The sequence below is a fragment of the Ptychodera flava genome, chromosome 12 (assembly GCF_041260155.1).
Source record: "Ptychodera flava strain L36383 chromosome 12, AS_Pfla_20210202, whole genome shotgun sequence".
NCBI classification, from domain to species: Eukaryota; Metazoa; Hemichordata; class Enteropneusta; family Ptychoderidae; genus Ptychodera; species Ptychodera flava.
In genome coordinates this window covers 13,326,788-13,441,708 of record NC_091939.1, presented here as the reverse complement: position 1 = coordinate 13,441,708, position 114,921 = coordinate 13,326,788, and the positions used below count along the sequence as shown (strand labels likewise).

General features: G+C 37.3%; 2 protein-coding genes across 2 annotated transcripts in view; both read right to left on the bottom strand.

The window, feature by feature from the left end:
* LOC139145064 (opsin-5-like) overlaps positions 1–19,593 on the bottom strand; it is a 36,685-nt gene extending 17,092 nt beyond the window's left edge. The window contains exon 1 of the mRNA XM_070715998.1: positions 19,310–19,593. Coding sequence (XP_070572099.1) covers positions 19,310–19,421 — 112 coding nt within the window. The 5' untranslated portion in view covers positions 19,422–19,593. The remainder of the gene's footprint in view (positions 1–19,309) is intronic.
* A 33,024-nt stretch (positions 19,594–52,617) lies between these two features.
* LOC139145062 (peroxisomal acyl-coenzyme A oxidase 3-like) lies at positions 52,618–110,544 on the bottom strand. Its single transcript, XM_070715997.1, has 15 exons — positions 110,060–110,544; positions 109,341–109,571; positions 108,862–108,936; positions 108,483–108,572; positions 107,437–107,669; positions 105,348–105,444; positions 100,808–100,990; positions 97,007–97,129; positions 92,159–92,279; positions 90,669–90,791; positions 71,992–72,105; positions 71,411–71,565; positions 67,965–68,100; positions 55,432–55,586; positions 52,618–54,798 (listed from the first exon to the last, which is right to left on the bottom strand). The coding sequence occupies exons 1-15, from the start codon at positions 110,384–110,386 to the stop codon at positions 54,682–54,684; spliced, it is 2,280 nt and encodes a 759-aa protein (XP_070572098.1). The 5' UTR covers positions 110,387–110,544; the 3' UTR covers positions 52,618–54,681.
* Between the last annotated feature and the right edge of the window lie 4,377 nt (positions 110,545–114,921).

The following is a 114,921-nucleotide window of genomic DNA, read 5'->3' as shown; positions in this document are numbered from 1 at the left end:
CTTTGTACATCGACATCGATAACAGTTGAATTAATAATTGGTCATGAGAGATTTTTAATCACTTTTAAATTTAAAAAAAATCATAAACGGGATTTTAATCCCTTAAAAATCAGAGTAAGCATTACTACGGTGCACGTAAAACGAATGGCAAGATTGAGAAATATAATAGGCATGAACCTTTGACCTACGGTATATTCCAATAGCATACAGAGATCGCTTTAATATGGGATGAAGGACGTGAAAACTTCCCCACGTTTAAGGGAAGACTTCATAATCTTACACGGCATGTTCAGCGATTATTCAACCGATTCTCCAGTCTGTTCTAGAAAACGGCCTATACCATGGCATCCGAATGTATGCATGTTTCCGTTTCCAATATCCCAGTCCGTGTCGACATCGATGTTTGCCAGGCTACGCTTATTCAAAGGACGGTTATGTTTTGAAATCACCGTGCCTAGTTGGCGTACAGTTAATTCTCTTTGGTAAAAAAAAAAGCCGAATTTTAGGTTGCGATTGTCATAAACGACATCTTAGGCAATCCACTCGCAAGAACCTGGGAAAAAAATACGCGATTGTACATGGACACGGTCGTTACTAGTCGACATTGCACGAGAGTTTCATCATTTAGGGGAGAACCATTTGATTTCCGGGGGGGGGTATGGAGGATTTTGAGAAAAAAAAATTTGTCGCCAGGTGAGATAGAAGAAAAAAAAAATTGATCCTGCCATGGCCTTAGAAAAAAAAATTGTCATAACAGACAGAAGTGAAAAAAAAAAATTGTCACAATGCACCAGAAATTAGCAAAATTTGGAAACCCTATTCTCATGTATTCTTTGCCGGCGCGCCGCCATAGGCGGCGCAAATGTTTTTACCACAAGCAATTCTTATGTTTTTTTCCCAGCATGCACTACATAGGTCTACTTACACCTCAGTGCACTCAATGTTTTCCTTCCCTTTCCTGACCCAAGAAATCATATTTCAGGATTTCTGTTGCAATATCTCAATGGCATAGGCACTATCTAAAGGGACTTTTTGACTTCTGTAAATTGTGAAAATTTTAAAACACAAGACAGGAGTCAATAAACTTGTGTTAAAATCAATATAGTATTCTCTCAATATAAATATGTTAGGAAGATGTACAAGTTGACAATGAAAAATTGAGGAACAACAAATGTAATGAAATACAAGGGAGAGGGTCACTAAAAAAATTGAAAACTTCAGGGGGCGTTACTCAAAATGTGGAGAGGAAGAAAGGGGACGGGTTACTCAATTTATTTTGGCGAAATAAATTGAAACACATCTCAGATTGCACCATTGCACACATCCATTTCTCAAAATTTTCAATGCGAGAGGGGGGCACCCCTCTCGTGTTCTCTCCCCCCCCCTTGGCTCTTCTAACAGTGTTACTGGTAAAAGACAAATTTAAAATACCTATCGGATTGCACTACACTGCACCGTGGCGCACATCAATTTCTCAAAATTTTCCCAGGATCTAGGACAAAACTGAACTGTTGTGAATTCATCCTTTATTATCACAGAGACATGTTTTCATTTACCTCACTTCAATGACCATTTTGTCAGTTAAACATACCATATTCATGATTTTCATTAGAAGCTGGCAGCTGGAGAAATGACACAAGAAGGTCACAAATTTTCGGTTCCTGTATATTTATTTATCTTCAGTCTCTGGCAAACAGAACTCTTTTTCACAAATTGTATTGTCATTGTTTGGTTGTTGAATATTGTGACACAAACACTGATCATGCATAAAATGTAAAAATATTGCAGTGTTCAATGTCATTTTCAAACAGTTTTACCAAATGCAAAATAACCTGAAACTCCTCTCAGATTGCACATCAATTTCCCAAAATTTCCAATACGAGAGGGGAAACCCCCTCTCGTTTGCTCTCCCCCTTGGGGTGTTCTAACAGTTTCACTTAGTAAAAAAAAAATTAAAAAACACCTCTCAGATCGCACCAGACTGCACCATTGCACACATCAATATCTTAAACTTTCCATGCAAGATAGGGGAAAGCCCCTGTGACACTTTCCCCCTAAGCCTCTCACGTGTTCTCCCCTGTACTTTCAAATTCTGCCCGGTCAGATATCCTAGTGAAAACCTTGTCATAATACCCATCCAAATTAAACAATATACTATATGGTTAGATACTGCGTGAGCTTTTATATCTTTATTTTATTGTGACTTGCAATTTCATTTTGATGGGTTCACCTTTTTTGAACCATCATGAGATAACTGATGATAGTCTAGCAGAGTACATCAGGATTTCAAAGGTCTTTACTGTTAAATTGCTGTATTTTGTAAATTTTACAAATACATTTATTTGTATTTAACTTTTCTAAGTGGGGGGATCAGTCAAAATTTCAGAGTTAGAGAGGGGAGTTACTCAAATTCATCATGGTTGACGGGGGGGTGTCACTTGAAATTTCTGAGTTTCAGGCCGTAAATAATGACGGCTCCCTTATATACAACGCATCACAAACTTGATGACAAAGAAAAAAAAATTTGCATTGCTACTCCATTTGAAAAAAAAAAATTGATGCAGCTCTGACAGTAGAAAAAAAAAATTGCTGTCACTGTGACAGGAAAAAAAAATTTGCTCCCATACCCATTTCCTCCATACCCCCCCCCCAAAAAAAAATCAAATGGTTCTCCCCTTATGACACACATCGTATTACGCGGGCCTCTGATCGGAAGTCCATAATTGCAAACGTTCCCGATGAAAGTTATCTTGAATATGCAAATATCCTCTACATCTGTACCTGGTTTATGAATCCTTTGTTCAAGCTATTTCAGACTAGTTGTTATGCCGATATAATCTACACATTGACTCACCGTGAATTCAAGTACGCCTCACGGCAATATGTGTCACGAGGAGTTTCAAGTGCGCCCTCACTCTCGACCACACGTCAAGGGGTTCATAAGTTCGCTGGACAAGCTTTACAGCTACACAACAACAACAACAACAACAACAACAACAACAACAACAAGTGCCATGCATCAAACAATACTATAAAAAAGAAACTACTAAGAAATACTAGTTTAAAAATTACATATACCTACTTTGCATATTTGTGCTATTATTGATACTCGCTATAACTTATTGCCTTTTCCATCAAGAACTGTAATTTTGCGCAAGGACATCTGTGTACTTCGAGATATATATATACATATATATATATATATATATATATATATATATATATTATATATATATATATATATATATATATATATATATATATATATATATTATATATATATATATATATATATGGGCCCCGCAAACAGAAACACCCCTAAGAGACTGGTCAGCCTGGGGGGCCGGTGGATTCATGGGGGTGGGGGGTCACCATGTTTTTGAAATGCCCAATAGGGGGGGTCAGTGTGTTTTTGAATTTTGACACAGGCTCATCATTGCCTAAAATGCAAGTGTCAGTCACAAATTTCATCATTCAGTTGTATTTTTCGGCGCGCCCTTCGGGCGCCATACTTTGATAAATCAGAGATATCTTGATGTTTGCTAAGTGAAAGTGTACCATTATGAAATCTGCATTTCATATGAAAAGGATGACAATTCCTGATACTTTTCTGTTCTCTCAATGAGAATTCGGTATGAGAAAGCAACATGCACAAATATTTCACAATACCATATATTTGATACAGTGACTTATTTTAGAGATAGAAAAATGACAAGATATCTTTCCTTCTCATTGATGTAATTATTTTCCTTTGTGTCACAGGTTTTCTGTAGAAAGATGCTTTTTTATGAACAAAATAACAGTTAAAAAAGGCAGTTTTTGTCATTATTAGCTGTGCTTTTATGGTTTCAATGTTACAAGAAAATGTCCTGTCAGACACTGTACACATCAGATTTGGGTAAAAAAGCTCTCTATGGCTCCTCAGGAGATTTAATTGGATGGTTGGCAAGTCTTAACACCCATCAAAGTTTTTGATTCACTGCTTTTTCCTCTTTGATATTAATGATTGACATCCATTTCTGTACAACAGTTCAGGACATCTGGTTAAGCATAGAAAGTGTGAAATACATTCACAGCTCATTCAAAATACAGCTCATTCAAAATGTACTGTATTCAAACTTTAAGATTGACACTTTGAAATTCCTATCTTGCAACTGACATGTCAACAATTTCATTAGAACATAGAATGACTATTTAAAATATAAATATACGTAAAATGTAAAAATATAATATATATTATATATATATATATATATATATATATATATATATATATATATATATATATATATATATATATATATATATTTATGTCCATCTTTTGTTTTACCTATGTTGCGCCCCGGGGGGTCACCCTGTTTTCAAAATTTGGAATAGGGGGGTCAGCCACTTTTTGACGTAGGCAAAAAATAATCCACCGCCGCCGCCCCCCTCCCCAAGGCCGAAGAAACTGACCAGTCTCTAATGCAAATTTGTAACATTTTGAGTAAAATGTATCTAAAGCTTACGTGTAAAGGCCGAGTTACACGAGGCAACTCGCCGAGCAACACGACGAGCAACGCGGTAGGCAACGCATCGAGCGACGTGACTAGAAGAGTTACACGAGGCAACTCGTTCGGCAATTTGTCGCTAGTTTCGTTGCAAAAGATTACGGTGCGGTGCGCATGCTTGAAGAGCGGACTGTTGTGTTTCGTGGTGGCCCATTATCAAAACGTTCTCTAGACCGTGGCAAATTGCAATATGACTCGACCATAAAAATAGTAATATTTCAAATCGTCGAATTAAAAGAAACTCCCACTAAATAATTTACAGATCGGATTAATGAAGGATATAAGCGAATAATCTTAGAGAGATGTGTCGTGATAATCAACATATAAAAACTCAAATAATTGTACAGCTAGAATTATTTCGAATATTCTTATAGAGACATGTTTGTCATGTGGAGATGGATTCACGGATATGCTTGATTGTTAACATACGGTAAGGACAGAATTAACAGAAGCAAGGTGGTGTGATTCAAATATTAACCGGTTGCCTTGAAAATGGTGACTCTCCTCCAAACTTGCATACGAAATTGTGGCCTTCCTCTCAATTCATGAACCTCCCGTCTTGATTTTAATGCCAGAACATATATTATAGAAATAACGGGCGACGCGCTGACCATTAACGTTTATTTATGGCAAGGGCGAGGGGAAAGCCAAAAATTAACGGGCGAGGCTTGCCGAGCTCGTTAATTTTTCTGCAAATGAATCAGTTACTCTTCAACAGTAACGGCATTGTTATTTCAAGCAGTTATGTAAAACAGGCACCCGACGCAACGATTTGCTGTGACTGTACACGGATTCATGCTGTGACGTCATGGCGCAAGCCCTCGTTTTGTAAACAAACATGACCTCTTAAATAATCGGGCTTCACACAAACCAGAAATACTCTGTTTTGTCACGAAACCAAACCGCTAATCTTAAACTCATTTCATTAGTGTTAATTAGGTGTATGTGTCCAAGTTCGATGACACTTGAAAATAAATAAGGGTATTGCGAGTCTTCAATCAAATGTGGTTCTGTGTTCTCTGACAATCACATGATCTCACTGAAATCAATTATGGCTTCCAATATCTTGAAACACATTATGTATACAAGTTGAGACTATAAATTTCATCAGCCTAACGTCTTTTTCCACAGGGGAAACTGCCTTTTAAACTTGAAAAGGCACTATAAAGAGAATAGTGTAATACCAAGACAACATGTTTTGAAAGGGAGAAAACCAGTCAATACATACACATTTGAGGTAAAGATTGTGTACAATACTTTCTTGGATCAAGTCACTTATTTTTCACTGGTAAATATTTTCTGTTATAAGTTTCTATGGTTGAAAATTGCTTAGACTTCTTCAAGACAAATTTGAATATGGAGGACTTTCAGTTGGTTTTGCAATTCAAACCTAGAGTTAAATATCAATGGAAATATTGGAAGTTGAGTTAGTAGGGTGAAAAAATAACTTTTGTCAGTAGTTCGTTTTCAAAATATTCACTCATTCTACGATTTGATACATTGAAAAATGTGTGATTTCACTGCATAACATAGAAAACATCACTGTCTATTGTATTTTTCCGCTGTGTATTATGAAAGGCATTTTGTGTTTTGCAACATTCAAAGACTACTCTTTATTGAGAAAAATTAATGAGTAGAGTGATTTTCATGATAATCTTCTAAAACGCTATGTATACTTGAATGCATAACACTGAGTTAAAATTACACTGGCCAAGTACAGGTTAGAATTTTCACCTGCCATTAACAACAAATGAAACCCCCGGTGGTGGCAGTCCCCGGGCCGGTTGGTGGGTACCCGTGCGCGTTACCAAATGGTTCTACTCAGGAATAAAAAAGGACGCGATGCGTACGCCGTTCCCCATACTCAGTTTCGCTGATCACTGCGTCTCACGTGACTTGACTAGACACAGCATTGAATCATGGGGCGCTGTCATTGGCTGTTTAATTTTATTTGGAAGTAACGCTAAAATTATCACAGGTTCATGATGCGAACGTGGCTAGAATTTAACCAAGGATTTAATTACCATTCTTACAAGTTTTGAAATATTGGCAGCTACCAGATTTGACTAAAAAGCACGCGACAAAAAATTTGCACTATGTATGGGCATGCGCAATTAACACCTTCCGGGAGACCAAAAACTGTCTCATTTCAAAATGGCGGTTTGCCGTTACTTCCAAATAAAATTAAACAGCCAATGACAGCGCCCCATGATTCAACCAATCAGATTTCGTAATTCGATACATGGCGGTTTCCCCGTTACCTGCCTCTTTGAACTTGTCACTGAGGCGGGGACCAGCCAACATACTCAGTACGCCCAAATAATCACGTGATGCCGGTACAAACAAACCCACATGTGTACTGAACGCGTATGGAAATACACGGGGGTCCAGACACTTCGCACCAAAACCAGTTCGCCCCACACAACTTCGTCCCAAAACCATTTCGTACCAAAACCACCTCGTCCCAAGTACTACTTCGCCCAACCCCACTTCGCCCCAAGTACCACATCGTACTAAAACCACTTCGCCCAAAGTATAGTACCGTCAACTCGTCCTGAAACAACGATGTTACGACGTATCACAAGGTTGTTTTTACCTGCAACTTGGAAGCATTAATGTGTTAGGACATTTTGGCTATCACGAACCATTTATTGTTGCATGAAACCATAAACGATAGAATAAGAAAATAGAAACACGCAAATGCTACAACTCAGGTGCCTTGCGCGGAATTGCACGATGTCAATTTCGCGAAATGCGTACACTTTCAAGATTTCAGTCCCAGGATGACAGAAAGGTGGTTATTTTCAGCTTTAGCAGTTAGCGATAAGTTTCGGGCAAAGCGGTTTGGGGACATGACTTTTTGGGCGAAGTGGTTTTGGTACGAGGTTGTTTTGGTGCGAAGTGGTTTTGGTGCGAAATGGTATGGGACGAGATGGTATGGTGCGAAGTGGTTTTGGTGCGAAGTGTCTGGGAACGAATACACGTACGTCTGTGCGCGTTTGCCACATGGCTTTGTTTGTACCGTGGTCGATTCGAATTCCGGGTTTGGCCTATTCACGGAAAAGGGGGTGTTTTTCTTCAGTCATCTCGGAGATTCTAGGTCCGTGAAATCGAGAAAAAGGGGTACTTTCTCAGAGTAACCTCCGAGATTAGGGATAGTCCTTTCATAATCTCCCTAGGATACTAAATCTGGTCTAGTCTCACTCTCAAAGAAAATGAAAAACAGTACCGTACGTTTGTATGTACATATGACGTATACATGCCCATCACTTAGGGTCCACCCCCAATCAAATTTAGTGTGTTCTATAACTCCCAGCATTCCCGGCCAGCTTTTGAACTGCAACGAGCAATGGCGGCTGTAGATAGTGCATGTTACAATATGTCATTTTAAAGACTAGTAAATTATCTTTCAAATGATACCTAACAAGTGTGGTTATGTTCAAAAACAAGCTCAGCAGAATACTTATAGGAAGACAGGTTTAACAAAAATGCACGCAAATCTGCAACACTGTGATATTGCGGTACCCTCCAAAATATGACTGTTACAGCTGTAAAGTCCAAATATTTTTTCTGTTAAAAGTCTATTTCATATTTCTGACATATCCCTGTACCAAATAAAACAGATTTAATAGCAAAAATGGGCAGATTTTTTGTGTCTAGCTAAAAAATTGGTAGAATTCGATTTTAGCTATGACTGCAATTGTCAATGTAAACTTTGGGGTATGGGGTAAGTTTTGGTCATATTTCATGAATATTATACAAGATAGTGCATGTTACAATATGTCATTTTAAAGACTAGTAAATTATCTTTCTAATGATACCTAACAAGTTAGATTATATTCAAAAACAAGCTCAGCAGGTGACTGATATGAAGACAGCTTTAACAAAAATGCATGCAAATCTGCAACACTGTAATATTGCGGTACCCTTCAAAATATGACTGTTACAGCTGTAGAGACCCAATATTTTTCCTGTTAAAAATCTATTTCATATTTCTGACATGTCCCTGTACCAAATAAAACCAATTTCATACAAAGAATTGCATTTTTTATTCTGCCTAGCTAAAAAATTGGTAGAATTTGAGATTTACTGTAATTTGCAATGTTAAACTTTGGGGTATGGGGTAAGTTTTGGTCATATTTCACAAAAACTGTAGAATATATTGCATGTTGCAATATGTCATCTTAAAGAAGAATAAATTGCCTTTCTAATGATACCAAACAAGTGAGGTTATGTTAAAAAATAAGCTCAGCAGATGACTTACAAGAAGACAGATTTGACGAAAATGCAATTTGGTTGCAAAATTATGATTTTGCGGTACCCTTCAAAACATGACCATAACAGCTATTCCATCCCTATATTTTTTCTGTTAAAATTCCATTTCGTATTCTAGGGATCCCAAGGCTTCTGAAAAATACAGGTTTGTTATCCTGTGGGGGGGTGCACGTAGACCCCCTCTAGCCCACGGTACGGCCTAATTTGGAGACTTGGGGCGTTTCGAACTGGCACATTAACTCTGAAAGAGCATTTAATCTCACAAGAGACTTTCCTAGATGTAAGCCTTGGATGTCATCATGCTGTATTGTACATAAGAGCTACCAGAGATTTTAGATCAGACTGGAACAGACTGCTGTGCGGAATATTTTTCTGCTAATGGATCTTTCCTTGTCAACAAGCACAACTACAGCATTGCTGATATGTTTCAAAATCGTGCCAACATGAATCGTCTCCAGGAAATACTGGCTGATAAACATGGTCCAGATATGCCAAGAAGACATAGGAAAGGAGAAAATATCTGGCACAGGGGAAACCACAGACCTAATATTGCACCAGATATGTATGACTTTCCAAATGATGATAAGTTGGTGAATGAGTGGGAAGCAGGTCTCCAAGAGGCTCAAATGGATCTTCGAGCACTTGGTGTGAAACCTGATACTGATGTTGACAACACTGCCAACCAGTGGTTCTACCATCCTCACATAATAAATGCTACTACTGAGTCCAACATACGTGCTCAAATGGCAGTTAATAATGACAGAGTTGAAGAGGATGAAGAAGTAGGACATAATCACATTGAGTATACTGAAAATGGTGCAGAAGTTGAACTTGATGATATAAATATAGAGATAGCTGCCCATCTGCATCATACAATTCATGATGACGACAATGTAGACTCTGAGGAAAGCCCTCCTGAAGTTACAGCAAAATTTGCTAGCAAAATAACTGTGCATGGAGTTGGGGAAGTTCACAAAGGCACGCTAGTCAGTCTACTAAACAGCAACCCACATGGGGCGTCAACGGACAGACTGAAAAGGATACGGTCAAAAATACAAGTAGCAACTTCAGAAACTATCTCACCGGATCAGATCGGACTATTTGATGAGGTTGCCATCCATGTGAAAGAAAAAAGTCTTTCATCCTAGGTAGAATCCACAGGATTAGAAAGAAAGGAGTTTCTACAATATAATATAAGAAACCGTTGTCTCTTAACTCCAAGGTTGCAGCAAATGTCGTCATCACTGTTAACGTATTCGAGAACATTGGGTCCAAATACATGTACTGCAGAGGTGAAGTCAGAGAGTTTATGTTCAGCGATATAATAATGAAAGTTACATTACATGTAGAAGATAAGCTGTATGAGCTGGCTAAGCCAGATGAACTTAAACTAAAAGAATTTGTGAAAAACATAAATGCAAAATCCAGAAAAAGACTGACAATGTGAAGAATAAGCAAAGAATCCTAGAAACACGAGGGACAGTAGATGATGGGAGGTGTATTGTCACACAGGAGCCAGCAGAGAACTCCAGATCCAAACGGATAAGGAAGATGATTGTGTATGAATGTGACTAAAATCAGGTGAGGACAAACATTTGTGATGTACATGTATACAAAGTCAACCTCCAGGGTCAACCCTGGAAGTCAACATACTAACCTCCTAGATTTCGAAAATAAGGGTATGTTTTTTACAGCTAATTTTTCCCAGATTTGCCACAAATAGGGAGTGTTTTTCTCAGAAATATTCTAGGAAAGGGGGTACTTTTCCAACTTGGGTAACAAGCATGGGTACCCACCAACCCGGGGACTGCCACCGCCGGGATGAAACCTCAGTTCACCTATTGCTGTGAAAGAATAATTTTAATTGAAATAATGCCAGTATCTGCATTCGTCTTTCTGTGTAATTATTTGTTAGTGACAAACTGCTTACTTCTAACATTTGTGAAATAATGATACACAAACAGATTTTTGATATATCTTAGAGGTTATATCAATCCGAGAGTGACTTTTTTTATTGTCATACATTACATTTTGTAGTTCTGGAATTTGTTGAAGTTTTACATGGCATGATGTGTTCCTTTCAGTAACATTTTCTGTACCCTCTTTGATCTCCAGGTTATTGAGGATGTTGTACAATTCCTTGTAAGGCGGTAAGGTACTGGATGAGAAAGGGTTACCAATGCCAACTGCTCCAAGGGGTAGAGATGATCATCCTCCAATCTGCCTACCTTCAAGTGACACCAAAGCTGAGTTATGTGACAAGTATACAGAAAGTTGTCAACAAAGTGACCCTCCACGCATGGCTGTTGGTGAGACGACTTTCCGTAATATTTGGAGTAGCTGTGTTAAACTTATCAAACCGATGGAATCAAGGACTGATGTTTGTCCAAAAATGTGAAGCTTTCAGACAATCTATTCAATGTGCAACAAGTGAATCTGATAAACTGAATTCAGTAATCACATTTCAAGTGCACAGTCTGAAAGTGAATTCTGTAACGAATTGATAAAAATGGCAACAGCAGAGTATGAGCCTGTCAAAGAATTGATTAAGCCTGGTCACTATAATTTCTGTTGTAATAGTTTATCTAAAGTACACTACTCGTTTGATTTTGCTCAGAGATTTCTTTTACCTCATCAATCACGTCAAGTAGGACAACTTTTTCTCAATCCAATGAAAGTTAATTGTTTTGGTATTCACAATGAGGCATGTAAATTACAGATGAATTATTTATTTAACGAATCACAAAACATACAGCCAGACCACAAGGAGTGTAATTGGCCAAATAATGTAATTAGTATGTTGGATGATTTTCTTAGAAATTTTGACCTCGGTGAGAAATGTGCTGCTAACCATGCAGATAACTGTTCTGGTCAAAATGAAAACAGGAGTTTATCGCATTATTTTATTTATCTTTATAGCACAGATAAGCATAAAGAGATCACATATCACTTTATGGAAGCTGGCCATACTAAATGTTACTCAGCATTTGGTACGATCCATCAGTTGTACAGGAGGTGGCACAACTGTGTAATGTTGTCATTAAAAGTTCAAAGGTCAATTCTTCAAGGCCATACATGTCTTCAGATGCATCAGGTGATATTGAGAGTGAGTCAAATTTCCATTGGAGGGAGTGGGATGAGTTTTTAAAAAGTATCTCAGAAATCTCAGGGGAATCAGTGGTTAACATAGATTCACTAAGGATGACCCAGGGGCTGTGTATGTAAAAAAATCAGTAACTGGAGTTGAGAAACGTGTTTATTTAGTGAAAAGGGGGTTACATGGCCACCAAGTGATGGTACTTTACCCACAGTACTGCCAGCTGGAGGTCTGTCCAGAGATAGATATTGGGATCTCCAGACTCACGTCTGACCAGAGTGCTACGGTATGTTCAGGAGCCATATAGGGCCACATACTTCTGCAACGCTGCAACACATAGTGAATACACGGTGCTGTGGTAACACTTTGAAAAATAACAGTGTGTAAAACATCTATCTGTCTGTCTATCTATCTTTACATCTATCAATCTGTCTAGCTATCCTTTGCTTATATGGCCACAATATATCATATTGTATCATACTCAATAGTAACAGTTTAAAAATTGTTACTGCAGTGCTATACTGTGCTTTGCATATATTAAAAATATTGAATGTGCAGTGAATACTGATACATAATGAGCAATTTGCTTTAAGTTAAATTTGAGGAAGTATACTGCTACACAATTGTGTTGCTCAATGAGGGAGTAACAAATGTAATTGTATGATGAATTATGTATTCTGAATATTGATAGCAAATTTATGGTTTATTAAAGGTATCTCATACTGGACCTAGTACCGCATTTGGTGCGAATTAGCATAATAGCCATTATTATAAGTCTTAATCATGATTTCCTTAGAAATGAACTTAAATAAAACTAAATCATTGTTTACACTCCATTGAGAAGTATTCAAGGAGATTTTAACAAATGTAAGCAAACATGAGGTAATGGATTGTTTGTCACTGACTACTGAGTAGATTTCAAGAGTATTATGCATGCTGGTCTCTCTGACAATGCTTCACTAATGTGATATGTTATATGATAAATAAGGTTTCATTGCTATTGACTTTATTGCAATTCATTGTATATCCACTGATTTTGCAGTGTGAAACTGTATCTGTGCATAATAAGAAAAAAGGATTTTATATTGTAATATAATTATATGAAGAGGAACGGTTTTAATATAGTCATTTATGACTATTTTACACTCTATTATTATAGTCAATCTCTATGTTGCCTAGCAACAATCTCCATGGCAATTGGTCATATCTATAATTGAACATACCTGCTGCACTGAAAATGAAATGTAATGAGCAAGTTTTTACATGTCAACAAAAGAATAAAGATGCCATAGCAGCTCAAAATGGGTGATTTTGACTTAAATTTAGGTCTGTTTTCTCTATCTTCCACCCCCACAAAAGAAAAATGGTTTGATCCAACAGTAATTTTCCGTACCGAATGCCGAGTGTGACAAGTTTCACTTTCGAGCAGAATTGGTCATCCCCAAGATGACAATTATTTCATAATGTCATGTGAAAGATATGCAAAGGATCACAGTGAATGAAAATAGTCAGATATAAATTTGCATAAATTTGCATAGGTCAAGGGTCGTTTAACCCTTGATTTATAGGGTATAGGAGCATGAAATGGGCTAACCACTTACATTTTTGGAAAGAGCAGCTTCAGTACTTTCTGAAAATATCAATAACTCAAAATTGAAAAATTTTAGCGTCAGGGGTGTTTCTGCTTGCGGCGGCCTATATATATATATATATATATATATATATATATATATATATATATATATATATATATATATATATATATATATATATGTATATATATATATATGTGTGTGTGTGTGTGTGTGTGTGTGTGTGTGTGTGTGTGTGTAATAATGTCACATCTCGATGGATAGACAGGTAGACATAGATTGATAGATAGACAGATCGACGGACAGACGGACAGAGAGACAGACAGACATATAACTCCGAGGAAGATTATAGCCTTATAAGGTCATTTCCCGATTCGTTCTTGTAAATGGGAAATCCATTGTGAATAAATAAAGAAATAAACAGAACTAAGAACACAATAAGTTCCCAGACTATCCGTTACTCGTTTACGTCACGACCAGCGGCTGGATCTTTTATCGAATAATCTGATGAAGCTGTTCGTGAAAAAGGAATTCGCAAGTGGTTATTCTCTCACTACGAGTGGGAAGTGAGCATCTGTTAATACACGAGCGCAACTCATCTATTTCAGTGGTTTGGGTGAATTTTGTCATCATTTCACAGTGAGCGACTTGAAATTGAATGGCGGGGTAAACTTTTTATCAGATACGGGTAAATCTGCAGGCAAGTTCAACTTCAAAGAGTCGGGACATACTATTTTTATGATGATTACGGTTATGTTACCATGGCTATGGCTGCCACCGCCATCTTCCTTCAACCACATTAATTGATATTTGTAGAAGAAAATATCCTCCTTGGTTTGACAACGACCTTATCTGTTTACTTCGGGACAAAGAACATGCGTGGCGGCAATTCAAAAAATCACGCAGTACCGAGAACAAAGAATTGTTTTCTCGTTTGAGGGCCGCTTTTTCTAGAGCCAAACGAGTCAAGTTCTCCGAGTATATGGCTCAAATTGAATCTGAAATCAAAGACAATTCCAAGCGCTTCTGGAGTTTTGTCCTTATAAAATATAAAAATAGTTCATTGCCCAGCAGTGTGTATCTGCATGACACACTAGCTGATACTCCTGACGCTATTGCTAATGCATTTAATGTATTTTTTCAATCTGTATTTACATCAGATGATGAAAGTATTGAGAATGAATTTCCACCATTTCGTCCTAGGATTACAGACCAACTTTCAAACATATCATTAAGTTATCAGGATGTTTTACATGAGCTAAATAGTATGGATGTTAACAAAGCAGTAGGGCCAGATCTTCTGTCTGGTGTCATCCTGAAAGCATGTTCTCATGAACTTGCTACTCCATTATGTATCATCTTCAACAGGTCTTTGCATTTGGGAGTCTTTCCTCAAGCATTCAAAGTTGCAAATGTTACACCAGTTTATAAATCAGGCGACATATCAAAGGTAGTTAACTACCGTCCAATATCTCTTTTGCCATTAGTATCTAAAGTTTTTGAGAAAGTAGTTTATGCTCGCCTGTTTCCCCATGTCAGGGAATAAATTTCAGAATCCCAACATGGATTTATGAAAGGTCGGTCAACTCAAACAAATTTAGTAAGTTATGTTGATTTTATTACAGAAGCTATCGATCAGAAATTTCAGGTAGACAGCATTTATACTGATTTCAGTAAGGCTTTCGACACTGTTTCACATTCCTTATTGTCACATAAACTGAGCAGATATGGTTTCACCGGCAGCGTTTTGTCTTGGCTTACATCGTACCTCCGTAACAGAACACAACGTGTAGTTATCAATGGTCACATGTCATCACCATGTGATGTCACGTCAGGTGTACCCCAAGGTACATTAATTGGGCCACTTTTGTTCATTCTGTATGTCAACGACTTGCCAGACATTGTTCATTGCCATGGATCATCACTGTGCTGTATGCTGACGAAGCTAAAATTTTTCGCACAATTAGCACACAAAGTGATTGTATTTCCCTCCAAGCAGACATTGATAACGTTTACAAATGGTGCAATACATGGAAATTAAAGCTTAATGTCGGGAAGTGCAGCATCATTACATTTACAAACAAAAAGAAACGGATCACCTACAATTACAGTATTGCTGGTGGGCCACTAGCCCGCGTTCATAGTGTTAAAGATCTTGGTATTCTTCTTACCTCGAACATGTGTTTTAATACTCACATTGATAGTATTGTTAGAAAAGCTTTTAGAATGATGGGTTTTATTAAGCGTACATGCGCTAACTTTTCAAATATTTCTACTCTGAGGTCTTTGTATGTGAGCCACGTGAGAAGCCACCTAGAATACTGCAGTGTTATATGGTCTCCATGGCAAGTAACACAAATTGATAAAATCGAACGAGTGCAGCAAAAGTTTATTAAATTTTTATGCTTTAAATCAAATCTGCAATATACTTCAGCAGAGTATTATTCTCTCAGTACCAGGTTTAAGCTTCCCCCACTGGTAAGGAGGCGTAATTAAATTTTTAGATGGTACTTTTGTTTTCAAACTTGTCAATGCACACTATAATTGCTCGTCCATTTTGTACAAAATACCTTTTAACGTACCATGCAGACTGCTGCGTAATAGCTACATTTTCCGCATCAGTGCCTCTAGAATTAATCTCAGGAAACACTCTCCAATTTTAAGATGTTTAAATACCATCAATGGAATTTTAAAAGATCATCCAAATATTGATTTATTCAGTTCTACTTCCACCTTTCGGCATGCGCTGCAGGGTGCATGTTTTTACTAGTTTCCTTGATTGTTGTGTTTAACTATGTGTTAGTTAGTTAGTTAGTTAGTTAGTTAGTTAGTTATGATTGTGATGTCACTTTTTATTTTTTTGCGTATAGTTTTCTTTTTTATATGTTAAATTTTATTTTCTAGGTGCCTGTAAATGGGCTTTATGCCCGTTGGTCTACCTAAACAAACATATAAATAAATAAATAAATAAATAAATAAATTAATAAATAAATAAATAAATAAATAAAACCAAGGCAACTTGTTTTATGTGGCAAAAACTGCACTCATAAAAATAAGTCGCCAGTCTAAGTTTATTTTGAACGAGATAATTCGGTCCAAATTTAAAGTAAGTCGATCGATACGGACCTGAAAGATGGCACAATTAAGCAGAAAGGACAAAGATATATGTTGATGATAGGGCAGTGGGGAACTTTGTCGTTGGGAGCGGGGACGCCAGACAGTGTCGGAGAGAGCAGTGGGGAGTTTTGATTGTTAGGAGGGGAGATGGAAAAAGGTTTAGTGAGAGGGGAAGCTCTTTGGAATCGTGGCGGGAAGGTATTTGTAAACGGCTTTCGCTTTACCCGCCAAATGTCTTTTTGCTCCAAATTCTTTTAAATGATGTATTTATTTGTTGAAGTTTCTTGAAATAGGTTAGTTAGCTGCCCTTGATCCAACTTATACCCTTGTTTGGTCATGGGTTGGTCGGAAATTCTACGGGTAAAAATTGTTGTTGCATCTGCATTCGGAGATTAATTTAGAATACTTTACCAGATCTCGATTTGTCAGAATTGATGACCTATTTCTCTGTCAAACAAAGATAATTACACTCTTTTAGAGATGACAGGGTATAGGTAACTATTTTGGGATAAGTAATTACATGCAAGAAATAATTAGAATTAATGGTAATTAGATTCAATTATGAAGAGTATAGCTGCACTACTCTGTAGCGTGTTCACCTATTGAATGTAAAACGCACTAATATTCAATACATTATGTAACGTCGCGGAAACGAATGTATTTAGATCGAACACCTAGTTCATTGGCAAGTTCAGCAATTACAAGAAAAGCGGAAACTTCTTCATTTCCCTTTTGAATTGCAGGTGTTCGTCAAAATGCTAATTTCCCTAATGAAATAATCTGATTCCCTGTATATTCCGATGATAGCAGCGCTGACGACATGCACGTCGGTCTATAAGTGGGCTATTTGAAAGTATAGAACAGATGAACAGAATCAGTGGAGCAATTCTTTTGGAAATAAAACGACTTTATCTAAAGAAAATATCTTACACTGTGATATCTTACATTTGTGATATGATAAGCCTGAATGTTATGAAACATGTCCTGCTGAGTCATCGACATTAGAGTTGGACACATGCCAGAATCACAGGGACTCTCTATTAGTAAATAGCGAGGTTTTGAAGGTACCGTCTCATGAACCAGTCATTTGTCTTGGATAGAAAATATTTCACACTGTTACAATTTGTGATATAATAGATATGAGTGTATCGTTATGGAACTTGTCCAGCTGATTCATCGACATTAGAATCACAGTTACAGGGACTGGCAATTAGTAATTAGTGGGGTTATGAATGTACAGTCACATGAACCAGTCGTTTGTCTTGGGTAGTTTATTCATGATAGAGATCGTGCTGGCAAGGAATGTGCCTTCAGGGTTTGGTAGAAGGCGTCAATTTATTGCGTGAATATTTGTTTTAATTCCAAATTTAATTCTTTACATAAACAAATTGCAGTAAACTTGCTGTTTGGCAGCCATATTAGATTGCATCGCGACACAAGATAGAATATAATAATGCCCGTTCTACTTCAGTGTATACTAGTACTTGCACTGACCTGCTTAAGGAACTAGTTGTATTTGTGAGTCAAGGAAATCCATTTCTTTTAAATTCAGGGTGGCCATTGTATCTTTAAGTATAGAATTTGATATTGTTGTACAGCCATACTTGTGAGCAAAAGCCAAAATACGCGCGGTTCTGACGGGTGCCAGTACATTAACGGTCCTACTTTTTCACGATAAACGAAAGCGATGATGTCACATTGATTCTTTTAATCGAGGACATCACAGGAAAGTTACTAGCTTAACCACATTCGTTGACGTCATTTGTGGTTCTCCACGTAAAATCCACAGTATTTTACAACCTCCTTAGGTGGCCTGTAACAGAGCGCACATTGCGTCTCATAATATGGCCAATTTCCCTCGATACAAGCTCTCGGTATACACGGATATCATTAAAATCACGTTTCAAGGTGTTACAAAGAAAGAACATGGTTAAGTAACTAGTAAATGGCTTAAAGAATGGTGCTTTGGATACCATGAGTGTGTGTTTGGGGAGATAAGCCATAGGAAAAGCTATAGGCCTATAAGATCAAGAAATCATCTCGACATGGTTGTATGAAATCTCGACGGTACTGTTGTTCACGTCACCACCGATCGACCTTGCTCTGAGAACAAACACGTATAAACGCTGCCGATGTATTTTCTATTTTTCACGTACTAAGTGTACGTGCTCGTAATAGCAAGTTTCAGCCCAATGCAGTGACAATTACTGTTGATAATAAAGGTAAGCGGCAGAGGTAGCCTTCTACTCAATGTTGCACTTCCTTCACAGCGTCCTGCTCACACTGTTGTGTCGAGACAGTAGATGGAGTTGCTATTCTCCTTTACTGTCTATGGTTTGATGGAAACTACTCAAAGGCATTGGCTAAACTATTTTACCGCGTATTTGAATACTTGCTTCAGCTTTGTTCATCTGTGACTGGACATAAGCACAGAGGTGTGATCTGAGCCGCAGAGCAAAGCGGTGAAGTAAAGTACACTTAGTAAAGCTACATTATTAAAGTAAAATAGCATAAAAAATTTTTAAAAATTGTTCACGGTGAATTCTTGAGAGCGATTTTGCGTTCGCATTACAATATCATGAAAAAAGATCAACAGACCGAGATACAGTTGGTAAAGAGTGCGTTTAAGCCGAAAGATAAAGAACAAAATGAGTTTTTATCACTCAAGTGCCACTTACCCGTCGCCGCCATCACTACCCCGATGAAAATGTCTGAAGTTGCCGATAGTTTTGACTCGTAGTTGGGATTTGAGTCGTTCGCCGTAGAAGTTGAAGCTTCCTGGATGGTCATTTCTGAGATGAGTGATGAGTGTGTCACTCCGAGGACTTCGTCCTCATGAGGCCCCCATCTACGAGGAAACCGACGATTATTTTACTCAACTGCATGCCAGTGGAACTGACACTCACCATGGTGGAGCACTGTGATAACGATGTGTAAGCCGCCATGACAAAGCGATGTCGACAGTGAATTTATCAATGCGGTGAAGGTTTCCTAACGCTACGTAATTTTGCGCATCGCTAGTTGTTAGGGATACCAATTTCATGCCTTGGGGGCGTAATTCTGCGTTATACAAAGACTGGACGTAAGAGGCCAAGCCAACTGACTCGACTGACAATTATAGAGGACTGACTGTCTAGGATGTGGTGGAAATAAATACATAAATAATAAAGCTAGCTTACTCTAGCTTACTCTGGTGTTTCGGTGGCATTTTAAAGGAAATACATCAATTCATTTCGGCCTCATTATTTGTTTGGACTCCATTATCAAAGCAGGTGGCTATAGCTAATGGATCATAATCAAGCACTGCCTTACGCGGGATCTTCGTATCCTACATTGCCAAATTGTCGCCCAACCTCGCCCCCACAAGATCCGACATTGTTCTACCATACTATTGGGCTGAAATGTTTTTGATGTCTCATTTGCATGAAATGTGCATACTATGAAGTTATTAAGAAAATACTGCAAAGGATGCAACGAGGACATTGGGGCAGCGCATCGCACCACGCGAAGTGGAGGCGATGCGCGGCGCCAATGTCCGAGTACACACTTTGCTGTGTTTTCGCAACAACCCAATAGTTCTTGCATTCGTTACCGTGGCGTGAAAGTCGCCAGATATTGACACATGGTATTGGAACAATATTCGAAGTTATGTGATCAATAAAGTAATACTACGTTCAGACAGGAAAAAAATTGAAACGTTTCTGTGACATTATTTGTGATTTACAAACACAAGGATTAAATATAGTTTGTCCACACGCGCAAAATTAAGTCTTTGTTTTGGTGTTTAAACCGGCTTAAGGTTCCAAGACAAGAAATTGACCTTTCAAAGCTAACGATTCTCTATTGGTTAATAAGCTCAGAACCCCCGTAAATTATATATTTTCCGAAAGCCTAGATATAGGGGAGCATTTTTGTTACCATAGTGTCACCATTGTTTACATAACTATCACGTGTTAGGTAATTTTTGCATAACATTTCAAAAATCAGTTTTCCCTATGTTTTGTTTCAATGCTTTGAGATATATGGCTGAAATTTGAGTGAGTGCAAGCTGGCCCAGGGATCTTTAAAAGCATGTATCAGAATTTTTTTAAACCTTCTTAAACAATTTTTATGCCCGAAAAACTTCCAGAGCAGCGAATTTAACCCTAGTTAATTTCTTTAAAATTGTGCTCAAAAAAAACTAAGCAAGATATAAAAGATCTGAGACACCCTTTGAAAGAGCGTTGTGACAGCTTGTAGTCCAGCAAGGTTGAGTCAGATATTTTGAAGTATTGAGACAAAACATAGGGAAAACTGATTTTTGAAAGGTTATGCACATTACCTGTCATGTGATAGTTATGTAAACAATGGTGACACTGTAGTTACCAAATTGTTCCCCTATATCTAGGCTTTCAGAAAATATATAATTTAGGGGGGGTTCTGAGCTTATTAACGACCGGAGAATTGTTAGATTAAAAAGGTCAATTTCTTGTCTTGGAACCTTAAAGGCATACTGTCACCTGTTCCAATTTTGCCACAGTTACCGTGGAAAGAGAAAATCTAACCAATCACTGATTTTAAGCGGGTGGCCGCTTTTTAAAAACAGCGCCCTCACATGGACATTTTGAATACAAAGGAACGCCCCTTTAACCATATATGGGCATATTTAGATTACAGGTGACTGTACACCTTTAATGCGCCCTCTCAAATTCAAAAGAATATGACAAAGCATACGGAATTGTAACAAGATGGCTGACATGAACGATGTCGTACCATGGAGGTACCTTCATGTTGCTGTCAACAACTTCTATGTACTCAAGTTTTAGTGCCTTCATCTTGTGGTGGCACTGATCAGCTACCTGTTTAAACCCTTTTGTAGAGCCCTTTCGGCAATTTCTTTTTTGTAAACGAGGCTGTCTCTACAGGTTCCGATCAGCATTCTCTGTATACTTTCGTCCGCCCAGACTGAGATAAGCAGACTGTCTCATTGTAAGATCAATTATTGACATGAGATGTAGTGCTCTGTTCCGCAGCCATGACGAAAGGAACTTGAATGTTGGTTGTTGTTTGTTATATGTTACAAATACGTGCGAGTGAGGGCGTTTAAGACGGCTCTGAAGCGGCTCAGTTCGTCCACACAGCGAGTTGCGGATAGAGTTAATCCCTACACCGGCTCAGGTCTGGTCAGCTAAACCGTCTCAAATTTGAAACGTTTCAGAACCACTTGGCAGCGTCCACACGTAACTGTGTATGAACGGCACATAATTCTACCCTATGAGCTGCTATTAACGAGTTATTTGGTCAAGGCGATAAGCCTCCTCGTAGGTGATCCATAGAACAAATTAATTAAGGGGTTTGGAGAGGGAATAAACAGATGTAGTTTTCTTGTAAACACTTATACAAAGATAGCTAGGGTTAAGTAATAGATATAATAAAAAAAATTTAATACATGAAATTTATTTATAATAACTTCTAGATAGACGAACATTATTATTAGGGAAGCAACGCGGGGCCGCGGGGAGGCAGGGAGGCACCAGGGGGGGGCAGTGACTAGGGTACCGGACTCACTGTCGGAGGAAGGTGAGTTCGAGACTCCAATACGGTGTTGTGCCCTTGAACAAGGCACTTTACTCCTCATTGCTCCATTGGGCAGTGGGTAATGAGTACCTCATCTTGTAATTCGGTTTGCCTGTTGGATAAGTAATAAACGAATAAATAAATAAATAAATACATTTGCAATACCCTGTCGTATTGATCGTTTTAAGTTCCCACACAAAATTCTATTGTTTTCGATGGTACATGTGTAATAATCTAAGGTTAGGCTGCGTTCACACACACCTCGTGGGGGAGAGTCCAAAAAAAGTTCTTAGATGTTTTCAGCTAACAAACTAACAATGCGTTCAAATCTCATTTTAAAGTCCCCGCCCTAAGAGGAAGGCAAAATGTGGCCGATTGCTTCGTCAAAAATATCAATAATACATGGGAGTCTATTTGGCAAACGTTACTATTAACATTTTTCCCATAAATAACAAGCTATATCTGTACATTTATATATGTTTGATAATTCAAGAAAATGGTACTTCAGTAGTAAAGAAAACGTGGGCAACTGTGATTAATAAGAATTTTACACCCCATTTTATTCATTTATCTACATGAAGCGAAGGAAAAATTAACCATCCATGTAACTAAAGTATGACCCTGACCTATATACGAACTCACGCATGCGCAACAGGGGTTTGGCGCAGCAGTGCATTGTCCTGACTAAGCGGGCCTGCTGAGCATGTTTATACACGTTCCGAAGGTGTACGGGAAATTCCGTGTGAGTCATCACCATCAAACTAGCCTATATAAAGGGACTTTTACACTCGTTGTCAGTCCGGCGGCCGGTTGCGGAGTCTAGCTGATGTTGAACCGAAGTTCCTATCGGTACGAACTAACTTTCATATCCATTCAATCCATAATATCGTAGATATCGCTCCAGCGGCGGACTAAATCCTTCTTGTTTTTGAATTTCTAGCGCCTGATGAAATATGTCCTGAATAAGTTCTGATCCCGGAGCCTCCTCGTTCCGAAGGGTTGCACCTTTTTCTTGTATTTGTGTAAGCAGCTGTTTATATTGAACATAATAATGTTTATATTTCTCTCGTCTCTTTGCTACACCAGTTTTCCCTTGTATCACATCAATAACAACACCTGGTATAGGAGTTAAGGCTAACAGTACCGGAACTGTAGGGAATTGCTGCTATTACAGCAGAGCTTACAAGAATTCCCTTAGTAATATTAAGAGCCATATCAATTCGACCCATTAATTTATAACTTCGTCGATATGCAGCACTTGTTCTTTCGATATAGTCGGCCAATTGTTCAACGCTTTCAACAACTGAGATGTGCATTTTTACTGTATATGTAAGGGGGGATAAAAAATAATTGTAGTAATATAGAAAGACAATATGGCAGAAGGAGGAGAAGATATACCAATCCAGGATTTCGATGTTGCAAATGTAAATGACGATGATGATGACGCTACTGCTGAAACATCATTTATAGAAGATGATAATACCATTGCAGAAGCTGATCCTTCCCTGGCTAGCCCACAGGTTGATCGTTTGATTGGACAGAGAAGAGAACTTACACAAGATATGGCTGAACAACTCTTAGACAAATATAATATTACTGATAAGTATGCACGAGACGAATTGATTATGAATGCTGATATTATTGGTAATGATCTGTATTATAAAAAAAAATCAGAGTTACAACAGATAAAGGAAGTAGATTTTTAGAGAAATCCACATTAAAAAGTTTAAAAGGAGGTTCTGAATTTGTAAACAAAGTATATAAATATGTGAGCCCGAATATGTGAGTCGTACATTGTATTCTGTAGATGTGGAAAACGATAAAATACCGGCTGAGAAGATGACGCCAGAAGACATGGGTATATACAAAGATAAACTGACAGAGTTACGACAAGATGCCTCTGGTAATGCAGATAAAATACAAGCTTTTGAAAATAAAATCGAACAATGGAACAATCTAAACCCAGAATATAGAGCTATTAATGATGAATTAAGGATTGCGAATATGCGTATTAGCGACCTTAACAACGAAAAAGTTAAAATAAGGCTATTGAAAAGAGAAGCTGAAAAACAGTTAAAGGAAATTCCTGAAGATCACACCCAAGGAAAAGAAAAAGCCAAGAAACTACTAGCTGAACTCATAACAAGAGAAGCTAAAGTTGACAATCGAATTGAATACGAACATGGTAAGATCAGTGAGGCACGTGAAAGTCTGGCTACGACTAGGTCTCTTCGTGATGTAATTTCTGATCCAGAATTATCACTGAGACTGAAGCTGACAGAGTTATTTAAACGAAATGGTATTACAATCGCTGCAATACTGACTGCCCTTGGAATGACAATATCAACAATTGCCCTGGCTGTGACTAGAGGAGGAGGGGGGAGGAGCGGGAGCAGGGGGAGAGGAGCAAACGCAGGAGGTTCAGGTCCGCCCAAAGTATATACAAAAGCGAAAGAAATTGTAAAGCAATTTGGCGAATGGTTAAAAACCTTGGCCGCAAAAAGTGCTGCTGCAATACCAGGTTTAATCGGCTCCCTCGTCAGTTTTCTATTAAAAACAGCAGGATCGGTTGTCGGATTTGTTGGAGAACAGCTATGGATATTTTTAACTGGATTAACATTAGTCATTATAAATAAAATTATGTATTAATATGGCATCGACATGTTTGGTGAAAAGAATATTGCAAAGTTTCTTTCTAAAATAAAGACCTGTTTGGTTTCTCTGTCGAATTGGAAATGGTGCAAACTCCGACGGGTAAATCGCCATATACTTCGAGCAAATCCAGGTGTCCGACTCAAAGATGATAATCTATATCATAACATATTAGCTTTCGTGAAGGAATGTCAAAAGACTAACTTCTTTAAGCGACTAGAATTCATAGCTGTATTCCAGGATACTGAGGATGACCAAGAGGCTCATCATCTCCAAGAATATTGGGTTCTTCGATTGATTCGCGACACAGGCAATCGATTTATCTTTCAGGCAGACGGAAATATTTACGTAAAGATGTGATTTTTTCTTCTAAGTCATTATATACACGAAGTGAAACTTAAGATGTGATTAATTTTCTTTTCAACTGTAATTTCTTTTTTTCTTCTACTATATACATTACACGAAAAATGGGGTACGATAGAACATTATCACCGACTTTCACCAACCGAATACCGAATGGAACGAAGTCAGAAAGAACTCATCACGTGATTGCTCATAATCCAAGTGAGGCAGATCCAGGCCAGACACTTATCATACGATGTCCGAAGTTAGAAAGCGGAGTACTCTTAGTTCCAGATACTTTCGACCTGGTTTTTGATCTCGAAGTAATGGGAGGTGGAACTACCGTGTAGTACAAAATGTTGCAAAAAATTTGGTGGAGAGTATGAAACTCACATTTGAGGGCCAGGCACTTTCCGATTTGAGTAAATATAACCTCATTGAATGCTATCGTGATCTCTTCAAACATAAAAAGGAGAGATCGAACATGACACTGTACGGAATTCAGAACGAAAATCTAAGAAAATTGAGAAGTGGCGCGGCCGATGCAGATGCCGCCGTCGTGGGCGATAATTTACTTTTTGACACATATAAAACAAAATATGCTATTCGTCTCACTCATCCCCTCATAACAGGCCATGGAGTTGCATATCCATCAGCGTTAGGGAGTCATATCGAATGGGAAATTACGTTGGCACCCGCCCCCCAATTACTTGTTAGTAATAAACTGATTACAACCAATTATAAATTAAAAAACATTCAAATGGAATACGAAACAATTTCTGACCTCAATCTCGCGAGGTCAACTGCTGGTTATTACAACGGTGGAAAAAGTTACCTTTACGAGCATATACATTATTTTAGAAAAATCCCATTCAAAGAATCGGACACGGTTATCAATGAAAATATAAATGTACCACGACGTAGCATTAGAGGTATCGCTATACTCTTCACTAAAAATCAGAATCAGTCAGAACTGAACAGTGAACTTTTCTTTAACCCATCCATTGAATCTGTGTCTGTAATGATTGAAGGCATTGCAAATAAAGTGTACGCTCAGAAGATGATACCAAGACAATTTTGGCGAGAGGTGCGACGGTATTTTGCTGAAGATAAAGATTGGTGTGAAATTGATATAGATGAGGCGGTATTTGAAGAATAAATTCTGTCTGTTTATCGATCTGCGTAGTTTTAAAGATATTGAGTTTCATGGAAATGGTTTAAAAGTAATGAACACAAAGGACGGAATTCAACTTGAGATCCTGAAGAAAGATACCGCGTGGGTGTGGCGATGACGCTCACAATGATAATATATTTGCCCACATTTATGTTATCAGTGATGCCCTGGTCTCTATTGAAAATAGTAGATTAAAGTCTTTACAATTTAACCATGACCCGTCGTCCGTCCTATCGGCCATGTTTCTGCCAGACCATTCGCCTGTGTCTGGATTGTATAACTGCACACGTTTGATATCATTTGGCGCCATCATAATTTTACTACGCTTTTCACTACGGATTTCTCCAGCCTTTTTCCGTACAAACTGTACAAATTGTGCCGGCTCCGGCTCCTTCCCAGTTTCAAATAGATCTTTATAATCTTCAAAGTTCAAATGTTTTCTAACACAAACATCTTTCACCCCTTTATTTTTTTTCGTCTCGGAAACGGGAGTTCGAAAAGCATACACTTTCGAGCGTATGCCAACAAAATCAAGAATAGGTTCACCATTCAACTCATCTTTAAATTTACCTATCACTTTTTATTAATCTTCGGAAAGTTGGGTCCACTCATCCCACTAGTATCATATATAGACTTCTCACCATTCTTTTCCACATCTTCCCGAACTATATCATTGAAAGTTAGTCCGGGTCCGGTATTGGTACACTGTAAACAAAACTGTCAGTATCCATGTAGGCTAATCGTATTCCAGGGAACGTTTCGAAAGTAATTGTAATGCGTCTCATACATAAGCAGCTTAGAAAGTTCCAGTACTGCGGCGCCGATGAAAACTGGTTTTACATATCTATGCTCATCCGTTTTCAGTTCCAGTAGGGCACTGTCGCAGGAATCGCCATCCTCTTCGGAAGTTATGAAAGTTATATGTTTCATCTTTGGATTATACTTCTGAATCTTTTTACGTCCACTATCCGTGCCGTTCCAGTCCGAAACAAATTTAAAGTCTCTGTACTTTCGAACATCTTCTATGTCTTACCGAACATTGCATTATTCATCAGCTTATAGAAATTCTTTTCAAAATCTGTCTTCCCTTTTGCCTCATTTTAGTGTTAAAGTCAATATATTTCGCGAGACATGGAGCTTCATCGAAAGCAAGCACCCGATAAATCTTTTTCAATCTCATTCCCATCCGAAGATAGAATTCCAGCAACTTGTAGTGTAAGACATAGGACTCTCTATCCATCACACTTGTAATCAGTCGACCGCCCTGCCTCGGAAATTCATAGTGATGCGGTGCTAATGGCAAATCGCTGTGTTCTTCATGTAATTCGGCTGGATATTCTAAGTCTACTTCTAGAAAACTTGGAGGAAAGGTGGAACCAGGTCCCCACCCTCCGGAACCAGCTCCCCATTCCTCCCGCTCTTCCATCGTCATCCAATGAAGTCCGCCCGTAGGCATTGCCTGACTCATTGCCCAGCCGTAGAGATTGTTGCATCGAGATATTTTATTTCGGTCACCGGCTTCTCTGGATCGTAATTCCCGCCGGCGGGGCCAGCGAGCCGGATGTTATTTGTCTGTAAATAATGAATATTACACTGGCTGATACCGCCTCGAATTCCCCTTGTACGAAAGTCATCTGCTCAGCATCTTGAATGAGTCTAAATTATTACCCGTGTAAAGTAACATAGCATCCCATGTCAAGCCAGGCGCTGACATGTAATGGGCCGGATCTAACTTATATGCTTCTAAACATGTGTCACGAGAAATTTTCGATATATTTGCAAGAAGTAGAACGTCAGTCTCACAATAGAATTCCATATAATCACGAATCGTCTTACATCCAACTTCGTCCCATACTCTTAATGCATGTTCGTAATCAGACTCTGAAATCCCCTCTTCCGTCAATTCGCTATAAAATTCCCCTCTCTCCGGGAGCTGGTTCTCTCCCAGTCTGTCAACCGAGTCTAAATATTCGTAGGGGAAGAAACCTTTCGCCCTTTGAATGTCCGGGTACGTAAGTGGTACTGCCGTCCATCCGTGGTCCGGCACAGTTTTTGCCACTTGCCAACTTCGCCAATGACCCCATCATCAGCTGAGCACTGTCCATAAACTTTATAGAAAAGAAACGTCTCTTTATCTCCCTCTTCCCTCCGGCAACAACAATTGAGGCACTAAAATAAATGTTTTCGAGAGACCCATAATTCCTCCATTGCTCGTCTTAGCTATGATATTTGGCTCTGGTCCCCCTCCTCGATTTCATGTAATTCTTTCAAAATAAAAGAACCATCGTATCCCTTGAGGTTGTGAAAGTAGATAGGAATGGTTCTCGACGGCCGGCATCCTTCGCAATAGAAGGTCGCCTCCTCCTTCACTACTCGGTATCCTGCCGGCTCTCCACATGCAATACAGACTGGATACCTCGCGCGGTAATTAGAGGATCTCTCATCGGTATTATTTTCCAATAATACGATTTCGAATAATTACTCGGCCGTTCTTTCATATCCTTTAGAAAGTCTGTAACACAGGAGACCTGTGAATGTTCTTTTACCATAAACAGTGGGTCGGCCCGTCCGAAGGTCCGCACCCCCCACCCCGTTCCACCATAACATACGAAAGACAAATTGGAATGTGCCGGCCGGTCCCCTTCTCAATAATTGCCTCAGTATCTGCATAGACGACGTAGGGAGAAGGAACCTTCTTCCGATGTCCTTCAAATTGACACACTTCCTTAGGAAAATCTGGCTGGGCAGTGTCTGTTCCACAGTATACCTGATGTTTTTTAATTCTTCTGTTGACTTAAAACCTCTTTTACAAACCATGCAAATACACTTCCGTCTGCGCTCATTCTTTCGATTAGTACGAGAATTACGAAGGCGATTTTCCGCAGTAATTGGTACGAAGTGAGAACGGCCGCCGTCTTCGCCAACTATCAGTAAGATATTTGCTATTTGATTCCTATCACCTTCGGAACGGGCTTCACCTTCCGTTCCGTCAGGGGCTCCGCACAGCTACTATATAACACATTTATGCGGCCGGAGGACGGGATCATTTTCGTAGATCTGAAATACTTGAAGTTTGATGCTCGGATTTTGCTGCTCGAAGCGCCTGAATACAGTCATATCGGCGGGCGTGGGCGTGGGAATACCTTCCCAACAGTAGTCAGCCATAAATGGGGCGTACGTATTCCATTTTCTCCTTACCTGACCACATTTCTTTTCACGAAACTCGGGGTCGGCCAACTTTAAACTTGCTACGATGGCGTATTGAAAACAGTTCTCGCCCCGAAGGTAGCACCAAGATCGCTAACACAATGCTTATTTTTTAACCATCCGGGAAGTTGGACTGCGCCAGCCCAGCCCCGAGTAAAACTTCTACTAGAATTACTTCAAAATTAAGTATCTCCTCGAGAACGAGACCAGAACCCTCAACATTTTCAATTGTATCAAGCATACGATCGTAGCGATCTATTAATTGTTGCCCCACATCCGATCCCGATCCTCTACATCTTTTGTGTATGTATCATTTAATTTAACATACAATGAACGCGGTTGTGTATTACCAGTTTTCGGATCCGATAATTTGACTTCCATTTCGGTAAAAACAGAGTACATCTTTCGTTCCGAATGGACCATACCTTCAATATCCACCAGCTCCCCGATATCCTTGACTCGCTTGACTTCAGGAAATTTTTTTTGTAAAACTGCTCCCTTGAATGCTGTATGTAAACTGGCCATCTTTATGATATATACTATCCTAAAATTTTTTTAAAATGAAAAAATAATTATTCTATGATAGGTCATCAAAATCCACTATAATATTTTTGTCAGCATTTATTTGTTTATATATCTCACCTAATCTTTCTAAGTCGACTAGTTCTCTCCACATCTTGAATTTCTGGTTTATTAGGCGCAGCACAAAATATTAATCTCTCAACAGTGAAAGAAAGAGCAACGCTTACTTAAGCGCGGTTTAAAATGCTAAGAATTCTATCTTACTACCTTTTCGGATATTACGAGGTACAATAGCAGGATTTTCTCGGACTGGTAGTGAGACTCACTGTTTTAAAACCGCAGTCAATTTCTTGAACCATATCAATACATGTAGCGAAATCGTGATTTCTCCTCTCCCTCTCCCTCTTTTAAACTGAAATTTAAAATACCTCATGCCCGGCTGCGCCCCGCTCCCTCGCTTCTGATACACTTTAGATGGATTGTAAAATCCGCAGGAATTATTCTTGGAGTGAGCGGCCAGGCTTGCAGCATAACTTTTAGCAGTAGCTGCATCGAAACTTTCACCTAGGGTACGGAATATTATTAAATCAGTAAACTTTTGAAGACTCAGTTGCCAACTGACACACACCCCATCGCATGTAGCTGGATCTCCTCCCGAACCATATTTAGGTCCGATGTTGAAAACTACTTCTAGCTCACTGTCTACGTATATGAAAGGATCTACATATTCACCAAATACTAATTTGCCTCCATCATCAATTTTGATGTTTTCTCCGGTTTCAAGTATTTTTATTGCATCTGAAATAGAAAGGATTGTCATTGTCTTATCGTATATATCTTAATAAAAAAAAATTTTAAAAAAATTTCTATGATATAGTATCCTAAAATGTCATACATATTCATAAATGGACCAACTGGAAGTGGTAAGAGTTACGATGCAATAAATTTGGATCCGTATCACGTACCAGAATTTGACACTAGTTTTTCCAGCAACATTGCCGACTTTTATAATGGGCGCCACGTTTCGATTGCCGATTTTCAGAACCAGTTTATAGAACATACGCTTAGTTTACAATGTCAGGCTGGGAGGAGGAGGGAGGAGCCCCCTCCCTTCAGAACAATACATTATTTGTGACTCTTCCATAATTCAACATCTGACTTTTTCTCGAATCCGGGGCGTTCCACGGAGGAAGAAAAAAAGATTGTTTCTAGAGCATTTGACCATTTACCAGTTTCATTATCATATTCAAAGATATGCCTTGGGATTATTGCAGGCGGAATGTGTTGACTCGAGCCAGGTCGTACGAAATAGCCGCCTTAGAAGAACTAGAAGAGATTCACAATAAGTTCAAACAGACTTTCTTAGAAATTTGCCACGACTACAGACTTCCATGTTTGGTAATTCGGAACGCTCTTACCCCCCTCGTTCTCAAGAATATACTTAATCCAACAATTGATACCGAGACAGTCGGACCAGTAGAATATCCACGAGCTTTTGACTTTGGAATTGCATGGGGCAGCTCACGCGATAGCGGCAGCCAGGGATTTTTAATAGACGGTTTCAAGGAGGAGGAACTTGAAAAAGCGTACTTCCCACCTGGTCAAGAACAACTAGAACAACCTCGAGTCTCACTAAAGAACCTACACAAACTTCTTAACGCTTGTGAATCTGTGTGTGCTTATAATGCTTCGTTTGACCTACGAGCATTGACATATGAACCCTACGGTTCTGAACACGGGACTTTGAAGTTACTTGTCTATGGCTCATGTCAGTTGTGTACATTATACTTCAACCAGAACTTATCGATAAAGCTGAACAAGGGGGACTCGAAAGAACGGACTGTGGTAACATGAGAAGTCGTTTTGAAGATCTTGCAAACTTAATATGTTCAGGAACTGAGGGGCCCCTCCGGAACCGCTAGGCCCGGATCCCGCCTCCTCCCCCGTACCCCCACCTCATCCACATACGTGCCGAAAAAGATGCAGTAAGTGAACATTACTTACGACAGTACATGATAAATACTTGGCCAGGTGGGGGGTGGAAGTGGGGTGGTAAACTGACACTTTCGGCTTTCAAGAAATTAAGACTTTTTCCATGGTACTTATTGAATAACTTTCGTAAATACTTACGTTAGTACTTACGTAGTACTTGACAAGTACCATGGACAGGAACTTACGAAGTACTTACGTAGTACCAGCACAGGAACTTACGAAGTTCTAATAACATTTTCCTCCGGCTCCCAACTATTGAAACTTTCTGGATAACCTTTCCATTTTATCAGATAATATTTCTTTCCTCTAATTTTTTCGTCTTCAAAATTCGTTCTACTCTGTACAGCTCGTCAGCACCACGTTCTGAAGGTGCGCTCTGAAGTTCATCGGAGTAGAAAGTGCCGAGTATTTCCTCTCCATTCAGATCTTTTATTTTGTAAACTGGTGGCGTTCCCAAGCCAGCTGCGTACACAACTTTTGAAACTACGAAAATCTCCTCTGTCCAATTTGGTAAATATCCTTTCTTAAAAGTGGTCTTGTATTTTGTAATTCGAACCCGTTCTCCCGGCTTGAATTCAGGGTCAACTCCCCCGGCTGCCAACTCAGGACCGAATAGTGTATAAAATGCCTGCCAATCGTTCTCCTCTGTTACGTCCCTGGGTTTCATTTTGATACTTCCGTGTACGGTGTTATTGTAATTCTCAAGAAGGTGGGGTAGAATGGGGAGCCAGGAACGTGTCTGTTTATATGTAAAGTATTTCCACATCATCGTCTTGAGGGTCCGATTAAAACGTTCAACGACGCTAGCTTTTTTGTCACTGTAGGTGTGAAACCAATGAATTCCCACCTCCTGGAGCCACCCCTGCATTTTCTGATTAGTAAATTCCCGCCCCTCATCTGTCTGAAGTTTGTCGGGCCTTCTCCCAGATTTCTTAATCACATCTTGTAGTGCCTTCAGAGTGTCATCGGCCGTTTTTGACTGTATTGGCCTAGCCCAGGCATATTTACTGAGTACATCGATTACTGTTAGCATGTATCGAATGTTACGATTCTCTTTTGCGAATGGGGGAGGGAATTCCACGAGATCCGCTTGCCATTGAGAGTCTATCGATGTTACAAAAACGCGTCGGCCGCCCCGGAAGGCACCCCCATGAGAACGAGGTACCGGTTTATGTAGATTATAAGTTAGCTGAGTTTTTAACCAGTCCTTCACCTCTTTCTTGGTCACGGACAGGAGTCCGCTGGCCCGTGCTGCGTCATACAATTTTTGTACACCTCCAAAACCAGTTTTCGGGTTGTAATATAATTCTCTAAGAGTACCTTCGGCTTCAGCTTCCATAATTGCTATATTATACGAATAATTTTATGTCGTACGGAGGGCATCTATATAGTACCAAAATCGGCGGCCACCGGACCCTCTATAAATCTCATACTATACGGATGCCGTAAACGAAATACTAGTTTACTGAATGGCCTACTTTTCAATTGCTTGATTAGGCCCACGGCTTCCTGTTCTGACACCTCCATTCCATATTCTTTTATAATAGTTTTGTTGTCTATCTTGTTCGGTGTGTAAAATAGTACTAACATCTGTATGTTTTCCCTAAATGGTGTTTACTAATACTAGTATATTGTTGAGTCAGAACCCAGACAGATAATCCGTCATGTCTTGCGCTGAAACCAAGTTGGACTAAAACGTTACTGCGCTTCTTCATATCTTTGGACGAGGCGCAGTCATCGAGGATTATTAAAGTGTTCGTTCCAGCCCATTCTTTATGCAGTAGGTTAATGTATCATCCACTGCATCGAGTCCGACTGGAAATATAAACACATTATCATCGGTGAAAATGAATCTTCTATTATACGCTTTATTATTCATGAATGTTGGGCAAATGAATATCACATATTCGAATTTCCTTAAGTACGGACCGGTGAGGAGGTCCAACATAAATTCTGTTTTGCCAGAATATGTCGGTCCAGTTATAATCATGTTGAATGGTGGGGTTACGTATATTGACATTCCTCTGGATCTATATACTGTAAATTAATGAATCTCTTCTAGTTCTTTTAAGTTACTGGTTCGAGTTAGATGAAACCCAGTCACATCGACAGCATCTGAATGAACTATATAGTTAGTGACTTTATTCCAGTACCTACAATAGTAATGAATATTGCTAAAGATAACAAACCAATTTTACCATATTCGTGAATAGGGTCTACGCTGGTCGTAGATGCTGCCCGTTCCGGGGAGGGGAGGGGAGGGGACCGAATCCGAGTCGTGTCATTGTGAGGTGACTCTCCGGGCTCGTCCTGCCACTTCACGGGATCCTCCCCCCTCCATCTCGTGTACAGCACTTTCTCGAACTTCAGTGTTTATATCACCGTTCACCCGAAGGACATAGATTCTGTTGCGTATTGCAATTCATTATTATAACCCGAGATTGCCGGGCCCGAAAGAATGACCATCTCAGACGGTAAGAGAAGTAAATTGGGTGAGACTGCCATATCAAGTTTGACACCAGTATTCATTATTGTGTCTTGATATCGCCTATAACTGATTACTTTGTCGGTATTACGAATTTCATCTTCGAGGAGAACGCCGAATTCTTTTCTTACTTGCTCTGCGCTGCCAGTATCGCCACAATGGTACTGCGAATATTTGCTTGTGCGCCGAGTATGCAATATACGTAGGCTTCAAGACTTTCGTTGAGGCGGGCTAGGCCGCCTTTGTTAGTCCCGAGTCTCCTGTCAGAGGAATGAAACTATTATATTGTCCCTCCGATCCATCATTTCGGAAGAAATAAGTAGTGTGGTCGTTCTTTGTCGGGACAGTACATGTTTTTCTTTCCAAAAATGGTATGTGTATAGAAAACGCCTCCGTCGGCGGAGAGGAAAAAGTCCCGACCGTTGTATATCGCTTTTGGCTGTCGAACAGGGGGAGCCACGATTAGTGTAATATTCATATCCATAACCAAGACCTTTATTTTGACCTTTTCGATAACGAAAGTCGGACTTCGTTGGACTTATATTTCCAAATTCTGTACAAGAAGTCATATTGGACGAGATTGTACGGATTGTCGCCCGCTTTGAAGGTGGGGGTATCGTCTGGAAGTGCAACGCCCATTTCGTGAAGGATCCGACGTATTGTAAAGTATACATGGAAACGGCAGAATGATCGTATTTGGGGCGGAAATTTCTTATCAAAGAGATGGGCGAATGATATACCACAACCAGTAGTGCTGCACCATACGGCGAAATTCAGTTGCTGGTCCCAGTATTTCATATGCGGGCTGCCCAGCCAGACATTACTTTCTTTCGCTGATCGATGAGTGATTACGTTATCTTTAAATATATCCCGTGGATGAAAAGTAAATTTATCTGTCGGCGTTACATATATTTCTAAGTCCATGAGAACACGTTTTATGTCGTTTGGATTGGAAGGAATATCAGAATGCTGTACTGTCGGTACGCTCGTCTTATTCAATTGAAAAGCAACTGGGAATAGGTCTGTACTCATTATTCGTGTTTCTATATACATATAGATTTAAATGGAGGAGAATTTTCCATACTTCGGAATCGTACTAACATTCCAGACCATGTTAATATTATATTTCGGATTCAGGTTTAAACGAATTTTTTATTTTACTAAGAATAGATAACATACTGCAAACAATGGAGAATTTAATAAAGTCATCGGCAGCGGCAAATACGACAGCGCCTATCTGAACGGTTCTGAAGGACCAACCGCAGCGTCGGACAATAATCGATCCATAATAGAGACGAAACGTGAAAAAATACTCTGTGTCATCGCAAGTGGTCAAAGCAAGTTATTTTTTGGTAAGGAGATTTCAGTTGCTGACGTAGAAAAATGGAAAGATGAAACGGTGGTTAAAGCCTTCAAAATGTACGAAGCGAAATACAGTTTCTTATAAGTGATACCATCACTCAAAGTTTCATAGATCTAGGAGCCCGTGCAATCAGTCAGGTAGTTCCAATCGATGATCGAGATAACTATGCCACTGATCTTAAAAAGGATTTTATTCTAAACAGTGAAATAAAACGATTATCAGGACGGATAGCGTACACATGGGGGCCCCTGATTGCTCTAATTTCCACCGGTTTAATTACGGGTAAACATTTAAATTTTAAAAAAATCGGGTTTAATATAGTACCTGAAATAAATGGATTCAACTTCGACGACTCAGCAAACGGCTCCGCCAGGGACTCCGTCAGAAGCCCCGCGACGGGGCCCACACCGCAAACGGAAACAACGACTCTACCACCGACACAGCGCAACATAGAGAAAGTGACGTTACCGCCGAAGCATCCAGGGAGAGTTGCTGCGGGCAAGAAATTAGCGGAATGGAACAGGCAAAACAAGGAGAAGAAACTAAAAGCAATGGAGGGGAATGATAGCGATGCGGTAGCGACAAACTGTATAAGCCTACCGCCTACAATGAAAGAACAGTGTGATAATAATTCACGCTGGTATAATAAATGTTATCTTGTTTTAGGAATTGTGGGAGTTTCATTGACTGCATTAGGGCTATATTGGGGGCGTGCTCGACATTATTGTTCCGTCCGGAAAGATCCTCCACAGAAAGCGAAAAAAACAGAGCACGTAGCAGCTCCATCCGGAACAGTTCCGACAGGGGTTCCGAGAGGAGGGGAGGGGGAGGGGGAGGGGGGTGTTCCCAGCTCCTCTACATTGTATGAGATGGATTAACTCCCCATATTTTTTTTTTTATTTTTTATTTTATATACTAGTCAGCAATCATGGATATTAAAACAGTTGTAAACACAATGTACGATGGTATTGTAATCGCAGGACTTGCGATGGGATATCTTATGATCTCCAGCAAATTTCTGAAAATAGAGGTTGGCGATCCAAGTCGTCCAAATTTGACTCGATTGGCAAAATTAGGCGGTGCGACTGCTGCCGCGGTTGCGAACCAAAGATCTCCTTGAACAGAAAAATAATATTCCTGCAGAACCTTATACTTCGTAATGGGCACCTTCGGAATAATAAAATATTCATCGAACATTTATACTTAGTAATATATATACAGACAACAATGATCATTTGGATTGAAAGCCAAACAGGTGAACCAGTCACTGTTAATTTTTACCCTTGCATTGACACGACACAGTTTACGAAGATAAGACTGCTAGAGTGCGGACTATATAATTCATGGCATAACATAACATCGACGAATAATGTAATAAAATATCAAGAAGGTGACCAACCGAAGAAGACTAAATCAATACGTCCAGGTAACTACAATATCGATACGTTAAACAAAGCAATCGGGTTGAAGCAAAAATTAATTTTGAAAAACATCTGCCGACAAACCATGTTTATCTAACTTTGGCTAAAGATATTAAAGTCTATTTCAATGCCACAGGTAGCTTCGCCAACGTCGTCGGCTTTTCAGATAAACCTGAGGACAACCCAGTTATAAAAAGTACTATTAGTCCGAAGAAAGTGGATTTCTTAACAGTCACTAAATATATAGTTCATTCAGATGTAGTCGATGTTACTGGAAATTATGTTTCATTTGGTTCGGGTGCCTCGGAGGATACATACAGGGGAAAGTATCGAACTGTTTACAAATACTTCCCATCCGGGATACGAGAGAAATAAGTGAAAAGGTTACTTACGATTTTAAAACGGAGCAATTTCTATGCCATTGAGAAAAGGGGGAGATTACATGAATTCAATGCGTATCTGGATAACAGATCAGGATGGGAACATGATCGATTTCAATAACTGGCCAATTAGCTTTTGTATTGAATTATTGTAGTCCCGAAGCGGGGCCGGTGCGTTCCGAAGGACCCTATCGGAAGATAAACCATCCCACGACCAATCCTCCAGCAATATAGATCATCTCATATTTCTTTTGCTCAGGACTGGGCTGATAATAATCTGAGAATTGAACTGCCCTTCGGAACGGCTTTGCACCGCTTCTGCTTCTTCCAGGATTTCTGCATCTGTATCTCTTAATTCTGCCGCAGCATGTGCGTCCTTTGCCTGATTTTCTCTTTCCCAGTCAGCCTGTAGTAATCTTTTTTCTGACCAGACGTTGCGATCATGTTCAAATTTTCTAATGCTTTATCATGTCGGACCTTCTCTTCAATAAGAGCGTCACCATTCCGGAAAGCTTTTGTCCGATAATATTTCCTCCTGTGAATGCCGTTGCATTTAATACAGCACCGAGAACTGTCATTCCTATAGCTGAAGCCATGACTGTGTATTGTATATTACAAGGTATTATTTTAATTTTCACTGTATATAGGTCCTACGGAGTATGTCTGATCCAAGTGGCTTCGGTCTAGGTACAATTCGTATGCAAAATCTTGAGCTTGAAGATCTGAGTGATGTTAAAGTTAACAATAATACTAAAATGGCTGCTAATCATAATAAGGATTACGTCCTTCGTTATAAAGACCGCGAAAAATATTTCGTTTTAGCCAATGCCGCGGCGCCACCCCACGAGCATGCTGTAGAATTTTCCGAACTTAAAGACATTGATGAAACTGTAATTGACGCCACAAAGGCTTCGAATGATTCTACTCCTTTGCTCTGACATGGGATTCGGCTAGTCAGAAATTCATGCCTTATAATGTGCCGCGTAACATCTTAGATATATTGGATAGTGAAATTGCAGGAGGTGTTGCTGAACCACCAGGAACTCCGAATGTGATTTATTTTGATAGCAATGTAAACAAATATAAATTGTTAGATTTTCGTAGTTGGCTTACTCCTACAAATCCATACATTGCACTTCTTGTATACCAATTCATCTTAAAATTAGTCCTCTTAATACAATAATGAAGGCAGATAATACACTAAGAAGGTGGATAAACGAGGGGGAGAATTATTGCTCGTATACAGCTAGCGGAGTTCCAGTAAGATTATTTTGGGACACAACTTTAAAAGAAACTGGGCTTGAAAAGTGATGGGGAGGGGCAGCTGAATTAAATTTACAGACAGTAAATCAACAGATGACAGATAATATGAAAATACTTCAACATGGTACAGTTCTCATTAGATGTGTAAAGTTAGCTACGGGAGATGAATTTGACGATTTGGTTGGATATTATGCTATGAAAACAGATAACAGAACAACTTGTGATATTATCATAAGTATTGATAAAGATCGGGGAGGGGAAATGAGTATTGAATGTTTGTTTTGTTGGTGGGAATAGAATAGAGAACGACTTAGGAACTACATTTGTACGTAGAGATAAAAGAGTGAACACTTTAGATATCAGTACCATTCATCTGAAACGTCTCATTTTGTTTGAAGTAATGGTCTTCCGACATATTTTAAGTTCAGAGGAAATTACTAAAATTTTATCTATCGGGTGAACAAGTTCGCACCGATAGGAACTTCGTGTTCAACATCAGCTAGACTCCGCGACCGGCCGGCCGGACTGACAACGAGTGTAAAAAAAAAAGCTCCTTTATATAGGCTAGTTTGATGGTGATGACTCACACGGAATTTCCCACCTTCCCACCTTCGGAACGTGTATAAACATGCTCAGCAGGCCCGCTTAGTTCAGAACAATGCACTACTGCGCCAAACCCCTGCTGCGCATGCGTGAGTTCGTATATAGGTCAGGGTTATACTTTAGTTACATGGATGGTTAATTTTTCCTTCGCTTCATGTAGATAAATGAATAAAATGGGGTGTAAAATTCTTATTAATCACAGTTGCCCACGCTTTCTTTACTACTTACTTCGCATGAAGTGACTGTTATAATGTGTATGTGTGTACAAAAATGTGATCGATAATGTTGATTCACTATACATGGTAGTCTATGAGGAAACTATGAACATTTTTTCCAATATAAAACTAGCAATATCTGTGCTTTTAATAGACGTTAAATAATTTACAGTGATGTACTTGATTAGCATAGGGTAGTTACAAGTGGACATGTGTAGAATTAATTTTGGAATATCACCGAAATGTTCATCTACTATACATGGAAGTCTATAGGAAAACTATGAGTAAGTTTTTTACAATAGTATAAAAGCAACAAAATCTGCGCATTTATATGTGTTTGATAATTGGTATATACAATTAGTGTACTTAATTCAAATAGGGTGTTTGGAAGTTCAGACGTAGACAACAAATATGATATCAAATATTTTCCCTGACAAAAGTTGTTATATCTGTAATATATAAGTATATATAATTCTATGTATATATTTAAGTGTCGTTATATATTGACTTTTACGCTGTAATAAGTTTTGTGATAAACAATAATAGTAAGTGCTCTCTGTACAATCACAAGCCAAACTATAAATAAACATTGCAGCTATTGTCCCTTTGCGATCACATGAGAAAGGTTTTGAAAGAGGATAACTTCTCTCGCCTGTCAGGGCAAATTAATATCATTAACATATTTGTATAAAAGGGACATTAGGTGAATCTTTCGGCCAATCAAGTATGTTTTGTTCTGTGTATCAACTGCAGTTTCTTGTTCTACTCCCAACAACATGCTAGAATAACAAAATTCTATCTGGCAAAAACTCTGTTTATGCAAGTGTAAAGATCGTCATTTTCATCGATTGCTAGTGAATTTTAGTCTGGGCTTGAATTCAATTTTAAATAATAGCAATGCTGACTGTACACATATGGCTGTGCTGGACATTTCCAGGGCTCGAAATTAACTTTTTACCCTGGTAGTCCACTCGGGCTACCATTTTCTGAAGTTGGTAGCCCAGTGAAAATGGCTGGTAGTCCATGAATATTTTAGTTTAGGGATACTGTACTCGTCCGTGTATAAGCCCCGGTTCAGCAACACAAAATAGCGTAAAACTAGGGGCTTCAACTCGAGAAACCCATGTTATGTGTCACGAACGCTTAATTTATGCTAATTTATGTATATTTTAACACTTTCTATCACTTTCAAAATCGGCTTATACATCCAAAGAAATTGTAACTTTAGTAAGAAAAAAAATATTCTCATGATCTTTATGAACTGGCATGCCTTGTTACACCCGAGCCTCTCTATACAGAACGTAATACATTGATACTGATCGACAACCATAGATAAAAGATAGCGAAACTCAGTTAACTGACACATTGTTTGATATTAATATTTCAAATCAAACTGATTACGTAATCTCTTGATATAGAAGTTACAGTTTTGTGAAATTTCACCATCAAAACCCTAAAACTTGACACAAGTACGTGCGTCTTGTTTGCTGTCGATCAACAGCATGGTGTGAACTGGCATACAAAGACTGCACACGGAAAAGCAACTCAACATTCTAGTATCAAACGCTCTGCATCTTTTGAAAACAACAACATAGCAGTGAAAATTGTAGTAGTCACCAGAAAAAAACTCTTCACAGAACACGATTGGAACTAATTTGGGATAATTTGATGGTGAAGTAATTTCGATTTCATCTACAAATTAATGTTATCACATCTGCTTTTCTTTTTACATTACACACTTGTTTTTATGAGTAATTTGCAATATCGTAACATTCAGCTATACTGCACCTAACTCTTTTGAGAAATTTGAAAATATGCAAATCCAATTATCCCAAATTAGTTCCAATCATTTACAGATGAAAGGATAATTGCTTCAAACAAATGAAACTGCATGTTGACTGCATTTAGCTCGTCCGAAAGTGACGGACATCGCACGCTAAGTATTTCATGTCCCAGGCTTTGGTAGTCCGTGTGGGCTACCATTTCATGGACTTTGGTAGGGGGATAGTCGAAATTCTGGGGGAAGAAGAAGGGGACTTGAAAGTTTTGCTCTGCGTATGGGGGCGCTTAAAATGTTTTGGTCCCCTTTTATTTTTTACAATTTTCGATTATGGTACGTAATTCAATGAAAAACTAATAACGTTTTAATGTTATCCAATTGTTCTAATGTTAGTAACAATGAAACAAAATCAAGAACCACTGTCAAATTAACTTTTGATCTCAACACATCAGGTTTTTGTCACTGAAATTTTAAGTTGTAGCACTACAACCTTCATCAGCAGAATAACATGATCTCAATGTCGTGACCGCGGACACGTCCAATATCAGGTCATAAGTTAGAGATGCTGCCTGACATTGAGATTTCAAAGCCTACGGGGCATAAAACGGTATATTCACAAAATATTGCACATCCTTTAATGCATATTCGTTCACTTTTCAATATCCAACAAAGGAAGTCTGTAAGATATTTCTACAAATCATGCCCTTTTCACATCAAAACTAGATTTACTGTAATGCACACCGTCAATGTCCATTCTACAAGTTCAGCTCTCTGAGAATTCTGCAACAAGAATTGTGTCACTCCCATTCTCACGGATTTACACTGGTTACCCGTTCTCTACAGATTCCAGTATATGCTCTGAATAACAATGCTCCTTCCAACGTATTTGGCTTAGGGAGCGTTCAGTTTTTACGGCCTGGGGGGCGGCAAAATCTTGTCGCCGGTGTTCAAGAAAATATAGACCCCCCTGCATTTTTCGTGAAAAAAAGATGACCCCTCCCCCTTTGTCAGATGAAAAAATTTGATGACCCCCCCCCCCCAGCCCCCGCTTTGAACTCCGGTACGCGGCACACTTTATTCGTGTAGCAGAGATGCCAGTGCACAAACTTCTCAGCCACATCCATTGAAACGTCTGTTAATCAGGACGACTGTACGGCAATTTTTAACTTCATTTCCATAGACAACTTATGTCCATGGACATTGTATAAAGTAAACTTTATTGGAGTGGTTCGCCAAAGGCAGCCCTCCGGTTAAGAGGGTCATGAGCCATTACGTAAAGTCAACTTTATTCTAGGCGACCCGCCGGTAAAGAGGGTTGATCATGGCCATTGCATGAAGTAAACCTAATTGGAGTGGGCCGCCAAAGGCGTCTGCCCGTTAAGAGGGTCATGGGTAATACATAATGTATATTTATTGTAGTGGGCCGCCGAAGGCGGCCCGCCGGTAAAGAGGGTCGATCATGGCCATGGCATAAAGTGAACTTTATTGTTGGTATTATGTTTTTGAAAATGTGGTGACTCCCCTTTCTACCAGTGAAAAAGCGATGACCCTCCTTTGCGGATTCCAAAATTACGATGACCCCCCCCCCTGGATTTTGCCGGGCCCCCGGCCGTAAAAATTGAACGGTCCCTTAATCCATCTCAAAGCTTCATCTAGAGTTCTTAGTTCAAACGATAGAATTCTACTTCAGTGGCGGCCTTGCTTCCTCACTTACCTCTTCGGCGTCCTTCATATAGAAAGGTGCCCCTCTGTAAGTACGCCAGTCACCAAGTACATCATAACTCATCTGTTCAGAAGAACCATATTGACAACTCTGCCGTGACACTGTAAAGTTAAACACTACTACGCTTTTGATTTTTGCGCCAAGTAAATATATTCGATTGATTGATTGATTGATTGATTGATTGATTGATTGATTGATCGATCGATTGATTGATTGATTGATTGATCGATCGATTGATCGATCGATCGAATATTGACTATAAAATCTAAGTTACGCATAATGAGATAGTAGTAACCCATTGTGATGGACGTTACAGGTAGGCCATAAACACAAATATATATGAAGTGTTGATGGAGTAGAAACAACACCTAAGAGAGACCTAGTAAAGCTTTTCAAGATAATGCTATTTCATAAACAACAAATCATTTTTGGAATATTTTCAAATGAGTGTCAATGTTTTTGATTTTCCCCTTGAAGGTTGCACACCCGAGTATTATAGCCTTGTTCGATAGTGCATTTACTTGGCAATAAACATCCAGCGAAATTTTTGAATGATTTCAACAGAATGTGTCCCTCTTATGATTTCAAAATTTTGTGTCAAAGGTCGTTCGAATCAAAGCTATTTTCTACCATCGAAAGTCTACAAACTCAAGTAAACATGTTTCTCGCAAAACATATGCTCTTCGCTAAAGTTTGTCTCACTGTCAACTATACGAGCTGTTCTCAATGTTCTACACTGCATTCATTTAGACTGAGTAGTCTACCTCAAGATCATTTATTTCCGATCACAGAGCCAAGAGACGCATCTCCGGCAAAATACTGTACATAGAAGATCCGCCTATCACGAGCTGCCTGCGGCAATGCACTTCGTGGGCTTATTCCGGAGAAATCTTGTTTCATTTAGGGTGCCACCGGGCACAATCTTGGAACCGCTTTCGCTATACATTAATGAACTTCCTCCATATCTTTTTTCAAAGCCGTATCAGTTTGCATGGTTATGACTCCAGGATTGCCTTTTATGACCATGTAAGTGATTGTGATCCCATGCAAGCGGACTTGTTCAAGGTCGTTATTAAGGTGCAGTCTATTTACGTTGACACCGAGATGGAGGGGGATGCGTTGTCTTCGTGGGCCTTTTCCGAAAATCACTGCGTTTGGATGGATATACCAATGCATATATGACGTCATAATGAAGTTTAACAATCGTCGTTCGTTCCTGGATTAGATCAACGATCAACGGTTTGGCTTAAGTCATTTTGAGACTCTATAAAGTTCTCTATAATGATCATGAGTACTGATATTTACAAAGTCATAGATAAGACTATTCGTTGGTGTCATGTGAATGATTTTTGTCTCTGAATGGTTGGCCTCCATCCCGTGTAAGAACCACTCAACTATTTTGGCATCATAAGTTACATGCAAGATGGCTGTCTTGGCCGCCGTTGGCCCTCGAGATATCAACCATTTTTCTTTTCCAAATACATAATTACCAATTATTATCCTTATCTGTAACACGATTGGAACTAATTTGGGATAATTGGATACTGAAGTAATGTCGGTTTGACCTGCAAATGCAATCTCATCTGCTTTTCTTTTTACGTTACACACTTGTTTTTATGAGTAATTTGTATTATTCCAACATTCAGCTATGCAGAATCTAACACTTTTGAGAAATTTGAAAAATACTAAGATCCAATTATCCCAAATTAGTTCCAATCGTGTTCTGTTTGTTTTCAACATGCCATAAAAGTTTGATCTCACGATAAGATGCGGGAGATCCGTCTCTGGAGGCAGGACTGTACAGTCTTTTCGTCTAAACTATGAGGCCAGCATGACCATACTTATCTGTCAATCGATGTCTTTTCGTTGGAATCGTAAAATCAATAGATGAATACGTGTAATGAGTTCCCTGTGGTATAGGGGCGACTGCGGAGAAGTCAGGATGCCTTGATAGAGATTTTGTAGAACGGAAATCCAATAAATGAGTGAACTCGCATGTAAGTACTTGCATTGACAATTAAGAATATTGAACCGATAGATAGCATTAGCAGTAACAGACGACGTAACTCTATTATTCGCCAGCAAAGTAACATACGAAAGTTATAATTTTCCCGGTATGAAATAAGTAGATTATTTGCTATAGGACCCGTCGCTTCATTGATGAATCCCATGATCTTCTTTTGCATGTTTATATTTCTCTCGGTCTTTTGCCATGGCAACTTAGGATTAGGAGTGACAAATAAAGATTCATGATAAGTCCGCAGCAAATGACCGCCTTTGCCGCGCCATTGGTTATATTCTTGAGGCACTGAAATACTGTGTTAGGGACTGGACACAAATTACAGGGGGGGAGGGGTGGGCCGGTGTTTTTCGAAACACCGCTGCGTCAAAAATAATGACCCTTCAAAAGTTCAAGCACAAAAATTAGTGACCCTCCCCCTTATCCGTGCATGAAAATTAGTGACCCTCCCCGTTACTCAATACCCCCAACAAACCCGCAATGAGTTGAAGACCTCCTTCTGACTTGCTATACTTTTGAAGTCCCCTCCCAAAAGGAAGACAAAATGCGGCCGATATAATGCTTTGCCCAAAAAATATCAAATCATATGTGTGTGATAATTCATGTAAACGTACTTTGCATGAAGTGGCAGATAAAAAGTACTTGCATGTACAAAAAATGTAATATTTAGATTTCATCGATAATGTCGATTTACTATGCATGGCAGCCTATGATGAAACTATGAATATTTTTTTCCCAATACATAACCAGGTAAATCTGTGCATTTATGTACACCTAATTATTAGTATTAATGTTCATGAGACTACAGTGATTTAAAGTCAATGGTTGTGCAAGAAATTTGTTTTTGGAATTTCACTGAAATGTCCATTCACTATGCATGGCAGCCTATGATGAAACTATGAATATTTTTGTTCCAATACAAAACTAAGTAAATCTGTGCATTTATGTACACCTAATTATTAGTATTAATGTTCATGATTATACTACAGTAGTTTCAAGTCAATGGTTGTGCAAGAAATTTGATTTTGGAATTTCACTGAAATGTCCATTCACTATGCATGGCAGCCTATGATGAAACTATGAATATTATTTTTCCAATACAAAACTAGATAAATCTGTGCATTTATGTACACCTAATTATTAGTATTAATGTTCATGATTAGACTACAGTGGTTTCAAGTCTATGGTTGTGCCAGAAATTTGATTTTGGAATTTCACCGAAATGTTGATTCACTATACAATTACATTGTAGGCTAAGAGGAAACTACAAATAACTCATAGGTTATCTGATCCTAAATTGTTATTCAAAAGTTATTCAACCTGAAGCTTCCAGTTGTTATTGATGACATTTTGCACTATTCTGAATAGTTTGTATTCCGTCAATGTCCTCAAAAAATGAAAAATGTACATACAGCTTCATGAACATTTGACACCGACCTATACCCAATCTATTGTCAATGGGAATGATATCAAATAAGTGATCTCCCAAATTGTTATTTAAAGCGTCATTATAGGGGACAGTTTATATGTAAAATAGAGGAGTTGGATAAGTAGAAACCATGACAACTTAAATCAATGTGGCTGCTTGGATCATCAATACATTGCTTATTATACCCTTAAACTTGCGCCCGAAGGGCGCGCCGAAAATGGAAATGACAGAAAATGAAAGTCCCAAGAGGTATGTTTTCAATTTCAGTATTCCATATTCTTTAATACGTGCACATGCAATTTCAGCTTTGATGCATAAAAAAAGGTGACCCTCCCCCCAATAGGCTTGCACAAAATTTTATGACCCTTCAAAAATGCTTGCGCGAAAAATGGCGACCCACCCCCAAAAAACACCGGCCCCCCCTGTAATTTGTGTCCAGTCCCTTATCATTTGAAACTCATCTTTAGTCGTCATGATCAAATGTCAACACGATTGGAACTAATTTGGGATAATTGGATTAACATGTTTTTCATATTTCTCAAAAGTGTTAGATGCCATCGTGAATGTTGCAATATTACAAATTACTCATAAAAGTAAGTGTGTAACGTAAAAAGAAAAGCAGATGAGCTTACATTTGCAGGTTAAAACGACCTTACTTCACCATCCAATTATCCCAAATAGTTCCAATCGTGTTCTGTCTGATTGAGATTCACCAACGAGTCTATCGAAATTGTTGAAAGAACCGTTCACTAAATGGTCCTTGTCCTTCATTTTTGTATTCTTTTTATTTCGCTTGGCAGAAGACGTTTCAACCACTGTTCGACTTTGGAGGCTTATATACTGTTTTTAATGAGTCTGGGCCTTGAAGTGGCAAAGAGAAACGCAAGTAATGAAGAAAATTGACTTCATTTAGGGCGGCCAACAAAGCTGCCGTGTACTAACATAGGAGAAAGCGGGTTCTTGAATGAATGAAGGTCCGGCAAACCTTTTTTCATCATCAGCGAGAGCTGAAATTTTATCATTAGCTCAGAGAACAAAATGTCGTCGGATAGGAAATGAATCAGCTATTTACATCGGTTCCCTGAAGTAGGGAGGCAAATAAGTCGACGTCGAGATGGCATTAAACAGGAAAGTTTGCTATTGCTCAGCGAGTGCTGACAGTACCATTAACACGATTGGAAATACTTTGCCACAATTCGATGGTGAAGTAATGTCGGTTTAATCTACAAATGTAAGCTCATCTACTTTTCTTTTAAAGTTCCACACTGTTTTTATGAGTAATTTGTAATATTGCAACATTCAGTAACTAGGCAACTAACACTTTTGAGAAATTTGAAAAATGTGAAGATCCAATTATCCCAAATAATATATATATAGTTCCAAATATATATATAGTTTCAAGTTCCACCAAGAATATGAAGAAAAGAACTGATTAAGTTACCTTGGGAGAGGACGGTCATAAAAGAGAAATATGTTTTCCAAGATTTCCTCTGCAGATATTTTTGCATCATCTATGCCCCCTCAAAATAATTTATCCGTCGAACCCTAGCTGTAAGTAATATTCACTACTGTCCGACATGAGGATCGACTGTCAGACGATAAATTTGAAAAACAAATCTGCGGTTAGAGTATCGAGACAGTGTCTCTTCGGCGTTGCTTCTTTTGTAAGATCTGAATCGAGTACAGAGAGAAAAGCATTTGGATTTTTCAAGCTCCGAAAAGGGCCGGCCGCAGTTTTCGTGTGGACAAAACCAAACAATCATTGTGTTTCTAATCCTGTCAATTCATAGATTTTGCAGTGTAGCTCTAAATGGGAAGTACCAGCGGGCAAGCTTTGGATGTGTCGGCTATCCTTTTTACAAGCAAGAAAATTACTGCCGTCCTTTAACTTCAAACAAGTAAGACTGTCGCATGACAGGAACTTCGCTGTCATATTCTTTTCTCTGACTTTTTATTGTGTAGCGAACCTGGTTTAAATTGCGAGGTACATAAGTCATGTTCTCTGAATACTATAACCACGCTGTCACTCGATATCTCTAGCCATGTTTCAACATGGCTCCAATCGGAAGTGCTGACTGAAGTAGGAGTGTAGTCTTAAAGTAGTATGCGCCTCGGAAGTAAAAGACTTAAACTCTTGCCCTAACTTTCCTCCATGACATGACACTTTCAACCATTCTCTTGCCAAATCAAGAATAAGAATTAGGGATCATCCTGCGAAGTTTGGTTCAAGAGAAATAATACCGAGATTTGAAACTTAGATGAACAAATGCAATTTGCCTACAAGCCAGGACATAGTACTGAAATTGCTCTTTTAAAGGTAACAAATGATATTTTACTTGCCCTGGATGATAAGTGTGATGTATTCTTGGTATTTCTTGACCTTTGTGCTGCTTTTGATATACTAGTAGTTCTGTGAACTCTCGTCTCACACATAGACCTCGTGTGGAGAGATTTGCCGTACAGCAACCAGGTGCCGCCATTTACAAAATCATCACAAAACATGTTTTGAAGACTGATATACTGATTTTACATATTTTTGACCCTGACCTAAAATTTTGAGGGGAAAGGAGTTGTTCGTAACTACTACCCTCCCACTGGCATGTGTGGAAAATATGCCTTCCCACTGAATTATGATGCCCACTGCCCTCCAGTGTCTATGGTCTGCCTACTACCCTCTCCCCACCCCTAAAATTCCCTATTGCCCACCAGAGATGTACATCTTTGGACATTAGACAACCGCGTTTCATCTTCCGCATTCCCTCTACCTATTTTCCGGTACCCACTGCATGAAATTTTCTCTCCGCCCACTGTAAAAACTGAAATTTCTTCCCCATCCAGTGTAAATCTTGAACTTTTCTCCCCGCCCGCTATTTAATTAGTTTTTAAATTTGCCAGCCCGCTAAAAAACTGCGCACAAAAAGTTTCGTTATAGTAGCACCTGAGCACATCTCTTATTGACTTCTGTCTCTGTTATATGGACTTCCGAATACTCATTCAGATTCAACGTGTTCAAAATATAGCTGCAAGAATTGTAACTCATTCAAAAATCACTCTTCATATCACTCCAGTTCTGTACCAGTTGCATTGGTTACCGGTGACACAGAGAATTGTGTTTAAGGAGTTAGTCCAGACTTTTAAGTGCATTCGTGGCTTTGCTCCCAGTTTATCTTTCGAATATGATCTCACTCACCGTGACTCACGTTCCTAGTCGTAACATGAGGTCTGCTGATCAGTTTAGACTTTGCCCGATGCGATCGCTCACAAAGAAAAACGAGAGATCGATAGCTCGTTCAGTGTAGCAGCCTTCCATTAAATATTCGACGTTCTCCAAGTCTGTAAACTTTTAAAGGCAACGTAAAACCTGCTGTTTTGCAGGTTTTTTAGTTTCATTACTTTTTGGGAAATCAGCTTCCTTGATCACATTATTCTGGATATTACCGTTTTCGAAAGGAAAGAATTATTATTATTATTATTATTAGCCCATTATCATTATTATTAATTGCGTTACGAAATATGGATATTATATGCTGGAAGCAAATGCAGTGCCCCTGAAAAACAGTCGGAAAGAAAGAAATCGTCTGTCGGACGCCTTCAACCTTGTGGTAAACTGTCATCATCATCATTGTGTACTTGTCGGCCATTCATATGCCAACTGAAGATAATACGGATAGTTTTCAATCGGATTCGAACCCACAACATACGGCATCAGTCGCCTAAATAACATCTCATTTGATCCATACAATCAATGCGATGTATATTTGATTTACTTGGCGTTTACGGAGCATAAAACACAACAAGAATCTACGATTACGGGTTGATATTCTGTAGTCCCAGCGATACGGTGCTACCACTCGTGGCCAGTGTGTACGTGTCAATGTTACACAAGTGATAATATTTTGTTCTTATAAAAAAATATTGCTTCTTCGGAATCCTCTAATTTACTTTTGACTTCCTTATTTCCGGCGGTCGTTTTAACGTTGACTCCCCGAATTCCTATTTATTATATCAAATCATCAAGATCGCATTCAAATGGCAAATTCTGACATTGCAAGACAAATGATTATCAGATTTCCTGGGAAATGAGCCCTTTTGTTCCCATTTCTTGTATTCCTATTGCGTTGAAAGACAATTAACACAAAATCAATGATTGTGACTTTGAAGGCCTACTGTTAAACAACCACGAATAAGTTAAGTCACAGTCCCTCTGTCACAGTCCCTCTATCCACGTGAGAGTGGGACTGTGGTTAAGTCTAAGAGGTCAGAGGTCGCAGTACTAGTTACTAGGCAGTAGCTTTATCAAGAACATTCAAAATGCATTTCGTTCACTAAAATGATAGTAATCAGTTTTAACGACGAACTCATTTTTTCTCGTATCAGCTGGCGGCCTAAGGGTGGAAAAAACTAATTGGTGAAAACTAAAATTGAAACATTTTGCTCAGCGGGCTTAAAGAAAATAGCGGGCGAGCACATTTTGAAAAAGAGTTTCCAAATGCTGTAAATCTCAGTAATAGTCAAGTCAAAGCAAAGACACCAAAAAAAAATCACTTAAAATTGACAAAAATATGGAATTTAACATGGCGACCATTATCTGCTTTAACACTATGAAACCGTTAACAACAATACCTCGACCACCGTGAATATTTAACGAGACAAAATCCATCAATATTTGCCAGATTTTGAAATTTCAATGGCAACCAGAATCAGCATTAAATCTTCACGACTTTGACTGTATGTGTACGTACCGGTAATTTGTTCATACTGTTGTTTTGTACTGTTTGTCCTCTAAAATAAGTGTTTAATATGACTTTTGACCTTTGGTTTTGGATAAGAAATGGGCATGATTGCTACTGATTTTAGAACTAATTTGGGATAATTGGATAATGAAGTAATGTCGCTTTAATCTGCAAATGTAAGCTCATCTGCTTTTCTTTTGAAGTTATACACGTGTTTTATGAGTAATTTGTAATATTGTAACATTCAGCTATAGGGCACCTAACACCTGTGAGAAATTTGAACAATATGAAGAGCCAATTATCCCAAATTAGTCCCAAGCAATAAACTCAAGGACTGCCATGCAATTTTTATTTCGGGTGCGGAGCCAATCAAACCGAGCAAAAATTTGAATAACCACGTGACCATTGCCTGCATTTAACTATTTGTAAAAACTTCAATATCAAATTTTCAAAAAATGCATTATCAAAGAGAACAAAAACTTCCTTTCCCTTGCAATTTTCAAAAGTCGTCTCCTCGAGCGCTGAATCAGTGAAGACCTGAACGTGTGAGAGTGCAGAAAAAATTGTGCTGTCCAGGTTACACAAGGTGTAAAAAGCATACACAGACTCTTGGCCAAAAACACATACACCAGCGCGACACACCTGATTCTCAAGTAATTGTCTGCGCTGTTCCTGGGGGCGGGGAGGACGACCACAGAGAGTTTATCAATAAATTTTCCACAGGGTGACAATTAAACCCACGCAGTCTAGCAGAAAGGGCGTCAGAGAGAAATTTAAGATCTAAAAAAGTATATGTTTGTGTCAGACGCTCGGAATTGAAAACTCTGCGGCAATCTGTCATTATTTTCTATTGTTTGTACAGTGATATACCGATAGATGACACATAACATTGCACTTGCATCATAAAATCGAATGCTTCTCGGCTTTGCTTAATGTTCCCGGAGCACGAAATACTGTCATACAAAGAACGATATCATATTTGGTTGTGTTGGTTGTAGTTGTAGTCATATCCTAGCACTAAAGCCAGTGTGTACTTGAAAATTTAACTTTCCTTCTTTCCGACAATTGTTCTATTGATACCAAAGTCAAGGTTTGTCCCGTCTTCATGAAAAGATAACCCGGACAATTTCTTTTAGGTCCAAACATTTTTTTCAGATTTTTATCAAAATTTTTACCCAAAACTGCAGTCTATAAAAAATGCTGTCCATTTGATCCAAAGTTTTCAAAACAATTACAGAAAAATTAAAAAATTGTAAAATGTTGCACAAAAATATTGACGGGAAAAATTACAGCACTCAAAGGGTTACACTGTAATGATCAGGTTGCCAGTTTCCGTAGCGGACCAATTAGGCGAAAGTTTTCCTTGGGACCGATGGAAACATCCATGAACTAGAGAAGTGAGTTCCTTTGTCTCTCTTTACTAATAATGAGGCTGTTATTTATAGATATATGTTTGGTGGAAGGGCTATTTAGCAGAGAGAGGACATTTAGCTAGGTTTTGCTGTTGCTCGGTGGGGGCCAACAGTACAACTTCAAATTAATGCACTGAGGGCATTAAAGATCAAATTGATTTGAAACGGATTCAGAGAGAGGGTGGTGAAATAAAAACAATTTTTTTTAGGTTTGGCTCTGCTGATTTTTAAAAGTATTCCTTGAAAGACTTCACTGTCACATTTAGCTACACTTGATCTTCCTTATTCACACAGGACAAGTAGTTGATAATTGGTGTATCGATTTCCCTCCGAAGGTTATTGGCGGATTTTGTAGAAACACATCTGCCCTGAGAAGGAGTGTGAAGTCACACCTATTGGTAAATTGACCCCGAAATGGTGGAAATGTTGCTTGTGCGGTACAATTATCATTACATGCGTCATTACAACAACTACTACCGCCAGAGAAAGAAATACAACATTCCAAGCGCGAACACTTAAACTCTGTCAAAGCTAAGGGCCCTGTCAGTGTCACACCTTGACGATTTAGCCAGCGTATGCCGATGTATCAAAATTTTTCTAAAACGCTGGTTTGCTGAACTAATGATGTATTTTTCAGTTTTGAGCGCATACATAGCGTATTCATAATGTACTCATAGGTCTCATAGGTTAAAAATAGGTTTTGGGTAAGCTAGACAATTATCTCGACGCATTTTGACTTATGAGTAATTTACATGTAACGTGTGTGAACATGCGTCAATGAGCACATAACCTACCTACAACTTACGGCCCGCATGTGCAGGACGTATGAGCCATACGCTGGCATATGTCGAAAAGTTTTGTGCATGCACAAAACTTTTCCACAACCTCGCTGTACTACGATGTATGCCAGCGTGCTTCAGCATACTCTTAACTTATACAAAACTTACCCATAACATATTTGACGTACACCCAGCGTATTTGCAAATTTTTCATACGTTAGCATACGCTGGCTAAATCGTCAAGGTGTGACAGGGCCATAATGAAACGTATATTGCCAATACACAATGTAAACAGATAAACTATATATACCTGGGTACTCAATTTGCATTGAAATGTATACATTGCACTTTTTAAAACAAATTACAAATTGCTTTGTGTCCGGTTTTTCAAAAACAGTAAACTCTTTGATATCATTCTGTTCACAAATTCCTGAAACAGACTGTGACAAGCCTCTCCAAGACGTTTGATTTTCAAGGGGCACAAGTCTATTTGAGACCCTCTACATAATGTATAAGCTGAATTTTAGAAATGTAAAAATAGCTTCGTAATTGTGGATTGCTCCAAAAAAGGAAAGGCAATGAACTTTACGTATAGGTTTTCTTCAAAGTATTATTATAAGAGATACAACGGCATGAGAGACCCATTGTACAGGTAATGATATACCCGCTAAAGATTGGAGAAACTAGCTTTTCAACAGCAATTGTCACACAACAATTCTTCCAGATTCATAGAGGATTGACCTTTCAAGGTCACGCCAAAAACCATATGATGCATGAAGTGTCAGAAGATTTTATATCACCCTACATGTACATGTACTACATATGAAAATATAAAGTGTAAAGATGGTTAATCATAGGTTGTACCAAGATATGATGGCAATACGATCAACTCTGAAGAGATTACACTCGTCCAATGGCCATTCTGAAACACCAATATAAGTTTCAAAACCTTCCAGCTAAATCCAACCGCTTTGATGATTAAGTCAGTGCCGACATCATTTACAATTTCTTATGTAAGGAGCCAACAATCGGCTTCTTAACGAACTCTCTCCACCAGCTTGGTCTTTCCAGCACCTTTGGAGTTCTCATGATAGCACTGTATAGATTCTTGTAGATCTGTCAAAGAGTAGACACACAAGATGACCATTGAAGAGAAAATGAATGGGTAGAAAGAAATCTGAAAGCTCTGCTCTTGAGAACTGATTGCCTGTGCACATCTGGACGCTTGCAACATCTCAAAGGCAAGCATGTTAATCAACTGATGATTTCATCTAAATGATCATTTTTCTCACAAGCATTACGAATATTGCTTAACTTTATTCTGCCTTCAAAAATATAATAATTTGTTATTCAGATTATTATGCAAAATTCACTTGACAGGGAATGACAATACATGCCAAAATAAACAAATTTGACATTCAAAATATAAGAGTAAGGGAAACGTACCACCTGTACGTTTGCCTCTGACAAAGCAACTGTATATTTCACTACTTTACAAAAAAGGACTGATTTTCCATCAACGGGTTGACTCTCAAAGTGGCGAGTTTTTCATCCTACAATCTTTCAATGCCATTTACCCGATTTGTTTCATCAATTTTCAGTCTGCCAGTACTGCTCTTTGAATGTTGCTGCTCATTGCATCAAAACTTTTCTTGAATCAATATATAAGACCCTATTCAAGACCATGGTATTCAATATTGCAGGCATCCTCACAAGGACATGACTGACATGTGCAACTATGTAACCTACCTGCCCGTCTGCTTGTCCAATGGCTGAATTCAGAATGAAGTCTGGAGGGGCGTAGACATCTACCAGAGCAACTGCGTCATCTTTCAATTGACGGGAAAGTGACAGAATGCTGTCCCGAACCAGTTGTCCTGGCTTACTCCCTGACATAAAACCTCCTGTTTAATTTATGATAGAAAAAAGAAAGATAAGCAACTGTTCGGAAATTGTAACCTGTGCGAGATGCGACATTCGTCCTAAAAAATAGTGCTACTTGGCACCAAGTTTAGGTACAACAAGTCATCGTTAATGACACAGTCCCCACTTTTTAATGGGTACTTTGATTACAAGTCCTTGGAGAGGATAGAGTCTGGTTCATTAATTGGGTCTGTGATTAAAGATGAGTTGCATGGTGGTGACAGCATAAAACCAATGTGGGCCACCACCCTAATTACAAAAGGTCATTAAATAAGTCGATTAGTAATTAATCGACAGGATATTGCCAAACATTTTTGCATTCTATTATAACACTGACAGATTATCACCACTAAGTATCGATGTATTGTAATACAGCACTGTTAGATCTGAACAAAGTTTAATCAAGTTTGATGATGTTTCTGAACAAATCACTCCAATTAGGAAAGTCCATTACATATGTAAATTGAAAATTAATTAACATGACACTGCTAAGTGTCTTTATTCAAAGCAAAAGCAATATGAGCTCAACATCTGTACCAAGTTTCATCAAATTTGATGCAGTATTTCTGGACATAACCTCCTAATTAGGAAATTTCATTAAATACGTAAATTAACAATTAATTTGAATGACACTGATAAATGTTTTCATTCAAATGATAAAGCAATGTGAGCTCAACATCTGTACCAAGTTTCATGAAATTTGATGAACTATTTCTTGACATATCAGCCTAATTATGAGAATTCATTAACTATGCAAATTGGCAATTAATTAACATGATACTACTACATATCTATGCACACCATTACACCACCAAAACTGGATCAATAGCTGTGCCACATTTCATCAAGTTTGATGTGGCATTTCTAGACATATCACACTAATTATGAAAGTTCATCAAATATGCAAATAAGCAATTAATCGACATGGTACTACTTAATGTCTTCATTCAGTATTACAGTATTGAGAAATCAACATCTGTAGCATATTTCATCAAATTTGATGCAGTGGTTCTGGAGATAGCCCGCTAATTAGCAATGTCCATTAAATATGCAAATTAGCCATTAATTCCCATAACACTGTTATTAAAGTGTCTTTGTAAACTAATATGAGACTGTGTGCTATAAAGATCTGAACCAAGTTTCATCAAATTTGCTACAGTATTTCTAGACTTATCCTAATTACAAACATAGGGCCAAAGTCCCTGAAGCTACTATAAACATGGATACAAAATTAAGTATTTCCTGACTGTATGAAATGATCTCACTAAGGTCATCCTAGGGACATGTAAACCAAATATTAAAGCTGTCTGACCAGCGGTTTGGAAAAAACAAGTGACTCAACAGTTGACAGAGCTCTGCTGTGTTATGTAGAGAATAACCGTTTGTGACACATGTATTGATGAAGAAGGTGGATATCTTTGATAGCTCATTTCAGGATGGCCTGACCAAAAATGGAAAAAATTCCGTAAAAATACAGATTTGCATATTTCATCAGACTATATTAGTCAATAATAGCAAATAAACAAGAGTTAATTACATTCTAATTAAAGTAAACAAGACTTGCTTAAATCAAGATTTATGTCATAAAAAACAGCATATCTGTCAGGTTATAAAGAATCTTGAGCGTTATCTTTTAATATCAGTATTTTCATCCTATTAACCAAGCACATTTTAACTTTCAAATTAACATTGTAAGTAAGTTCTGTTGAATAAGTTGAGACTGTACGTACTCAGAGAAAGCACACTGAGGAGACAAATGTTTGAAACTTAAGAAGTTCAAGGTCATCAAAAGCATTATCAGGAATCATGTTACACTTTCATTGCACTATTTACACAGATTGCATAATTGCTATAAATAGCACATGAGGAATCTTACAGCCCAGCTTTACCATAAAAACCCTATCACTTTGACCACTCTTTTAATTGACCACTCTATTTTTTTCCTGGAAAAGTAATCTTATTTTATCCTTACCAAGTCAACCATAAATGGAAATTACAACTTTCTCTATCTCTATTTATTTGACCACCCTATCATGACAAACTATTATGAGCAATTTCTTTTAGATAACATAAATGGTGGTTCAGAATATATCAAAGTTGGGATTCAGGAAAGTTGCCTTTACATGTTTCAATCCTCCAAGATGGTAAGCATTTCACTATGAACTGTCAAAAAAGTTGAACTTTCTGATAATTCCACACTAAAATTATTTTGGCTTTGATGATTTCCTAATTAATTCAATTATTTAAAATCATATTAATTATTTTTTTCTGGGTGAATTGATAGGGTTTATACAGTATAAGAATTACATACAATGTAAGCCAAATTTTGATAAAAAATGACAAAAAAATTCCTTAAAAATACAGATTTACATATTTCATCACAATTTGAACAAATCTAAGTTGGGTTATTCCTAGGGACCTGTATACCAAATAACAAAGCTGTCTGACCAGCGGTTACGAAGAAGAAGATTTTTTACCAAAAACAACTTTTTTGGCATTAATTTGCCTATTTTCAACAATATCAAAAAATTAAAAAAACTAGTTTCTCAAAATCATATTTTTCATCTACACAACAAATATCAAATCAGTAAGTACTGCGGTTCTCAAGATATTTGAGTGGACGGACGCCTCACAAACGGACATACATACATACATACATACATACATACATACATACATACATACAGACTGACGACGGACGCCGGACGGATACCCATCCCAATAGCTTCTATAGACTATAGTCTATAGTAGCTAAAAATTCATCAAATATGCAAATTAGCAATCAATTGGTGCAATACTGACTGTGTGCTATCAGAGCTCTGTGTGACAAACATCTTTACAAAGTTTCATCAAATTTAGTGCAGTCACTTTAGAAATAGAGCTCTTTTTCAAAAAGTCATCGCCAATGACATAGTCCCAGCTTTTTTAATAAAATGTCTGTCACATGGCCATATTAGATCGGATCACCGAAAAAAAAAAATCGACGTGCATATGTATGATATAAGGAGTAGTCCTTGTACTAAGTTTGAATGAAATCGCTCAAGCTATCTCTGAGATATCTGCATGAATGGACTCACGGATGCACGGACGCACGGACGGACCCATGGACATGACCAAACCTATAAATCCCCCAAGACGGTGTCCGTGGGGTCTAATAAAATCTTCATAACATTTAATATCATCTCGATCATGCAAGTAAGTCTATTTTTCTAAATCTTTATTCCGTTTTTTGAGTGCCTTCAACATAAGTCGCCATTGTATTTCTTTTTAATTGAATATGGCAGATTTTTGCAGTACTTCTGAAATTTGTCCTCCCATCAAATTTGCTGATGATACATGATGAGTATGGTGGCAAAAAAATTAGTTACTGCTTTCAACTAAATGTTCCATAGACCATAAAAATGCTATTGATTTTAGAGGGTGGGCTTTGTCATTAATGAGTTATCAAGTTCATTGTTATGGGACCAGAATTTGTAGCAAAATTTTGGAATTACCTTCAATGACGTTTGACCTATTTTAAAGTATTTCTGCAGCTACAGCAGGACAAATCTTGTATTTAGTGGCATGAGGCACCTTGTGGAGGTTGTCTCTTTGACAAATAATTAATTATGCACATACCTAATTCTGGTTAACCAATAGGCTGGGAGAAAAACTTTTTTCTGGATATGGACCAGTGTGGGACAAATTCCAAGAATTGTGGATGACTTGTATTGATTGTACTTACTTTTAGGTATCCAGCTACTAAAATTTGCATAGCTCTACTTTTTTTAAACAAAATATTATGCAACCTATAGTTATCCTGGGAGCACTTTTTATTACTTGGCACTGATGCCTTGGGTTTTAATTTGATCTTGAATCTACATTACCAGGTACTTTTCACAAAGCCTCAGAGTTAAGTATTTTAACACAAACAAACAAACACACACACACACACACACACACACACTCACACACACACACACACACACACACACACACACACACATAATATTCAAGCTAGTACAGAGTATTGACTTTTTTCTTTAATTTATTGACTTTGTATAGACTTTGCAACTCCTAAATGCTGAGATTCATCAATGTGTAAATTTAAACCTTTGCAACATGTTTGCAACTTCATTGAAAGTATTATGATCAACATAATGAACAATATTCACCACAGATTAACTCTATAGGTCATTAAGTATTCAAATACGCAATTAGCTGAAATAGAAATAATTAATTTCTTTGACTGCTGTCACTGTATCACCTCTTTATATAGCAAGTGTAATTGCCTCTTGTCAAGTCCTTCAAACTAAATATTCCAAACTTTGAAAGCTCATTAGATATGCAAACTATAAATTAGCTGACATGAAAACTTAAGTGCGAAATGACTTCCAATATTGGTATAACCTGGTATAATCATCAATATACATAGCATGTTATGCCAACTGTGATCAAATAAATCCAAGTATATATCCCTAATTAGGAAAGTTCATTAAAAAAACAAATCAGGAATTGGCTGAAGTAAAAATGCTTAATGCCTTTCAATAATGTTAGCCTACATAATGGTATCTTTAATGTACATAGCAAGTTTCATCAATTTTGGTCATGTAAATTCAAATATATATCCCTAATTTCAAAAATTCATTAAATATGCCAATTAGGAGCTGCATGAAGTAAAAATGCTTAATGACTTTCAATAACGTTATATCATAGTATCTTTAATGTACATAGCAAGTTTCGTCAACTTTGGTCTAGTCAATACAGATAAATATCCCTGATTATGAAAGTTCATTAAATATGCAAATAAGGAATTGGCTAAAGTTCAAATGCTTAATGACTTTCAATAATGTTCTTTCATAGTATCTTTAATGTACATAGCCAGTTTCGTCAACTTTGGTCTCGTCAATTCAGATAAATACCCCTAATTAGGAAAGTTCATAAAATATGCAAATTAGGAATTGGCTGAAGTAAAAATGCTTAATGACATTTAATAATGTTGAATCATAGTATCTTTAATGTACATAGCAAGTTTCATCAATTTTCGTTATGTAAATTCAAATATATATCCTTAATTTCGAAAGGTCATTAAATATGCAAATTACGATTTGGATGAAATAAAAATGCTTAATGACTTTCAATAATGTTAAATCATAGTATCTTCAATATGGATACCAACTTTCGTCAATTTTGATTGAGTAAATTCAGATATATACCCCTAATTAGGAAATTTCATTAAATATGCAAATTAGTAATTATCTTTCACGTCACCCCTTTAATAACTTTCACAGCTAATATATCTTTATGTGATCAACATTTGTAGCAAATTTCATCAAATTGTGTGCAGTCGTTCTCAATATATATCCGTTTTTTCTAAAATCATTAATTATGCAAATGAGCAAAAAGTAAGCGAGCCACATCCACCAAAAACTAATCAGTTCTTGCCATTTGCAAACTGAATCTATGTACCAGATATGATTCTGATCTGAAGAGCCGTTTTTGAGATATTGAGCACACAGACAGACAAACAGACACACAGACAGACAGACATCACTGCGACATATGCTCACGTGTGTCAACACGTGGGCAAAAAAAGAGTGGTTCAGTAACCAAACTAAGTTGTTACATTTATTTTGACTGCAACCTCTCCACACGTTGCAGAGTTCAGAACTCATGCTCCTACACCCACTAATCAGGAAAATTCATGGTAATATGTGAAAACGTAACAGATGTTTTGCTTGACACTTTTGCTGTTTTTTGGCAAATATCAGAAGGAAAAAACCTTGAGCAAAAGTCAAGTAAAATGTTAAGAACAGGACAACTCATGCAGTTCATTGGAAAGCCACTTATTAAGAAATGTAGCATGGTCAATTAATTACGTGGCCAGATGCCTTGAGTAACTTGACAACGTGGTGGTAATTTGTCATCATTGCGGACCTGTGGACTGGTAACATAGTCTGAGTGGTGACAAAGAAAATTTAACTTTCTCTGTGTTATCAGTGCAATATTTCTAAGCTTTTCTTGACTTAACCAGGCCACAATCAACCCTACAAAATTGTTGCTTCTACTTCCAATTAACTTTGCCTTTTCAGAAAAATGTAACAACTTAGCCGGCTATTGAACCACTCTTTTTTTGGGAGTGGAGATTTAGCCGAGCGGTTCTCTCTGTGGCCTCTCCGCTAGGCGATTGATGCCGTATGTTGTGGGTTCGTACCCGATTGAAAACTAGCCATATTTTCTACCCTGGGTTGGTAACTCTGCTGGTGGACAGAATTGTCCCTGAGGTTATCGTTCGCTCAGTTAAAGCGATGAATTCGTTTCTTCGCTTCAATAAAGTTTGTATGTGCGATGTGTGATAGTGAGCATGCGTGCGTGAGTGCTTCACGAACTCTACAACATGTGGAGCGGTCTCAGTCAGAAAAATGTAACAACTTAGCCGGCTATTGAACCACTCTTTTTTGGGAGTGGAGATTTAGCCGAGCGGTTCTCTCTGTGGACTCTCCGCTAGGCGACTGATGCCGTATGTTGTGGGTTCGAACCTGATTGAAAACTAGCCGTATTTAAAAGATGTGCTGACCAGAAATAAATCAGCATCGTAAAGTTTCTCTGTCTTTTGTCTTTGACCTTGTTCTAGTTTCATCTACAAAAGAAAAATGGTTTGAAAAAAATATCGCCTATATGTCTGTCCTTAATGTGGCATTCATTGTCACAGATATATTGAACAAAAGTTATGGTCCATAAAAAAAGAAACAGATGTTTTGCTGGCCACTGTTTGATGTTTTCCTTGCTAAGAAAATAATAGAAGGAGAAGACCCTGGGGAAAGTGTCAAGTAAAATGTTAACAAAATAAACTATTTATAAATTGTTTTCTATACTACAACTTGAGAACTTGGACAGTTTACCTGAGAGGTAGTCATGCCAGCAGATAATGTGTCAGACACTGGGTTTTGACACCTCACTTATTAATATCGTTACACATGTAGTACATCGTGCAAGCTTGATCTAACTGCAATCGCAAAGTTAAAACACTGTTTCTTTACTCATAGTATTTGAAAACTAATCAATATCAATGCAATATTTTTTAATGGAACTTGAAGGAATTAAGAAGAACCTGATGAATGCATATCGACTTATGCATCACTCAATTCAAGAGATGATCTACCACGTTTCTCATTAAAGCATCAACATACAGACCAGAGAATACAATGTAGACAATTAACTTTCTAACTCCTAAAACGTCCAGCAATGGTCAAGAAATAAGTGCATACTGGTCAAGAAGGCCTCATCATGGTGGACCTGATTATACAGTTGACAAAGTCCACTACTGGGGCTCTCCATTGCCATCAGGTTGTTATAAGTATGATTCCACTGTTAGCAAACATTGTAGCACTGATTCTGACTGATTAAGTTGCAATGGTTAGTGATGGGAAATAAAATTCACTTCTTTTTTATTTCTATACAAAATTTGAGAATTTCTCTGTATGGTCAGACAACCTTTGTAATACAGTCAGACATTTTCAACGTGTTCATGATTACTGCAATGGTGGAAACAAATGACAGGTCTATAGGATGTCTATTGAGGCACAGCTAAATACACATGATGACTTTGCAATGATATACACACAAAACTCAGAACATACAGTGAGTTGGGAAGTAGAGGTTGATTGGTTTGAATTTTTTAAGACTTTCATCAGATGTTGATAGGAATTTTCAAGCCTCTTCATGACTGGTTGGTTTATGTGGCATTATTTTCTTTATTGTAGGGCGTTTCCACTTTTACAGGTTTAAAGACAGTCCAGCTTATTCAACACATGGAGGTAAATATCAGACCATTATCTAAAGAACTGGTCATTCAGGTGTCGCACTTTGATCAAAACTCATGCTATCATGATACAAGAGAAAGTAGTTTATTGCCTCTTCATTAATCAAGTTTCATTCAACACATGAGACTAATTGTAATTTATTCAAACTATACAAATGAACAGAAGTTAGAACTTTGACAGGGATTTCAATCATTAGGGGGGATGAAAATGAAGAGAATTCTGAAATGTTCAAGAAAACACTGAGCTAGTTCTTACAACCGAACAATTTGGACAACTGACATTTGGAGTATCAACGATTTTATGTTACATATTATGACAACAAAAATAATTTATGAGAAAATATTGGCCTTTTAAAATCTATTTTCAAGTAGTTTCAATTATGTCTTACCAATCATGGTTGGTGTACAGTTTCAAATTTTACACAATTTTCTTGTTGTCCATCTTATCAGGCTAGGAAGAATTCTACAAATGTCTACTTCGACTTATCTTAACCCTTTCACCACAATGGTTTGAACCAATCCCATTGTGTTCTATGGTAAAGTTGGACCTTCAGAGGGGGAAATGGGGGTGAAATGGTAAAAAATGTGTCAACCACAATTACATCTTCACAGTAATTTTTCTCTGTCTTGCAGTTAGTGACCTTGCGCTTGTTTCGTTGTAAAATGAATGATTCTTTTTTACAAAATTCCTTAATATCAATCTTTTATAATAATATGGTCTTCATTGTCATATCCTGATCAATACACTTCATGGATCACGGGTTAGGTAAAAGATGCTCTGCTTGTCACTTGCCAAGAAAGTTTCAGGAGTAACACTTTTTACTTTGGTTTGCATTGAACCGTTGATAACAACGGAACGAGACAAAGTGTCTAAATAGAGGAGTTAGCAAAACTGTAAGGCGTTATTATGATCTAGTCAGTAATCTCACTCAATAGCAAAGAAATTAACTCTACGAAAGTTGGAACATTGTCTGGAAGGAGGTCATGCACAGTCATCTCAACACCAAACACATACCGTAAGTGTTCAGAAAGCATCATTTGTAAATGTTCTTGTGCAGACCTGGTGGTGATTGTTTGCCTTTTATTGACCTCCTTCCAGACAGAGTTCAACCTTTTGCAAAGTTGATTTCTTTGTGATAGACTTATATTTACTGCTAGATGATAGCTACACCTGACAGTGTTGGCAACTCCTCAATTTAAACGATGTGTCTAGTTTCTGCACTGTCAACATTTCAACTCAAACCACTGTATCCTCCTTGCCATAGGAATTTGTTCTCCATTTCATGGATATGAATACGGCCGCTAGTGCTCCATTAGAAAAATAGCGTCAATGACACTGTAGCTCCCATCCTGGACTTTTTGTGTTTGTTCTCTGGTCAGATCCCATCATACCATACATGAAGGCTGTAGCACTTGTGGTTACTGAGTTATGGACAAATATGTATATTTGAGGTCAAAGGTCACCGAGGTCATGTGACATTTTGTCAAAAAAATTGTATTGCTAAGTTATCCCTATATACCAAAAATCAGACCTCTAGCTCTATTGGCTCGCTCAAAATTAGATATCCACATAATTAATGAGGTACAATATGTGGCGTCATAAGGTGTCCCATCATACCATACATGAAGGGTGTAGCACTTGTGGTTACTGAGTTATGGACAAATATGTATATTTGAGGTCAAAGGTCACCGAGGTCACGTGACATTTTGTCAAAAAAATTGTATTGCTAAGTTATCCCTATATACCAAAAATCAGACCTCTAGCTCTATTGGCTCGCTCAAAATTAGATATGTGCATAATTAATGAGGTACAATATGTGGCGTCATAAGCAGTGTTCGAAATAACGCCTGTCCGGCAGTCCGAGACTGGCTATTTTTCCACCGGACTGGTAAAATAAAAAGTTACCAGTCCGTCGGACAGGTAGAATTCAGCGTGGGGTCAACAATTAACTTTGGGCGATCAAACTTCATAGACCGTGATGTGACACTGGCCGTCCTGGATAACGCCACCAACGGTATCTTTTGGCCCCTCCTCAGTTCATGTATTGCAAGTAAGAAACAAGCCGGTTGGACAGAGTGATGCATGACCTTTATAATCAACCAATCATAGTAGATTTTGCATGAGTTTCAAAGTACTGAGTCAATCAACAATAAACGGAATTGTGCGGTGGTGAGTTTTGAAGGATATGCTCCGCAATTCTCGACCTACAAACTCTCTCGGCTTAACAAAGAACACTGGAGAAACCTTACGGGCAAACAGGGAGTATGATGCCACTAAACATAAGAGAACAACTGTTCAGGCATGGAATATTGAATTGAAAGATTGGTTAGTCACCAACGATACTGTCCGCGAGCAGAAGTTGCACTGCATATTATGCAGAACTGTGTACACGCCCATTGCCTAAAAACAACAACATGCTGGCAAGTACAAAAAACACTCGAATGGTTCATTCGTGAGAGGCTCTACAAATCTTAGACACAAAGCTCTGAAAACACATGAAACTTCAGAGGGGCATAAATTTGCCAAGCAATATATGCAAAAAATATGCAAAAAATGCTGCTCCAGGTGACTTAGTAGCGTAAAGGACACTGCAGTCGATGAACACTGCAACATTTGATAAGCTGTCTAAACTATTCAGAAACGCTCATGCTCATGCATAACTGTGTACATTGTGTACCTGTTTTCTCCCAGACTCATGACTTTAAATATATGATTGTATTCTGTTATACATGGAAACTGACAGTACGCATTGTGAATACAGAGTAGGCTAACGTACTCACGTATTGTGCAGTAGGCCTATTTGTACCTTGCAATTTATGTTCGTTTACAAATAAAGGTTGTTTAAAGATAAAGATGATTCTATCCCATCTTCATTTGTTCAGAGACAAAGTAATAGATTATTACAGTATAGGCAACTCTTAGTTGTACTTGATTACATTTAATTGCAAGGCATAATATCAGGACTGGCAAGTTTTTGGCAGGACAGGCAACTTTTTAAAGTTACCAGTCCTGTTGACGGGTTGATATTTTCCACGAATTTTGAACACTGTCATAAGGTGTCCCATCATACCATACATGAAGGCTGTAGCACTTGTGGTTACTGAGTTATGGACAAATATGTATATTTGAGGTCAAAGGTCACCGAGGTCACATGACATTTTGTCAAAAAAATTGTTTTGCTAAGTTATCCCCATATACCAAAAATCAGACCTCTAGCTCTATTGGCTCGCTCAAAATTAGATATGTGCATAATTAATGAGGTACAATTTGTGGCGTCATAAGCTGTCCCATCATACCATATATGAAGGGTGGTAGCACTTGTGGTTACTGAGTTATGGACAAATATGTATATTTGAGATCAAAGGTCATCAAGGTCACATGACATTTTGTCAAAATATCCGAGATATCTGCGTGAACGGATGGACTCACGGATGGACTCACAGATGGACATGACACAATCTATAAGCCCACTGGACTTCATCCGTGGGGACTTAAAATTGTGTCACTGCATCCTTTTTGCAATATGAATACGATGAGAAACTAAATTTTTATTTTTCGTGGCCTTATACATGGGAGTCTATGGAGATCTGCCTTGTACATGGGAGTCTATGGACGTATAAACTAAAAATATGCAAATTTCACCACGATTTGCCCAAATTTGGGAAAGGTCACTCCTATGCACTTCCATACCAAGTTTCAAATCAATCAGACTTGTGGTTCAGAGAAGAAGATTTTTGACCAAAAATGGGAGAAAATTACAAAAAAAATCATGAAAAATAGCAAGAAATAGCAAGCAAGATACTGACCCAAGATGTGCACAATCATTTCATGTCAGCCCAAAGTACTTACATGCTAATTTTTCATGTAATCTGCTCAGTGGTTATTGAGTTTTTTCAATTTTGACTGTTTTCACATTTTTTCACTTAATTTGCATATTTTTGGCAATGACAACTTCATTTGAATAAATTCTCATTTACAGCCTATCATCCATGTACACACCAAATATCAAGATGAAATGTACAGCGGTTTTGGAGTTTTTAATGTTGACGGACAGACATACAGACATACAGACATTTCCCTAGCCTATAAGAATAGCTTCCATTGCCATATATACATATGGCTATGGGAGCTAAAAATTACCTGGCAAGTCACAGATGTTGCAATTAAAATATTAAAGAAAGAGAGAGGACACCATTGATAGAAAAAACAGCTATTCATTGGAAATAGACAGACAGACAGACTGACAGACAGACAGATGCCAGACATGACAATGCACTGGACACTGGACATCTACTTCCCCAATAACTTCTGTTTCCATAGCAATTATTAAATTGATTTTTGTGTATTTTTTGTTTGAACTTTTTTTGGATCCAATAATGGGACTTGTTCTGGTTGGTCTGAAATAAACATGTTAATGTAATTTTTTTCCAAACTGTATAAAATTCTCTCTCCTCTCAGTCATGCTTTTGAAAAAAATAAGAAAAGGGAAACACATCAAGTCAAAAGACGATGGAAGTGAGACTGAGGCAGATTTTTCATTTTATCCATAACACCTACCTTGATAAAGAGTTGCCATGTGTTTCTCCATGCTCCATAGTCCATACAATGCACACAGTTTTCGTAGTACAGGTGCCAGCTCACTGGGAACTGATGGACTGTTAACAAAGTCATAAAACCATTGTAGCACTGTATGCTGCAATAGAAAAGAAAAGCATAAATTGGATTGATACAGTACATATCTTTTTGGGGGTGACACTGAATATTATCGGAAACTGGAATTCAATTGTAATGGGTAACATCGTACACATATTTATCGGTCAAGAGGGTTACAGCATATATTTGCTGCCTGAGGCATGAGAGTTGCAAAAACAAATTGGCAGAGGAAAAGATTGTTTTTGGTGACTCTAACGCTCAAAGAAAACAAATGTGTGCTGTTACTTGAATATGGCCAGTCAATTTGTAACACTCTGCAACCAATTTTCTCACCAAGAAATCAAGAACAGCCTTAAAGGATTAGTCATTAGTTTCTGATCTACAAAAAGATCTCTCCTGTTTTAAGTTTGTTACTCTGTTTACGAAAATTCTTGTGAGGGAATGCTGACCTTTGAGGGAATGTCCAAAATTATGGTATATATGGTACGTACATCTGTAGGTTTGCCAAGGGGTAGGTTTTGCAGTTACTGTAAAACACTTTGAATAAGTTGTATGCCTTTTTAACATTTTCAGATTTTCATTACAATAAGCGGGTTTTCAATTTAGCTACAAAGACATCATGACTAGAGTCCCTCCATTACAAATCTAAAAACTCCTTTTGTTTAAAGGGACAAAGTTGGCCATTTTTCATGAGTTTTGTTTGATACAAGATACTACTGAATGAATGGGTGATCATGCATATATTTGACCCCGGTTTTAGACACGATCAATGAAACCATTGCAAAAATGAATTAATGGTCATGACCATTAATTCAAATTTCGTGATGGTTTCGTTTAACGTGTCTAAAGCCGGGGTCGAATATATGCATGATCACCCATTCATTCAGTATCTTTGGACATGTCAAACAATATAAGTAGTATCTCACATCAAACAAAATTCATGAAAAAAGGCCGACTTTGTCCCTTTAAGGTGTGAAATGTTGTTTAAGGTGTGAAAAGGCCCGTGCGCTCACTGAGTACGTAGACTAGTACCATAAGCTTGGTGGAAAGGGACTGAAATGCCCCAGCTTAGCGTAGGTCTCATCTTGTCAGAAAACTTTCCCTGACTGTCTATTTTTCATCCATTTTTATCATAAATTTAAGCCTGTCGTCAAGCATAATTCAGACACTGTTTATTGTGAATATTGCTTTTTTAATATTCAACTGCAGAATATGCTAGTTAATTTGCCATACCAACTCCAATGCTAACTATGGTACACATGTATTTACATTGCTCTGAGTACCTAATGAACAAACCACAATGTCCTTTCACTATTTTGGGGGGGGCTGTCGATAATTAAAGCACGTGCATGGTAAACGCAACCAATTGCATTTGGCCTCAACCCCTCTCCCCTAAACGAAAGTTTTGAAGTGCCAAAATCAAACCAAACCTCATTCTGTACCAGCATACCTACAATTGGTAATTACATCGTTATGAAATTGCCACAAATTGTAACAATGCGGTAACACACCGAATCTTTGTAATTTGACAAATCGCCTGCAACTCTTCCCTTTTCTGACACAGTTTCTCCCAACTCGACAATGACACAACCATCAGCATGAAATGAATTGAAACAGTGTATCCAAAATGATTGTTACATGTACACGTGTGCTGAACCACATGTATGACAAAATAGCGCTAGTGCCACACTGTACTGGCCTGGTACATGCCAAACAATATAACGCAATATAATGCGATACATAAAAACGTGTAGTGCAATTTTTGCGCAGGGTAATCGAAATACAGCCAAACCCCCTCCCATTCTAAAAACAGAAATTGCATTTACTGTGCACTCGTTTTAATTATCCACAGCCCCTTATGTTGAACCTTCAACCAAAACACTTAAGTATTGTTTGGTTTTCAGAGTATATGGCATTTGAAAGTGGCATGATGTCTTTTAATGTTGATTATTCCATATGTTGCATGAAAACACCGAGTTTATCTACTTAGCATTATTTTTGGTCTTGATTCAAGATAGCATCACCAGCGTAAATGGGTAAGTTGTTCTTGCAGACAAAATTCTACATAATATGACCAAGTGAAGTAGCTCCTAGTCACAAAAATAAAGTGATTTTGTCAAAGGAAGTTGTTATCTGACTTTCGATTGTTTCAAGTACGTCTGAAAATAAAAATAAAGTTACAGTATTCCATAGTGTGTAAGTTTGTGATGATGCCTTTTGAAAATTCAGTCAAAGTAATCCTATGCTTTGGTTGTATTTTTCATTTATCGAAAGTCTATGGTATTCTTCTAACGAGACAGGCTCCTTGGTAGATAAAGATTGTGTCTGGAACTTTCCCCATTTGTCTACGATAATGTAATGCTTATTTAAAATGGAAGTTCACCAAGGTTGACTTTTTCATATGTGCTAGCTTTGAGATCGCTTATTCCTGAAAAGCCATTTTTGCCTTGGAGGATTTTTTACAAAAACGAACAAAAATAGTACCGGACAATATCAAATAAAATATGAATATTACAAGCTAAGACCCATAGAAACTATTAAATATCATACGTACACTCCCTCTTGCTAACCACATGTAACCAAATGTGAACAAAGTGTCACAGGCGCTATTTTTCAAGATTTGAGTGGACGGACATACATACATACATACATACAGACAGACAGACAGGCAGACATGGATTTACGATCGACGCTGCACAAATACCCATACTAATATCTTTTATAGATATAGCCTACAATAGCTAAAAATTGCCTACAGCAAGGACATTTGTCCATTAGACATCTGCCAATTACATTCTCATTGCCAAATTTCACAATATTGCCGACATTCCAGCACCTGCTGTCCACACCAAACCGGAAACGGAATCCAAAAATGGCAAAATCATCACACACAATGTGTCAATCAATTGCATTTTAATTAAGATTGGTAACAGAAATACATGAATAATGGTTTGCCTCAAACCATTGTCGATGTTAAGTAAGGATCTGCTCACGTCGATTCAGGGGATCATACAGATTAAAAAATTAAATATCTGAGTATAAAAATTTTAAAAAGCACATAGCATGGAAGTTCACATCTTTGCTAAACTACTGGTACATGTGTTTGTTCTTATCATTTTCTTTAAGCTTTTGTCGTAAATCATGCCATGGGTTTAGCAATCAAATTCAAATCTCTTCCCGGGATATTTTAAAACTCTAAGAAAAGACAGGCTGCATACAGTTGTTGCCTTCTTGTCTTTGGGTCGATTCAATAATCAATAATGAGGAACAGTACTCCCTTTGACGATGTTGAATCGAAATAAAACTCTGAGTTGGCCGAGTGCAATGCTGCTACCAACGGGCTAACTCACCTCAATGAATGACAACGCCAAGGACCTGCAGTAGTACACTTGGCTGTCATTGCGAGCTGTGAAAGGGTCTTTCCCGCTGCTGAGCTCTTGGTTTAACTTACTGATGCTCTCTTGGAGATAATAACATACTAGCCATTTGTACGTTGCCAAGGATACTGCAGGGGAAAAAAGATCAACCATGAAAAAATATCTAACACTGAATTTGATCTGATAGTGTATATCAATTGAAATATATTATCAGTTTTGAGACAAGAACTGTTCAAATCAAAATTTCTAAAAGCAATGGATTCCTTCTCTAAGGAAGAAGTGTTTCACCAAACTCAGAAGTTACAGTGAAAAATTAAGGAAATATGAAGCCTTGAAGGCAATCAAATACTAATAAAAATTTTATTACTTGGGTATTGTATACATACTGCACTTCCTGCAAGGAAACACATCGTATTTCAACTGAAAACCCTTAACCGGAAAAACACATTTCATAATACATTTTGCACATTCTGAAATGTTTACCGTCTCTTTCACCACTCCCCATCACCAACTTCCTTGTAGACTTTACAAATTTGAATAATAAATTTCCATACCAGCTGCATCCTGACAATGAGCTTCAGTGGCTGCATTGAATTTCCACTTCAAAATATCTGACGAAGACTCCAGGAAATTAACAGTTGCCATGGGAGACACAAATCGAGCATTGGCTGTGGAATAAAAAAAAATGCATGGGATGGTGAAGAGATGATTATTGTCAATTTGGGCATCCGTTCTTTAATGATGCTGGCATTCGCAGAATGTATTGACAGATATAGACAATGCACTCAATACGGTGAGGGGATGCTTTGAATTTGTGACTGTACATGACTCAAATTTGTGACTCTACATGACTCAAACAATTTACAAGGACTCAACAAAACAGGACAGCCGGTTTTCTAGACATACATATTTGGCACATGTGGCTTTGAAAAAAGGATTCCCAGATGTTTTCATGATATTTTCATATATTTTCCTCTGCTTTATTCTTTTCATTTGGAATTATCTGTTTGTATAAATAGGTGTCTTTTCTATTTTGTTTATTCTGTCAGAGTCTGTTGAAGGACAACACCACTGTCAACTTATCAAACAAATAGCTATAAATATTTCCATGTAAATAGATGAATAACTTAATGTGTAATGGATAGCTAAATTAATTTTAGTGTGCTTTCTGAACTTCAGTCCATGCTTACACAAGGTTGTAGGAGCATTTAGCAAAATTTCCATTTTTATGTCCCTTCAGGTTGTTTCTGTTTCTTTCTTGACACACAAGAAGATGAGAATTGAACTTGTTTCCATGTGGGAATGGTTTCTCAGCCTAATACAATAAAACCTGTCTAAACCGAACTCTACAGGGACTGAGAAAATTTTTCAGTTTGGAGATGAATTCGGTTTATAGAGGTCCTTTTAATAGAGAGTTTCATTGGAATGAGATATGGAAAAGGGTTTGGTTTAGACAGGTTTTACTGTATCAATGTTTGGTTGTGTTTCTTGTCTGAAAACTGTTTTGCAAGCGAAAAGTTTGATTACTTAAATGTGATTGAGGCTGTGAATGTGGGACACTTACACAACTTGGTCATTTTAGCGTATCTTTTCATAAGACATTGGGATTCTATAAGGGAGAACTATTTTATTTCGGGGGTGGGGGGGGGAGGGTGAAGGAAATGAATATGGCAGAAAATATTTTTTCCCTCACTGTGACAGTGCATTTATTTTCTACTGTCAGTCCTGCATCAAAGTATGTTTTCTGTATGCAGAAGTAATAAAAGCAAAACCAGGAACAATCTCAACTCATTACCGGATCATTTTCTTTCTTTCCTCCTTCACATGCTGACAAATGTCAAAAGTCAAATGGTTCTACCCACACGGCTTTGGGTGTGTTTATATTTTCACCCTTGTGGGAACTGTTTCATTGTTTCTTTTGAATGGTAATATATGCTGATTGCAATGTGACAGCATGCCCACAAGGTCACTCATTGCTCACGATTATCTAATATTATCTATTTTGTGCATTAAGGCGGCACTGCACGCAACACAGCGTATTTTGCTGAAAATCACTTTTTTGCAAATATTCATTGAATTTTAATGAGTTTGTCGACCCAAGATTAAAATATTGGTTGGGTTCACCTTTTAGCTTGTCAAGCTGTCATAAGTTGCATGATAAAGAAGTGTTCATTTATGCAAATGTATACAAATCACCCGATTTCCATGCTTCTCTTTTCTCCCAATTTTTAAGATTTCCAAAAAATTTAACTCCACTCTGGTATGGTCAAATTTTCTGAAATTTTCACATTATGTTCTTTAAATGCTATAAAACAAAATGAATATTTTATTTGGCAATGAAATTCTCAAATTTTGAATAAGAGGCATTTTAATTTTACTAATCTCTTTTTTGAGAGTCCGTCTTTCAACCCATGCCAGTTTAGAATGATAATGCAAAATAAAATAGTCATTATGATACCCTTTGTTTCAAGTGAAATATTCCATTATAGAAAATACTGTCAAGTTTTTGACTTAAAAATTAATTTTCATCATTAGTACCAAAATTGCTACTATATTAAACGTTAGATTTTCTACTTTTTGAAAATATATAGTATGAGGGGGTTTCCTTGTCATCTAAGATGAGAAATATTGCTTTGAAATAAACTGTGCTGGCAACGTGTAGCTCCACCTTAAATTCACATTTTGTCCATTGTGTATAACTATGATGTAACCAGATTAAAGAATACTTCATAACGATATTATACAATGTAAAATGAAAATTGAATTAAATCAATCAATCAATTTATTCCTTGTTTTTTTTTTTGTCCAAATCTTCAAAGTGTATGAAAGCTGTAGAAACAAGAATGTAATACTGTCTGTGTTTTTCAATTATAGAATTGCCTTCTATATTAAACAGATTTCAAGCTGTCACAGAATTAATACTTCATGAAGTGTGAATGACCTGTTATGTTGTACAGATCTAATTGTGCAGCATTCTATTCCTTACTATTAACCACATAGAAAGAAAATATGGAAACCCAAAGGACACATCCACCTCTTTACGGCTGTAGCAACTGCTTGCCATGTTGCAAAAGTTCATCAAGTAGAAAAAAGTCTTTGCTTAAGAGAATGATTTGTTGCAGAAAGTTATGATAAGCTACCGTCACGTACATTAAACTGAACAGCATGAGATCCACTCACATCAATTACATGTGTCATTGAGTTATTTTTGACAAACAATTGATGATCTGTACTAGGTTCCAATGAAGACCTACCTTAAAATATGAGTGAATTATAGACAACTTATTGTGTGATTCTGTGGCCGTAAATTCATAGCAAATGTTTGTTCAGTGTGTAACAAACGATACATGTGTAACCAACCGTACCTCGTACATTGTACCTGTCGAATGACAAACAGTATTGACTCACCTCGCCTAGCACACTCTACATGTATGTGACTCAAGGCAAAGTGGAAGCACACAAGACAATGTGCTCGAAATTAAACGAGTGCTTTACAGCTGATTATTGTAACCATGAACACTATTACATGAAGTGGACTGCACGCTCAGTTGCTGTAATCCACTTGAGTGGCCTGGTCAAGAGATTATAATACCGTTCAGTCAAAAAAGAGAGGCAAAAGTTGAGGCAATATGTGAAAAAAAGAAGTATCCTTCTTATTTTAGGATCATGGTCTTAGATATCTTAAAAATAGCGCCAATGGCACTTGATCACAACTGGCACATTGTGAAACTACTCTATCTCTGGGTACACCTGTACATGAAATACTGAATGGGTAGGTGCTGCGGGTTTGGAGTTTGTCAGTAAATGCACACAGAAAACAAAGTCCCGAAGTAGCGAATTCCAGCCATTTTCAAACCACACTGTTTGTCAGTGGGGTAAGTAATATTCGCAAAAATCACATTTCCAGGCTAATAGACTATGTTTTACGAAATCACACGTCCTTATTACAAAATAAAACGATCTTTGTCTTTAAATAATGCGCCAGTAAACAGGTCCAGCAGCCGGTTATGTCATCAAGTCTGTAATGTTAAGGGTCATAACAAATGTGAGAGATCTAAAACATTAAATATGTTGTTTTTTATCAATTTTATTACCAAAAGCGCATGAAAATCTCTGACACTTTGAATCAGCCATCCTCATATTTGTAACATTCATCAAAACCTCATTTCTGTTCCACAACTCATTAAATAGTCCACAATGCAGGATTGGTGTACATTCCAAAACTACATATATGAAAGACCCCTAAAATCAATTAGTTAAAGGGGGGTTAGAAATTTCCCAAAACTATCTAACTGCTGCTCCGTTTGGCTCCATTTTCGGAATTGGAACCTTGGAATTAGTCTGAATATCTCTACCAAATATCAATGCAGTCTGTTCAGCGGTTTTTGACTTTTTGTCGTTTACGGAAAATGGACACTGTCCACCACCGGTTGAAGCTAACCCTATATCACAACTTCCAGATGTGATAGTGACCTATGGTCATTATGTTAAAAATACCGCCAATGGCGCTTGGACATAATGACCGCCTAGTATTATCGGCATTTATCAACAACCACACTCACTGTGAATTAGACAGACCATGAAGTCAATGAGCAACATATAGCTGAAAGACTATTTTCACATTGCGATTTTAAGCTCATTTTTATGAGAAGAGAGACATGTATATGTATATGGAGAAAAGCAGAAGACATATTTGTAAATTGTTTGTTAAGTGACAATCATATATGCATCTCTTGAAATTTTGTGGTTATAAGGTATAACAGTAGTGTAAGAATAATGAGGTATGAATAAGTTAGTAAAGCTAAGTTGACAGTAATTAAGATTACAAAATTATACACTAAGCTGGGGAAATCTGATTGAAATAAATGTTGAAAAGTAGCAAAGTCATGGTCATCTTTTGTCTAATACCTGTGTAAGTTCATGAACTTTACATAAATCTTGCTATAGATTTGTTGGGGCAATAACTGTGTTTCAGATCATTTGAGAGCAATCTATCCATGACAGGTTTAAATTGTAATATACTTCTATTTAAAGGAGAGAAACTTCTCAAATAATTTTTTTCCTTGTAATTTGCTGTGAGAACACATGGACAGATGCTCAGGACTCTATGCTGGTGCTACCTTGATAACTAACCTACAACTTGTAACATCATTGTCTAACCTGTTCACCCCAATTTCCTGTAGACAGGTCCACACTCTCCATTGATAACGATAGGTTTGGGCCATACCATTGTAGTGAAAGACTGTAACATGTGAGGTTGTGGATACTTAATCTCTGGAATGTCAAAGTCTGTATATTGACTCAAGGATGTTTACTTAACAAATGCCTAGGGTCATCTCAAAAGTGAGAATCTACACTATGAAATATGTTTTTTTTAATGCTTTTGATGCCCAAAAGACCATAGAAATCTCTTATACTTCAAATCAGCCATCCTGCATATTTCTGACATTCATCAAAACCTCATTTCTGTTCAACAACTCATAAAACAGTCCACAATGCAGGATTGGTGTACATTCCAAAACTACATATATGAAAGACCCCTAAAATCAATTAGATAAAAAGGGGGGTTAGAAATTTCCCAAAACTATCTAACCGGCACTCCGTTTGGCTCCATTTTTCGGAATTGGAACCTTGGAACCAGTCTATGTATCGGTATCAAATATCAACACAGTCTGTTCAGCAGTTTTTGACTTTTTGTCGTTTACGGAAATGGACGACATCAAACACCGGTTGAAACCACCTCTATATCACAACTTCCAGTTGTGATAAAAAGTAATAGAGAACGTATTCATGGGCCAGTAGCTGGCTTTTTATGATTTTTTCACTATTTTTTGTTTTGTGTGCCAATTGTAAGTTCTGGTCCACTCCCAAAAGCATGTTGAAACACAAACTATTTAGCTTGTCAACACAGCTTCTACATGTATAAAATGCAATGTGCTACTGTTTACATTTGAATGGTTGTCTAGACCAGAATTCACTTCTCAAAAATTACAATGTAGTTTATAAATGTACAGGCTGAGTTGACAAGTTGAATACTGTGTATCTCAACATGCTTTGGGGAAACTGACATGTAGTTACGCGAAAAAAAACTGGAAAAATTCATCAAAAGTTATAGATACTGGCCCTTCATGTTTGTTGGTCAATTGTTTTGGACATGTCTTTGGGCTATTTAGGGAAATGTATCCCTTTTTTAAAAAAAGGCGCAAAGATTACAACTTTTGCAAAGTTTGTAATGAACAAGCACAACATAATGGTATTCCTAAAAGACAAAACTTTCTGATGGACCAGGATTTTTATTTTTCTTTGCAATGTGCATTGTGATAAAAATAAGTCTGTTATTCTGCCTATATTGTGTTGATTCATTGTCTTTCACTGTTTTTCTTCATTGATTAAATAGATGCCACAAACTTTGATCTATAATGAGTTTTATTCCGATCTGTGTGAATACATGTTTTTGTGGTATACACTCCCAGATGGCACATGCCCATCTAATTGGCCCCATCAACAGGACATATACGATGTCGCACATCAGGGACAAATCTTCAGACCCAAAAAACTTTTAAATCTTTTGGCCTAACACTTGTGGGGGCTCATTTTGAAGGTTATGGAGTAAATGATATTTTCAACTGCTTAGTTTTGTTAAAATTGGGAATTTTATTTCCCCTTATAGAGATAACACAGGGACGGCAGCCATTTTGAATTTCAAGTATCGGTAGGTATTGCGTGATTTGTATCTCTAGTACCAAACTTTGCATGGTGACCCCAAATTTTATTCTTGAAATTGAAAAAGAATGGTAGAAAGTTTGCTTGAGAAAAGTTTAAGCAAAAGTTTCAGACTTTTGTTTTCAAGACACAAACTACCTTTAAGATAATATTTATCATCAAGTTCAGGTCCAGCATTTAATATGTCTTTTTAACCCCTGGGTCTACCTAATCAGCTAATTAGGTAGTCAGCTTGAACAATCGACCATGTACTCTGAACTTTAAGGTATTTAACACCGCTTTAGTTGTGGAGCACCTCGTGCCCAATTAAATAAGCAGACAACAGAGCACCTGTGTCAGTGGGGAATTAGGAATGCCACCTGACAGACACTTAATTGTCACTGGCAAACACCAGAGCTATGATGATGGGATATGCAACAATGATGTTCGTGTTACCAACAAAACAGAACTGGTCAATGTGTTAAGATTCCACATGTTATTACGTACATCCCAACATCTAATTGGCCTGGTCTGACACGCAGGTATGTAAACAGTCTGAAATCGGCATAGCACATGGACATGGTCAAGACATACACAACAATCTGTTATTGATTATATGTTAACAAACAATGACTTTAAGTATACTATAGATGAATTTTTTGTTTATGATGAACATATTTTTGATATAGGTAGTGACCATAACATAATTTGTACAAATATCATAGTACCTAACATGAAGAAAGATGTCAAATCTAACATTACTGAAAAGTGGAAAATAAACAGTGATACTGATTGGAATTATTTTCAAAATGAGCTTGCATTAAATTTTAAATCTTTTAATGATGTTGTCAAGTTAGCTACTAGTGAAAACAATAAACAGACTGCCTGTGATAAAATTTGGAAGCACTGGTTAGATAATACTGTTACTGCTTGTCATAAAGCTATTGGCAAGAAAATTATCAAAAGTATTACAAGGCCATGGTTTGATATAGAAATTAAAACTGCAATAAATGAACAAAAGGAGTCAAACCGCAGATAGAGACAGTGGGTAAATAATAATAATGATGATAGGGATAATAATAATGATAATGAAGGTCAGATACTGTGGCAGCAATACTTAGATACAAACAGAATGCTCAAATATTCCAACAGAAACAAATTGAATTTAAAGTAAAACATTGTGTGGATGTTGCAAAATCAGGGGGTAAATCTAATCGCAAGTACTGGTCATTGCTGAGAGGAACAAAACAAAGATCATACACAACTGTAGTTCTTGACCAAGAATCAAATCTTGTACTTGATAAAGACAAAGTTAAAAGAGTTTTGGTTAACTATTGGCAACATCTAGGTAAACGGAACCAACAAAATTTAGATCAAAATGGTAAATTGTACCAGGAATCTAATTCCTTTGAGACGAAAGTAATTGAGTCTGTGATATTTTTGAGAAAGACTCAGCAAAAAATATGGATAAAATACAGATTTCTAGAGAAAATATCAGTAATATTATCATAAATCTAATAAATAATAAGGCTTGTGGTCCTGATGAAATAACCCATGAAATCATTAAAGGGGGTGGAGAAGTTATAATTGATTCCTTAACAAAACTCTTTAATTTATGCATCAATTTAGAGGTTGTTCCAAGAGACTGGGGAAGAAATATTATTATACCATTATACAAAAAGGGTGACTCAAGGAATCTGAATAACTATAGAGAAATGTCATTGAGTTCAGTAATTGGTAAGATATATAACAGAATGATTGAGAAAGAAGTAACAAATATAGTTGAAAATAGTAATACCCTAGGTGAAGTTCAAGGAGGGTTCAGAAAGAATAGACAAACAACTGATCAAATTTTCATCCTAAAGGGAATAGCTTCAATTCGCAAACACAACAACAAACATACATACATGGCTTTTTTAGATTTCAAAAAAGCACATGACAGTGTTTGGAAAGAGGGACTGTGGTATGCACTATGGAATAATGGCATCAAAGGGAAGTTCTGGCGTGTGATAAAACACACATATGATCACATTGGGAGCTTAGTCTCTTTTGGTGATTTTGACACTGATTATTTTGATCATCAAAATGAAGGTCTCAGACAGGGATGCGTTTTAGCACCAATTCTTTTTGCAATATACATCAATTTATTTTCTTGTCTGTAAGTGGCTGCCTGATGGCGCTGTTGATGAGCAAATAAAAAAATAGCGTCAATGACACTGTAGCTCCTATCCTGGACTATTTAGTGTTTGTTCTCTGGTCAGATATTTGAACATGTGTGAAAGGGATAAAGTGCATGAAGTGAAAATACTTAAATGAAATGTACTGGAGACAGTGAAATATGTTTAATGTAATTATTCAGAATATAAAATGGAAAAAATACAGAATTAGATATATCGAATACTGTGATACAACCATTAACTCAACAAGTCATTTACAATGACATAGTCCCCACTTGTAATAGGAGTATTAGTCTTGATGGGGCAGGAAAATGTGGTCATTAAGAAGTATCACTGGAGTGTATATGTTGAGATCTATGGGCACATAGGTCTATGTCGTTGTTCCCAATTTGAAACACATGAGGCATGTCTAAGTTATGGTTCTAAATCGGGAAAAAAGATCAGACCTCTAGCAGTATTGGCAAGCCAAGAAATACAAATGCACATTATAAATGAGGTACAAGATGTGACATCTTAAGGTCTAATATCCTATCAAAATTGGAGGGTATAGAACTTGTGGTTACTGAAATATGCATATACATGTATAATCAAGGTCAAAGGTCATCGAAGTCACATGACATTTTGAAAAAAAAAATTATATTGCTAATTAATCCCTATATGCCAAAAAATCAGATCTCTAGCTCTATTCGCTTGCCCAGAATTAGATGTGTACATAATTAATGAGGTAAAGCGTGTGTTGTCATAAGGTCTCCCATCCTACTAAATACAAAGGACATAGCACTTGTGGTTACTTATTTATTGACATAAACATATATTTGAGGTAAAAGGTCATCAAGGTCACATGACATTTGGTCAAAAAATTTCTCTCCTATAGTTATCCCTATATACCAAAAATCAGACATCCAGCTCTATCGGCTCGCTCAGAATAATATATGCGCATAATTATTGAGGTACAGTATGTGGCGTCATAAGGTGTCCAAACATACCAAACATGAAGGGTGTAGCACTTGTGGTTACCGAGTTATGGAAAAATATGTATATTTGAGGTCAAAGGTCACCGAGGTCACGTGACATTTTGTCAAAAAAATTGTTTTGCTAAGTTATCCCTATATACCAAAAATCAGACCTCTAGCTCTATTGGCTCGCTCAAAATTAGATATGTGCATAATTAATGAGGTACAATATGTGGCGTCATAAGCTGTCCCATCATACCATACATGAAGGGTGTAGCACTCGTGGTTACTGAGTTATGGACAAATACGTATATTTGAGGTCAAAGGTCACCGAGGTCACGTGACAATTTGTCAAAAAAATTGTATTGCTAAGTTATCCCTATATACCAAAAATCAGACCTCTAGCTCTATTGGCTCGCTCAAAATTAGATATGCGCATAATTAATGAGGTACAACATGTGGCGTCATAAGGTGTCCCATCATACCATACATGAAGGCTGTAGCACTTGTGGTTACTGAGTTATGGACAAATATGTATATTTGAGGTCAAAGGTCACCGAGGTCACGTGACATTTTGTCAAAAAAATTGTATTGCTAAGTTATCCCTATATACCAAAAATCAGACCTCTAGCTCTATTGGCTCGCTCAAAATTAGATATGCGCATAATTAATGAGGTACAATATGTGGCGTCATAAGGTGTCCCATCATACCATACATGAAGGCTGTAGCACTTGTGGTTACTGAGTTTTGGACAAATATGTATATTTGAGGTCAAAGGTCACAGAGGTCACGTGACATTTTGTAAAAAAAAATTGTATTGCTAAGTTATTTCTATATACCAAAAATCAGACATCTAGCTCTATTGGCTCGCTCAAAATTAGATATGCGCATAATTAATGAGGTACAATATGTGGCGTCATAAGGTGTCCCATCATACCAAATATGAAGGGTGTAGCACTTGTGGTTACTGAGTTTTGGACAAATATGTATATTTGAGGTCAAAGGTCACCGAGGTCACGTGACATTTTGTCAAAAAAATTGTATTGCTAAGTTATCCCTATATACCAAAAATCAGACCTCTAGCTCTATTGGCTCGCTCAAAATTAGATATGTGCATAATTAATGAGGTACAATATGTGACGTCATAAGGTGTCCCATCATACCATACATGAAGGCTGTAGCACTTGTGGTTACTGAGTTTTGGACAAATATGTATATTTGAGGTCAAAGGTCACCGAGGTCACGTGACATTTTGTCAAAAAAATTGTATTGCTAAGTTATCCCTATATACCAAAAATCAGACCTCTAGCTCTATTGGCTCGCTCAAAATTAGATATGTGCATAATTAATGAGGTACAATATGTGGCGTCATAAGGTGTCCCATCATACCATACATGAAGGCTGTAGCACTTGTGGTTACTGAGTTATGGACAAATATGTATATTTGAGGTCAAAGGTCACCGAGGTCACGTGACATTTTGTCAAAAAAATTGTATTGCTAAGTTATCCCTATATACCAAAAATCAGACCTCTAGCTCTATTGGCTCGCTCAAAATTAGATATGTGCATAATTAATGAGGTACAATATGTGGCATCATAAGCTGTCCCATCATACCATATATGAAGTATGGCAGCACTCGCGGTTACTGAGTTATGGACAAATATGTATATTTGAGGTCAAAGGTCATCAAGGTCACATGACATTTTGTCAAAATATCCGAGATATCTGCGTGAACGGATGGACTCATGGATGGATGAACAGACGGACATGACCCAATCTATAAGCTCACTGGACTTCATCCTAGGGGACTAAAAATTGTGTCACTGCATCCTTTTTGCAATATGAATACGATGAGAAACTAAATTTTTATTTTTCGTGGCCTTATACATGGGAGTCTATGGAGATCTGCCTTATACATGGGAGTCTATGGACGTGTAAACTAAAAATATGCAAATTTCACCATGATTTGCCCAAATTTGGGAAAGGTCACTCCTATGCACTTCCTACCAAGTTTCAAATCAATCGGACTTGTGGTTTCAGAGCAGGAGATTTTTTGACCAAAAATGGGAGAAAATTACAAAAAATTCATGAAAAATAGCAAGTCCAAGATACTGACCCAAGATGTGCACAATCATTTCATGTCAGCCCAAAGTACTTACATGCTAATTTTTCATGTAATCTGCTCAGTGGTTATTGAGTTTTTTCAATTTTGACTGTTTTTACATTTTTTCACTTAATTTGCATATTTTTGGCAATGACAACTTCATTTGAACAAAATCTCATCTACAGCCCATCATCCATATACACACCAAATATCAAGATGAAATGTACAGCGGTTTTGGAGTTTTTGATGTTGACGGACAGACATACAGACATACAGACATACAGACACACAGACATACAGACATACATACATACAGACATTTCCCTAGCCTATAAGAATAGCTTCCATTGCCATATATACATATGGCTATGGGAGCTAAAAAAATGAATTCAAGAAATTATTAAATGAATCATTTCTTGGTGTCAGTATTTATTTATTTAATATTTATTTAATATTTATTTGAATGATCTTCCTGGGATTTTTGACTTTGTTAATGACTGCCCTATCAAATTTGGTACACTCTCTATTAGTTGTCTCTTGTATGCAGATGACTTGCTATTAATGTCTGAATCGCAAGCAGGATTACAAAGTTGTCTTGATAAATTGTATCATTTTTGTTCAAAATGGAAGCTTACAATTAGTACTAAGAAAACTAAGGTGATTATTTTTAATAAAACTAACAGGGTTCTCAAAAATATTACCTTACTTTATAATGGTATACCACTTGAGTTGGTGAATGAATATTGTTACCTTGACTTTGTTATAACTCCCAATGGTAAATTTAAGGGCAATTTTCGCAACCTCAAGTTAAAAGCAACAAAAGCCTTATTTAGCCTATCCAAGGGAATGTCTCACAATAATGGTTTCCCTGTCAGAGTTGCATTAGACCTTTTTGATCGTTTGATCGTACCCATTATGACTTATGGATGTGAAATTTGGGGAAACGAAATCAATGATAAGAAGAATTTTATGAATGACGTAAGTATTTCCTTTTACAGGTATTTACTTGGTGTTTCTAAACAAGCTCAACGAACTGGTATTGTTGGTGAATTGGGTAGATACCCCGTTCAGTTCACTGTTATTCTACATATGATAAAATATTGGCATAGATTGGTTTTATCAGATGATATTCTACTACGTGCTGCATATACAACTGCTAAGCACCACTCCCAGTGGTTTGAGTATATTCAGTATATTCTGGATAATTATAGTGGAAGATTTATCTGGTCAAATATCTGTAACATTAATTTCACTGTTAAAACAGTTCACAGAGAACTGAAAGAAAGATATCGTGTCTCATGGATTAATGATTTACATAATGATGTAAGGACTCAGAGTGTGGACAAAAATAAACTAAGAACGTACAGAAAATTTAAAACTTTATTTACTTTTGAGAAATACTTGATGGATATTACAAATATTAACTGCAGGAAATTGATTACCAAGTTTCGTATTTCTGATCATAATTTACAAATTGAGATTGGCAGAGGGTCAGTCCCAAGAATCCCGTTAAATGAGAGATTTTGTACTTTTTGTAAGTCTTCTGTAGAAGATGAGTTTCATTATATTATTAAGTGTGACAAATATGTTCATAATAGAAATACTCGTTTCACTAGTATGAAATCACATTTTGAGAACTTTGAATACTTAAGTGACAGAGAGAAATTCCTGTACATTATGAATTTTGAGGACAAGAAGCCTCTTTTAAGGTATATTTCTTACACTACAGATTCATCCCCAGCAGCAGTCTTACCTGAACATGTGTGTAATGTTTGATTGTTTTGCTCTACCGCACTTCCCAAAGTGTGTTGTTATGCAATAAAGTATTGTTATTATTATTGATTCTGAACTTATCTGTGGCCTACTTTTTGCTGATGATGTAGTTCTATTAGCGCCAAATGAAAAACAAATGAATTCCATGTTATGTATTGCAAATAGATATTGTAAATTATGGAAAATGTCAATCAATGAAGAAAAATCTAATATTCTAATAGTAAATAAGAAAATTGATAAACAGAAAGAGTGGATGATTGGGGAGTTGAAGATAAAAGAGGCAACTGAATATAAGTACCTTGGCTACTGGATATCTCGCAACCTATCTGACCACACTCATTTTGTGAAAATCTCTGAAAAATTTGATAATTTATTTCCTCTGATGAAGGCAATTCTTGGTAACCATGGAGATATAAATAGAATTGATTATGGCTTTTACTTGTGGAATCACATAATGCGTCCATCAATTGAGTATGCTGGGGAACTACTCGTTCTCGGCACAACAGACTTAGAAAGTCTTGAGCGAATACAACGCTTGGTTGGCAAATTTATTATAAAGGCCTGCAGACACACTGCTAATGAAGCAGTACTTGGTGACCTTGGCTGGAATACAATGGGAAGTAAACTAAATATCATGAAACTGAAATATTACAAAAGATTACATGATATGGTCAACTCCAGATGGCCCAAACAAATTTTTAATCACATGTGTTTAATTAATTCACAGGCAGGGCAGAATGAGAAGTTGTGTTGGAACTGGCCAAAATCTGTCAGCGATATACCGGGTACAAATGAATGTAAATATCACAACTATCCACAACCTCACAGACAAAAGCATTAAAGAAATCATTTTAGATGATGATGAAAAGATGTGGAGAGACAACACAACCAAAAAATCCACCTTAGCACATTACCAAAACTTTAAAAAGAAATTAAAATGTGAATCATATTTGAAAACAATCATATTTGAAAACTATGAATGAATTTAAAGGTGCGCAATTAAAGTTCAAAGCAAGGTCATGTACTCTGGGGTTAAAATATGAAACAAGACGATGCGAAAATGGAGAGGATGATTATACCTGTCCATGTTGTGGTAAAGAAGATGAGACATTAGATCACTTCTTGTTTAAATGTGAACACTTCTCAACTGAAAGAAATAAATTAATGGCTAAGACAGACGAAAATTCTCTTGAATGACAAAGAAATGAATTTATATAAAGATTTCATTGACAGAAAAGGGTTGATTTGTTTGTATTTAGGAGATTCAAGTGAAAACTACAACCCTGAATTAAGCTACAAAATCGATATTATTTTTAAACAATTCTTAGTCGAAGCTACAGACAAGAGAAGGAATTTTTTAAACTAGCTGTTAGCATTCTAGTTTTTATTATTATTGTTGCTGTTTTGCTTTGTTTTGTTTTTTTGTTTTTTTGGTTTTTTTTTTGTTTTTTTGTTTTTTCTTTCTCTCTGTACTTGAAATTTATTTTTCATCAGTGTTTTGCAGCTCCTAATGTCTTATTTAGTGAGCCCCTGATCTAAAAGGGATGCAGCAAATAAATAAATAAGTAAATAGCACACACCCAAAGTGCACTCTACTGGTACGTTTCAATGTGCACCATCATTCTGCGCCTCAAATCTAGGCCTTTCAAACTGCAATTATTCTGTGCTATTCACAGGTCTATGTGTACACATGACTGAAAGTCTGCTTTAGATGGCTGATTTCAAAAAGATATTTCCATTTTCTCTTTTGAAATATTGATAAATGATTCCCCAAAATGGTCATGACAAAGTATTTTCAGCATCATAGCACATACATATAAACCATTTCGTCGGGTTTTCACTGGTCTCCGCTAAGGCTCTGAACTTGTACTATATTTCTGCAACTTTGGACCTTTCTTAGGGAAGATGGTTCAATGGCTAGTTCCGTGGCCATCTGTGCCAACCTAAACCATTCCCGCCAATGGTTATCTGCCAAGCTGTTATGAACAAGCTTGTAAGAAGAGTCTTCCCCTCTACTGTCTATATGCTTGTATATGGGACAACAGTGACAGTGTGGTCATTACAATGTATAACGTGAATACTATACTCTCATCATTTGATTCTGCTGCCAATGATATTAAGAAATGAATAAACACTTGGTGCAACAGCAGTAATTACTAAAAATAAAATCATGAAAAAGGCCTCAGTGCAAAATAGTTATAGCATGGTCGACAACTAGTCGTTGCCCATAGATGAATTCTGAATCAATTTATGTTCAGCACTGCAGAGTCACTTCCATTGACTTGACATCACAGCTACAACGACAGTTACATATCCCATATGAAACAAGCATAAACGATAAGTTTTCATAGTGATTCTAACTCATTTTACATGTGTTTTAAAGATGTTCCAAGAATGTCAGACCTGCATATGAGTGCAACGCGTAATTAATATTTATCATAAATTATGGCTTTTCAAATTCCTGGGTCTACCTAATTGGCTAATTGTTGTTTAACCAACAATGGACAGATTAAACAATCACTACCTTGTGTCTTTGTTAGTTCTGTCAAATTTTCTGACAACAACTTCAAATTCAAAAGCAGTCAATGCAAACATATCCAGGAAGCACATCACGGATTAGTATACCTGAACTGAATGGGGTCAGATTTTCTTTTTTTCAGAGGTAATAAAGTGGTCTTTCTTCCTTGCTTCCTACTTACCTATTACTGACATAACTATCAGGCTATCTCAACTGTCCTTTCATATTTGCGGAGCAATTAGAAGTAATTATTGTTCTGTCCTGTGAACCCTTCAAGATTCAGTTTCCACTCTGTCGGCACTATTTTGAACCTTGATAGTTCGTCTGCTATATATTGGCATAGATTGGTTTTATCAGATGATATTCTACTACGTGCTGCACATACAACTGCTAAGCACCACTCCCAGTGGTTTGAGTATATTCAGTATATTCTGGATAATTATAGTGGAAGATCTATCTGGTCAAATATCTGTAACATTAATTTCACTGTTAAAACAGTTCACAGAGAACTGAAAGAAAGATATCGTGTCTCATGGATTAATGATTTACATAATGATGTAAGGATTCAGAGTGTGGACAAAAATAAACTAAGAACGTACAGAAAATTTAAAACTTTATTTTACTTTTGAGGAATACTTGATGGATATAACAAATAGTAACTGCAGGAAATTGATTACCAAGTTTCGTATTTCTGATCATAATATACAAATTGAGATTGGCAGGAGGTCAGTCCCAAGAATCCCGTTAAATGAGAGATTTTGTACTTTTTGTAAGTCTTCTGTAGAAGATGAGTTTCATTATATTATTAAGTGTGACAAATATGTTCATAATAGAAATACTCTTTTCACTAGTATGAAATCACATTTTGAGAACTTTGAATATTTAAGTGACAGAGAGAAATTCCTGTACATTATGAATTTTGAGGACAAGAAGCCTCTTTTAAGGTATATTTCTTACACTACAGATTCATCCCCAGCAGCAGTCTTACCTGAACATGTGTGTAATGTTTGATTGTTTTACTCTACCGCACTTCCCAAAGTGTGTTGTTATGCAATAAAGTAATATTATTATTAATATTATTATTATGTAGGTTTTCTTGCTGGGTATACCGGTATAAGATGCTTTCACAATGATGTGACTACTTAAATTGACACCAATGTAAAGGTCCCACATCAGAGAGGGTTGTCGAGAATGTCCCCCTTGCCGATTTATGTACGACTCTAATGTGGCATTGTTGGAGTGTATCATCAAAGAGCAGTTTTGGACTACTGACTTTCAGTGCCTCCAAAACTGCCTGAAGCTCTGGCCAATTTACTGTTGCAGTATGTGTTGGCTCTTTAGCATACCATCTCCCTGCAATGGTAAGGTCCCCAAAGTAGGCACCTAAACCAACTTTTGATGAATCTGTGATGATTGTGTAGTGTGGAGAGGGGTGCTAGACACATGCCTTTGAAAAAGGTTTCTCTATCCATCCACCAATTTAGATGGGATACGATTAGAGGATCCAACTGCACAAATGGTCTAGTCACGGTTTGTAAGGACACCATTGTAACAGCAGATAAATTTGGACTTGACGCAACAGTGTAGAGTCTCTCATATGGTATTAAGTCTATGCAGGCTGCCATTGTTCCCAGCAGAAAAAGGAAAACTCTTGCTGGAACAGCATCTCTGCTGTCAGAAAGAATATTTTGATATCTTGCCCCCTACAAATACCAAGGATTGTGTTGGTTGGAATTCCGATTTCTCAGAATTTGGGAACCATCACAGTTGAGTTGTTGTTGGAAGTAAGAAGAGATGGTCTGACAATACCGTAAGTGTTGACAACAGGGGTCTCTTGTAAGCCTTTCGTCCAGATACTATATATTATAGCCCAAACAAGGGACTATGTGCCGGATGGCAGGTGACAATTTGCGTGGCGTAAGGAGGGCAAATGGTCTCCTTCTTCGAGGGTTCATAGTCCCTTGTTTGGGCTATGTTTTTATTACATGCCTCTCTTACAATTTTTCAATCCAAATATTTAGGTTTATTGGCAAATGATACTTAAATGCTTTATTTCCATCTTAGACGAAAATCCGTTAAAAATGGAATGATTTTCATCATCGAATGGCACATTTATATCTTTAAGCCACTGTTATGCGATTTATGAATTTTTTATGCGAAATTTTCAAATTTCCAGATATCCTATGCAAAACATGCAATATCATTATTTTTACATGCCAAAGTTGTCAAGTTGAAAATAGTTCCGGTGCACTTTCAGTCAAATGATAACCATGCGGCCCGCGACATCATTGATGAGTTACCATTGAATCCTATGGAGTGCACAACGTTCGATATACGAGGCATGTAATAAAGGTGAATGTACACTTCTTGGCATCTCCCTGAGAAACGCAGCCACACCCGCTGTTATTTTTGTGAACACTCTTATTGCTAATGCCAATCTGAATGGTAGTCAGGTTTCAGAACTGATAAAACCTGATCCTCTGTTTTAAAATGAAGGTAACAATGATTCTCTGGAAAGATTTGGATTTGAAGATATGCGTCTGCAAGGTCTAATGAAGTTACCCAATCTCCTTTGTTTGAGTCTGCTAACACCGATCTCAGTGCATGTCGATCAACATCTCGAAATACTCTTTATCTGACAAATCGATTTCACTGACTGTGTAGACAGTTCTTTTTGTCATAAGCGCCTTCAGTAAAGTCTTACCACTACAGTAAAAAGAAGGTTCTTTTCACAAATTGAAGACATACATGAAGGAATTTCAAATAAAAAGTCAGATATTCCAATCTGGAATACTTTTACAGTTGAATTTTCAAGGGACAAAAACACACAGACAAACACAAAAATGTAGGGTCAGGGCATTCACTTGACCTTCAAATGAAAATGACAACGGTAGAGTTACGTTTGCTAGACATGCTTGAGGAGTAACCCTGCAAGAAGAGAGAGATTTCATGATCCTATAGAACATGCAGAAATCCTCAAAATACACTTTTTTCCAACTCACCTTTCTCTTTATTTTCTGCGAGTGTTAACAAATAATTACTAGTCTGTTGAAGGAGAACGTTGTTATCTCCTTCATAGGTCAGATTTGGGTCATGATCATCTCTGATGTCACCAAGACGATTGACTGAAATTGGAAAACAGATGTACATTGTCACTCTCTTATTTTCAAGGCAACAGATTAACGTACATCAGTTCAACTCCAAAAACAACTTGTATTGAGTTTACAGTCAGGCAAAAAAAAATAGAAACCAGAAATCAGCAAATAAGATGGCTTCTGTCAAACAAATTTTCACTATCTTAAAATAAATGAAAAACAGTATTCTCTGAAACAAATTTTGTCAATCACAAGAAAGCAGAAAATACGAAAAAGTCTGGAATGACAGTGAAGAGAGAGTGTGTTAATAGAGGACAACACAGTCCATAAATGTGACAGATTATCTTCTTCATTTTCATTTTTTTGAATTCGTAAATGGTCAAGTGTAATCACCTGAGAGAGAGAGGAACCAAAGAGATATGTTTGCTGCCCATGGATAAGAAGACAGCATGGCACCACCCCTCCCTCCATCCCTTCCCCTCCTCCCTCCCCCTCCCCAGCTGTATTGTACAGAAACTTGTACGACTTTGAAAAGATAATGCCGACTCTTTTCATTCCCCTCCTTTCCAATAAACATTATTTGGTTGTAGATTATCCTCACGCCGGAAGACAGACTACCTATTTTGTTTCAGAAGTTAGTTAACATACAAAAGTCTTATTCAGACTGTCATGAACAAAGCCATAATAATGTCCATTTGACCATCTATGATTCTGACCTCATCAAGAAGCTCACCGATACTTCAAAATACATCGTCCCTTCTGGCAATGCACATGTTAATGTTTGAGAGTGGCACATCATGTTCGATGCAACGACACTGATTTTGACCAGAAGAAATAAAATACATATTCTATATAAAGTATCTTAAAATGTGGCATTGGCATTCAAGGAGGAGATTTTGCTTAACGGAAATCATTAAACTCTAAAACAGCCTGCTAACTACACATGATGAGATAATAGGCCTTTTCATGATCCCTCCAAGACCTTACATCCTGGTATTTTGTTTCTGTGAATCCACCACTTTGACTTAATGTTCTGCTGGATCCTATCACGTTTACTAATTTTTTTTTCTAAATTGCCACAAAAACACATTTTCACTCAAAGAGCATTATTTTCCCTGAACAGATTGTTGAATTTTGAATACTGAACATCACTAAAAAATCAAGGATGTGAGGTGGTGGCGTAATGGAAGGGGGCCTTAGCTTGTGCATCACTGAAGCTTTCACTTCTCATTTTTGTGAAAATCAGATAGTATTTGCCTGATTACTGGCATATAGAACAGAAATAGAACAGTCATTCCCGTTTTTTGACAAGCAGAGAAACAGTTTGATAACACAAAGAGGGCATCTTTTCCCATGTCAGTGTCGCGGAAAGAATTGTGATACTAATGAATGCTTACAGGCCAAGTAACCATGGCCACCACAGGCCTCACGGCATTCCTGTATGGTGTCCCTGGCAATCCAACCAGCTAAAGGCTTGCTGCAACACGAAATGGCATGGATTTCCTTCCCAAGTTCAGCCTACGTACAAAGGAAAAGGGAAATGAGCAAAAATAGATTGCTGTTGTCATGTTAACCGCCTACAAACAAGAAAACTTGGTAAACACATGATTATTTGTAAAACACAACTGAATATATACTCTCTCCTGAGGCATGAAGCCAAGAAAGAAATATTGCTTCCAGTCCTCACCAATCAGCAAAAGAGACGGATTTCTTTTTCTCCTCCACTTTTATTCTGAACTACCTTTTCCCAGATTTTTTTTTCCACGAGAGTTCTTTTTTTACTCACTGCAATATGCTTTTTTTTTGCAATATTTTGGGGCATAAAGACAAGATAGCTCAACACATCCACCTTTAACACTAACTTACAAGATTGATTAGAACATTGGCGTCATTCAGGTTATGTGCTGGCTGTGTGTTTTGGAAAACTGCAGAAAGGATGCTGTTTAACAATTTACAAAAGTAAAATTATAAAAAATAGCGTCAATGACACTGTAGCTCCCATCCTGGACTATTTAGTGTTTGTTCTCTGGTCAGATATTTGAACATGTGTGAAAGGGATAAAGTGCATGAAGTGAAAATACTTAAATGAAATGTACTGGAGACAGTGAAATATGTTTAATGTAATTATTCAGAATATAAAATGGAAAAAATACAGAATGAGATATATCGAATACTGTGATACAACCATTAACTCAACAAGTCATTTACAATGACATAGTCCCCACTTGTAATAGGAGTATTAGTCTTGATGGGGCAGGAAAATATGGTCATTAAGAAGTATCACTGGAGTGTATATGTTGAGATCTATGGGCACATTGGTCTATGTCGTTGTTCCCAATTTGAAACACATGTGGCATGTCTAAGTTATGGTTCTAAATCGGGAAAAAAGATCAGACCTCTAGCAGTATTGGCCAGCCAAGAAATACATATGCGCATTATAAATGAGGTACAAGATGTGACATCTTAAGGTCTAATATCCTATCAAAATTGGAGGGTATAGAACTTGTGGTTACTGAGATATGCATATATATGTATAATCAAGGTCAAAGGTCATCGAGGTCACATGACATTTTGAAAAAAAAATTATATTGCTAATTAATCCCTATATGCCAAAAAATCAGATCTCTAGCTCTATTCGCTTGCCCAGAATTAGATGTGTACATAATTAATGAGGTAAAGCGTGTGTTGTCATAAGGTCTCCATCCTACTAAATACAAAGGACATAACACTTATTTATTGACATAAACATATATTTTAGGTAAAAGGTCATCGAGGTCACATGACATTTGGTCAAATAATTTCTCTCCTATGTTATCCCTATATACCAAAAATCAGACATCCAGCTCTATTGGCTCGCTCAGAATGAGATATGCGCATAATTATTAAGGTACAGTATGTGGCGTCATAAGGTGTCCAATCATACCAAACATGAAGGGTGTAGCAGTTGTGGTTACCGAGTTATGGAAAAATATGTATATTTGACGTCAAAGGTCATCCAGGTCACATGACATTTTGTCAAAAAAATTGTATTGCTAAGTTATCCCTATATACCAAAAATCAGACCTCTAGCTCTATTGGCTCGCTCAAAATTAGATATGCACATAATTAATAAGGTACGATATGTGGCGTCATAAGGTGTCCCATCATACCATACATGAAGGCTGTAGCACTTGTGGTTACTGAGTTATGGACAAATATGTATATTTGAGGTCAAAGGTCACCGAGGTCACGTGACATTTTGTCAAAAAAATTGTTTTGCTAAGTTATCCCTATATACCAAAAATCAGACCTCTAGCTCTATTGGCTCGCTCAAAATTAGATATGTGCATAATTAATGAGGTACAATATGTGGCGTCATAAGGTGTCCCATCATACCATACATGAAGGCTGTAGCACTTGTGGTTACTGAGTTATGGACAAATATGTATATTTGAGGTCAAAGGTCACCGAGGTCACGTGACATTTTGTCAAAAAAATTGTAGTGCTAAGTTATCCCTATATACCAAAAATCAGACCTCTAGCTCTATTGGCTCGCTCAAAATTAGATATGCACATAATTAATGAGGTACAATATGTTGCGTCATAAGGTGTCCCATCATACCATACATGAAGGCTGTAGCACTTGTGGTTACTGAGTTATGGACAAATATGTATATTTGAGATCAAAGATCATCAAGGTCACATGACATTTTGTCAAAATGTCCGAGATATATGCGTGAACGGATGGACTTACGGATGGACGAACAGACGGACATGACCCAATCTATAAGCTCACTGGACTTCATCTGTGGGGACTAAAAATTGTGTCACTGCATCCTTTTTGCAATATGAATACGATGAGAAACTAATTTTTTATTTTTCGTGGCCTTATACATGGGAGTCTATGGAGATCTGCCTTATACATGGGAGTCTATGGACGTGTAAACTAAAAATATGCAAATTTCACCACGATTTGCCCAAATTTGGGAAAGGTCACTCCTATGCACTTCCATACCAAGTTTCAAATCAATCGGACTTGTGGTTTCAGAGCAGGAGATTTTTTGACCAAAAATGGGAGAAAATTACAAAAAAATTCATGAAAAATAGCAAGTCCAAGATACTGACCCAAGATGTGCACAATCATTTCATGTCAGCCCAAAGTACTTACATGCTAATTTTTCATGTAATCTGCTCAGTGGTTATTGAGTTTTTTCAATTTTGACTGTTTTTACATTTTTTCACTTAATTTTCATATTTTTGGCAATGACAACTTCATTTGAACAAAATCTCATCTACAGCCCATCATCCATGTACACACCAAATATCAAGATGAAATGTACAGTGGTTTTGGAGTTTTTGATGTTGACGGACAGACATACAGACATACAGACATACAGACATACAGACGTACAGACATACAGACATACATACATACAGACATTTCCCTAGCCTATAAGAATAGCTTCCATTGCCATATATACATATGGCTATGGGAGCTAAACACACAGGGGTTGAACTGCTGTGCACACTGACTAAAACTGAATCTAAATTTTTTTTTGGGAGGGTGAAAATTTAAAATGCAATAGCATATTAAACTATCGTTCTTCTGTTAAAACAGCATTTAAAACTATCTAAAAGATGTCTTCTGTCTTGCCTGCAGTGACACTAGCATTTCACAACATAACGATGATTCTACCATAATGGCTGGCACATCCTTGAGTTGACAATTTATATTTGAATCAAATATCTCATGCGTGACTAGATGTGGAAAAATTTCTTGCCAGGAAAGCAGTTATCTGAAGCTACATTAGTTCAATTCATTGAGCATCAAAAAACTCACTCAAATTACTTTTCAGTCAAGGTTCCGTTCCTTCTTTCTGTATTCAGAAGTGTTAACCTACACATGTCCATCAGCACGTACATATATTCAATAACTAAAATCTGGTCCACTTATATAAAAAATTCCTGTTTTTCATTAACCTTGAAAGGTCAGTTTCTCAGAAGCGACGTGTCTGATCTGATTCATGATTTCGTTCGCGGCGATTATTATTACAGGCATGGCATTGAACGATGATAAAAAATTAAACATGGACAAGTCACTATGATTTTGGTTGTTTTCTAGGTCACTGGGTCTGTTGTGTAAGAGAACTCTTACAAATCATGATGTGGAAGCTTATAAAGGAGTTCCTTCATACAAAGGACCTTCCAGTCAAGGTCATATGCTACCTTTTAATTTGAAAATGATATCTAACAGTTTTTATCAGGCGTGATATGATTGTTGAACAAAAGATGACTGAACTGTTCACATAAATTGACAGTTTGTGCATACCTGAAGAATATATTTTGCCCCAATCTTCATTAAAACATGAATTAGGTTTACTAAGGGGCCTTTCTAGCTTTAGCAAGCAACTCAATCCCCTTGGAATGTGGTGATTTGTAAAACTGCTCAGTGTGGGCCCTATATTTTTAGTCTTGTTGCATTTTGTGTGAACACTATCAGCACATTCAATAATATTATACATCTACCATCAAGAACAATAGAATTTTGCGTGGGCTAAAAAAGACGTTCGGAACGCCCGTTCTGTAACACGTACGGTTTCAAGGCGCCCCATTCCCTGCGGCTGTACTGCGCATTTACTGTAGAACGGTTTCAAGGGACCCATTGGACGAGTGCCAGAACAAGTCTCGCGCGCGCTCTGCACGTAGTGTGTGTGTAGTGCACACACTCCAAAGCTCGCAGAAGCGCGTCTGAGATAGCGTTCCACACTGGCGCTAAAATAGGAAGAAAAATTGTTGACATCGCACGAAAACGGTCACTATTCTGACATTTTGATGCCACAGTCAGGAATGTAAGATGTATAATAATAAGGTTCTTATGAAAATACCGCAAATGATGCACTCGGACATTGGCGTCGCACATCGCCCTCCGCGATACGCTGCGCAAATGTCCTCGTGCATCCTTTGCGGTATTTTCGTAATAACCTCATAATATTTTCTGGCGTATAATAATGGCACTATAGCTATATATTACAAAATCAATGTATCATCTGAATCTATGAATATGGGCAGTTAGAAAAGGTGTCTGTATATTTGGCACATTTGAAAGTCGTGCACAAATAGTTCTCGAAAATTACAAAATTTTCAAAATCAAGTCCCAAAAGGAAGACTTATTACTTTCTTTTCTGTGCAAAAGTACATCTGACAATGCAATAAAGGCAATTTCCCTGCTCCAATGTTTACAACAAAAGGAATATATGTTGACGTACCTGTCGAACTCCTCCTACTCCAACCATGTTGTTCACAGTGAACTCAACAAAGTACTTCATGAATTTTTTGAAGAAGTACTCCACTGCATAGAGAGCTGCAACATACGGAACCAGTCTCCATTGCTTCAAATGAAAAATTAGAAGGAGAGCTAAATATCAAAATATTTCTATCCTCTTTAGAGTTGAATTTGATAAGTGTATCACCCCTATTTGTAACAATCAACCCTATTTGTAACAAAACTTAATTTTCAAAAAAACATTGCCGTATTTGTTGAAATATTAATAAAATATGCATATTTGTATCTTTTGGGGCAATTTTCTTTTTTTTTTCCTTGTCAAAACTCATTTTTACGAACTGCTTTTGTTACAAATTGGGTGGATTGTTACAAATGGGGGTGACATGTCAACCCTATTTGTAACGATCACCCTATTTGTAACAAAATGTAACCAATTTGTAACAAAACCAAATTTTCAAAAAAAACTTGGCCGTATTTGATGAAATCTTGATGAAATATACATATTAGTATATTTGGGGGCTATTTTCTTTGTTTTCCTTGTCGAAAGTCATTTTTCTGAAAATGCTCGTGAGATTAAATTTCGTTGTGCAGATTCCTAGGGATAAGAGGCCTACTCGTAAGATGTAATTGAGTAGTGAAGATACATGCAAGAAGTTTGTTTTAGGGCAATTTTCACGAATTTTGGTCAAAAATGTTAAGGAATCTTGTTTTCTGACCGAAATCTTACAAAACTTCTATGGGGTTAACTTTTGTTACAAATTGGGTTGATTGTTACAAAAAGGGGTGACGTGTCAACCCTATTTGTAACAATCAACCCTATTTGTAACAATTGTATCACCCCTATTTGTAACAATCAACCCTATTTGTAACAAAACTTAATTTTCAAAACGACTTTGCCATATTTGTTGAAATATTAATAAAATATGCATATTTGTATGTTTGAGGGCAATTTTCTTTTTTTCCCCTTGTCAAAACTCATTTTTCCGAAACTGCTTTTGTTACAAATTTGGTTGATTGTTACAAATGGGGGTGACATGTCAACCCTATTTGTAACAATCAACCCTATTTGTAACAAAACCAAATTTTCAAAAAACCTTAGCGGTATTTGATGAAATCTTGATGAAATATACATATTAGTATGTTTGGTGACAATTTTCTTTTTTTCCTTGTCGTAACTCATTTTTTCCAAAATTGCTCGTTAGATTGAATTTCGTTGTGCAGGTTGCTTGGGATAAGACACCTACTTGTAAGATATAATCAAGTCGTGCAGATACATGCCAAAAGTTTGTTTCGGGCAATTTTCACCAATATCGGTCAAAAATGTTTAAAATCTTGTTTTCTGACCGAAATCTTACTAAACCTATATTGGGTTAAATTTTGTTACAAATTGGGTTGTTTGTTACAAAAAGGGGTGACGTGTCACCCCTATTTGTAACAATCAACCCTATTTGTAACAAAATTTAACCAAATTGTAACAAAACCTAATTTTCAAAAAACCTTGGTCGTATTTGATGAAATCAAGATGAAATATACATATAAGTATGTTATGGGGCAATTTTCTTTTTTTCCTTGTCGTAACTCATTTTTTCCGAAAATGCTCGTTAGATTTACTTTCTTTGTGCAGGTTGCTAGGGATAAGAGGCCCACTCAAAGGATATAATCAAGACGTGCAAATACATGCCAAAAGTTTGTTAGGGGCAATTTTCACCAATTACGGTCAAAAATGTTACAAATCTTGTTTTCTACTAACCCTATGTGGGGTTAACTTTTGTTACAAATTGGGTTGATTGTTACAAATAGGGGTGACGTGTCAGTTTCTGCTAACCCTATGTGGGGTTAACTTTTGTTACAAATTGGGTTGATTGTTACAAATAGGGGTGACGTGTCAGTTTTGACAAGGAAAAAAAAGAAAATTGCCCCAAAGCATACAAATATGCATATTTTATTAATATTTTAACAAATACGGCAAAGTTTTTTTGAAAATTAAGTTTTGTTACAAATAGGGTTAATTGTTACAAATAGGGGTGATACATCTAACTAAAATCAATTTGAGTAGAACAAAACAATGAGAAACATCTTGTTTAAAATTCATAACTTGGTAGAAAGTTATAACTTGCAGGAGCACGCAATTTGATGAGATTGTACAAAGGGCCCTTTACATATTTACTCTGTACCATATTAGACACACGGTAGACAGGAATGGGGACCTGCAGCTGTTCAATGAATTTCAAAGTATAGCAAAGTGGAAAAAGAGGCTCAGTCCTGACCACAACGATTAATTAATAATATCCATATTTCATAATTGTGATATCACTTTTCAATCTTTCCGAATTCTTGGCAAGTCCATAAAAAAACATTTCTGGTCCTAAACAGTAACAGAGGATTGCTGTGCATTCAAATAGGTGGTCCTTGCAAACTGAATAATCATGTCTGCTTTTCTTGACAGTTTTGCATAAGTCTGTACTCTAGATTTCCATGCCTAATGGCAAAGTTATTGAAAACTTGCACAAAATACAAGGAGAATTACCAGTATGCAACATTCTACGAACAAGGTCTGTCGTTGACAACTTCTATTGTTCCAATGGAACTGTGAAGATATCACAGGTTCAATGATGTGTAGAATGGTTTCCAATATCAGACCTGTGTCAACCCTCCCCATTTCAGCTTTCTAAATGCTGTGATCTGACAGACTATTTCACTGTGATGGCCTTGGGCACTGGATGTGTCAGGAAAATGAGAAGGGTTGAAAAAATGCTCTGATAATTGATACCTCCAGTATCACTTTCATCAGATTGATCCTTGAAAGAGAGTGAATATTTTGCACATGGGCGTTTTGTTTAATGCTTTTCTAAATCGAAATTTAAAGTATCATCAAGGACTTTGGACCATCTTCCAAAAATCAAAGCTGCCTGATTCAAGGTTCATGTAATCGACTTGTCTGAGCAATCAAAGCCCTGTACCCTGACGGTAATGAACAGATCAGAAATTTCAAACAATCTAAAAGCTGAACCACTAACTTAACTTGACACACGACTCATAATGCAACATTTTAGATAAGCTGCTATCATGATGAATAGCATTGATTTATTTCATGACAATCTGAAAGACAATTCATTCTGGGTAATTACCCCCTTGTGGCTGATTTGAAGGCAATGGGAACTGTGTAATTGTATAGCACAACCTCAAAACATGACTCTGCTTAAAAGAGGCGCTGTCTTTCCTTACCCCTTTTTATCTCACCTTTTCACAACCATGGTCTGACTCAAAGCCAAAGTTACCAATGTTGAGTGTGGACCTTGGTTTTACAGGGGATTGGATGTGAACAGGTTATGTCAAGGTCAATATTTGACCTTGACATAACGACGCTGACACTGAGAACAAACCATTCTTCTAATGGCTGGCAGATAAAATGACTGCTTGTAAAAAAAACAGAAATATGGCGCATGTGTACCTAACAGCCGAGGGCAAGTATTGCTGTTAACGAAAAGAAGTACGGCAAGGATTCATGCACATGACCTTGTTCTTGTGATTTGTATAAGCAAGGTGCATGTGTAATGAACAGCCAAGGGCAAGGTATTGCTTTTAACGAAAAAAAGTACGGCAAGCATTCATGCACATGACCTTGTTCTTGTGATTTGTACAAGCAAGGTGCATGTGTAATGAACAGCTAAGGGCAAGTGTTGCTTTCAACTAAAAAGAACTGACTACTCCTTGTGATTTGTATACGCAACTAGAATGCACAAGTGATTTCCCTGACAGGTGAACACTTTAACATATTCCTCACCTGTAGCTGGTATTCAATGACTGGTATTTCTTCTGTTTCTGTTGGTCCGAACTGCCTCCTTACAGCCGAGTAGCGTATGGCTATTGGTAAACACAACTTCATGTTTGTGACGCCGATTCCCGTAATGCCGACACGGCCACTGGACAAGGCACCCAGGGAAGCTCCAAACCTTTTGTTGGGATCCTTGATTAAGAGAGAAAAACTGTGAATAGTCACAAAGAAAATTCTAGAGTCTGCTATTTTGTTGTTAAGGCTGAATAATGTGTTATTAGATACATACATGCTTACATACATGTCTTACATCCATCAATCCATACATACATGCTTTTACATAAATACACACACACACACACACACACACACACACACAAATACACACACACACACACACACACACACACACACACACACATATATATATATATATATATATATATATATATATATATATATATATATATATACATAGACAGAAAGAGAAACACATGACAAATAGATTGAGAGACAGCTACTATGGCTCACCTGGTATAGCTACATAGACATATGAGCAGATGAAGAGATAGATCAACAGATGGACTGGCAGATCCATAGACAGATAGACAGATGGATACACTAATACTACACACATTGCTTTAAAAAGAAGGTTATATTAATTCACTCTTTATTAATGAGAAGGAAGGCACACAATTTAAAAATTTAAAAACAAATAACTTTGTAAATAGAAAAAAGAATGTTTGTGATATACCTCCCCTCGTAAAGCCTTATGTGTTATCTGTCAAGATGTTATGCTTTTCACGGGCATAAAAAATACAGTGCAGATTGACAAATGTATAGTTTACCATATATACGACCAAAATATCTTGGTCTTGTTTGTTTTTTTGTTTGGATTTTTTGCAGATGGAACAAAAAGGATATTTCATTGATTTTTGTATTACAAAATACCTTCTGAAACCAACCAGCAACTAAATAATGTTGATTATACAAGATATCAGCATCCAATCAAAAAATTCTTCTACCGTACATCAACAGTTTTCATAAGGAACGATATCAGTTTAGTTATTGGAAAGTAGCAGTATTTCTAGCTGACATGTCATAGTTTTCTTTCTCTGTTCTGTCTGGATCAGGGTTTCCAGCTTCATGTACATCAAAGTACAGAGTGCCCAGCATACACCTTTTAACACTCTCAGATTTTTTATGATACTTTGCTGGTCTGTTTCTTGTCTGTCTGAACTTATTTCCTGGCCTGTGGAGCAAATCCAATTTTTCACCGTCACAGTGATTCACTAATGGGTTCATTACCCACGAAGATAGTTTCGGGTGAAAAAAAATAGTGCTGACCTTTGAGTTTTCACACCTGCATTGATTCTCATTTGGTTTGAACTTGGATTTCGAAACACATTTGCAAAGATCATTGTTTGCTCGAATCACAAATGAGGACTGTTGTGAAAGATGGCAGTACCATTGCCTGGTCACATGGGGAGTTTATGAACATTGCAGCAATCAGCCTAAATGTCTGCAAAGACACCACCGAGATGCTAATTTTCTAAACTCAAAATTTTCAATGGAATTGCCGAAAAGAAAACTTAATTTGTACTCCAGCTGACACTGATCCACTACGTGTCAACACGATTCATGCTGAATGTTTCAAAATAGGAAAATTGAGCTCAATGCTACCTGTGGTGGCCTAAGGGAAATTAATTACAGGTCTTCAGCCTAATTGAAGGCCCTAGGGAAACCCAATAGTGACACATATTGTAACCAATGTCATGTCCAATGGTGAATAATAAGTTTTCACAAATATAACCCCTTGGTCACCACAGTAGCTGGAAAGGTAAAAGGAAAGCAGGGTTCTTTATGGTTGGTTGGTTGGTTGATCCCAGTGCTGCGCCGCGCGGTAATAGTCAAGGGTGATTGCACTGGTTCATTTTGTAAATGTAAAATATCTCTCTAGACTATTTGAAAATATGACTTCAGGAACATGGAAAAAAACAAACAAGATACCAATTTTGATAAACTTGGGGGACCAAATCCCTGACGGCGGCGCAAGACTAGTAATTCTCGCTACCTTAAATAGCTTTTCTCTTGTGCTAAGGGGTCAAACTGCACAGTATTGATATGCATTGTGGGGAAAAAGTCAACTTCTCGCCTCAGCAAGAGTTTGAGATAGTGATCTCATAAATATTTTTAATGCAAATGAAATCGTTTCCATGACAAAAAGTTCTGTTGGTTCGTGAAACTAGCTAAACTCATGGATCTTTTCAACTTTTTATGCATATCTGGTATGAAACTCCTGTCTTACCTAAATCTTTACTTTGACTTCTGTAATCTTATATGTTTTACCAGACTGAGTATAAATCTACCACATAAAAAAATACCGTTGACCGAGTCTTTATGACTCACTAAGGTAGTAAAATTTTATTGAAGGCACCGAGAATTGCTGCCCAATAGTCACGGATAGGGTTATACCTTAGCATTTGTCAATAATTTTTTTGTTCAACTAATTTTGACAAACTAGTTTTTTGCTTTTTAATAAATAAAAAAAATCATGCAAATTCATACATAGAGTATTTCTAGAGAGAAGTTTATTTTCAAAATTTTACCCAAAATATTCAATGAATAGGTGTAACTCCCTAAACTACAATCAGGTGCAATTTTTGGGAACTCATTTTTGAAAACATTCTCTCTTACAAAAAGTACAGTATTAAAGGTATACTGTCACCTGTTCCAATTTTGCCACAGTTACCATGGAAAGAGAAAATCTAACCAATCACAGATTTTAAGCGGGTGTCCGCTTTTTGAAAACAGCACTCTCACATGGGCATTTTGAATACTAAGGAATGCCCTTTTTGACCATATATGGGCATATTTAGATTACAGGTGACTGTATACCTTTAACCCTTTAAACCCGGCTCGGACAAAAATGTCAGCATGATGTCATAGGTCACCTGGGGTCAGGATGCAAAGGGTTAAGCAATTGCAAGAGTACTGATATGATTGCTGAGAACACAAGATTTGTTTGCTAGAAGTGTGTTTTTTATATTGTATGGCTTGCTACAAAGGTGATGCAAATAACCATTGCTAGGGCAATGTGTGTATAGTGCATCTGGAGGCAGATCTAGCAATGGAAGTATCGGGATAAATTTTGTTTGATTTTAGCATTTAATCAGATTCACCACTACTTCCATTGGTGTTAAATTTACGCTCTTATATTGAGGTTCACTATATTGGCATACCACTTATAATTTTGTTTAAGTTTGTTACCCATGAAGATAGTTCCGGGTGGAAAATAGTTCTGACCTTTGAGTTTTGATACTTGCACTGAACCTCATTTGGCTTAAGTTTGAATTTGAAACAATTTTGCAAAGATCAATGTGTGCTTGAATCAAAATGCAGATTGTCGTGAAAGATAGCTATAGCATTCTGTTGTAATACAGGGAGTCTCGTGATAACAAAAGGCCCATTAACATTGTAGCAATGAGAATGAATTTCTGCAAAAAAAAACACAGAGGGCCCTATTTTCAAAAACACAGAGGGCCCTATTTTCATCACAAACAAAAAATTTCAATGGGCTTGCTCAGTGAAAATTGAAAATTGAAAATGACATACATACCATTGTCAACAGGGTTCATGCTGTTAAATGTTTTAAAATAGGAAAATTACGCTCAACGCTACTGTGGTGGCCTATGGGAAATATTATACTGGCTTTCAGAAAATGTTTACTTTAACAAGATTAGGAGTGCCACTGTTGGCAGAGAATTCATAGTTTGGATGAGCCCAAAGCATGTTCTGAAACCTTAAAGCCGCAATTTTCAATCCCAGGTTCTCGCATTATAAGTGGCGTTCTCATTCAAGTCAAACACTTGGCCAGTACGATCGATGTTTGATTTCTATAACATTAATTACACAAACTGATCTCAACCTTTTGGGGCCGTTTGCTAATCCTGCAAACAAAGTTTATACAAGCGCTTGTTTGACGGTTGGTTCAAATCGCCAACAGTCATTGATTCCCCAACACCAACGCTTGAATTTCCTAAAAAATTGTCTTCCAGTTGCATTAGAGTTTGAATATAACCACAGAGTTTGATAGGCAGCAGCTTCGTGCTGACCGCTTGGCAGTCTGTCTGCATTTTTGCAGCCGGAGAAAACTAAAAAAGTGGTATTCTCTGGAGCGTGTGCCTGCGAGTTGCCTGTTTTGTGTCAACTTGCACAATGAAAGTCGCCATAGCTTCGCACCCTTTTAAAGGGAAGCTTTGCTTTTAATTAGTGAATAAAATAGGATATGATACAATATCTCTATTTGACAATTGGATTACGTCCAATTTGGGAAAAGGAATATAGCAAACAGGAAGTAGACTATGTATGATGTTACCTATGCTGCATGTGTTGCCATGGCTGGGCTTCAAAGCAGAGCCATTGCCATGGCAACCTGTACTCTGAGTAAGATTATGTGAGGATATTTTATGTGCCAAACAAAGAATCGAGGAGGACGACAAACAGAAGTAGATTGCATCATCAGAAGGAGTTGATTGGGTTTGGTTACCTTGTATTCGGAGATGTATTTACCGCCTGCGTCAACATCACCAGTTTTATTCAGCAGGCTTTCGCGAGGTATGCGTACATGATTGAATGCTACAAACCTGGAGAAAGACACAAACATTGTGTAACTGCATCTGAGAGCATTCTTGACACCCTACGAGGTCTTGTGTTTCAAATATTCTATTGTAAATGACAAATTTTGTGTTCAACTTCTCCTTAGACAAAGGGTTAGTAGTTGCATAGTTTCAACAGGGTCTGTACGCTTAAGATTCAAGAACTTTCGAGGACTTTTTCAGCTATTTTCAAGGACTTTTTAAAGACCCAAGAGCTGCAACTCTGTGAAATTTGTCCAACCTCAAGGTACCTTCACTTTTCTCAGATATTCATCGCAATCTACAAGTTGAACGATATAGTTATTAACTATGTCTCAACAATGTTTTCTGGTGGCAGAATAGGCAAAAAATTGAATTTCCCGCCATTTTCAAAATGTTGCCATATTATGTAAAAAAATGGAGAATTTTTGTCAAAGAGGAGTGAATCCCTTTCCCAACCTTTCAGTGGGTTGCATCATGTCGTATTTGTAAAGATTCAAATGTGTACATGCATCATTTAGGCTGTTTATCATGTAGTCGTCTGGAGGCAGCCATATTTGAGTGCAGCACCCGTTTATTATTTGTCTTACTGAAACCTCCTCATGCAGTCCCACTCAATGGATACTTGAGTAAACATCTCTGAGTAAGAACACTTTTATGAATTAATCTTAATCTAAATGTAAAATCATGAAAATAGTGCTAAAAGTTACAGCTCATGTGCCTTTAAAGTCAAATTACAATTTACCCAGGTAATATTTTGGAATAATAAGTAACAAATTTGTGGAAACCATTTTTTTATATATAGTGACAGATCACTTTGTGTTATTTGAGAATCAAGGATAGCTTATCAATTTTCCATGACTGTCTGCGACTAAATTTACTTTGAACGATTTTCAAGCAATTTCAAAGAAGCTTTTGATTAAGATTTCAAGGACTTTGAAGGGCTTTCAGGGAGCAAAAGGGCCGTGTAAAAACTTTTTATTTGCATTCTCCTTGTGGTTTGCTCTCAATCATAATTTCTCAACATAGTGTATATATGTGTAAATGCACTGTTATTGTTTACATTTGAATTCTAGTATGGACCAGAATTCACTTGTCAACAATAACAATGCAGCCTACACATTTTCAGGCTGAGTTGACAAGCTATTACATACTATATATATCAACACGTTTACGAGAATAGAACAAACATTAGACAATAGAATAGACATTAAAAACAAAAACAGCAAAAAGATCATTAACAGTTAGCATTACTGGCGCTTTAAATATATGGACTTACATGACCATTTTTTGAAAGTTTTTGTTCAGAATCTTATAAACATGACTGGAGCAAACATGAGTATGAATATTAAAATTGCAAATGATAAATGCTGAAGTTGACTTTTCACTTGCAATTGCATCATTTTTCTGATAAAGCAAAAACCAAGAAAATAAAAATAAAATTTGAATGATGAAAATATCAGAAGTTCAATTCATATCCTCTGACTTGGTCGTTGTACTGTGAATGATTACAGTATAAGAGGCACCTAACAGCGCCCTCATGAGGTAGACTTGAAATAAAGGCTACCAAGGGGATTGATACTTGCTCTGTGCCTTGGTTACCATGGACTACATATGTAGATATTTAACATTTCATCTCAATGATTTCTCTGAGCAATGCCAACAAATGAAATATATGAAAAATAAACAACCTTCACCGATATGAAACACCCGTGTTTTGGCATCTAATCATATTGGTCTTGATGCAGAAAACGCATTGATATGGCGCGATTCTAAGGTCTTTTGAATATATCATGTATGCAAACCAGCAGGAAAAATTCTGTGCTAAAAACCCATTTCATCATCATTAATTGTTTTTGGTCGTTGAGAAAATAAAATCTAATTCTGAGTTAGGTGATTGTGTAGACAGAAAAATAACTGCGGCAGAGAGGCTGTGTATAGCCCGAAAATTACAGTGGTATTTAGCTAGCAACTGTGAGGCTTCTTACAACCACAACTTACCCGTTGTCAAGTCCATTTTGACCCAGCTTTTTTCCCATATCGCCAACGAGAACACCAGGCATCGGTAGCAGAGTCTTTGTGTCACGTACTTGTACGACAAAAGAATGAAGACCATGGCACTTGCCGTCGGCAGTGTACAACTGGGCATAGACTACACTGTGGGTGGCAGACTTACCAAGGTTTCCAACCCAGATCTTTGTAGCCTCAAAGTCCGGTGTGTGCAGATCAAACTCCTGAATCAGGATCAGGGAAACATAACTAAACCATATCAACATGATGCATTGCATGCAATATGAAGTGGTACTGTGAACACATGAATTCTAGTTCAGACTAAAATTCAGTTGTTGACAATAGCATTGGGTATAACACATATTACAGGCTGTGTTGATAAGTTAAACACTACAAATTTTGAAAAGGCTTTGGGAGAAGAACAAGAAAATGATTTAACACAGACGTAAGATAATGGAAAGTGCATTACAGTTAAGGAAGAATGCGACTCGGGGACAGATATTTAGATTCTCTAACTTTTACAATTCTTTTCTGATCTACCAATTGTTGGGGTTCATTTTAAAGCTCTTGGTGTAAGAAAACTTTCCAAGGTCTTAATTTTTTGAAAATCGAAAAATTTATTTGGCTCCATAGAGTTAACACAGGGATGGCGGCCATTTTGTATTTCAAATATTGGTGAATTTGGGTAATTTGTTCCTCTAGTATCAAAAGTTGCATGGTGACCCCCGATTTTTCATTCTTGATTTTTAAAGAGAATGGTTGAAATATTCCTTGTGAAAAGTTACAGCAAAAGTGTAATTCTCTCATTTTCAAGGCGCACACTACCTAAATGTGTCCAATGGAGCTTTGCCGTCGTGCCATCAGGTACAATCAATCCAGTGGGTATCAAATATGGTTTTATTTTCCACTTATGTGTTAATTATCACCAACATTATAAAATGAAGTACATAATGAAAATTTCACAAAAGGGAGTACATTTCATTTTCAAGCACTAATAATTTGTGATTTATCTCCATTACTTAAATAAATGTTTTTACCTTTGCTTTTTCATCATATGTAGCTACAGTTCTCATTGCACGGGTGTTGCTTCCATGGCTCAGCTCCGTCAAAGCAAAACACCCCATCACCTGAAAAATTGGGACAGATGTAAAGTAAGATGTCAAAAATGAAACTGGAGGGTGGGAGAATCTTTGTGCCATTACATGTAAATTATGTGATTAACTTTAACTTTAATTTATTCATGATCATGGTAGAAACTTTGCAATTTCCAGCAGTGGCAGGTTCTTGCATTATTTATCTAACTTACCACATGAAAATGGATATAGCCATTGTATGTCATTGCCCAAAAGGTGGCAGTTATTTGTTATGAAATATTTGTCGACAGAAATGCTAACAGTACAAGAAGCATTGCATTACCTCCAAGTTTTCACACTGCTCAGCTACTTTACTGTGTCTAGGAGATCCAGCAGCTCTAACTGTTCCTCCAAAGAGCTGTTTTCAAAAAAAAACACAACAAACAGACAGGCTTTATACAGCATGTATTTTTCCTAGGCATCTAATGATTAGAATCATGACAATTCAAACAACAGTCATAGACCTATCACAGTACTGGACTAAGCTTTGGGTAAAAATTATATTCAAGAAAGTTTACCACATATGCAAACTTAATAATAATAACTTTGTTACACTACTACATTATCTGTGGATACACAGTATGTTAAATAATAATAATAATAATAATAATAATAATAATAATAATAATAACAATAATAATTAAAAATAGGAAAAAATAATAAAATATATGACAGTGTAGGAGAGAAATGATAACTGACAACAGTATCAACAATGCCACTTTTCAAATCTTAAACACACATAGCTGCCACTCAATACATTACCTGTTTATTGAGCAAGCTTTTCGTGGCTAAGGACGGGTCGTACATTATTAGCAGATTTCCAAGGTGTGGGTATTTCATGGGATTCGCCATCAACTCTGAATCTGGCACGAAATCATACTCCGTCAGTCGTTTCATCCGCAGGAATGTGATCTCACGTTTCTGTTCAAGACTCAAATCTTCTAACGGCCGGGCAAACAGTGGATCTTTCTCAAGGGTGTCAAAAACATAGTTCTGAAATGAGAATGAATTTTCATTTGACAAAAACACTCTAACACTAAATTTGTTGTACAATAAACCCTCGAGGGTCTATGGTTGTACATTTGTTTATTAATGATGGACATTCTTTGCATTAAACGGAAACTTCTGTGCAAGTCAGTTCTTATCATTTAAGCTTTGATGATGACAACATTTAAAATAAATTGCTTATTTAATGTTCTGTCGGACAAGTTCATATTGAGACAGTTCGTCTATCTTTTTGTTTAATTTCTTGACAAGAAAAGCTTGGAGTGTCCAAGTACCGCGAGAACAAATATTCACCATGCACTGAACAGCTACATACTAGTACAGTGCCTGCCTGCATACAGTGCCTGGTTGTCCGACAGCTATGTTGTAACCATTGTGGTAGAAGTTTCTACCGCTAAGTTTTAACCACGGTGAGAGAAGGAAAAGTCGACCTCGCCGTAACTTTTGGAAACACTGTGGGGAAGCTTTATTATCACCTGAAATCGAAGGATGTCTTCACCCTCGAGGAACATCGTCATGGCCTTCCAGTCGAATGAAGCTTTCTGTCGGTACAAGTCGAGTGGTCCCCTTGGTAGGTCGGGAATAACTTCATCGACGATTTTTCTCTCGGGGATTTCATTGATGGATTGGTCAGGAAGCTGGAATCCTTCTTGGGCGCTGGAATCACTTGCGGCGTCCGCCGGAGAGCTCACACTGATAGCCGCAGCAGCTCCGCTACCCGGACCGCTGACGTCTTGAAGGAGAACATTGTTCTGTGGATTCCTAACAAAATGCGAAGCGATTCTTTTAACTCTTTCTTCCATTCTAGATGGATCTATCTACTCCAAAACGCTTGTTTACAGAGAAGTATCTCCGTCGGAGAAGTGTCCACTACTTGAACTGTACAGAGCTGTGCCGCAGAACCAGATGATGACAGCTGACGGCACTTATATAATATGGACGATGGACAGCTGATTCATTCACCTTTGAACTTTGAAACTACATCGAAGTTCAACGGACTATTGACAATCATGAGTATCAACATCGAGAAATTCGAAATGTTATTAAAAGTGTTACGTTACTCTTTCATGTAAATTTACTAATTGATTTTCGTACTTTACATCAGTATATGTTTCGCAGTAGGGTACGCCTAAGATAGATAGTTCATGTAGTAGTATGGGCGGTGCGGTGAGAAGTAGGGCGGTATCATGTAGACGCTGAGGGCGTAAGCATGTCTGCAGTTGCGTCAAAGTCAGGGGAGGGGAATCATGGGGGCGGGGGATGAGTGGAGGATTTTTGAACAAATAATTGTCGGCAAGTGAAGGAATAAAGCTATAATCTGACCCTGTAATGGCCTACGAAAAAAAATGTTCTGACAAGACAAAGGTAAAAAAAAATTGTCACAATGGGCTGAAATCAGCAAACTGCAGGTACTGGCGAGGGCACTAACATTTTCAATATTTGCCAGCAAGCCCCCGTGGCTTTTTACAAGCATTTGTGATACGAAAGTCTGATTTAAATTCATCGCACACAATGGTAGCTTCACAATAACAGACCCTGGAAAATATATTCTGGGTTTAACATACCGGACACAAACTGTGTTTATGCTCTGTAAGTTGTGAAAACGAAATATGCATGACAGGATTCAATAATTTGAATAAATTAGCTTTAAAAACAATATATTATTCTTTATATATTTTTCTATTTTTGTTTATGTTTTTTTTTCAGACTATTTCATATTATGTAGACTTGATATTCTATATTGATGGCAAAATAAATTTTACTCTAAAGGGTAAACAAACTCTGTGAAACAAGCACTTGGGAAGTACTAATAGTTCCAAACTGCAATAATTCAATGATTGTTGCACTTTGGAACAGTAGGCTGTTTAGGTGTGGCCCATATATGCTAGACATGCAGTCTACTGGCCAATAGAGCATCATTGCAGATATATGTTGGTTCCTAGTTTGATCCCTCTGCAGTTTCAGTTCAAAAAACTTTTGTCCCAAAACTGCAGAGAGATAAGCTACACTAAGACAGTCTACATGATACAAGATAATCCTTTTTTTGTCGACTTGAAACTAGATTTTCCCATCAAAATTGATATGCTCATGAGGAACCAACTTTTGCCCTCTAAGAAAACCCAATTTTTTCTTCGAAAATACTGATCAGAATGCCCCGTTTTGGTTGATATTTTTACATGCAACAAGATATCTCACCTTTGCATGTTGAAGAGATTTTCAAAACTATAAACACACAATTACTGTTCATGAAATAAACAAGTTACATGGCATTGGCTAGACTGTAAAGCACATTCGTGAGCATGCGCTCCGTACCTCCGCCCTCGAAAACAAGGGGGCGGAGTTACGGAGCGCCTGTACATGACTGTGCTTTACAGTCTAGGCATTGGCTAGAGTTTCATGAAAGTATACTGAATTTTGTCGTATTTTGGAACAACGTTGCCATGATGGTGCAGAATTTTGCAAGTGTTCGGCATGCTATACATTTGTGACCCATGAGAATAGGGGACTATCAAAGTGCCATAGGTAAAATGACTGTTTTTCCTGAGGGTAAATCCTTATTGTGCATGCATTTGAAAGACGTTACCATCAAGAGCTCAGGATTCAGCGATTGTCTCATAGCATCAATGGGAAATCAGGAATTTGAAAATACAGACGATAAAGACAGACAACATTTTAACATTAATTTCCACTTTAACTTTTATTTTTCCATCTAAAAACTTTCATTTTTCCATTGAAAAATAAAATCTCATTGCACGAAAACTGCAATATCCATTTTTTCACAGTTTCCCCATAATTAGCCAAATGATGGTATTGACAAACTTTGATATCACAGGGTATTTCAATAAAAAGCATAGTAACCCTGGAAAAAATAATATAACAAATATTTACATCTCAGAGCAATGTTAGTTGCCTTTACATGATAAGCTTGGGATAATAAAGACGTTTACAATAAATTTACAAAAATAACAGCTAGTAAAGTCCCGTTTCTCAGCAGTTTCTCATTATTATATTTTGATTTGTCAAAGCTCTGCTGGTAGAATAAATACGACCAAAGTAAGAAAGTATTTCGATAACATTACATTTATACAATAAACACCCAGAATACTTAGATTTCTGCCAACTGTTGAGATTGGTTTGTTACTTTGCTGAGACAGGCATGTTAAAGCTGCTGAATGCCCAAAGACAAGGTGTTCCGATCGACAACATATTAGCTACAAACAACCCCTTCAAAGGCAACCTCCCCTACCTAAAAATGTGAGTGCAACGTAGTGATATCCCTCTGTGTTATGCAGTCTGAGAGGGCTATTAGACACAGTTATGGGGAGAGTTGGTGCAGTCACTGCTGGAAGTACGCTACAGAACTAGAAGCCTGAGAGTTATGTTAAATAGATTGACGTGAAATACAGAAGTATGAAATTTGGATTTTATATCAAATTCTCTGATAACTTTTTTGATGTTGGATCTCCCTTGTCATTTTGAATGTAATCTGTCACAAAATGTGTCAGTTTTGACAATATTCATCTTGATTATCAAAGTCATGGGATCCGGAAGGCTAAGAAAATATGTGCACCCCCTCCACCCCTCGACTCCCTTTCCTAAAACTCCATGCATTTTGTATCAACCAATCAGTGACAAGCGAAGAGAGATATTGGAACTATTGAACACAAAAAGTGAAATGGTTCAATCCCATAAAAGTTTGCTATTCAACTCTGCACAGCTTCCGCCTGTCTTTGTTCAAATCTTCAATCAACTGCAAATCCTATCATACAAAGCTTGGAAAATTAGGATAATGGACGGAATTTGTACACCAAGCTACTGCAAGGAAAATGGATTTTTCAGAAAGACTCGAGAGTTTACATACCTGGTTGGGACACTGAGGCCATATAAGGTAGTACTAGGATGTAGTTTGATATATCACAGAAAAAATTTGCAATGTCAAGTTATATTTATGAAGATATATATAAATATAATTATATAAATATATACTCACTGCAACTGTACATCAACCTGCCTTGAATCTTATATGTTAATTTAAATATCCGAGTGAAAACTGGATTTTTTTTATCTCTTTAATAACTGGACCTGACTGCTTCTGACTTTTTGGATTTAAAAAATGTGATAGTTATATCATTCCGACATTGAAATGCTGTTATGCATTGCAGAGGACGAGTACAGATTCATCTGTTTAAAAGTAACAAATATTCAATAGTAATTTTGGGTGCTATATATGTTAGGCAGCTTTTAAAAATGTTGAAATCTTAGTGGCCAGTTTTAATGCTTTCACTGTTTCAGCTGTCATACTAGGATTCCCTTTCAATACTAGACATGAAAGCACAAACACAGCCTAAGAATCAAAGCGCTTTTATGAACTTTTGTGGCGTATATAGCCGATCATTGATTTTCATTTGGAGGTTCACATCAAAAAGAGTGCCACCAATGATGACGGTGTGGTGCCACTGATTTTCCATAAATATGGCTGACAAATCTACTTTTGCATATGCAAATTTACAGTGTCTGAGATCCCTAAAGTAGGGTTTACAACTACCAATGAACGGAGACGCAGACTAGCAGCCTCTGTGGGGAGTGGAAATCAAATTCACATATTGGAGCTTTTTAAGGAGATTTTGTAGTGATATTGCAACATGATAACATTCACTACAAACCTGAGGATAGCTATTCCAAAAGCCAGGCAGGAGATGCTCTGAGGTTACAACAAAGTTTTCAAAGAAGAATGTAAAGATGTGATGAAATATGATGCTGCTGTTCCTACGGAGTAAAGACGGTACATTTCACAGCCCTTAAAAATTTGTACATGCAGAAATGATTTATGTAGCTTATACAGATGTTTTCAATAAAGAGAAAGTAAGTCCGACTACATGGTATTGATTTTTTTCCTAACTTTCAGAAGCAGGGGTAGAGCAACTACATATCAAGTTTTTCACTCAAAATTCACCAATATTAGACTCAGATATCCATTTGATCTCAGAGGTAATGTTGGCAAAAATGACACGCCATGAAAATCATCCAACACAGTTTACAGAGACTGAGTGTTGAGTTTTGCAAAATTATACAAAATTTAAAAAGTTTGACAGAAACATCATACATGAGAATGGCAATATTGTATTCACAGCAGAAAAAATGTCACAATTTTGTTGTGCAATCTTCAAATTACAGAAGAGCACTCTGTGAATCCTTTCACCACCACGGTTTGGACCAGACCTATTGTTTTCAATGTGTCTGTTTACAGGGCAACAGGGTTGGTCAGGTGGAGTGAGATTAACAAATACAAAAATATACAGCTGCAAGGGTGGTTTCTGCCCTAAAAACACTCTGCAAA

Bases quoted from the DNA above. Each gene is read 5' to 3' on its own strand.
- LOC139145062 (XM_070715997.1), bottom strand. From the start codon at position 110,386: ATGGAAGAAAGAGTTAAAAGAATCGCTTCGCATTTTGTTAGGAATCCA. The intron at 90,792-92,158 runs GTAAGCATTCAT...TTCCAATTTCAG, and splicing joins TGGCCATGGTTACTTGGCCT to TCAATCGTCTTGGTGACATC. The intron at 72,106-90,668 runs GTGAGTTGGAAA...TTTATTCCACAG, and splicing joins CGCAGAAAATAAAGAGAAAG to CCAATGCTCGATTTGTGTCT.